This window comes from Tetrao urogallus, assembly GCF_951394365.1.
Source record: "Tetrao urogallus genome assembly, chromosome: 1".
NCBI lineage: Eukaryota > Metazoa > Chordata > Aves > Galliformes > Phasianidae > Tetrao > Tetrao urogallus.
Genome location: NC_136813.1, coordinates 131,327,816 through 131,471,994, shown reverse-complemented (window position 1 = coordinate 131,471,994; position 144,179 = coordinate 131,327,816). Strand labels below are relative to the sequence as shown.

Genomic DNA, 144,179 nt, shown 5'->3' with positions numbered 1-144,179 from the left:
TTGGCAAGCAGCATCCGGATACTGGTATTACCAAGTCTCCTGACAATCTGAAATTCACACTTTAAAGAACTCACTAGCAGATGGATTCGATTTAAAGGATGACAATGAACAGCTGCTGCTGATCACAGGCTTGTAAAGTGAACCCATTCATCGCAAAACAGTTCAAAAGAATGAACCAAAATGGAACAAATGAATTTGAAGAAGTATGGGGGTGCAGTATTAGCCTTCAATAATGCATCAGTTGGTAAAAGACACAAACATGGTGCTGCTATTAATTTATTCCTGTGAGTGCTGGTTCCACTTTGTTAGTGGCATTCCTCAGATTCTCAGAAAGCCAGAGTGGAGATTCAGTAAAGAATTAGAAGACACAATTAAACATCTCCTCAGTGAAGGTGGTTTTTAACTAATTAAGCCACTAAAAGGAGCTGTGTTTAAATTATGCTGGTGAAAAACACAACGTGACAAGATTCAAAATACTGCTGGCAGGTTAGGTTACAGAGTGCTCTCAACCACCATGAAGTCCCATTGAGTTTGCTCTGCCTTCCCCAGCTTCACTTTTAGAACTACAGAGAGGCCCCTCTGCTTCTGGGAAGTCTTCATTTTCCTCTGTGATCCTTTGCTGTTAGGAACAAGTTTCAATTAGGAACAACACAGGCTTTAAAGTACTTGGACTCAATGATCCTCACGGGATCCTTCCTACTCAGGATATTCTATGATTCTAGTTAGCCTTGCAAATAGAATCACCAAGCATTATTGTTCCTATTTAAGAGACAGGGAGCTGACAGAACAGAGTAATACATGCTTCATTTATTTTTAATTCAGAGATTATACAGCAAAACTAGCCATTTTAACTTCACTGTGTTTGTTATGGCCCCTGGATCATTCCTGAGTGACTCAGATTTTCCCAGGCACTTTCTAAAAGTTGTGTTCAGAGCACTTTCACCAACACTGGGAATGAGAGCAATACGCAGGGAAGGAAATTCTGCAAGAGCTGCCTCAGGTGGGAACTCATTCCTCCCAGCTCCACTGGGATTTTTTTGTGGGTGAAAATACATGGTTCTGAGAACAGCGATTGCATTTTACTGGAAAACATATTTGGCTAATATCATGCTTGTTATTCTTAGCTTAGAAACAATGCTATAAAACTTGGAAAAAAAAATTCCAAGACCTTTGCTAAGGCAATTTTTACCTACAAGTGATATTTATAACATCTTCAAGCAACTCAAAGTATATTTATAACAGTGTGACATCATTAAAACTTTAAAGCACATGTCTCATGTGAAATACTTACATATTGTATATATCTTATAATTCTCAGTCACTTTTGTATCAGTACGTAGTTTTTAAAGCAGATTTTTATATCATCTATTTTGAACTGAAGTACATTTACTATTCTGCAGAGCACCTTAGTGTATTTCCTTTCTTGATGTCCTTCCTCATGCCCAAGTATCAAGGTAACATGGCTTGATGTCACCAGCTTGCACAAATGAAGCATACTGGCTGGCTGACAAATCTCCTCCCATGTGTGCTGCCCTGTCACCACCCCACCTATGTGACATGGGATGGAAGTACTGCACTGGTCAGTAGGTCAAGGATCCATTGACGTCTAGCTCTAAGACAACGGCTTATTTAACTCATCCTGGGGAGCAGAGGGCCGTTGCCTCAGAGCACACCCTCTCTGCCATATTAAAGGGCAGCCTGGTTTTACACATATACAGTAAGGCATGTGTGCTCCCTTGCTTGCACACCTTCTGTGAAGGCCACACATGGCCACCACAGCTTCCCAGAATGGAGGAGTGAGGAGGAATGGTGCTCTCCACCTGCACCCCAAGGGAGTTTGGCTTCCTTTTGCTTCAATAGAATTGGATCTCATTAGCTAATTTAATTTCCAGCCACATGACATGCACACGCAGAGCAGGGAACAGAATTAACAATGCGTTAAACGTAGACATCTTTTACAGATCCAGTTACAAGAACCAGGAAAGAACCAGCTCGTGCTCAGCCCCTCCTTGCCACATACCTGCACAAATGTCACCTGCACATATCCACCAGCTCCTCACCTTCCCTGTGCACTACAAATAGCTGCTGTATTATAAAATAAACATTCCACCTGTAAGCAAAACCCAAACCTGTTTAACTACCACTTCTTCTCTCTGCCTCGTTCCCACCACTCCTATTCTTCACATCCATTTTTTCTCCACATGGACTTTAATGGCTCTGGGTAAGGTTAGGAAAATCTGACTTAGGCAATAAAAATAACTGTACATAAACTCAGCACAAGCAAAAAGCGAAGCATCTCCCCTCACAGTGAGCATTAAAAAAAAGCACACTAAAATCACTCCCTAAGTCACTGGAGGAAGGAGATGATGGTCATTTCTGAACCTTCTCAGTGATAAACTATAAGGTAAAACACTCTCTGCAATGACAAGCTGCTGGTATCCAGAGAGCAGTGTGGCTCTCACACATGACACCAATCTTCTGCCTGCAGCACAGGACACATAAGCAGCAGCAACCTCTCCACATGCAAGGATAGCACTCACCATGCCCACATTTATCTATTTCTCAAAAGGCAAATCCCCTCTGTGAGCAGCAAGGCCTTGAATATATTGATGGGAGAGTCCCCTCCTTATCATTAGGATTTAAAAGATCAGGTAACCACGTGTTTTGAAACACAGGATCAAAGGGGAAGAAAAAAAAAAAAATCACACCATAATAATTCTCAGGAATTTTATTTTTAAAATAAAAAATAAAGGTGATTGGCACATTTTACAGGAGGGTAAATGTCATTTACTCCCATCAAGAATTAAGTTCTATTTTGCTACGCTGAAGCAATCAGAAATAATCACCTAGCTTCAGCGATTCCGTGGAGCTAAGCAAAACACGTACCAACAAAAGAACGTTTTGATTTGTTCAAATGAACTGCTTAAGCTAATATTTTCTTAGGTTTCAAAATATTCATTGATAACTGACCATTATTGACTCTCAGGCTGATGGGGATATGCTGTTTTTGCCTCAAATGTTTCAGCACCTCCGACATACAATAATCAGCATCAGTGGTGAAATGGGGCAGGAGATTTGTTTACGTGATTCTGCAATTTGTTTTGGCCAATCACCTGCAAATAACACTGCCCTGACACCAAAGGATGCACGGAATTAAGAAAAAGTACTATCAATACAAAAACATCAACAATTAAAAAAAAAAATAAAATTGTACGAGAGAACTCAGGCTGCAGGCAAGGATTATTATTGCTATTTCAGAAGAGCACACCGTGTTTTCAGGTAGCAGAACAGAACCGAGAGGGAATTAAAGCAGAACATAAAACAGTCTAAGCCCAAGTGCAGGACACTCACCACATATGCTGCAATTCAAGCTCTACGCCCACGGTATTACTACAGCTCTCAGGAAAGGAAAAAACTGCATTTGAACTCACATTTCTTATGTGCAGTCCCAGGCAAACCTATCCAATTGGATGTATTCATAGCACAAGGGGATTTACGTCACGGTGCAATCACTACTTGACGTGATAAGCAGGCGTTGGCTGACACAATCTTTATTTGTGCAGTGAGTCTTCACTGTACCTTCCTGATGGTGTTGATTTTCAAAAGAGGTCGCTCCACACTGAGATGCTTTCCCAACTCTGTCATAGGGAGCAAAGGTTTTTGCCTTCTTCCCCATTCTGGTATTCAGGCTTTGGAAACAGACTGAGAACCATGACAGCCAGCAAACATACTCAAATGTGGGACCTTCCCTACCAAGACACAGTCCCTCTCACTGAGCTTTGGGGGAATCATTTTTTTTTTACCTCAAGTGATTAAGCTTCTATAAAATCTGTGGTTTCTAACTTCTAATAATTGAAACTTTTTATTGGCTAAAAACTTCAATGACTAGCCTGCTTTCTCGATGTCTAGGAAACCAGAAAATCAATTGCAATAATTTCAAAAACTTTTCTCTTATAGATTGCCAGAGTTAGTGCTGAAGTTGTTATTTAAGCTCTGGGGTTCAGAGCTCTGGAGCAGTGTCAGGCAACTGTGTATACCTTAAGTGGTTCCCAAGTCAGCAGCTGCTATGCTTGCACTGAAGCAGGAGAACATCAGTAATGAGTGAGGGGAACTTGAGGACACATACCTTGCAACTTGCAAAAATACAATGGATACTTTACAATAGCACAAAATCTGTTTTTTTCAAACTTTCCCTTAATTAATACCTAGACTGGTTTAATAAACCAGTGGACCTTGAAATAACGTAATTGAGTTCCTTGTTCTTACTTCATCTCCTCCAGCATAAAGTCAGAATTACGCTGATCATTTTTCAGGCCAGTCTTTTTCAAACTCTGCCACTTATCAAACCAGAACGCACAAATCAGTTGCGCACCAATCTCCAGGTTTTTGTCCAAATGTCCCAAAGAACACTCTTAACAACATGGCAAAAATGTGAAAGTCTTGGGCAAGAGTCCATCGTATACTTTCCATATTCAGCCCTACAAGTGGCTCCTTTTATGTTCTCAAGAAGATGACTTTGAGAAATTCTGCTCAAAGCACCAGTCTTCAAATCTGATAGTCACAGGAAGATTCAGTACCTGATGCTGAGCTGTATCACACTGATGCTTCAATGGGACCATACCCATGTACAGAGTGTCTGCTTCATTCCAAAATTCTCTGGGACGTTTAAATGGTTAGCAATAGCTAACGGCACACACGTTTGTGTTTAATAATCAGTGTGTGTTTTGCAGACCAGCCTGCATCTCATCAATAATTCCTTGGTGGAACACTCCTGGGAAGGCAGCAGTCAGCCCAGCATGACAGCATCTTAAATAAAGGAGAGTGTTACAAGGTGCAAGGCAGCACTCCACACATTTGCTGTCAAAGAATCACAGTGCTTCAGCTGCTGAAGGAAGCAGATTGCCATTGTTTTATCAAAAAAAAAAAAATCACAGATGGGAGAAACCGACTGGAAACCACCTTCCCCTCAAAAAGAAATTGCTAGCTATTATCTTTCACAGAGAGGGTACATCCAGTATTGAACTGCAGACAGGATCATGCTTCAGAGGTCAAAACAAGTATAGTCTTTTCTTTACAAAGCATCTTCAAAAGGAAGCTGGGGATGAAGTTTGCCTGTGCACAGCCATATAGTTTTAAACAGGAAAAAAATCCCTGAGGGAAAAAAAAACAACAAACCCAACACTGACCAACCCACACACTTATATAAAAGGCTTTGGAGAGTTTCATTTTCTATTCAGCTGGAGAGGGAGTGAACAAGCTCACACACACACACACTCTCATTTTTAATCATTTTCATGCTGACAGCAGCCAGTCACTACGTCTGTTATCAGAGCCCCACAGCTTGTATTTTCAGGCTGTGAAGCGCTAAGGCACAAGGTATAAAATCTCCTCTGATTAAAAAGGTGAGATGATAGTGCCTGGTACGTCACACCAACTGCTACAGATTTGAAGCTTAGACTCATCAAGATGATACTCATTTGGTGGAGGGAGGGGAAAAACAAATCCAGAAACATACAAACAAATAGTAAGGATTTCCTAAGATTAGCTGTCCGTCTGGCTCAGGCTCGTTTTCTCTCAGCCCACTCCTAGGGAAAAAACAAGCCAAAAAAAAGACAAGTTTTTGCATCCAGGAATTTAGAGTTTAGCAAAAGGTATCAGTTGTTAAAGAGAGAGGGAGAGAGAAGCTGCATTATGTTCAATTGCTCAGTTTGCTTGGGGCACTTGGGGAAGCAAGATGCAGGAAAGGAAGAATACTGCAAAAGCCAAGGTGAAACACAGAGGAAAGCGAGAACAAATTTCAGTTCTTATTTATTCATTTTAGTTTTTATTTATTCACTTCTTTTTAGAGATGGCAGTTATGGTTCTCTCCCATTTTCTCCATGAATTTATGTCACCTCCAACACTTTCTTCCAAACTGGTTACACCTACAAGTCACCACTTGCTTTGTAGTTTCTCCATTGCAAGGTGCCCAACAGTCTTTCAAATTTTAACAAATCTGCCCTGCTTACAGTTGTATTTTCTTACCAGTTATTCTCTTTGGGACATCAATGCGGTGTTATCCCAATTCTATGAGAGTTTTCATCTCCCCTCCCTTTTAGGTCAACTCTGTAGTGATGTTTTCCATTTTAATATAAATTCAATTATGAATAATTGAAATGTACAGATCAATTTGATATAGCAACAGAGAGCATAGAATTAGAAAGGAGCAGCAGCCAGTCAATCCAGTAACAGGGCAGGCAGTGACAGGTCAATTCAGTCAATCTGAATTGATCCAATAGTTGCACATTAACACATAAAGTCATATATTTAGCTAGCTTATGTACTAAACCTTATCAAGCTGCTTACTAAGATGTAGTGAGAGTTCATCTGCCAATCATCTAATTATGTTAACAACTTAAAATTCAAAAATGTTAAAGAAAGCTAGGCAACCCATGCCTTGCTAAACCTTTTCAATATGCAACCCAGAGGAAAAAGGGACATAGTCAAAACTTACCTCTAAACCGAACAGGTTCGTATACAAAGCTCTAAGACAAGGGAATAGAATTCCATTCCCTTTCAGGAGGATATTATCTACGTATGTATTTAAATATAGACAGCTGCATACATAGATAGATATACATATGTACATGAGCATGTATATAAGAAAGAGGTAGATTACATCTCTTCTTAAACAGATACATGCAGTGTCAAATCTATTTCCTCATCTCAGAAGGATCTATCCATAAAAAAACATACACAAGCATGTATAAGTAAGAAAAATGTCAGTCTATGTCTCTCACAATTTATTATAATTTATTATAATTTATCATCCCAGCAGCATCTTACTCAGAATTTAATTCCTCAGAATTGTTTGGAAGAACAAAATAATTCTGGTAAGAAACAAAGTACCAAAAAAAGAAAAGGAAAAAAAAAATAAAACAACCTAATTTCATTGTTTCAGAGCTCTTTGTCTTGAAAATTTGTGACTGGTTTTGAAATTGAAAGCCAATTAAAAAAAAAAAAAAAAAAAAAAAAAAAAAAAAACAAGCAGAAAAGAAATAAATGGATTTCAATGGGGAGTCAGAGGTCTGCTTTTGCTAATGTGATTTTAGTCTTTGCAGTCCTGGACATCAACACAGTTAATGAATAATGACGGTGCAAACAAAATATCAGATAATGATGAGGGGGAGAGAAGAGTGAAATAATTGTGCGGGTGGCTCTGATTGGACTTGCCTTCAATTGGAAAAATTGATGCCTTCTTAATTATAGGAAAAAGGCCTCACTAAAAAGATAAGGCTGATGTGAAAATTGAAAAGCTTTACTCTTCCGATTCAAATGTATGGAAATGGAAAGGTTGTGAGGTTTGCTAGGTTGGGTTTTGTTTTTTCTATTAAATATAGATCTTCCACAAACACTACATCCAAACATGTGTGTAAAACTTCACTCCAAAGCTGTTACAGCAAGAGATTTGTTCAGTATAAGTTTGTGTGTAAGTTTGCTTTTATCACTCTCCGGGAATATTGCTTATTACAAGTTACACTGCCTCCTACAAGGTGCACAGCATCTCCCTTCTAGTAAGAGCTCAAGTCAGTAGAAGTTATGGCCACTTGAAGGATCAGCCCAACAACCCAACAACATGGCTCAAGATTTCCACTAATTGGCTCCACTGAATACATTACCAAAAGAGAGCACTGCAGATTTCTCACTGTTTGATTAGGACTGCACTGCACACTTTTCCTTCCATGCTTTCTCTCAGTTCCTGCAGCGCATGTCAAATTCTCATGTGTGAGAAATGACTAATAGAAGCACATGAAATACACTGCTCTCCATACTCTTCTACATAGTAAGAGAAAGCAGCTTAATAATACCCCTGTAAAAAATGTTAAACAAACCAAAGGTGACATTTTACTATGAAAGTCACATGCAATTCCTCAGCTACCTGATAAAGAAAAATCCCTTATTCCTTACTTATACAGCTCTTTCCCTGTAACATCAACAGTCCACACAAGCCATATTTACATGACAATTTCTGTAATGTGATACAACTGCTTCTGAAGAAGTTATATTTTATAGTGTTTACTATTTATAAAATATTAATAATATATAATAAATATATTATATAATGTATATATATTTACATATAAAATTATAATATAATATATATTATATTTGTATGTATTATTTAATATATAAATATATTATAAATATATAATATACATAATAAAATATTTATTTTCAATCTATAGCCATCATTTCTATTATTCAGTATTTTTCATCAGCAAGACTCAAGTAATGTTTAAAAGATTTAATTGTGCTGCTCATCTGGATTTGCAGATGTGTTTTACAAAGTGAAAGCACGATTATATGAGGCAGAATTTATCCAGGAAACAGGAACTGTGATACTTAATCTGAGAAAGTAACCCAGAGATAATTTAAAGTAAGGTATCTACAAAGAATAGTGCCTTTGCCAAGATACTGTTTGTATTGGTTTTGTAAAGAGGGGACAGAATGTTCTCTTCCAAAGAACCACAAAATAAACTTCCTGAACCGATGCGAGCTTTATTTTTGCTTTTATTTAACCCAAGTAAGTGTGGCTTAGCCAGATTTACTTCATAAAAGAAAACAATTCAATTAATTTGGCATAGCCTTGTCCGGAAAAAGCACAGACACACTCCTCAAAATGAACAGAACGGGCTACCTGAACAGAACTGGAACCACAGCTGCTTTGTGAAATTAGTAATAGCCTGGAAGGAGAGTTTTTCATCCATTATTTTTTATTTTATTTAACAATTTCTCCATAGCATTCTGAGCAGATGTAATCAACTTTTTTAATGCTGTTATCTTGATGCAGTCTAGGAGGGTTTGAGAGAGCAGAAATATGAGATGCATCATGCTGAAATTGGAAAAGAACTTCAACTCATTGAAAACCTTACTATTGTTGTTTCTATAGGAATTTGTTCCTAAGTCAGCCACATTCTTTATTTTTAGAAAAATAATAATTAATAGTAACTTCAAGTCAGCTTTTAGCTTTTTTACCTTTCAGGAGCTGGGTTAGTCCACAGGCAAAAGCTCATTTGCAAGACAAAGAGAAAAGCATCACCGGTAAGGTCAAAAGAGACAACAGCTTGTTTAGTCTGACATTTTACAAAGTCTGTTTAGCAACAGTAATTGATTAAATAATAATAATAATAATAATATAATGATCCGAACTCTCTCCCTTAGATAAGGACACTGAATCCCAAAGTTAAAAATTAGTAAATAAAATCACTGATGTCTAACTCTACAGATGTTCTGCTTACACATTGCATTTGTGAAAGTTTCTTTACCAACAGAAACTCTCATTTCACAAAATTACAAAGCAAAACTACCTCTAGAACAACCACAAAGTACGTTTTTACCCATCAGTGTACCACAGCAGTATCACATTTATCACGTAAATGTCCATCTCTTCTCGGAGCCTTATGGAGTGAAACTGTTGGACCATTTTGTCTGAAATAGGCAGAAAGCCAAAAGAGCTGGAAGCCTCCACCAGGCTTGGGTATTTTAAAAAGTCAGAAAGTTGTTAAAAGATTTTACACAACAATAGCATTTCAAAATGGTGCCCTACAGTCCCACTATAGAAGTCATCCCAAATAGACCAACAAATTACCCCATGAATTGATATAGAGATGTCAGCAGGAGAGCTGATGATTTCACAAGAAAGGGGAAAGATCTCACAGAAGGACAACAGAATGACATAGAAAATCTCATTTTACTTATATTAATACAGTTTCCTAAATCTGAGTCAGATTTCTAAAAAACTGTCTATCCTCACTGGTGCAGGAGTTCAAAATTGCTTTAGTTTTTTATTATTTTTATTGCCCTTCAAATTTTTCTATGTTCCTTGTTTTGGCTGTACATTTATGACAAACCTGGTTTATTAACAGCAAAGTGATAAACAATTTCAGTGACTATTTACTTGTCACTGTTTCCTCATCTACTTTTGCCTTTATGCTAGCTTCAACTTCTGGCAGAGTGAACAGTTAAATCTTTTTTACTTTTTGTTTCCTCCTGCCACAACGTTTAAGCTTCAAACTCTGCAGGTATCAGGTTTAATCACTTGAAAAAAAAGATCACTGGCATTTTTATTCTGTTTTATTTTAAAATAAAAAAAAAAGATGAATATTAGTCTCAGGTTTTCTAGAAGTTGTTTTCATATATCCAACTTCTAAACTTGAGTATGTAATACTTAAACTGGCAGATATATTCATACTCAGAACCCAACTCTCCCAAACAGGATGGCATATCTTGGCAGCATTCCTACAATGAATCCTTTTCTAAAGGATAGGAATATTAATATTAGAAGACTCAGATTAAGTCAGTAGACAGTTGGTCTTAACATTCAATAGATGGGGGATCTCTTGTTAAAGCTACAATAGAAATAGTTGACTTCAGATATATGCATACAATAAACAAACAAAAAAAAAAGAGAAAAATATATGTCTCAGGAAAGTTAATGGTGTTTGAAGAAAATCATCTGTGGACTTTAAAAGAATGTATATAGGAGGTATCACAGTGCAGAACACATGGATGATAGTAATTTGAGGACAAGTTCCCTGCCCGCTCCAGAAAGGGAGCACCCTTAAAAACTGATCTTGGATCTTTGGCAAAGGCTGATGCAACTCAGAAGATGTGTAGGAGGCATTACACATTGTACTGGAAGAAGCAATAAGAAATTTAATTTGTTGCCCTTTTGTTTTTTGTTTTTTTCCTGGAAAGGAGAAGGAGGAGTGAGAAAGGGAAAGTGTCTTTCCAACTAGAAAGGGTGCCCAGAGCAGAGCGCTTAGCTCTACACTCTCTGGCTTACCATGGTCAATGTAAATAGGAGAGCATTTTAGCTACTGATTGCCAGATATTGCCTCGCAGCAGAAACACCCATGATATCCCTGTTGACCATGCAGAAAGGTTCCGTTCTTCAGCACAACCCAAAAACATTTATTTTCCTTTCATTCTACCGCTGGTTTCTAAGGAGACGTTGTCTGCCACAGGTACTTAGAGCAGTAGAAACTGGAACAGGAAAAGTAACAGTGTGCATTCTTCAGGCTGGCCTTTTTTGTTCCATTTGGTGGCATTCCAAGGAAAGAGGGAAACAAAGGACATCACGGATGATGGCAAAGCAGAATATCCACTCTTTGCATACCTCACCACTAGAGTCTACCAGAACACCTGCTGTCCTCTTAAAGCAAAGAAGGTGAACTTCCCCACCTGCTTGCTATCATGTCCTTCTTTTAATAGCCCTCTTGTACAATGAGAGCTGAAAGAACTCAAGCTGAAACAACAGTCCCACTGTACCCTGGAAAGTCAAGTTCCTTTGGGTTTTTTTGTGAAAGACAAAGAGTGCTAAGCAAACTGTGCAGTATTCATATTTATATTAACAATAAAGAAATTTGCTTAGAAAATTTGCTAATCTCACCTTGGAGAGATTTACGCCAGTTCTCTTGTCTTTTTGAGACCTCTAAAGATATCAGAGAAGGAAGTCTGAAAAACTAAAAGGGACTCTCTTCTCGAGGAGAAGGATGGAGAAGAGAATGAAGGAGCAATTGGTAAGTTAATAACTGTTCAGTTATTAAGAAAACTCAGAAAAAAAAGTGAATTGCTGAAGATTTCTTTTAAACTGTACAAACTTAAATCCGGTCACTTATTAGCCCTTCCTGATCTTACCACACTGCGGAATTCCATCATCAGGAAGATCTTTATACCTTCTGTATATCAAGGAAAACACAAAAGTTGTGCAGCCTTTTGAAATCACTTGTATAAGAAAAAGCACATGGGTTTCTGCATCAATACACTCATAGAATTTTACCACATTATGGCCACCAGAGTAATAAAAGCTATTTTAAGTTCAGACCATTGTAATAAATCAGTTTCAGTGCCAATAAGTTTATCTTTGTAGCTGAGGAGCAGGGCGAAGTTTCCCCATCATAACGTAATCCGAAGCTGGTTCCAAGCCATATCAAAACTTACAATCATGAAATTTTTATCCCAAGACAAGATAAAGCACACCACACATGTGACCTCTGAATCACTAAAAATTTGTTATCAAGTTCATGTAACGTTTTTTCTTACTCAAGTACTTCAGTGTATAGTGCATACACTCCAAAAAAAAAAAAAAGAAAAAAAAAGATGCTTTTTTTATCAGCATGTCCTTTCCTCTTTTCTGGGAGTCACATACAGGCACACTATCAAAACAACTGATACTGATACTGAACTGGACTGGACCGAGATTTTCAGTTCAACTTCCCATTTTCTCAAATACTGTTTCTCGCTATGTTTTTAAACTTCTCCCCATTTGCCATCAATATGTTAGAGCTCATCTGTTCCACTGTGATCAAAGCATTACAGCATAAGCAACGTTTTTCAAACCTTTCTGGTATTTTCCGTCAAGGTAATAAAGTCTCCACTATAAGTCAAAGCAATCTTATGAGACTCAAAACCTGTGATCTTTTCTATTCCACTCATAGCTGGTATCAACCACAGCCTTTGAACTCATTATTATCTTCTGTGGGACCACTACTTTCACAGTTAATTCACAAAAAAGCAACACAGGCCTCTGACAAAAGAAGACTCAGAAATCTGAAGTGCCTAGTCTGCAATACAGACAAGGTGGCAATTTCCTTGGGGCTGCTTTCCTTTTTCACCACATTACTTCTAATAGAGCATAACTGTTAATTCCTATTTAAAAACAAAACAAACAACATATTCAAGCAACAAAACACCTTTTTATAGTACTTATTGCCGCTAGGGCCATTGCACTAATATGCATCATCCTGCAACCCTGAACAGGACCTTGGTCATGCTAGAGATCTGAGGACTCTGGGAGGCGGGGGTTTCTCAAGACTTTGGGATAAACAATCTTCTCTGATGTTGCAAAATAATAAGAAGCATGATGGTTCTTCTGTTGTAAAATAAGGTCTGCTGGCTCTGTTTTACATAGGTGATGGCTGGTACTACCAATGCTCAAGTACTCAGAAGGAATCCTGTAACAGAATATGGTAAACTAACATTCCTTTAATCCATTTACATTCCTTTAATCCAACTCCTCCCGGTCTGAGCTAGAACTCAGCTCTCTAAAAGGTCCTGCTTCTTAAAAAAAATAAATAAATAACAACAAAAGAAGAATAAAGACCATCACTTACCTCTTGTAAATGCTTCCTTGCTAATGTTTCTTTTACTGAAGCCTACTAAAAGGTAATGGTCTATGTAATGTCTTGCAGTACTATCCCACAGGCTAAGGGAGTACAAAAAGGGTAACTTCATATTTAAACAATTAAACTATTACCTTGCAACTTTTCCAAGCATTTTCCTTCCTCTGGTTTATAGTTCAAGAACAAGAGAGTTTGTCCTTAATCTACTCCTTGCTTCTTTTTGACCTTCTTATGAATAACTACTTGTCTGTATTTTTTCTTGTCTCACTGCTATGAAGCTGATTCTGCAGTGTGGCACATTCAAGTATATTAAAAGCTCCAACTGACATTCATGTTGAGCCAAGAGCAGGATTTACATCACAAACAAACAAGCAAAAAAATAATTCTGGACTAAATGATTATAAGTAAAAACAAATATACAGAAAGCCCAACTTCCCTGCAGAAGAAAAAAAATATCACAAGGCTTACATGGACACTTTTCCACAGCTCTAATAACACCTTATATTTTCGAACTGTTGTTGCCAGTAATGGTGAGCAGCCACCCAGCAAGACAAATTCAGAGCCACACAGCCAGAATAAGGAGCTACATGATCAAAAGGGGCCTTTTGTACATGCCATCCTGAAGCAAAACCTTAGAAAGCTAGACAAAAGCTAGTCCATCAGCTTTCCTGAGAAAGCCTATTTTTTTTTCTTGCCAGTATCAACAAAGTATTTTAACTGTGCTTATTTTTGTTCACTTCATGAAGTATTACCAACACTTAATATACTCCAATACAAAAACTCTGAATAAACGCTTCCTAATCCACTGTTTCCCCATTTTAATCTTCCTACCAGAACTCCACTGGGAAAAGAATGGAGAAATAAAAGCAGAAATCCACCATTTAAAACCGTACAAATCAACTCATTATCGTATGCATTCAAACCCAATTTTAGACTTGTAACTGTAACCATAAAATATCATTTTCACAGAACTGGATCAAAAAACTTAACCAAATTAGTTTTAAAAAAAATCAAGAAAAATATACACAAAAAGAGTGTTTGCCAAAAGATGTTATGCCCAAACTTTGCACAGAGAGTTAAATTTGAGGCCGAAATACAAAACAGAAAGGAGGCTATAATGGAAAGATGAGTGCCACAACATGAATCTTATACATACATATTACCCAGCCTGGAATAAAAGCAGAACATTATATGATTAGAGCAGGTTTAGTTCAACTCCGTGAAGCTCCTGGCACAAGTGTTTTTATTTCTTCATCATCAGCTCTCTCCCCTTTCACCGAACGGAAACAGAAACTTTCACATGGAGAAGGGTAACCCTGCAGGAAGAAAATGTTACCGATTCTCCTTGGAAGTCTCATATATTTGGAACATCACAAAAAACAAAGAAGAGAGCTCTGTTTAACCCTAGTGAGCAAAACAACACCGACCAACCTAACTGGAAGCCAACACTTTCCAACCGTTAGCAGATGCGATGAGGTGAGAACCTCTAGTAGTCTCTGCAGGACATCAGGTAACCCATTGCATTATTTATGTAGCCAAAGCGGTGTTGTTTTTCCCTTCAAAACAATTTGTACACCATTATTAGAACTTTAGATCCTGGCTGTGATGGCAGACTCCCTGCAGGAGGAAATAAAGATGACTAATATAAAAGAAGGACGCTCAGGGGAGATGCACAGGGAAAAGAGGAAAGAGAAACCTTTCAGTGCCTTGTGATCCTACTCAAGCAGGAGACTTCATCACTTCACAGGAGGCTGGAAACCTCCTGTGGTACCACACCACGAGAAAGCCAATGGTGAACCACATACTTCAGGTCACCCACAAGGGACACAGATATGAGAAATACTTAAGTTATGTCAGTGGAATATACCAAGCACAAGTTGCAAAAAAGCTTTCTGTAAGCTTATATAAATTCTTCTACAACTAGAGGAATGAAGAAATTGACCAAAGAAAGAAATAGATGATGGCCTGTAACTTGGATGCTTAGAAGACTGAAGTTAATACTGCCTTCCATAGCTTTAAAGCACAGAAATCTAATTTCAGGCATTGTTGATTTAATTTGCTGCATATCTGTGTATAAATTTCATTATGAGACACAAAGAGATATGCAAAAACACCAAACGTGATATTTAGAACCAGAATTAGAGATGCCTTGTTGATGTGAAAGAGGGCAATACTGGCCTGCCAAAGACAAACACTCATAGAAAGTTTCCATTGCATTTAAATCAAAAGAACAATTTTCCTCAGAAATAATCAATAGATCTAAATATGTTAAACTGGTGTCTGTTTTATTAAAAGGTAGATACTCTCAGGAGATTAAATAATTCTGCATGGTCCCACATCTGAGTGTTCTTAGCGCAGGAATTTAACAGAATTTTTAAGTCAACTTTAGAATGCATACAAAAAATACTCTTAGATAAAAATGGCCACTACCTTTATCACTTTCAACTTTGGCTGTTTATGGCATATGGAATCATCCACTATTAATTTTGTCTCTGATATTAATGTTACTTTTAACGTTACCAATTTGACTCTAACAATTTATACTAGTATGAGAAGATAGGCTTATTAAATGAGCTTTCAACCTATCAATCTGAAAAACACTCTTCCCATGAAGACAAAAGCACAATAGTCAGTGTATTATTGAAAGTCTAGCATTGGTCTAAAATGATTAAATTAAAATGTATTTTCAGAAAAATAAATACAAAATATATCCACATTTTACCTGGAAAAAATAATGGTCCAATTGTATAATGATCCTTCAAACCTTTAAACTCTACAGTATTTTCTTTTTTTTCTTTTGGTTCCTTCCTCCTTAAATTTAATTAAGATTAATTTATCAGCCTCCCTGGAATTGGACAAATGTAAGTACTATATTAAGCTGAAAATTCAATCTTTGATTAAAGGGCTCAGGTCTGTGGGGATCCTCAAGTCTTTAAGGAAGTTAATCCTCATGTAAGCATTGTGGGTTCAAATTCTGGGCCCTTCAGAAAGAGCATACTAAGCACTTTCCAATCCAAAAGAAAGCAAAGATGTGGCAGTTTCCAAATCTCTGCAAGGAATTAGCAGGATAATAGCTAAATGTGCAGTGAAAAGACTCTTTCTCCTTTCTACATAAGAGTTGACTGTGTTAACCAGAGCACCACTTATTCTATTACACTAAATATTGCCTCAGGACCTCAACCAACCATGAGATGACAAGGCTACATGCCAATTCATTAAGTTATTTCAGAAAAATGATGCTCAGGCCAGCATTTCTAAGCTCTAAATTGTTCTTTATAGGAAATTAATGCAGATACAGAATGACTTTGAGTACAGCAGCACAATGAAGACAGAGCACTCAGTCTCTACACATACCTTCTTCCATGTGAGACTAATGTAGCTATTCTGCTGAGGAATGACACATTCCACCTACAGATGAAGGCATAAGTACTTGTCTGTGATAGCTTTAAGTTTTACCGTGTACATTATTCATAAATTAACCTGTCAATTATTTCTTTAGCTGTGTTATCAGGCCAAGGACTTCACTAGATTCACTGATCTATCCTTGTGGAAGTAGTGTCTAATGTACTCCACAGGCTGTAAAGGAAACAATATTAAAACAAATTCTCTCAGGAAAACTAGGCAGGAAGATGCTGTATTTACAGAAATGGAAGTTTAAGTCACTTGGCTCATTTTTTTTAGCACTCATTATTTATATGAATACTGGCAATTGTGTGATGGCTGCTGAGACACAGTGATGCCTACATGTGGCTGGGAGTTTAAATACACAGCTCCTCCCTGCTCCTACAGCAAGTAAGAACAGCATGGAGAAGCTTCATCTCCAAAATTCAACTGGTTTACATGAAACTGCCAGAAATGAAGACTGCTTTCAGAACCACATACAGTGAGCATAGATGATTTCAAAAAAGAAGTGCTCATTACTGAGCTGCAAAAGTACTGCAACGACAGGAAAACGAAAACATTACATTCAATCATCTGTTTTCCTAAAGGAAGTAAAAATGTTTTGCATTCAAGACCTACTCAGAGACATAATAATACAGTAATTCCCAGTACTAAAAACGTGGCACATTTTTCAGCCTTATTATTTTCTAGATGCTTATGTTTTGTTTGCACTACAGCTGCACAATGCTGATACAATAAAGAGTCTGTCAACCTCAAAAATCGTATTTGAAAGTTCCAGAGGAACACGACTGTGTGTTACTCGGGTTACATGTGGATTCTTCCTGACAGTGTGAAAGATGACAGTTCTCTAGCCAGGCAAGAAAATAATTGTTTCCTCGTGTATTGATGTTCAGACAGTTCCTATAATCTAACTTTAGCTTGGCACATTGCTTTTTTACAAATCTGCATAATCCTTTGTGATTGTGGAGTATTATTTTCACTATGAATCTCCTTGCAAAACCAGGAATGAAAACCCCATTCCTTTGCCACTGCGTGCACAGAACTCCAAGCCCATTCTATGAAACATAGTTGAATGCAAATACTAGGACATAGCAGGAGACACTGGACCCCTCTGCTTAGTTTGTACCAAAAAGAGTGAGAAAAAAATTAAGATGTCTGCACTTCTTATTTTTCCCCTTGGTAAGCTCTTACAGAACCCATGTCTTTCCTCCATGATTCTCCAAGTTAAGCAAGATTGAATAACATGGAGAGGGTTGGGCAAGTGTTTCCAGCTAAATTTGCATGAAGGAAGGGAAATATCTGCAGCTTTACATAGTTACTCTCAATCAGTGTCCTGAGGGTATAAAATATACCTGTTCTACCTTACTGAATGGTTATTTGCATTCGAGTCAGGGCTGAGATGCAAAGCATCAACAGATTTCTAACGATAACCACATAAAATATTATCTCACTCTCAAACATCAAAGATCATAAAAGAAAGGAAGAACGCTGGATGTTCACAAGAACTCCCTCCCCTTACCTCCAGGAAAGGCAGACAGCTGAGTACTAGCACTGTATTCTGAGATACTTATCAATTTTAAGAGAGAATATTTCACCTAGGGCTTCCAAGTTGGTAAGAGAGTTAGTCTGCAAACATGTCTCAGCATAATGCCTCAAGTCACCATCCCAAACTTTTTTTATATCTCTAGCCTTGAGGAACTTCAACTTGTTTACTAAAACCAGCTCAAACAAAAACCCACAACAAAACAAAAATTAACCCCCCACAATGCAGACGAATATTCTCCAAGGACAAAGAAGAACTGTCAGTGTTAGTTGAGAAACACATTTTCCACTGCACTTTGAAAACAAATAGGAAAAAAAAAAAAAAAAAGAATGAAGAAAGGGAAAAAATAAAATAAAATGAAGAATCACCCCAACATAACAGCACATGGAAGATACAGAGTTTTTCTCTTTCTGAATTAGGCAAGGGGCTTTCCTACATATCAGAAAGTTACGGAAAGCCCATCACAAGCGGAACCCAAAGGAAGCTTGTGCCTAAGAAAGGTCCATCTGCATTTTATTTTTACCCAAAAGGCACCACAGCCATCATTCAATGCTGCACACAAACTGATGAAAAGCAGGCAATGGGAAGCTACCAGCTGGAATATTTAATGGGTAAATATTTACAGATGTTGCAACAAACCTAGAAAAAATAATTACATATCTTAGGAAAGTTAAAAATAGGAAGTTACAGGGATCTGCCTACCTTAAGAAAGACAAATAATTTTGGCATTATCAGTTAGGCTGGCAAATTTGCACACAAAGTACACCTATAGCCAACAGCTGAGAGTGCCGTCTCACACCCTATTTTCTCACCTAAACATATCCCACAACACGAGAGCCCTTCTACAATCAGCTCACATATGGTGCTAAACCCCTCAGTCAGAATGTTTTAAAAAGAAATAGAGAAAAAAGCACCAGAGTAATTTGATGCAGCTGCAAGCTCAGAGAGGCACCCAGCCCATCATCTGTGATCCGGCCTGTGCTCCGCTGTGCTAAGCACTCAGGGCACTGACATGGTTGGCCCACGGCCCTACCACAGAGTGAATGCAAAAACATCACCCAAAGTAAGAGAGAACTTCTTACGCAGAAGAAGAAAGAGCAGCCGTCACATTCTTGCTTGTGGGAAATGCCTGTAACTTAAGAATGAAGCCTCTTTTCATTAAAGCTCTGCAAAAGAGCACAGACATGAAAGAGGAGGGAACTCATCTCACACAGTATATACACAATGGTTCCTAACAGTTCCACCCCATCAGGGTTTCCTCCTTTCCTTTAAGTGCACAGGCAGTCTCTTTACTTGTTCTCAGCACAGGAACGGGATGATGATGACCCTCCTGAGCTGCCCTGGACAAGATCCAGGCCCAAGGTCTGGCTTCTGAGGTGCTGCAAAGCACAGACACAGCTGGGCACAGGATGGCAGCTGGAATCTCTCCCATGTGCCCAAGAACAACCAGCACAGCATCCCTGGTTCTTCACACAACACACAGTGAGGATGAAGGCACGTACTAACAAGATACAACACAGTGTGGGGATATTTCTTAATACACCCCAGATGTGTGTTATGGGAGCTCAGAGACTTACAATATTTCATGAGGACTAGAAAATAACATGAAATATGCACACCTAACTCAAGTCCCAAATGGGATGTATAGTGTCCAGTTACCATAGCAACTTTCTGTTCAAGCTCCAGGACAAATTGGGTTTCCGATTCTCTGTACTAATGCTGTTGTGAAAACAAAACAGACAAGGTAGCTACTGCTACAGCACTACTTCAAGTGCCTAAAATAAAATAAAATAATTACATTTAAGATTGCACACTTTTTTTTTCCTTTTTATGCTGAAGGTCAAAATAAAGCACTCGTGCAGAACAAACAGTCAAAAATGTCATAAAGGTCATATAGGAGAAGAAGATGGTCTCCATGAGCTAAAAATTTTACATATAGCACATATTAGGTAAAAAGACATGCTTTTACAATGTTATTTCACAAAATCATGGAATGGTTTAGGTTAGAAGAACTCAAAAAGATCATTGAGCTCCAACCCCTCGCCATGGGCAGGGTTGCCACACACTGGGTCAGGCTGCCCCTTATTTAGTATAAGAGTTGTAAAAATCTGTAATGTGTGATGCAAAACAACCTCAAAGGCAGATCAGGTGAGTTCCCTCCTTAAGATCAGGTCAATAACTCTTAAAGGAAACAAGACTATTTGGAAGAGATCTCTCATTCACTAGCTCACATTATTGCTCTAGTAATGGAATAATGCAGTTTCTATCTGTGCTCAAGTCTCAGAACTGTGTTACAGAAACAAATTTTGCTATTTGAAGTAGCATTCTTTTCCCAGTCCTGTGCTGTAGTCTACTTGCTACAATTAAAACATTCTTCTTCATAAGCATTTCTGTGAATGACCACCTCAGTTATTTATCCTGAGCTTTTTAGGAATTCCTCATATAATTTTCAACTGATTCACCATCTCCTTTCATTTACTGTTCAGATCTGATTTTGTTACTTGTTCACAACTATCCATTTTACTAATGGACAAAAATTGATACTATTCCTTTAAATATAGTTGCAGTGCTTAATTGTAGCAGCTGTTAAAAAAAAAAAACTGGGAAAATTTACCTTCCTTTGGGATAAATGGGAATAAAATATATCTAGTTATCATCGTAGAGAAAAAAAAAACTGATGTTCCTGTAAGCTGTGAGTCATTGAGTTATTTGGTCATGTTTTTAATTTATTTTAAAAGAATCTTAACAACTTTTTTTTCTTCCCTTCAGGAAATCTTAGGGTTGCAAAACTTCCTTTTCCTCCCAATAGCATTTATTATTTGTCAAGGGAGGAAAGAATCTCCAAATAAATGCATCAGAGGTTAGTAGAACAGAAAGCTTACTTAAAAAAGGCTGATGGTTAAACAGCTAGCCACAAGATATCTGTTATAGAAAGATAACTGGGTTATTGAGACATAGTATCAAAGGTAAGTCTAAAATCTGTTAGTAGCACCTAGTTTGTCCCAATTGTCACCATCACCTTAACATCACCTCTGCATCGTTTGTCAGCCAACAGTTTCAGACAAATTCACTGTATTTCTGCTGCAGTTGGAACTCTACTTAGGGTAAAAGAAAAATGTTAAACCAACATTTGGCTGTAACTGTTACTTAAGTTCTGTTTACTGATTAAGTAAACATTTCAGAGTGCGTATTCCCTTCAAGTCACAGAGATGTTAACCAGTGGTGTAACTGCATGGCACAATCGGAATTAAGACTCGACTGCAACTTGGTGAGAGGAAAGAAAAAGAAAGAAAAAAAATATACAAAAATCCCACTTTGTCAGGTCAACTATTTCAGGAACACCAGTTGATCATTTTAGCACACCATGGTCCCAAATGGTGGAGGTGCTGTGAGTCAAAATGCTTCAACTACAAACATGTGCCTGGCTTGTATTTAGGCACCAAAGTGCCTCAATAGGTGAAAACAATCTCTGCTCATGGAATGTAGACATATCAGAGTGGAAGAAAAATGAATAAATTAAAACATGGTTTTGCCTCGTGAGAAGAGCAGTGGCACTGCTGTGCAAGGAGCTGGTTATAGCCCCAGTTGGCCAAGGACTCCTCTGCTCTTTTGGCTCATGGCCTGCTTAGATGAAAAAAAGCCATGGTGTGCCAGAAGTGCTTGTGTGTCCTGAGCACTTCAGATCCTTTAAAGATAGATAGGGAGTCAGGGCCATTGTTCTACAGGTATGTATTTTTAAAAATCACTTTGCATGCCTTCAGTTTGTGCATGGACTCACAAAAGTTATTACAGAAGCACAATAATCAGCCAGAGTTTTGCATCTACCCTCTTAAAGGTTTCATTTCTCAAATGCTCTTCCCTCCCCCCTCAAGATAAGTATCTCCAACTGAAGTCTCCTTTTTTAGAATAAAACTTAGTGTCTTCCATGGTGTAATCTATAGCTGATGGACTGAATTATTGTATTAAACTCTTACATTCAAATACAGCATCTTCTTCAACTGGTCAAAATACCACAAGCTTCTTTTAGTAATCAAGCAAACCACTCAACATCTCCTTGAGCTGTAGTGCAGCCTCCAACCCCAAGTGTCCATCTCTCACGACTACAGTCACCCCTTCCTTTACTCTTGGGAACAAAATCTGAATTCTAATGCTAATGCCTAGAGTTTCCTCCTTGTTAGATGAACCAGCATATCCATCCACAACACTAATAAGTTGAAATGAGTAGTGACAGTTTCCAGTCATGCAGAAACATAGTCAGACTCAGATGTCATTCTCAAAATGGTGGCTGACTTCTGAGGCAGCATCACAGTCCAATCGCCAACAAAGATATCTATTTTTAAAAGACTCATTAAAATCCAGGGCAGATCGAAGAGCTTGACAGCAATAGGATTAGTAGGGAGTTTGACAAAAAAAAAAAAAAAGATATATTTCACACATTAGCAAACCCATTAGAATCCCAAAAATAGAGAAAGCACTCTTAGTTTGGAACAAAAGTAATCGCCTTCACGAGGAAAAGCAACATACTGTTAATTCAAGATAAAAATCACACTACTGGAGGTGAGCCAGTTCATTGTTTTCACAAGACTGAACTCAAGATGACAGAAGAATCCCAGGGCTTTGCAGAGAAGGGACAAAAGCCATCAGCTCTGGTTTCCTGAGTGGCAGCACTGATATTCCCCACTCCACACCTCTGCTTGCCACCACTGATATCATGGCTGTGGGAATTAATGTGCTAGGACAATCATTACATTTTTCACTATTTGGTAGCTAACCACATCCATTTTCACTCAGTGCAACATCTGGAAAAAAATACATAGAAGCAAAAATACATGAAAGCAAAAATACATACAGACAAAAACCATTTCTTCACCTCCATCCATACAGTAGATGTTATGAAAAACAAGAAAATGCCCTGGTTACAAACAGTTATGTACTTCCAGTTTAACTGTTAGCTTTTACAGGGATAAGTCTAGACACAGAAAGAAGAGTGGAAGCAAATTCAAGGGCTTATTGATAAGAGAAATTGAGGACTCTCTTAACTCTCAACAGTCATGCACTGCTTAGTCCCCAATCAACAGCTGCAGTTTGTTAGTCTTCACACCACTCACCACATCTAGTTCACCTACAGCGCCAATACGCAATCACGACAGCCGATCCTATGGCCTAGCAAGCAGCTGGAAACTGTGATGGAAATGGAAAAGAGATTACAGTTTGCAAAAAATGGATAGCATAGCACAGCATACCACAGCAAAGCATAGCACAGCTTGTGGCAGTACTGAATAGTAACACTGAGCATGACATGCCACATTTCATTAATTAGCTTTTCAGAAATTCGAAGTAGCCAGCCTTACATACAAATGATCTCAGCTCTTTTTAATAAAATAAACAGTCCCAAAACAGAGAGGTTAATCCTCGTGTTTACTTCATCAGGACATGAGAAGTGCCCAAAATATGTTATCTGTCAATTAACACTCACATCAATCTTTGAATTTCCACCTCTCCACCAAAATCTGCAGCTGAACAGAGTAAAATCAGCATCAGCCTATGTGAACCAGTGTATTACAGCAATTTCAGCCTCTCTTTGCTATACAGTCTGAAGATGGTATACGTTTTGAGACTTCTCTATAATCTATACTACAGTGGCACACCAATGAGATGGAGTAATACCTCAGGTCTGCGGAAGAACTTTAAAGAATATTGAAGAGAGATAAGGGAGACCATTAGGTAATTTTAGATCCTCTCTCTCAAATTCAGATAAACACAGAGTTTCTTGATGTTTATTTGCTTTTGTGTCTGGAGTTAGACGTTGCCCAGCCCAGTTCTCATGAAAACACAATGCACTTCAAAAAAAAGTCACTACCCATAATAAATTACACCCCCCACCCCCTGAAAAAAGCATGACAAATTCCTTTAAATTATTTCCATATGATCTAAGATTCTATAAATAAAACAAGAGCGAGACTTTTGGGGCTTTGTTCTCATTTTTTGCTTTTTTGTTGTTTGTTTTTTAATATTTGAGAAAGCATTTTAAGAGCAAGCAGAAAGATAGGTTGCCCCACTATAATCAGTGGAACAAATATTTATAGATCGGTATTTTGACTATAAATTAACCCCTCTCCCCTGCAACTGAGGGCAACTCCTTCAACAAAGACCATTATTGAGATTCCCCATGAACATTTCCAATAGGACGGAAGAATACATTCAAACTGGTCAAGGTAGGTTTTAGACAATTCTCAGTCAGCTTTGAAACAAAAAGATTTCTACTTGCTACATCCAACAAATGAGGGGGAGAAGACTTTTCACACAGCTGCAAACGTTTCAATTCTACTGCACACCAAGCCTTACAGTTTATCAGATTCACAGTATATGAATTGTATTATTTTCTGGAAATTATTAACAGCTGAAGGCATATGCACATAACCAGATGTTTTCTTTTTCCTAAGAAAGACACTATAGATGAGAACAATATATATGTATGTTTTGTAATACTGGACAGAAACTGGCAAACTGCACAGAATGTGTACACAAATGGTCCTAAAGACATAAATGATAAAAAGCAAGAGAGGGCAAAGGCCCTGCCATGTATATATATTTTTTGGCCAAAATACTTCTCTAGAGGTGTAATGTGTCCAGAGTGAAGAGTGCAATTTAGACCAAGAATGTTAGTCACACATGGTTTATCATCAGTGAGTGCAACACCACCAGCCCAACGCCTAAGAAAAAATCATTTTTCTTGAACAAAATAACCCCAAGCTCCAGATCTGCATCAGTTTAAGGTCATTTGATTCCTGAAGGCATGTGCCTATCACAGGGGAATATCTGGAAGGCTCCTCTATTTCTATAAGTCATCATGGCAATAGCACTGTCTCAGAACATTTCCTCATTACTGGCAAGAGAGTCCCATGCTGGGCAGGCGGGCAGTGAGCACATAAAGAGCAAGGTCATATCTAAAATTCCAATGCACTTTTCTACATCCTAAAGAAGTACATCCTAAAGAAGTCATTGCACTAAAAATCCGTGAGGGAGACTTTAAGACTAAGTGGGACTTGCATCAGTTGCGACTTTCCAACAGTCGTTGTGGATTCAATTTGCTAACCTGTCTGAAGTAATATCTGTGAATCATATAAAATAGCAGCCATAAAGAACAAATGACTATAAAGAAAAACTATAAAGAAAAAACTTTATTGCTGGCATTACTGGGAGTACTTGGGCAGCATGCATCTGGACATCCTAGACACCGCACAACACCATCTCCAAAGTTCAGGAGGTAGAAAGGCCCAGACTTGATCAAATCTGCCATCGTGCAGATAAATAGGAACCCCACCAATACTTCCATGGTATTTCCCAAAGCGCAATATAGACCTTAACTCTTCAAAAATGTTTTCCAACTGAATGTCACAATCAGCCACATAAGCCAAAAATGGTTATGCAAAGTTTATATAATGGTTCAGAAAGAGATTCAAGCTTATACAATTTATACAGTAAAGCACGAAAAGAAAGGACAGGCTCCAGCATCATCTGCTTTTAGCCTGGGAGGTTTTGGGAAAAGGCCTATATGCAGAGGAGTAAACCTGTATTGCATTTGCCATGTGCCAAAAATATATATAAATACAAACACCAGAACCAAGGGGGTAACACCACATTCTGGCAATCACATAATTCCAGCACAGAACCACTAGAAATTCACTAATGTACTTAGTGAGAAAAGCCAAGACGTACCAGAGGCAACCAGTTTAAACTTTTGTGTCTATCCTGGACAAAGAGGAAGGACAAGAAATCTTGGTTTATATTTTCCTACCAGAAATAGAAGTTCAGAAGATCTCCTCCCTCATACACTCTGAAGGTCAAACCAAACGACGTAAAGATCTGCTATGGTCTTAAACAGGTTTTATAGATTATATGTAGAGATTTAAAAATAGATATTATTTTTAAATAATAAAATTCTCTTGAAATTGAGTGCCTGGTACAATAAGCCTTCATTCACCGGCTAAGATCTAGACATGCTATCACAATACAAATAGGTAGATGCTCTGAAACTGTAATTTCATCCCGCTGACTCCCTCTGCCTGAAATGCAAACAACACGTATTATCTCCCACACAGTCTGCATCAGCCAGGAGCAGAACTGCAGGAGAGCATGCAGATGGATGGCATGCATACATTGCAGACACCATACCAGGTTCAGGCACGAGATATGGTTTAGCTATGGCTGTGAGGACCTCTGTCCTCAGCCATAAGCACAGAGACAACAGCGTCCCACACAGCTTAGCCTGCTTCTTCCGCTGGAGGAAAACAGTTAAAATCAGCTTGGGCATACCTGGTCTGTCTTGACATCTCTGCTGTAGGGCCTCCACCGAGTGACTTCATTCAAAGCCTGTTCCCATGCAGTAATGGCCAGAGATCACTGCCCAGGTTCAGGATGAATGATCTGAATTCATTAAGTGTAACAAATTATACACTACGTTTTTGTGCAATTTCCAAGTGGAAGGCCAAACAAGAAGTACGGGAGGAAGGTGCTATCGTCACCAGCTACATGGCTGTTCAACTGGTCACAAGTACAACATAACGCAGCATGGCTCACCAATTTGTATGGATGGCCTGTAAGTCTACTGGAAATCACTTAATTTCATGCGTAAATGCAAGAATCAGATTTCTTTGCCTTTACATACGTTTTGACAATGGTGATTTCATTTCATGTATTAAGATAACTCATTAAGCACCATCAAAATCAGCACAAAATCTCTCATAATTGCAGTCTAGTAATACAAGATCTTACACTGAAGCACATCATTAATTCCTTGACAGTTAGGGAACGAGCCAAACACTTTGTGCAAATGAAGGATTAGCAAGGTTTTAACACATACATCTCCTCGCACTTCAATAGTGAAGGAATGAACCTTATTAAAAAAGAATTTCATATTAGACTTTAAAATGATGGCCCCTTAGGCAGGTTTTCTGTACTTCAAAAGACCGCTATTATTCTACTACATGTTATGGTCCAAGATAACAGAAGAAATTCCCATAAAATTGCCATACTACAGTATGCAAGGCGCATGAAATAGTTATTCTTTCCTACAGCCCTCAGAAAAAGAAAAAAAAAAGCAAAAAAAGAAAAAAAAATAGAATCTTGTTCAAAATGGGAAGTCGCCACTCTCTCGCAATGAAGAGAGAACAACCTCTATGTACAAGGACTTTGCAGCTGTAAAGGTTAGTGCCTTTTCTTCTTGCTCTTTAAAGGTGTTCAAAGTTGTCTACAAATGTGTTTACAAGGAATCAGAAAAAGTCCAAGTCAGTTCCCTTCTCTGTTTCATTTCTGGTTTAGGAGTTCTTGTAGTACAGTCACCACGAAGCGATGCTGCCCATCATCCAGAGTGATATGATCTCTTTAATGTGTTCACTCATTCAGGTCTTCATAACTGGAGCTGATACAGAAGCTACTGGGAAACATCTCTAGTAATTTAAATAAGCACTGTGTTATATGCTAAGATACAACACTTATTTCAGAGTTTGATGGCCCTACCAGGTGAAGTAGAACTCATTAGAAATACCCAAAATATGTAGGAACAATATTAAATTAAGATCTCATAATCAGCAATTAAGAATGCTGAAAAAGCTCACATAATGTGTGGTGTTTTTCCAAACTTTTCCATCTTATCTTAAATGTTTATAGTAAGAAGAACAGAGATGTTTTCTTCAAAGCACAGAGCAGAACAATCCTACCAACATTCCAGCAGCATGAGATTATTCCTATAATGTGACCAAGTAACTCACTCAGATCTTCTGGATTATTAAAAAAAAAAAAAAAAAAAAAAAAAGAATTGTTCCCCCTCAGTGTTTTTTTGCTATTATTCTATTTTTTCTTATCCTTTCTCCTTTAGACAGAAGTGATTGGGAGATTTTATCATCAGCTCAGCAAAACAGAACTCCCCTGCATTTGCTTTTTTTTAGATTCAAGCTTTACAATTAAACTGTGCATTTGAGCAATACCTAATGATTTTCCACCCAACTAAAACCGATTGGACTTCTAAGGTTTCAGTTTAATTTTTCCCCTCTCTCATTTTACTAACTAGAAGAAAAATGCATCTACCTTCAAGCCTGTTGGAATCAATCTTCTTTTCTCTTTCTCACAATTTATAAGTCAGAGGCTTAAAAAGTGCTCATATCCTCTTTTACCAAGCTGGTTATGTGAGATAAGCACAAGTACATTAATAAAAATAGCTCAGCATTAAGTCATGGATGTTATACAAAAGTAAACCTAAAAAAAACCCCTAAAGGGTAATTGTGATTTATACCATTTCTCTTTCCCTGTACTACCAGATATCAATCATCTATAAAAGATCCCTTCTTTTACATACAAACGTCAAGAATTGTCACTGCTGCTGGCTCATTTCTAATCAGCTCAGCACCACAGAGTACAGACCCCCCAGTCAGCCCTAGGACTGGCAAACACTGTCACACTGCACAACAGGCATTGATCTTTCTCAATTACAGACTTGAACATTTCTCCTCCCTTTTCAAAGAAGCCCTTTACCGATACCCCACAGCTGGAAGCTCAACTTCTCCCATTTCAGCTCTCCTATCAGCTGTACCTCAGCAGCATCTGCACCGTTGCTTTTACTAACGTCAGTGTCCATTCTTCAGCTTGTTTCCCTATGAGAGGAACATCATACACAGCGTGAAGAGATGATGTCAGAGAGCGGGGAAAACTTGCAAGATTTCATGAAAAATGTGTTCCGCAATGCAAACTTGATTGAAAGAGGAAATATGTGAAGTGGTGCCCTACACACTAACTTTGGGGTGGGCTACTTTGTCAAGTGTTTTAAATTGCTCATTTCCTGCACAGTACAATGGAAATGGAATAACTCTCAGGATCCCAATAATCATACAAAACTACCAGTAAGGCACAGTTAATACAACCACTAGCATTGACACTTTTATTACTGCAATTACTATGAAGCAGCTGGTGCTAATAATAATAATACTTAGCATTTATATGGTGCTTTACATCTTCAAAGGCTGTATAAACATTCACTAATTAAGTCTCCCAGAACCCCGGAGAGACAGATACGTTTTCAGCTTTATAAATAAGAAAATTGAGGCAGAGAGACAAAATTACTGTCTTCAACACCGAGATCTTGAGATGAATTTTAGAAATGGGAGTGGACATTTCTATGAACAAAAAGAACTTTCTGACTTTAGGAGTACTGCTTAGAATTCACAAAGAATATGATGGGACATAATCCTTCACGCTCTTCGCATCCAAAAAGTAAGAAAACATTTTCACAGGGAAGGTGTGCTTCACTGCTGCCAGCTGCTCAAAGCTACTTGCCACCATAGAGCACAAAGCACTGAACTAAACAGGCCAGTAGCATCATCAGATTTACCCAATCCTCAGCTGGAAGACAAAATCTCCCTGAAGATTCAAACTGTTGATAAACTGCACAGAAGTGCAACTTCTGTCACCATCAACATTGGTCCCCAAAAGCAACTCACTTCAAAAGCAACTCCCCAAAAGCGGCTGTATCCTGCACTGCCACAATTTAAGAAACAGATGAACATATCTTTTTTCTTGCATGTCAACATAAAATAAAGAATGAATGACTTTTCTAAACTCTTAGTAGAAATGAACAAATGCCACAGCTTACAAAGGCACTTCTAAGTACATCTTACATTCATATTCAATGAGACATTGATTGAACAGATTCTTGGTGTATGCATTAGACACCTCAATCACACACAGAAAACAAATGCCTACACACACTTCAACACCTCCTATTCAGGTCTTGAGCTCTAGAGCAGCTTGAAGTGAACTTAAAATTATTGTCTAGACAAAATGCAGTAATGTATTAAAGAACACATTACTTTTAAAGCCATATCCTAGGAAGACTTAATCATACATGTAATTCTGAATATAAACTACCCCTCTGAGATCAGTGCATCTGAAATGCATTTCAGAAGACACTGGTATAAAGACTGATGACACGAATATATGTGAGGAAAAAAAGATGGTTTGTGTGAAAGGAATGGCTTTGAAGCAAGGAGTGGTAGGAAGTGACTGTGTGAAGCTGAACATGACGTACAATGAACAACTGAAAAGTAAAATAAAAAGGGTAGGGACAGCTTATGGAATAAATAAGCAAGAAAAAATAACTTAAAGTTATAGCAACGTGCAAAAACAAGATGGACCACAGTGGAGAAACACGGCTTGAGCAACCAGAAAGGAAAGGAAAACACTAAGAGCTAAACCAAGCGTCAGGCTGAGCTGGAGAAAGAATATGGACCAAAGCAGAAGGCAAGGTACAAGATGCATCATTGCTTTAACACAGGAACAGTAACAGAAGGAAAACAGTAACCACAACAGAGACGCTGTTTGTTTCTCAGCAGTAGGACACTCATCACACAGGTGATTTAACCACTGGACACTTAGGTGCAAAGTCCAGATACCTCACTCTGTCGTGCCCTCTGTGGGACAGCAGTTAGCGCAGATTTATTAGCTATAAGGAAATCTGCAGCTGAAGTAGGAACAGACTGCACCACCCTACCTCTGCCTTGCCCTCTGCCTTAACCCCTGGACAATTCTCTGTCCTTAAATACAGGAAGAGGAAGAAATAAAAGAGATGAAACACTATGCTAAGGTTGTGAAAGGATTGCAAAGCAATAAATAACAATAGACATGGGGAAGAGATAAGTAATCCCACAGTGGGAAAAGCAAGCCCGAGACAACACTAAAATGAAAATAGAAAAGCATGAATTTAAATACAGTCTGCCTCCAAACTCTGAGAGAAACACACGCATATTTACATACCCAACAGCAGGCAATCAGGCACTCAGAGGCTTCTTAAAGCATGTTGTTCAAGGCTGTAAATTACTTCAGAAGCCTATCTATATGTGGCTGACTTTTCCATTTTAAAAATGGCACAGAACACCATTGGGCTGTACTTTGATGCAATTTGATTATTGCAAGCTCCTTACAACATAACTCACAAAACTCACGTTTCATCACATTGCCCTTGTCACGTTGCTGTATGCATTGAGTGACACTTGGCACAAGTCTTGTATTCCTGCGCTAGGTGTAACAGACCTGCACATCCACAGTGTTTTTGTGATGAACACTGAGATCCTCAAAGGCACTGAACTCGTGCTGAATGTCTGGATCAACCAGATATCTAGCTCCCTGAAACACTGAGGTAAATCCCTAATCAATTAGAAGAAGAATGATTTCTCAAGACCAGTCACTTCAAATTATATTTTACATGAAACAAACCAAAGGGTGACATGGGAAGAAGAAAGAGTACATCAGAGCTATGAGAAGAGTTGTGCACCTTCACAAGAAGAGCACTCGGATGTAAAGCTCCCTCAGATACCCCAGAACAAAACAAAATGCTCATGACCCAAGGTTCATGTGGAAGACAAACCACTATGAGCATTAAGTGGACAAATCAGAATACCTTTGAATTCCACTTGCAGTAAAAATATACTGAGATACTCTTGTATCACACTTTGCATCTGCAAGTATTAAAGAGCAGACCTAACCAATCTCGTGTATTTCTCCTGTTTTTTAGATCAAGTTTTAAGCAGCTAATCTGTGAGGTATGTTACGTATCGTTTCCCTTTCCTAATGGCTCTGGACTATATTAATGAAGAGTGAAAAAGTGCTGTTAACATCTGATTTTCAGCTTCTCTTTGCAGGTGAGCCAATTTCTGGAAGGCAAGGGGGAGGAAAGGGAGCGCTGATGGGAGAAGCAGCAAGCCTAGTGCCTGCATTACTACTTGGCCAAATCCTTAAAAGTGCTTTTACATGCAGGAGCAGAAATCAAAGTAATACACAAATCCCCATGAGTCATCCCTTTATTTTCCAGGTTACAAAAAAAAATCCTGAGCTACAGACATTAAGGCTTACAGTGATACTCCTGTAGTAAGTGAATTCTGAAACATTTAGGGGCTCCAGTAAATTTCACCTCCCTGCCCAAGAACCAGCTATGGCAGCTTCACCACTAAGCCAGCTGAACATGGCTGCTCTGTGCCCACGGGATACTAAAAAGAAGTTGTATGTTTCCCTACCTGCAGTGATAACCTACAAAATCTGCACAATCTATAAATAGTAACATTTTGGATTATTGAAAGACAAATCCTCCCTCTTACAAAAAACCGGTACATTCTGGAAAAGAAGAAAAAAAGGACAAATTATGTGTACACGAATTACTCGAAGTTACTGAACATCTGCAACACCTACACCGAATAGATATCATTCCTAAAAAGTGTTTTCTAAATATGATGCTGAAATACTCAAAGGTTTAACAGCATTCCAGGAAAACAGGTTCATCATTTCACAATGCCTGGTTTTATTAGAGAATACAGCAATTTCCAAGCGTGGTTGAAATGCCAACCTGAGCAAGGCTTTAAGAACAAGTATAACCAATGCCTGCAGTCATACTGTTAGTAATGAAGATGCCCGTTATGCATCAGAACACTGCACAACTGAAAACTCTTCAGAAATGCATAAATTAAGGCAAAATGTACAAATCCCACTTTAAGTGCCCATCGTGAACCTTTGAAGTTAGAGACATCTGCTAACTCTGTCCATCCAAAATGCAAAAGATTGCTAGAGACTATTCAGAAAACGACAGAGGTAATAACTGCAAACAAAGTAATTTGTAATTTGCTATTTCCACATCAGATCTCGTTCCCGTGGAGAGTCACAGCATGAGTAGCTTTAATTGCATAGATAGCGGCACAAGGAGGAAAGGGAAGAAAGGACAGACTGTGTTCAACTAGTAGAATGCAAGGCCTTGGGTTGGCTCATATTGAAAAATTTTACTATAAATGACATTAGTGAATAAAATCAAAGGCATATGTCAGTGAGTGTGGGCTCAGCGATGCAGCTCAAAATGAAACTCAGCCCTTCAAAGCTAATGCTAATGATGCTTGCATTTTTAACTGACTCATTTTTTATCCTCTCAAAGTCCACAATGTGCTATTGGAAAAAGAAAGAGACATAAAACAGATGTGAAGGTTGCTTCTTCCTGCACCCCCACAGTCTTTCCAAGAAACTTCTGAGTAACCTTCCATGGGAACAAGCACAATAACACAGAACCACAAAAGCACTAAACCCTACAACAGACACCTCCTCTTATCTTACTGCTTCAGTGAATCCAGAGGTCTGCTTTGTAAACACTTGTGCTAAGCCTTTGTCACATGCAGACTGAGCAGTCTCACTGAGATGAAACTTAACTGTGTTTGTAAGTTCATACGTATGCAGAACGGTGAGAGATGGAGCAGACCCTCTCTCATGACTGTAGTAATAGCAGAAGTTCCCAGAAAGAAAAAAAAAGAAGAAAAAAAAAGTAAAAACTCAAACAGCAACAGTCATCTAGCTTGACATCCAAGACTGGAAATTGACAATTCCAGGTATCAGGATTAAATCATTACACGTACAAATCCTGTGTTGGATGAATAAATCAATGGATGAATCTAACTCTGAAACTGAGATAAAATGGCACCAGTCATGGACCTCAGCAAAAGCAGGAATTCTAGTTTCTGCTGATGCAAAGCATTTAATGCTGAGAAAAGCTACAGAACTAATTCTGAAAACAACAAATTAGCCTCTCCATACTTCTTTTTTTTTTTTTTTTTTTTTTTTTTTTGCACCATGAATATTCTGTATCTATAGCCACACTCTTAGTTTAGCTACCAGGGGTATTTTTAGTGATGTTCAGTTTCACTGCATGTTCAGTAAGTGCTGCCCTAGCTCTGGCAAAGGGGTATTTCAGGCATCAGGCTGCTTCCTGAACCACAAAGCAAATACAGAGGCTTCAAATCATCCCAAAGCCATACAGTTGCGATGTGTTGACAAGCCTCCCTGGGAACCCAGCTCAAGACTAGAATAATGAAACCCCTGACACTCTATGGACACAGAAAACACAGAACCAGATGCCGTGAAATTAAAAAAAAAACACCCAAAACACACCTAGAAAAATCTTGGTTTCAAAGGCAGTATGTGAATCAAATCTATCCATATGTGGAAGACGCACAAGCAAAGAATCTTCTGATTCTCTTCCAATAGAGGTATCAGGATTGGGTTGTGTTTTCTGTACCAACAACTGCACAGCAGTAAGGAATTAAATGCCTTTACTTGCTGGCTACCAGCCACAAAGTAGAGAATCATAGAATCGTCACAGAACCATAGAATGGCCTGGGTTGAAAAGGACCACAATGATCACCTAGTTTCAACCCCCCTGCTATGTGCAGGGCCACCAACCACCAGACCAGGCTGCCCAGAGCCACATCCAGCCTGGCCTTGAATGCCTCCAGGGGTGGGACATACACAGCTCCTTGGGCAACCTGTTTCAATGCGTCACCACCCTCTGAGAGGTTCTGCAGTGCTCCAGTTTGGAGGGGTCATGGACCAACCAAATGCTCCGTTTTACTGCCTGGTGTGGACAAGTGCTGCTCCTTCGGGGAAACATCTCACCTTTGATCAGTCATTCACTAGAAGACAATGCTGATACGGCAATTATAGTCAGCAACGTAAGAGATGCAAGTGTTAAACACTAAAATCAAATTTAATAAGCACTTTACTAGCGCAGCCTTCACTGTGCGGTCTTCAGCTATGGTAGTGAGACAACAGAAGACTCGGAGAGCAAAGTTCTTATATATTTGATCTATTTTGACCCTCAGGGCACCAATTATTCATCTTCATATGTTTAGGTTTTAATAAGTTTTCACCCACAGGGGAAAAAAATATAGCAGTTAATGTGAGTGACTTGCCATTAACAGCTGGAATATAGACAGAAAGAAAATCAATCGTATTTCATGAATTCAGTTGTCACCAAGTGCAAAGTGTTTTTTCAGGTTGTGCGTTTCACAGCAGAAGTGTCTGTAGATCAATCTTGGGCTCTGTATTATCACTATGTACAGACAGGCACCTATTGGGTGTTCTTCCTTGTGGGGCTGCTGCCTCCTTCCAATCATACCTAATGGGATGTTCTGAGTGCTTTCAAAATTATACACAATCAAAAACATTTATTCTGAGCTATAAGAGCGCAAAACTCAATACTGCAACCATTACGAGTATGTGACAATACAAGTGTTGTCCAAAGCCAATTGTATATCCACAGCCTCTCCCTGACAAAGCAGCCCTGCTCAGCTCCAGCAAACCTTTGAGCACAGTATCTCATTACCTGGTGGTACCCTTATACTAATAATAACACTGCACTTGGGAGCTGTGAATCAAGCTGAGAAATGCTGCATCTTCTGCACATCCTGGGAACCTCACAAACTCTTTTGCAGCCCTCACCACACACTGAAAGGAGCGAGCAGCCCGCATTAGGGATGGTCTCGGAGGCAACCACTCTGCTTACAGAATTTCCAGTGGTACTCTGTGGAACGGGGACTGCTCACACAATGCTGATTCAGTGTTTCCAGTTGCTAACAACAAAAATGGTCACACTGAGGCTCTTCCATGTAAGCAATTTTTGTAGCTGACATAGCCATCGTACAGTCACAAACGAGAAGAAAGATGGTTAATAGGAAGGGAAGAGGACCCTATTTCTGATGACAAAAGGAAGGAGAGGCCATGCTAAAACACAGACTACGCTGCAACGAAACCTGAGATCCATCATTTGGTTAATATTTCAGCAGACACAACCCAGCGGAGTAATATTTTTATCTTCAGTACTTCACTTGAAGTAAGCAGATTCCACCAAAGGTTGTACTGTCTGTACCTTGGAGGGGTACAGGAGCCACGAGTCAATGCAAAGCACGCTTTTTGGGTATGAGTGTTGGTTCTCAAACAACATCCTTATGAAAAACTTGCTCTGCCCTTCTATTGCCTGCTGCTACTTGGCCCTACAGAGGCTACAGGGGCCCAGCAGCATCTTAAATCATTCAACGAAATGCCAGAAAACCTGTTTTTCACCGCGTGCCCAGGTCACCCTCAGTGCACAACGCGACCATACAGGAGAGCGCGTCATGGCGGTGAGAAGGGTAGGAGGAGGAAGAATGCCAGGGAAAGTTCGCAGCGAGCAGGAACAGGGGAAGGAAGGCAGCAGGGCAGCGCACCCGGGAAACACGGGCATACGACGGGATTATCGCACCCGCCAGCTGCTCCTCGCCAGCTCCCAGCAACGCTGACTGGGAAGCCAGCTTAAAGGGCGGAAAACAACGACACGGGAGCAGGAGAGACAGCCCGGCCACCTGGGAGCAGGTGGGGAGGGAGGCGACGAGTGCCGGGGACACGGGAGCCCCGCACTGGGCGCTCGGGCAAGGTGCGAGGTGCGGCGGCACACACGCAGACGGAAGGGCTGCAGCCCCAACGCCGTCCCCTGCCGCGGAGCCCCAAACGCACCAGGGGAGTTTTCCAGCGGCTCCTGCCCGAGCAGCCCCATCCTCTTCCAGGTGGCTGAATGCCGCGCAGCTCGCCGCGTTACGAAGCCGGGCGGGATTTCAGGACCGCAGCGTGACCGTGGGGCGAGGAGACCCGAGGGAATCCCGCCTCGGCAAGCCCTTACCTTGCGGGCGTTCTCCTCTCGCGCGGAGGAACGGGGCGCGCCGGTGGTCGAGAGCGCGGCGGGGCGCAGTGCGGGGCTCGGAGCGCGGCTCTCCCCGCGGGGCCGAGCGCGGGGCTCGGCGCTCCCAACAAAGTGCCTGAGCGGCGCGGGCGGGCGCCGGGCAGCAGGAACAGCCGCTGAGCGGAACGGAGCCGAGCTCCCTCTGCCGGCCCGCCCCGCCCCGGCCACAATCCCTGCCCCAGCCCGCGGCCGGGGCGGGCCGTTGCGGAGCTCGGCCGTCGGCCAGCTGCGTTCTCTTGTCGCGGCGTGCAGGTCGCCCGCTGGATGCCGAGGTACTGAAAGCAGCCCCCTGGAGCCGGCCTGCGGTAGGCGGCTTGTTTCCAGTCATCCGAAGCGTTCGTCAAAATCTCCACAAAGCCTCATACAAAACCTACCAAGATTCCGAAGCAAGGAAGTCCATGTATCTACACCGCTTGCGGAGCGAGTCGGCTACGAGAGCAACACTCTGTCGTCCTCGCTCGCGATCCTGGATGAAATCTCCCGGCTGTTGATGCTGTTTCCATTTGGTTGCTCGTGCCCCTAGCCTGACAGCTCACACGTGGCTGTCGCTGTGTTCGTGGAACAACCCCGCACACACACTCCGGGCGTGCTGACAGGGGGCTGAAGTGCTGCCCACACTGGTGGCTTCTGTAGAGAGTCACTGGTGCTCCTACAGTCAGGCTGTTCCCCGAGAATCTCTTTTCACTGAGTTCCCATTAGAAGTTTCTGTCTTTTGTGACGCTGCAGAAAAGCTAGAAAAGAAATCCTGCAGCAGCATCTGACTGACAAAAAGAACCCCCCTTCACAAGGTCTCATGAGACCTCATTTGGAATGCTAAATCCAGATGTGGAGTCCTCAGAATGGGAGAAACGTGGACCTGTTGGAGCACATCCAGAGGAGGGCCACAAAAATGATCCCAGGAATGGAACACCTCCCTTCCGAGGACAGGATGACAGAGCATGGAGAAGGGAAGGCTCTGGAGAGACCTGAGAGTGCTCTTTCATTACCTAAAGGAGAGCTACATGAAAGAAGAGGACAGACGCTTAAGCAGAGTCTGTTGTGATAGGACAAAGGTTAAGTGGTTTCAAACTGAAGGAGGGGAGATTTAAATTGGATATGAGGAAGAAGTATTTTACAGTAAGGGTGGTGAGCAGGCTGCCCAGAGAGATGGTGGATGCCCCATACCTGGAGACACCCAAGGTCAGGTGGGATGTAGCTCTGATCTACTTGTGGATGTCATTGTTCATTGCAGGAGAGTTGGACCAGGTGGCCTTTAAGGATCCCTTCCAACTCAATTATTAATTATATGATTCTGATTTTATGACAGGCAAAAAGAACCTCCCTTTGTGTGTGATAGCAAGCTAACTTTGAGATTGGGTTCCTGGTTCTTGATACAGTAGAATCGACAATCCTGAAAGACTTACAAACCTGTATGAAATTCCTCACAAAGTACACAGTTAAGAAGAGCATCAATCTTTGAATGTCTAAAGCATGCACACATCGCAGCATGACTGAGCGCAGTTACCCAAACACAGCAATGAATCTTTTCTGCTGCAAAGTTTCTCTGATTCCAGGCCCTCTCTAAACAACCCGCACCAGAGAAGTATAAAGTAGGGGAAGAGCACCTGTGTTCTGCAGTTCCCACTCGATTCCAGGAAATGGGATTTGGCAGCTCCATGCTCTCCATAGCACTCTGTAAGTCACCTGCACTGGCACTGAAGGCAGAACCATTGCTGCTTTCTCCTTTTCCCTTTGCAAGGGTCCAGGAAGCAGGGAAGAGAACAAACTCCTGTGAAATAATGGGGTTAGGAGGGAGGATGAGATTAAAGCTGCTTTTGTGTACCTAAACAGGCATGAAAGGCGCTGATACCATCCGCTTATCTTGCTAACAGGAAGCTTGTTTCCAACAAACGTTAAAACCTGAAGGAATCAGGTTGTGGAACAATCACCTTGGTCATTCCTGGGGTTGGATGCTTATAGGAGCACTGACATCTACTAACGTTTCCAAACCATTCATACCAATTGCCACTCACAACCTATATAGGTAAGCAGTAGTAGTAATTTACATAGAAATGTGCTTACCCAATGAGATGGAATATGACAGATACTAATAAGAATAGGAATGGGGGCCTTTTCCATCCTTGACAATGACAGACAGTGCCTCTCTTCCCCCCATTCCATCTGGGACAGCAGCCCAAGACCCCTGCTCCGTTTGGCAAAGGGCAGGAGACAAATGCAAAAGGCTACCGTGGGCCCATTCTCTTTGCTTCTTTTTGTTTTTGTTTCGGAAGAGAATATTTACCAAGAACATAATTAAAAAAATTAAAAAATTAAAAAAAATTAAAAAAAGCAAAAAAACACAGAAACTGGAAAGTGAGGCATGAAGGGTGGAAAGAGAAACCAGACAAATTACTTGGAGATAGATATAAAGATTTGCAGAATTCTGCTTCTGTACCTTCAGAGAACTTGTGCTTTATCACTCCTCTTTTGGGCCATCATTAGGTTATACTGAAAACAGGCAGCATTTGAATGATGTAGTATGGGCTGCAGCAAGCCCCGGGATCTGTAGTTAAGCTTCTGATGCTGGAATTTCCACTGCCATTGAAAACAGACACTGTTGTGTCCATAGGTTTCGGGAGATAAGTACACAGAGCAAGCCTCATACTTCTTTCAGTTCTAAGGCACACATCTACAGTGAGAGATGGCCGAATAGTTCCTGATTTGGGATCCTAAAAAGTGAGTTTAATCCACAGTAATGCACAGCACGAGGGAGAAACAAAGGAGAGTGGCATTGGCCTGTGCTCCTCCCCTCTTTGTGCTGCTGTAAAAAGCAGCCTGAAAGAGAAACAAGAAATCTCAAGTCAGGAAGCTGCTTCATTTGCTGCTTAGGTAAAACTACAGAAAACTTTTTTCATTAAGGCTAAACTTAGTGCCATCTAGAATGCAATGCAGGCTGGAAGAGCTGTAGAATAAATGCAGAGTCTTCCAGACCCAACATTGTTCACAGTCTGATAGGGACTTTCCTTGGGGTGTGCCTGTTTTTAAAATAATGTGTCCTTTGTGCCGTAACAATATTTTTATGGCTGCAGTAAATCTGTGAATAACGCAACGACCTCAAATCTGTTGAGATAGATTTGGCCTAAGCGTGCCGGGGGGGAATCTGTAAACTTCTGCATAAATTAAAAACATAAGTTTTGCTATCCAAAAATTAACTTTGGGCAAACACCCTCATACGTGGGAAAACGAAATCTCAAGTAAAAAGATTAAAATGTGCTCCTCCCTCCTGATGAGCTGCGAAGCATTCAGAACTGGTTAACTTGTTCCTTTGTTGGAGGTCCTGTGCTTTGCTCATTACATCAGCCCAGAGCTGCAGCCAGGTCTGACGCCTTGATACCAGAGAAGGCACAGCCATTGACTTGCAGTCCTGGTGGCACCTGCAGCCCAGGTCAGAGGCTGTTCAGTAATCTGCCCTGGGCATCCTGTTTTCCATTGTGTCTAGTGCACAACTTGCATCACTACGTACACACTGTCTGTATTGGTTCCTTAGTCTAGCTGCCAGGGGCTATCAGATTTTTCCTTGTTCCTAATTATAGTATATCCTTGAGAGACATTATTTGAGTAAACTGACCAGGATATACAAGCCCACTATTTATCGTCCCATTTGAGTCCAAATCTCCTCAATCCCAAGCTGTCATAATGTATGGCTTGCAAACTTGCTATCCAGTTGTTTCTAATTTCTAATACATCAAATGGAATACTAGTAAACTCATGAAATACTAGTAAACTCATGACTGGGATTGAAGTTGCAAATGTGAGGACAAAAAGCCTGCATAAAGACAGGGTTTCTGGGGTGTTGTGAGTTACCTGGCTCTCATTTCTCCATGATTCCCTGTGGATCATAAGTAGCAAGTAAAGCAACGTGGAGAAGACTTCCTTCATCCCACTGAAGGCATGGGGACTGCTGCCATTTGCTTCAGGAGGAGTAAAGGCAGCACTGAGTCCTTCGTTTGGGTTTGGAAGGCAGGGACTCTGTCCTAAAAGCAACCTAAAGCCATGTGGACTCTTCTTACACATTCATTGAGCTAAATTTTGATCTCTCCCCTCTCAAGAGCTACACTGTTCTACAGATGAGGCTACACTTGAATTTAAGCAAATAAACCACAGGTTACAAAGCAAACTTCAACACTGCTATGCGTCCTGATGCCTCCATATTCCTAAGTGAGGGAGACAAAAGTGAAATATGATGCAGAGTATCAATCTCTTTTATATTTATTCTTTGTAAGGAAGCATGACAGATGTTTTTTTGTTACAATTGTGTGTTTATTGGGAGAGAGGTAGAGCGTGAAACCTCAGATATGTCACTTTCCTCACATCTCATATTCATGAGAAAAGAAAGAAGGCAGGCAGAAGGAAATATATACAGCTGAAAATGCTTACTTGATCTATTTTGTCAGAATTTATAGAAGTTTCTGGATTTCATTCCAAGGTCTTGGACATACACTTCTATGGTGGAGGAGGGGAAACAATGTTTAACTATGCCACTCATTCCAGACCTTCTTGAATTCTTGAGTCTAGTGCCTAAAATCAAGGCAATTCTTCAAGAATGATGAGGTGCTGGGGAAAAAAAAAAAAAAAAAAAAAAAAAAAAAAAAAAAAGTGCTTATATAATTTTATTTGCCTTTTGGGTATGAAGATTTTCTATTTCCCAGCAGAAGTATGTCAGAGGAAAATACTTTTTTTTTTTTTTTTTTTTTTTTTCCCTAACAAATGACAACATTTTGGTGCGTTCACAGGTCTACAGCCAATTAAGCTTTTGAGAAATATATATCAAATACAACTACAACAAAACTAAAACCACTAGACTAGCCAGAATTTCTCTGTATTATTATTGTTCGTTAAATCTTCCTGTTCTTGCACTGAATTTTAACTTTGAAAATAGTAATCATGGTTCCCATTTTTAAGGACAGAATGGCCCAGTTCAGCTGTCTAGTTTGCTTAGCGAATGGGTAGGGCATCTGAAATTCTGCATTTGCCTGAGTGTGAAAAAAATCCTCATCATTTCAACACACTGTTGCTTACTTCTGGTTGCATAATTATTTCACTAGCTGAGGAAAGCAAATAATAATGTTGATAATAATATTATTGCTTATATATTTGTTATATATATATTTGTTTATTATAATATGTTAATTTTTGGTCATATCGTTTATAGAATCTCAGAATGGCTTGGATTGGAAGACAATTTAAATATCGTATAGTTCCAACACTTTGCCATGGGTAGGGCTGCCACCCAGCAGCTCAGGCTGCCCAGGGCCCCATCCAACCTGGCCTTGCTTGCCTCCAGGGGACCCACAGCTTATCTGGGCAGATGTGTCAGGGCCTCACCGCCCTCTGAGTAAAGAATTTCCTCCTGACATCTAATCTAAATCTCCCCTCTGATCATCTCATGGCCCTCCTCTGGGTGTACTCCAAGAGCTCTGCGTCCTTCTTGTACTGGGCTCTCCAGATCTGGATGCAATATTCCAGATGGGGCCTCACAGTACAGGGGGACAATCACCTCCCTCAGCCTGCTGGCCACAGTTCTTTCCACAGATCTTGAATTCATCTACCAACACGAACGATTCTGGAGAGACAAGCTTAATTGCACAGAAGGAATAGCCAAAGCTTAGCTGATAACTAAAAACTTCACAGTTATATCCTGAAACCTGGATGAGTTTGTTTTTATTAAAGCCTGAAAGCATGTAGTTTACAAGATTTGCCAAGTGATCCTGGGAGCTCAGAAGTGAAAATAACAACTAATAGATATGAAGGAACCGTTTGTGTGTGTACAGATGTATTTTTGAGTACTCATGAATACCTGATGAGTTTTGGATGGAAAAGCAAGACCTGTTACCTCTGGTCACACTGCACTGGCAGTGAGAGGTTAGGAAGCAGTGAAATGCTGCACCCCGTGCATGTGGATATAGGCCACATATAGGAAAGCCAATCTGCCAGCGTAGTGCTCTGTCCATTGCAGTTCCTTATACAAAAATGACGAGAATGTCTCTGATATTAATTTAGCAGGAGCAGTCTTAGGAGTTATGACTGAGAAAGTTATGACACAATGAAAGGCTGCCTTTAGAGTCACAAATGTAACCAGATTAAACAAGGTTATTCTTTCCAAACGAAGGTGTTGGTGAGATTTCCGTACAGTTTTCAAGATACATGGATGTGATGTTATGTTCAAGTGCATAATTGTTTAGGTTTTTGAGAGATATGGCATATTTGCATTGTGGCATTACTTGAAGCAATAATTTTGCCTTAAGGCACTCCAAACTTTGTGATTTCTAGCATTTCAAACACAAATGCTACTAAATCAAAGCAAGCTTTCTGTGAGCTTATAACAAGAAAAGTCAGGGAAGTCTACTAATTAAAAGACAGTCTAAATCTCACCTTTATTACAATAATTAGTGAGCCAGTAATGGATTCCGTACTGAGGGGGTCACAACTGTCTGCTTGCATATGCTGGGGCAGAGGAAGCCTCCTATCTTAGTAGACCTCAGGCATGCTCTTAGCAAAGGGGTTGACCTGTAGGTTCCCTGTGCCATCTGACAGTGAGCAAGCAGTTTGACGGCTGCTGTTGGACACCGAATGAAAACCTGTTGAGGAAAAACAATCAGCCCCATAAAACTCATAAGGTGGACTTCTTCAAGTTTACTAGCACACTATGCAATTGTATAAAACAAAGTGATGACATAAGTACAACCAAACAAAAACATACTCTATAAAGGCAGTTTCAGTCATTGGGGTTGATTTTTTCCTGAGCTGTATGCATGTTACAGAAAGCACTACACAGCAACAGATGAAAAACTGAGAGAACAGAATATAAATGTTGTGTCTGTCAATACATTTCTTAATTCTGGAACACATATTTTGGAAACCAGAGATAATTTTCTAGTTTAATTGACTCAGATGTTTATCCCATAGTCCTCTACTGTCTAATATTTCAAAAGAAAACCTAGAGTTTACCTCTTCAAGACCAAAAGATGCCAATGTGGATAAAAACATCAATGATGTGTCATGAACACCTTACAAAACTGACTCCCTTCCACTCCTCCCCCAACAGCAGTGGGGGCTCTCTCTTGCTGTGACTCCATACACAAAGTGCAAGGGGGTGCCAAGTGGGAAGTATATGGGGGAAAGCTGTAGTGCCAGGCTGCAGACGAGGGGAAGGTCATCAGAAATGCTCCCACCCAGCTTAGTATGCTGCTACGCCCCCTCCTCCTCACCCCATCAGCATCCAAAGTGGGAGAAACCTGAGATGCCTTCCCTCGTGACCCTTCACAGGGGTGCTTTTCAATGAGCTGAAAGAAGAAATCAAGCTTACACACAATCATAGTCATCTTGTTTATATACAGAACCATTTTTTCCCCCACATCTTTTGTGGTTTTGGTTTTGAAAAGGGTGAGATTTTCAAGGCAGAGATTTGTCCTCACTTCTGTATACATCCAGTGCCTAGCACAGCCAGGGTGCCATTCTGAGAAGAGATTCTGTATCCTTCCCAAACAGATTTAATAACAAAAATGTCAGCCCTTCCTTTCTGCATTATCCTATGTCAAAAGAATAAGCAGTCATTTGGCCAAGAGAAGAATTTCTTCCTCTCCGAGCCAGCAGAATTCACTGCTCCGAAAGGGCAGAGACACCCAGACTGTTGTTGAATTTAAAGAAGGGGGGTTGAATAGTCTTGATCAGGCTGTGCCTGTGCCTGGTGCAGCTGTATGGGAACAAAAGGGGAAACTGAGAATGACAGAAACACTTAGAACATAACACAGATTACTTAACCCCTAAAGTGAACACACTAAGTAGTGGGAACACTCTCTTGATACGAATATTCTTGGGCTATAAGAAAAAGAGGAAGAGGAGGAATTGATTTAATCCCAGAGTAAAACAAAAAAAGAAACAGTTAATGTAAATAAATGAGAAGATAATTTGGAATACTCCCTGGAGGGACCAAAAGAGCTTTCTGATTCACAATAGATAACAGAGATTTACAAAATGCATTACTAGCCTATCTGGTAACAGAGACTTATATCAGGGCTTTGTAAATCACAGAGCATTTGAGATTTAGGAGATCTGGAAAAGAGAAAGAAAAAGAAAAAAAGAAGAAGAAGAAGAAGAAGAAGAAGAAGAAGAAAGACAAGCCATTTCATTTTTTTCCCTTGCATATAAAATTTGGGGGGAGTATTTGTTTTTGATAGAGATGACGAAAGTGAACCTTGGATGTCTGGAACATCCCTCCTTCTTGGTTTGAAAACAAAAATGAAGTCAAAACAAATGATTTCCTCTGTGGGACTTCCACCCTAAGATCTCAGATCTCTTTTGAAAATAGAAATGCTAAAGTACTCATATCTCTGAACTTCTGTTTGAAAAAACTCTTTCTTTTATCATAACATGAAGGTTATTCCTCAAGTGTTTTGATAACAGTTGTAAAAATTCTTTCACTGCCTTCTTTTTAAGTATACTCACGTGTTGTGCAAGCTGTAGGCAATGGTAAGAAGTTTGTTGTAAGAGTTCTCCTAAAGTTCACTCAAAATAGAGGCTCCATGACAGTTTAAAACAGTGTAGTATCTGCATTAAAAGATAAACTTTCTTTTTAAAATGTGTATATATTCATGTCATGGTCAAATGGAATAAGGGCAAATAAGAAAATCTCAGATTTCTTTTCTGTTCACATCAACACAGACCTATAGTGCTGATCCATCACAAGGGAGTGCAAGGAGGAAGGCTCTGATTTTGTACATCCACCCACAGGAGGCGGTCTCACACTTGGAAGTAGAGTGGCCAACATAACATTTCCTTGTTTCTCTGCCTCCATACTCTACCCCGTCCTCTGGAGAAAGTGAATTGTTACAGGGAAGAGAGTGACATTCTCTGAAGACTTATTCAGCAGTAGTTACAAAACACTCCAAAATCCCAAGATGAGAATTGCGATAAAGCTGAATTCAATGTCCGCTGAAGCCCAAAAGTATGTTTCCAATTTATAGGACATTATAGCAGGCCTCTATACTCTGCAAAATTACTACTGAATTTTACAGATTAAGTGACTGTTGCAACAGATAAATCAGGACATACACAGTGCTCTCAAACTAGAATTAATTATCTTTCCATGTGCTTTTGTTCTGCATTATTCCAAAGACATTCTTGTTATCCTCATCTACGTTACACGCTGTTCAATTTTCAGCATGAAGACTTCAACAATTCACAACAAGTCAGAAACAATCGATTGAGCTACTGTCTCTGTGAGAATGGGGTGAGTGGCAAAGACTGTTTTTCAGTACTGAGTTGGACATAACATATATAACATCTGACAGCAGCTCCAATCAAATCTCTGTAGTACAGGCAGACAATACTCCCCCAGTGTCAGGCTCTGGAAGCTGAGGGCAATTTTCAATTAACTTTTCTCATTTCTCAAGTAGATGCTGCCTCAGTTTCGAAGGACTCCAAAAGCTCGGGGATAAATGAAAAATTATTGTGTTTCATCTAATACTCTTCTCTCTCAGGTAGAGCACAGAGAGACAGTTTGACAGCTTTGTTCTTTGGTAGGCAGACAGACAGACATGTCACATTACCTAATCCTATAGGCACTCTCCATTCATTTGCTGTTGAACACCCACAATGGGTAAGGTCATAGTGAACACAAAGCAGATTTCATGCAACTCCCTGTGCACTGCCCTGAGGAGTTACTGGCTAAGTAAGCTGAAGGCTTTAAAGAAAACGTTGTGTGTACAAGTGATTCTTCTCAATATGAGGTTAAGTCAGCTTCTTGTTTCAAGCAGATACAAAATTCTCCAGCTCAGACTATGTGCTGTTTTCCCCAAATAGCAATTCCCCAAATGCTCAGGGCAGTGACTGTACGTGATACACCCTCATAGGTGAATCTGAGATTTGGTGGTCCTGTTTCTTGTTTAATCTACTACACTAATGTAGCTTAACCATTTCATTTACTTGTACACATATTTGATTTTCCTATTTGCGCTTACTTGAAAGCTGTGCAAAACTTAAGACTTGGCATATAAGAGGCTTTAATATAAATGTGAAACAGGCAATTCCTGATTCAGAGAATAATTCAGTTTGGAAGGGAGCTCTATGGATCATCTGATCCAAACTCCTGCTCAAATCAAGGCTGACATCTAAGTTATCAGATTGCTCAGGAATTCATTCAGTTGAATTTCGAGTGTCTCTAAGAAATGTAAATTCTACAACATACCCCAGTGCTGACTAACTTCATGGTGGTTGTTGTTTTGTTGTTGTTGTTTTGGGTTTTTTTCTTCCCCTTCTATCTGCTTGGAATTTCTCATCTTCCTACCTGTGGTCATTACTTCTCATCTTTCCCCTGTGCACCTCTGAGCAAAGTTGGACCTTGTCTCCTCCAAGTGCTTTTGTTGGACAGTTAAAGACAGCAGCAAGGTCTCCCATAAGTTTTCTCTTCTTATGGTTGAAGTTTTCTCATATTCTCTTTGTTTATCACATAGCCTAAATAAATTATCTTAATGACCTCTCCCTTAACTCACTTCAGTTTGTTCATACTGTTCCTGTATTCAAGGCCAGAAACGAGACTCACTGTTCTACACAGGATTTCACAGGCACCATTTGAGCAGCACAACCACTTCACTAAATCTGCAGCTATCTTCTTGTTACTGCTGCCTAGTATGTTCTTAGTCTTTATTTCCCCAGTGCACACTGTTGATGCATGCTCAAAACTGGCTGTCTACCAGGACACTGAAGTTCTTTATTGCAAAGCTGCTCCCTGACCTGCTCAGTCCTCAGCTTTTTCTCCAGTTCAAATGCCCTAGAGCTATCTCATGTTTTGTCATATTTTTCAAGCATTTGTACATTCATTTCAGTTGTTTTTCATTTTGCATTTGATTTTAAGCTCCCTGGAGACGGGTCAGTGTTCAGTCTGGCTGCTGCATAATCCTGGTTCCAGTGCTTTCAAGCATTTCTGTTCTACAAAATAATGATAATATGGTAATGTCTGCAGAATCTGGGAGCGAGGAAAAGAAAAATAACAGGAGAAAAGACAATACCTGAAACATCCTAGTTAATAATACATTATCATTATTGCTTAAATGGCCTATTATTATAATAGAAACCCTATCATCTTAATGAAGAACCCAGAAGTGTAAGGAACAAATTCATAGAAAAAAAATTTAAAAAAAATATAAAAAAAATATATCCTGGTCTTTGGGAACTAAAAAAGATACATATTAGGGTAAACTGTTTCAGATGTGGACTGCACTGACTCTTGCATCGATTTAACTGCAACACTTCCAGGTCTATCGCCTTTACTCTATTTCAAATACACATCCAAGACATAGTTCAAAGAATCATAGAGTCATAGAATCACAAAATCATTTGAATTAGAAGGGATCCTTAAAGGTCACCCAGTCCAACCCCCGTGCAATGAACAGGGACACCCACAGTAGATCAGGTTGCTCAGAGCCCCTCCAGACCTTGGGTGTATCCAGGAATAGGGCATACACCACATCTCTGGGAACCTGTGCTACATCACCCTTATTGTATCTAAATCTCCCCTCTTTTAGTCTGAAACCTTTCCCCTTGTCCTATCACAACAGATCCTGCTAAAAAGTCTGTCCTCTGTTACAGCCTCCTTTAGATACTGAAAGGCCACTATCAAGTCTCCCCAGATCCTACTTAACATATTGAAGTAAAATGCAAATGTGGTGAATTCAACTTAGATGTCCAGTCTTTCTCTTCCTCATCGACAAGCTGCTTAAGACCACCAACACTAATCTGAGGGGCTTTCTCCCTGGCCTTTCTGCCTGACACAAACTTTTAAGACCCAAACCTTCTTTTGCAGTTCATAAATTAATTGCATGTTTTAAAATATCATTTTCAAATCATCAGATTTCAGAATCCTGCTGGCTACAAACTCTGGCTTAACCGTACATCTCCATTCATATTCACAAGCTTATGTTGATAAGTTAGGGTATGCAGCAGGACTGCATAATTGTAATGCAGTCTGATGCAGAGGCACAGTAGTGTTACTGCATTTTTATGGAATATCAAAGAATTAATTTCATAGTTTAGAATAAACACAGAACAGTGTACTGCTCAAAGCATTCTAGTGAAACTCTGTTCATTTTTCTGAATAACTTCTAACAGAATCAAAATCTCTTTAGTAGTACTAAAACGGTTTGTAAGCAGGATTTTTTTCCCTCTTGTGAACGTCTTTTTATAAAATTTTGTTTTCATATTAGGAAGATTTCATTTTTGCTATCAAATAATAATTTGTGGGCTATGGGTTGATGTAAAATGAGACAGAACTTGATCAACTGACAGCAAAATTGAAGGTTTTGACTGTTTATGTCACAATATATTGGAAATAAATAGCCCTCTGTCACTCATCATCACCTGTCAGCAATGATTTGCTATGTTTTTCATCTTTATTGATATATTTCATTGAGTTTACAATGTTATATTGACCTTATCCTTCTTCTAGTCATCCATTCCTATCCCTCAGATATTTAAGGACATTAAATCATTAGAGTTATTGTGGCAGACCTTTCTCTTCAGAGGATTTATTATTTTATACTAGAGGAATGTGAATTAAATGACCTGCATTTTAAATTATTTCTCACTAGTAGGTAGTTTTGACCATATGTTAATAAAAATGAGGCGAAGGCCTACTCCTGTGTCCCAGGAGGAGAGCAATAACCTCTCAAAGGAATCACAGCTAACTACTTATAGTATTACTGTTTGCATTAAGTGAAGTCGTGGCAATATGCCAAATAAACTGCAGTTGATATCTTATTCAGTTGACTGAATTTTAGTATGCATTATTTCATCTCCTTGGGGCTGGTTTTTGTCTTTTGTTTTGTTTTGTTTGGAGCCCTGTACTGATACTTAGAAATACAAAAAGTTGGCTTGTTTTAATAAGTCCTGACAGGAGGTAACTTTGAATTGCCTTTTCTACCACTGACTCATCTTTTGGACTCATACAAAGACCCCCAAATACCTTCCTCTTTCTGCCAACAGCCAGCTCTGCATTTGCCCAAGGGTTGTTCTAACATCCTGCAGCCTCCAGGCCTGTGTTGTCACAGCTGCACTTATTACAATAGAAAGTTTGTCATTAAGTTAGCAATGTGAAACAGAGAAGAACTTATTTTGCTAACAGAGTTTTAAGTGCAGAAAGTATCAAGCTCCTTCAGTTGGGTCTTTATTGAACTTTATATACATAGAAGAAATGGCCTTCCAGGACTTGAAGGAAGCACATAAGCAGGAGGGGCAACAGCTGTTTATGACGGTGGATAGTGATAGGATAAGTGGAAATGGTTTTAAACTGAGACAGGGGAGGTTTAAGTTAGATATTAGGGGAAAGTTTTTCACACAGAGTGGTGACGCAGTGGAACAGGTTGCCCAAGGAGGTTGTGGATGCCCCATCCCTGGAGGCATTCAAGGCCAGGCTGGATGTGGCTCTATCTATCTATCTATCTATCTGTCCATCTTTCAGTGAGTATCAGTGCATTGATATTAATCACTAGATCTGTTTCTCAGAGAATGCTTAAACCAAAGCTCACTCAGGACCATAGAGCTGACCATATCCCTCATAACACCAAAGCTGAAGTAGCCAGAGCTATGAAGATTTAAATACTGAGGTTTTTTTTTTTTTTCAAGATTTGCAGTAGCATGGTCCATTTGACTCCAAGTTCATTTTGCAAAACTCCTATGTATTTGGGTCTTACAGGTAAGACAGGAAAAGAATATATTGTATTTGCAACAGACTCTGTAGGTCCAGAACAAAACAAAACATAGTATTCTCCTTATACTACTGCAATCATCATTTTCTACCAAATTCTGGAACTATACAGCTGTTCAGAGGAACAAATCTGTGTCTGTTTTTGACCTTATTTATTGTCACTCTGGGATCCATAATAATTTCTGTTCATCAGTAGTTTCCACTTATTAGAGCCTAACCCCCACTTCCCTGAACAGACCTCCAGCTCCTGCTGAGTGCAGCAGTCAGGCTGCTGGAGGCTGGGATGGGGTGATGAGACAGAAGCATGTGCCTAGGGCTTAGCAGTTGTAAGGGTTAAAGGAAGCAGAGAAATAAGGAAAAGGCATGAACTACTGAGAAGAGCCTGTTTGTTTTTCATACACCAGAGGAATCACTGAAGCACAGAAAAGCCATGTGAAAAATATAAAGTTAGCTTGCAGAGCTGACCTTGGCAGCAAACAGCAGCTGCCTGAGAGAAGATATCATTTTTGTATTCAACTTTTGTGAGATTGAAAACAAAAACAAAACACTGTTAGAAGAAAGCTGACTTTTTCTTCTCCACTTGCAAAGATTTGAAAGAGACCACTCTTGATAAGCATCTAAACACATATCCCTATCAATTTCAGATTTCTACACACATTCTTGCAGTGTAATTTATTATCCTGGACCATGTTGAGTGTTATCCCGAAGAGTCTTCAAAACAAAACCATGATTCCAATCTAGAGATGCCTTACACTGTATTATTTAGATTAAATTACTTCTGGAAAAATAAGGAATGCACTACAAGTATTAGAACTTCATTTAGACACATTCTGAAAGCAAGACAAAATGTTTTAAAATAAAAAAGCAGCCTATATGATTAAGCAGCCTATATAATTAAGATATCTCTGCTTAGCAGCCTTCTTTTTCAAAAACTTATACAAACACATCCACCCTCCTCGATTATTTGGGAGATTTCTAAGCACTTACAAAGCCACATCCTCTTCTGCTCTGAGCATCAAGAAACTTAATGCAAAAGAGGTGGCTTGTTCTGGCGAGATCTGAAATAAAATGGCTCTTCATTTTAAATCATCACTTGCAAAATTAGCAAAAAAAAAAAAAAAAGTATGCAGAAATGCAGGTAGGTGTGCTCTGTGCAGGCCAGCAACGCTCCTATTTGTCTTCTGACTTCAGCATCTGACCCAGGTTTTGAGAATTGCACCTTTGTCACAGCAGATTAATAAAATCTTGTCCAGCTCCATTCCAGATTACACCTTAAGGAAAAAGAGTGGAAATCAAGATTTTGGGACTGGACAGAGCTTTGAAAAGACTGTCCATACACTGACAGGATCACCGGGGTGGTAAGGGCTCTCTGTTGGTCAGAGGCCATGGGTCTCTCCTGTTGCCTGAGCGTTGCCCTCATCTCCTCAGCCTCTGTGCCTCCCAGCTGCAGTGGCTGATTATAGTGCAAATCAGCCAGACAGTGAGCAGCATGGGGATGGGTCCCATGCTGGGCTGCACACATTGGAGCATGGCATCCCTGTCCAGCCCCAGCTGGCACAGGCAGCACAGCAACAAGCTCTCTGATGATCTGACCTGCCACCAGTGGATCCCATGGATGCCAGACCGCTTCTGATGCTGGAGGGTAGCACTGATGCCCCCTGAACATTGTCGCCCATTCCTGCGGCAGTTGACCACCCAGTATTTTTTGTTATTAAGCAGACATGCAAGTTTAGTTATATAACTAAAAAACTTGGGCTCGTGTTATTTTCATAAATAATTTAATAAGTTAAAGTTTTCACTTTGGAAGAAATATCCAGAAAATTTTGTAATTTCCAACATGTGCAAGGTGAAAATCTACTTATGTCTACTATATTTCATACCATACTAACATTCAAAAATGAAACTTGAATTATGGCAAGCTCAAGTTATTTGAGTTATTAATTTTAAGCATTTGGCTAAACAAAGTCCTGGAAACAGCAAAAAACATGCAGCCTTGCTTTCCATTTTGATAAACAAATGTGAGAATAAGTTTTAAGATTTTCAAATGCCCTTTTTTTTTTTTTTGAATAATTGCAACTCCATTTTCATTCAACACAGATGTATTACCTGTGAATTTTCAAATGGAATGTACAAGAGTTCCAATTGGACACTGGGCTCGAAGAAATATTTAATCACACCTCCTTAACAGACTTCTATAAAGCCTCTCTTAATACAGAAAAATATCCCTTAATTTGTAATCCTTCCTGATTTGTGTCATTGCTTTTTGGCAGTATGTACATTTGTGAACAACTCTTTTCAAGAATGAAGTACAAGAAGTGCAATATTTCATCAAAAATCTCTGACAAACACCTCAGGAGCTCACTAAGGATTGCTAACACTGTTATTGAACTAGATATTGAAGTATTAGTTTCAAAAAACAAGGTCAAATATCTCAGTAGTTCTATTTTGGTTGCCCTCTTCTTTTGCTTTAATTTAAAAACAAAATTAAAAAGTTTTTTATATATTTATATACATTGACTACATTCTGTATTTTAGATTCAGCCCAAGACAATTCCTCCTCACTCAGTGTGGATCAGGCAAGCCAAAAGGTTGGACACCCATGCCTTACACCATATTTTTTAAATGAATTGTTCAGTTTAAAATGTTTCTGGAAAAATAAATGTCCCATCGTAAGTATTAGAACTTCATTTCAACACATTTTGTAAACAAGAGGAAAATGTTTTCAATAACAAAAAAGCCTATATAACAAAGATAGAGGTGTGTTCCTTTGGCTCAAAAAAAAAAAAAGAAAAAAGAAAAAAGAAAAAAGATCTGTAATAAAGGTAGATTAAAAATAAAAATAATAAAAATTTTTTTCTTATATAATACCTCATAGTATATAATACATATCATTTAGTTACATTCAAAGCTTTATGGAAGAGACAGCAATTATCTGTCTCATTTGGCAGTAGGAAATAGGAAGACAGATACCATACATCCCTTAAATATTTATTCCCAATATAAAAATAAATGAAAAGATGATATGCAAAATTCCTACCTGGGCTAGTGTCTGTATGTCACATATTCACTACAACAAATTTTGGGGTGAAATTCTACTATAATTTGTAACATCCTTTGCCAAAACATGGTATGACTATATGTAACACTGCATTTCCTAGTTGTTCCTCTTTCAGCGCGGGACAGACATTCATTTTTCTCACCTGAGATACAGCAAGAACTTAGTCTGCTGCAACAGAAGCCAAGTGCTCCCAAAATACTGTGTGTGATCTGCTTGGAACAGGCAGTGGCAGTTGATACTGAATTCTAGCAAGATAAGGCCAGAACAGAAGCTTGTGCACAACAGCAGCATGTCTAGTTTCTGTATAAAAAAGCTTTGCAGGCCCTTCCAAATGTTCTTATTTTGCTGTAACAGGGTAGTACGGTTGTTTCAAGGAACCCATGTCCTTAATTTAACTGCAAAACAGAAACAGGACTCAGAGTTCACCTGAAGTAAGGGAAACATGCCAAAGGGATAAGGATTTCTGTATGTATCGAATCACCGAAAAACTAACAGCAAATGTGCTAAATAAATCTACTCAATATTCACCTAGGATTTACACACCGGGTTTGAAAAAAGGTGCAAACACTGCAGTTCCTCTGGCATCTACTTCAGTTCATGCAGCCTTTCACAACTGACAACAGCAGGGTTTGTATTGGTAGCAGGTAGCAAAAGATGTTATCTCTCAAAGAGATGCCCACTTACAAATTATCAGAGGTTGTGAGTTTCTTTCTTATCAGAAATTCTAAATGGATGATACATTCGCTATCGCTAATGTTATTTGTGTTATCGTGGCTCCAAGAGAATAAAAATCCCATGACACTAAGAGCATGGGAAAGATTGAAAATAACTTGCTTCATAAATGAATCACAAAAGTGGAATCTGAGATGTTTTTGAGGGTAGGCCACCTCATACTTGAATTACGAAAATTATCCCAGAAATAATTAGAACAGAATCTTCAGCCAGATTGCTAGTTGTAAACACTGCAAATTATGCAGACTTTCTGTGAAATATTACATGACAATATTTTTAGTTTCCACATAGCTCTGAGCCTTTAAGGTGCACTTGGCTTTACACATTTTTTCCTCCATGTGAGTTTATAAAGCTGAAGTATCAAGTAAAAAAACACAGAATACTCAAAGTTTGGAAATTAATCTGCAACAAGTAGATATTCCACTGTTGTTAGCCAAATAGGAGGCTGGGTATGAAAGCAAGTACCACTGAAAGAAAAAGGCAATCTTTGCTTTTTCTCTTAAACCATCATACAAACATCAACAGACAGAGATCTACTGGTCTACTACAAGGCAGAATATGCAAAATGAATATACCATGAATTGTGGGATTGGCTGTTGGTTTTTCATTTCTCTCTGTGTTATTTTCTTGTTACTTCTTTTCTCTTTCTATTCACTAATAAAATAGAGCTCCTTGTAGACTGTTATAAAGATCAGGTGATCTTCAAGCTGTCACCTGATTCCTACCATTGTGTCACCATTTGTAACACATCTGATTACTTGTAAATGAAAGATAATATATATTTTTTGCAAGTACCTTCAAACAACAATAGACACTCCATTGCAAGTGTATATCTTGAGCAATCTCATCATGAATTAGCAACTGCAGGAGATTATCCCAGTAGGATATGTGGAAGGCAGAAGAGGCTACTTTGGAAGGGAGATAAATACATGACATAAATCTTCTCTGCTGATAAAAATATACTTTCATATCTTGAATCAACTCTGTTCTAGTGAAAAAATCTTTCTTGAGACATGTCTGGAAGTGTATATAAAATTGCTGAAATCTGGGGACTAACAGAACCACTTTCCAATTTACAGACTCCAAATTGGGAGCTCAGGATATCATTGGAATCCTAAAATGGACAGCACATTATCTTCTGTGTCAGTAACTTTTCCATGATTGTCAGTTTGTTTATTCTAGATTGAAAATAAATACCAGGAATCACAATTTCACTGTTCCCCATATCTGATATAGTAATAAATTATTTAGTACCATAAACATGAGCATTCTCCAGAGAATAAGTGAAGCAGAAAATGATATGAGGAGTGGTTTTATGGTTTGGGAGTGCAGAGTGTGTGACCTCCTTGAAGAGATTATTCTGTACTGAAGGCCCTCTCTCAAAAATATCTTTATTTAGCCCAAGCATACTTTGCTCTGGAGTCTCTGTTGCAGTGTAGATAGCAACATCCTGCCAATATGAATAGATTAAAACTTGGTGATGGCTTTGAAGATTAGAACCAGATCCTCAAATTGGCAGCTAAAGCAGACTAGAAGCTAACAAAGATCAATGCAGAGGAATGATACAGGATAGTTGCAACTCAAACCCTCTCAAAACTAGACAGCCGCATTCTTCAGTTGCAGAAGCTGGTGTTGTCTTCACCTCTGGACAATCTCTGTAGCTGAGGAGCTACTGTAGTTTTAGGATCTCCTCTGACAGGATACAGGGAAATGGAATCATATTTAAGGATGAGTTCTTGCCACGTTGCCTAATGAATAGGCTGATGTTTCTGATCACATTAACATCTGGATGGAAAGAATAAAATATATTCTAGCAACTCAGGCCAGCTCTGCAAGGTAGCTACTGGTATTTTGGCATGGCACACCATTAATCTGAACAACAGGTTCCTCAGTCAAGCATTAATTCTTCCTGATATACTGTGGAATTTTTGATGATGAATTCTTTTGTGGAAAACTATCCAAGCAACTGTGCCTGATATATGACTGATATAATTCCACTTCTTCCAAGTAGTATCATATATCTATTGAAGCAAAATTTCTGTCAAGGACAATTTAGCGGAACGGGCCTTGTTGCTCCTTAACCCATGACACCATTGATGGGGAATGACTGAATCCCTATAGTAGTGAATGCCCAAATTGCATGTTGTTCCTGTTTCACTTCACAATGAAAACAGGTTTTCTGAATCTGATGGTCAGATGTGCCATCAAAATATTTTCAAAGGACTCAACCTTCATAAACAGTTTCTATCCAGTATCATAAGAAAGCCTTGTTCTTTACTTGCATAGTTGCTAGCCTCTCTGTACCACGCTGAGATCCAGTTAATCTAGCAGTAGGAATGTTTCAAAGTCTTATTACTTCTTGACAAAGATTTTCATCAAAAACAGAAGATGGAAATCGTGCTGTAAAGGAGGAGGCTTCCAGTATCCACTTGTTATGCTGAGGCTCCTACTACTTTTACAAAACCTGTGGTGGCCTTATTTCTCTGAAGGAAACTTATATTTTACATCAATAAGCCTGTGCTTCTTCATCTATCAGAAGACATACCAGGCTAGTTTTCAGATATCCAAGTTCTGTCGCCCAAAGCTTGCGAGAGACTCATAGATGTTTCTAACATCTATTCACAGAAATGGGAATCCTCTGTCAACTGGGAGTGCCACTTCTACTTGGCTGCCGTTGTCTGTAAAATAAGATAGGTTGCCATCCCAGATGTTATTTCTGTGATTGGGTTACACAGTTAGCACAAAAGGATAAAAAGCAAAGAGATCTACTCAAAGTAGAAGTGGCACTAAGTAACTTAGATTCACAAAAAAAAATCATGTTTGCAATAGAGACACGTAGTATCTTCCATCTCTTCTAAGAAATGAAAAAGAGAAAATACACAAATTGAAAATATATGCCCTCATTATATAAGCCTGTCAGACATCTTTGGCTTTCTCAATGTTCTTTGCACCAACTACGGATTCCTCTCCCTAGTGTGCTACTGTATTTTTTGGTAACTATTTCCATATGCATCCATTCACAAGATGACTTTCTCAGACTCACGGGAGAAAAGATCTCTAATTTCTGTAAAAAAAGACCAATAGACAGGATGGTATATATTCTGATGGTGTCTTATTGCAATTGCAAAAAAAAACCAACAAAGTATCTCAGACATACCTAAGAAGACAATCTCCTTATGTCTTTAAAGCAAATGATAAATCAGTTTGTTTTCTACTTCTTTATGCATTGTCTTTTCTTCAGTTAACTACATCTTCAGTGCTGTTTAAGTCCACTTAACAAAGATTGTGGGAAAAGAATGAAGAATGCAATCTGCTTTCAGTAAAATTGTTATAGAACGCCTCACTGGCATGACTGGAAACAATTCAGGACACGTCAGCTATCATTAGAAATTGAAAGCCTTGATTTTTTCTGATCACTAGATTTAAGTTCCATAACCATCTCCATACTTACTGGAAAATGCTTGTATTTCTTCTGTAAAATGCTTAAAAATCTGGAATATCAGAAGTTTTCCAAATTATGAGATATTATTTTACCTCTGGGGCTAAGAAACAACTGCCAGGACTCTCTGCATGCTTTTTGGGAAGCAGCTAATGCATATGGAGTTTCTGTTGAAGAAGAAAATAGTTGAGAAATCTCCTTCAGTTATGAACTGAATACCATATGATAACATGCTCTTTATTTTGGTAGATCAACGCATTTGTGATGAAACAACAAACATCACTGTCTTCTTTCCACACAGAGCAGGCATGTGAGCAGCAGAAGCAGCAGCTGCAGGACACAGCAACCCCTGAGCACTGTATTAGTGACCTTGGTTCTTCTGCATTCGTATTTTGAATTCCCAGGTGAGAATGTCCATAAATAAAGAATCTAGCTAGAATTGCTTTTCTTACTTAGCAGGTATCTTGGAGATATGGACAAAAAATCTCTCAGGCTCACTACATAGGTGCCACCCAATCAAGTTAAATAGTAACAGTCCAAGTCACAAGTAATATTTTGTAATCACTACAAATTGCCTGTTGCTCTCAGACCTCTTAGACTGTGGTTGACAACAAAAACATCCGGGGGCCAACCATAGGATGCATCACACCCAGCAGTGCAACCCCAAGGGAAGGGGTTGCTCTGCTCTGCGCTGTGCAGCTCCACCTCAAGCACTGCGTGCAGGTTTGAGGCAGCACAACATAGGAAAGCATGTAGAACTATTAGAGAGAACCCAAAGGAGGGCTACAAAGATGGGGAAAGGTCTGGAGGGCAAGGTGTGTGAGGAGCGGCTGAGGGCCCTGTGTTTGCTCAGCGCAGAGCAGAGGAGCTGAGGGGAGGCCTGATGGCGGCTGCAGCTCCTCACAGGGAATGGAGGGCAGCGCTGAGCTCTGCTGTGTGACAGCGACAGGGCCTGAGGGAACATGGAGCTGTCAGGGGAGGGCAGCTGGGGGTCAGGGACAGGGTCTGCACCAGACGATGGTCAAGCACTGGCACAGGCTCCCCAGGGCAGTGGGCATGGCCTCATGCTGCTGGAGGTCAAGGGGAATTTGCACAGTGTTCTCATACACAAAGTTTGCTTTTTGGGTAGTCTTATGGATCTAGAGTTGGACTCATGGATGCTTGTAGGTTGCTTCCAACTTGGGATATTCAACGATTCTGTCAGAGTTTAATAAGCCCATTTGTTGACCTCTTGAAGTTAACAGAAGATGTTTCTGACAGGTTTTCAGAGGATGTTTTGAACCCCCAGCTTACACACGCCTTTGTTCATTTCAGTAGTGTAATGCAAGATACATGACAACACATGAAATACAAAACAAACAGTATAAAGTAAGGAATTCAATATTAGACAATATTTGCCACATAACTTTTTATAGTCAGCTCCCTCTGGGAGTGTGCATATGTTGATGGCTCATGCAAAACTGTTTTACAAGTACTGGAATAAACGAGGAAGGAACACAATACTGGAAAAGACATTGAATGAACTCACTGAATGAACATTTCTGATTGATAATGCAGAAATGTAGGCAACTTGGACACGTGTTTTAAATAGTGTTGTGAGACTACAAAAGTACCAGTGGAACATCACAAATTTAAATGAAGATATATCATTAGATTGCATGATGAGGTAAATTGCAACAAGATGATAGTTCATCCTTTAAAGGAACTGACAGTTTTTGATGCATTTTACTGATGATAGTAACAGTTGATAGAATCATAGAATCACAAGGTTGGAAGCGACCTATAAGATCATCTAGTCCAATCATCTTCTCATTACCACTGCTACCACAAGCACTAACCCATATCTTGTAGCTCCTCATCCAGACGCCTCTTGAACACTGCCAGGGACGGCGACTCCACCACCCCCCTGGGCAGCCATTCCAGTGCCTGACCACTCTCTGAGAGAAAAACTTCTTCCTCATGTCTAACCTAAACCTCCTCTGGTACAACTTCTGGCCATTTCCTCGGGTCCTGTTTGTTGCCTGGGAGAAGAGGTCAAACCCCTCTTCACCCCAACCTCCCTTCAGGCAGTTGTAGAGTGCAATGAGGTCTCCCCTGAGCCTCCTTTTTTCCAGACTAAACAATCCCAGCTCCCTCAGCCACTCCTCATAAGACTTCTTGTTGTATACTCAATGGCAGTGTAAATCAGTCCAAACCTTATCTTGAATCATGGAATCATACAATAGAATCAATCTATGATTCTACAATTGGAAGGGACCTTAAAGATTACCTGATTCCAATCTCCCTGCTGTGGGCAGGGTTGCTGCCCAGTAGATCAGGCTGCCCAGGGCCCCATCTAAACTGAGGATGGGGCATCCACCAGAGATTCTCTGGGCAATCTGTCCCAGCACCTTTCCATTCTCTGAGAAAGGAATTTCCTCTAGACATCTAATTTAAATTTCTTCTCTTGTAGTTTAAAACTGTTCCCCTTATTCTATTATTATCAGACCATATAAAAGGTTTGTCTTCATCTTGCTTACAAACTCCCTTCAAGTACTGGAAAATCACAGTGAGATCTCCCTGAAACCTCCTCTTTCCGGGCTGAATAAGTTCAGCTCCATTGCCTTTTCTTCATAGGACAGATGCTCCAGCCCTCTGATTATCCTCGTGTTCTACTCTGGACACACTCCAGCAGCTCTATGTCTATGGCAGAGCATGTGACAAAGGCAGGAAAAACATCATTCACAACTCTAGTCTTAACTATGGAGTTTTTCTTCTTGCAGAGTATTAAATGAGGGGTCCGCAAACTTCTTTTCAGCAGTTTTAGAGGTGGCTGCCAAGGTGGCAGCCTGGCTTCTCATTTCATTTTGCATTTGTAACATAGAAATATGCCTTATGCTTGGGGAACTTCTACACTAAACCTTCAGCAAAACACAGGTTCAAAATCACTTTCCCTATCTTGCCCCATTAGAAATAATTCCATTAGAAAAAAACATTTTTTGGCCATAGAAAAATTCCCATTGCTGATTGATTCCTCAGCCTGTTTGGCTGATTATAATTCCCCAACCTACCCATATGTGATTCACACTCACACATCTGCTCTAGCTTCAACATGTAATTGTTATTCCATACAGACACACCAGTATTTATTTGAACAAGGGTGCTCTTGTGTATTTTTCCTATTTTAGCTTCTCTGAAAAATGTAAATTGGTCATAATAGATAGCATTGTATGTGTGTGGGAATAAAACTGATTTTATTATCCTCCAAAAGGCTGCAGCTGATTGCTAAGACAAAATAAATAAGAGAACTATTTGGAGTACTGTACATTTACATTAGAGACAGGGCATTACAGAGGTCTCTACAATACCGTGGCTAAACAGAAAAGATGGTGATTTCAGTTATTTTCCAATATTCTCTACTATATTATACAATAAAATATTTTCATTCCTACAGATCTGTTTCTACAGTGAAGAATTACAAGCTGTGATTCTGTGACAGTGCAAATTTTTGATTCCTATGTTATCATTTTGTCCTGAGAGAAGAAGGAAAGATTCTCGTGGAATGAGCCAGTTGGTACTGCTTAGATTATCTTCATAAAAGAAGTTAAATGAATTTAAAAACATTTGTTCTCTGCCAGAGTCAGTGGATCTGGTTCTCAGGAGTTTTTGTGAACTGTTGCTCCACAGTTTTTTGGCTCAGGCATATGCTAGGAGTTTGGGAGAGTTCAATGAACCCAGATCTCAAAGCAAAAACATTTTATCTAAGTTTCCTAGTGACAGCAGTTTAAATAGCTAAATTTAGTTCTCTGGAAAATATTTTAAAAGTAATTTCTGACTAATCTTAGCTTTCTTAATGAAAACAACCCATATATAGACTTGAAAGACTAAAGGTGGCAGCCTGGGTTTTGACTTAGGGAATTATACAAGTAGGGTCCTAAAATTGTAAAAAAAATTCTAACTGCAAACTTACAGCCAATTTAGGTGGTATCTGGATATGGAATTTTAGATATTTTCAGTAATATCTCTTGAGATTAAAGTACAACATTTGTTTGTTTGTTTTAGAAGTATAAAGACTTTCATCAGAAGGAATTAATACAAGTTTTATTCTTGATGCTTATGTGCCTCTGCTGTTTTCAGTACTTGCTATTAGATCATGATCATACAAAATCATACAAAAGCAGTATGTTTGCTTTTATCTACTTATTCACATTACAGCTCTGAGTAAATATCCAGTAACTGTTTCGCCTCAAACTCACATCACATCAAGTACTTCAATTCTGAGTTTTTCAAATAAATTTAAATAAGCAGCTGGCGCTGCTAAGACATAGAGACTCATACAAACTATATAGTTGTGCATAAAGATCCAAAAGCAGCTTTTATCTGGATTCTTCTGCATTGTCATCAAGATCTGTTGTCAATAACAGATGAAGGGAATAATTAAATTTAGTTAGCAAAATATTTGTAAAGCAATAGGAACAACAGCATCAAGCAAATTAGCTGTAACTTTAATGGAAGAGCTGATAAGAGGCAGAAGAGACAGATGACAGAGAAAGCAAAGAGAGGGGTCAAAAGCTGGATATAAGACACAGGGCAGAAGTCTGAAGGTCTTAGAGCAACCTTAAGGGTTACGTCAGTTAACAAGGTGAACAAAATATTCCACTCTCACACAACCAATTCATATTCAGCTGCAGTCAGCAGTGCCTGCAAGCGCTGGTGAGCTGGTAGATAAGATGGAGATCTGACAGTTGTTTAATGGAATATGTGGAATAAGTCTGTTTTTCCCTAGAATGAAATGAATGTACTAACATGTAGCTTACTGCTTTTTCACCAATGTACTTTATTTCTTATAAGGAGAAGAAAACTGGTTCAGCTGAGAGGATTAATCTGCCTTTGGTCTCTCAAGTGATGCTGTCAAACAAAAGAGCTTTCTGTTACTTCTGGGTGTGTGGAAGTTTTGTGTTTATGTGTTTATTTTTATTTTTATTTTTTAAGATGACAAACTAACTGATAGCAGATTTGATCTTTCAAACTGTCACAGATTTGATTAATGGTCTACCAGTGGAAATCTTTGTAGCTCTTGCCAACTGTAGTAACAGCGCATTTCCAGGTGCAGAGCAGATTTTTAATGGAAAAATATTTTTTGATTGGCTGATACACTACAATGTTATAGTAAGATAAATTAAGATACTTGTATTATTCCTGTGGGATACCAGTTATTAACTTCCAAGTTGTGTTCCCATGTCTTAATTTACACGTGGCAATTTGTTCAGTGCCTTGAATAGGTAATATACCAGATGGATGTTACTGATTATAATACCACATTCATATGAATTACATTTATTGTCCATGTAAATAGACTGAAGTCCACAAATCTGCTAGTTTGATCAGGGGTTTTGTCTTCAATTAGTTTGTAACTGTCAACCCTTGGGTGGCTAGAATGTTCAAGGGTTTTTAGGAACTATAGTGCTACTAGTTCCATTTCTTCTAAGAAAAATGACAAACTTCTTCAAAGATACTTCTTCTCGGCAAGTAACAAATGAAAGTTTCCTAGAAGGAAAATGAGAAGCTTCCCATAAGCCTATATTTGTGATATTCCCACACTGGTTCTAACACTCTAACAAACAAAGAGTGTCCCAGCTGTTTCAGGGAATGTCTCTGTGATGCTTGACTTACTGTCCCCTTCAAAGATGGAGCAACCCAGGTCTATAAAACTCAAGCTCAAATTAAAAATAGTAACAATAATAATTAGGTCAAGGAATTAGATAAAAAGCAAGGGAGAAATGACAAGTAGAACTCCTAGAGAATGCTGCTCTGGTTGACACATAGCTGGTTTACCTCTCTTTGCTTAGATATTTTTACAGAGCGCTCTTATGACATACTTTGGCGTTCAGAGCCAAATACTGAATTTCCAGAGTCTATGGTCCTGTACTTATTTCCTTGGAGTTAGACTCTAACATAAAACTTTGAAGGCCAGTGATGGATCTGAAGAGATCTAGCTATCTTGGAAACTTGTGATTTCTTCCTGGTTCACACTCAGTCATGATCTTACTCAGAATCAAGACACATGGCTTTCTAAAGATTCCTTCTTACTCTATTTTTTATCTGGTCTGAGAGCCAGCCATTTCTAGCCTAAATCTAAGTGACTCTTTCTTATAAAGCTACTTTATCCACATTAATATTGAACAAAACCTGTGCTATATGGTCACTCACATATAAATAAGATCATTGGTTTTAGCACCCCATGGTGATTGCAGATGAGCAGTGACAAGCCTGTGCTTGTCTGTAAGACAGCTAATACTTCCCTCTAACTTGTCAAGCTCTTCTTGCGTCACCATAAAAAACAAAACAAACTAACAAACTAACAAAATAATTAAAGTCTTTGGAATCCTAGCCTGATCAGACCTGAAAATCTCACCAAAAAAAAAAAAAAAAAAAAAAAAACCAAACAAAAAAAACACCTGACAAGTATCTTCACTAAAGGAATTCCAACTATTTGTACAAGCCTTGCAAGCAAAGTTCTATCCAAGAATTATCATGGTACCTCCTTTCCTCTTGACTCATTCCGCTGTTATATATTTTCATTTCCTTGGAGATATACAACCGTTACGTGTCCTGGGACAGTAATATTTGTTTCTACAAATATCAGTAAAATGAAAACCCTTGCAAATCTCTCTGGCATGTTCATAGTTGTAAAAGTACTGTCATTTTCTTCTACTGTCGATGCTACTAATATCTTTCAGATTTGATCCTGGCAAGAAAACAAAACCCCACAACTGTAGTTATTCCAACCATAATACCACAAGCCAAATGAATCCATGATCTAATACTGATGACATTGGTGGAGTCGGTCCAGAGACAAATGTAGCTATAAGTTGTTTTGAAACAGGACACATCTCAATAATAATATTTGTTTAAAAGTTGCTTTTCTTTTATGTTCTTACAGCAGAGAAAATTGCATGAATTTGTTGTCTGTGCAAAGAAATTTAATAAGTCTGAGAAAAGAGCTGTCAGCAAAGCCTGCCTGATGCTACCTATGCTCCTTTCTTTTCTAACTGCTGAATTCAGAAGAGCTTATGCCTCTGAAAAGCAAAATACTTTCAGTACATATCAACATAAATTTAATTCCATACTGCCTGTGCTGTCAAGGCTTTGACAGCTACCATGAATTACAGAAATAAATTTGACTGTTTTCTCTTTGTTTGGTCTAGATCTTGATGGTGTTAGAAGCATTCTTTGCACCAACTTGGCATTACTAAAGTGCATGGAGGTCACTTAAGGAGTATAACTGATCTTCTCCCTGTCATGTCTGGTTGTATGACTAAAGGAAGCAGATGTATAAGCCTTCTGAATGATCTGATTTGATAGTGAGTAATAGCCATTCTGCATCAGTTAGCATTGTGTGTCTGAAATATAAATTCACTAATGCATAGAAATCATAAGTTAGATGACATCCTGTGCATGAAGGTGAAGGACTTGTAAAATTGAGCAGTGAAGCAGGATATGCTTCAGAGGAATCAGGTCAATGCTTGAATATAAAGTATGCATGGGGGGCACCTGTCAGCCCTTTCAGATGCAGTGTTTCACCTTAAACATGAAGACAATTCGGAAAGCTGTTCAACTCATCTTCAAAAGCAGACAGCAAATAGTGAAGGATTAAGGAAATAAGTAACAAAATAAAATCATATAGGCTAAAAGGAAACTTCAAAGGTAACCTTGTCCATCCTTGAACTCAAAGCAGGGACAAGGTAGGTCAGGTTGCTCAGGGACTTGTACCATCACGTTTTGGGTATCCCCAAGACTGGAGATGCCATCACCTCTCTGGACACCTTTTCTAGCATTTCATCACTGTTATGATGAATGTTCATTTTGCTTACATCTGTTTGGAATTTCCCATTTTCCAAATTGTGTCTATTATTTTTCTTCTTTCCACTGTACACTTCTGAGAAAAGTCTGGGTGTGCCTTCTTTTATAGGTTGTTATACACAGCAATAAGATTCCATATTCGCCTTATATTTTACGAAAGTACAAACCTGGAGTGGCAAAAGCAGGACTCTGCACTTGCCTTTGCTGGACTTTATGACAAACACAAGACATAAAAGTCCCTTTGCAAACATACTAGCTGTCCAGGGTATTGGCTGCTTTATCCCTGTCCCACTTGGGGTCATTCACAAACTTGCTGAAAGTGCACTCTCACCAGCCATCCTGGTTGTCAAAAAAGACATCTATTGGTCCCAACACTGATCCCTGAAGTAACCAGTTGCCATTGGATTTTGTGACATCATTCTTTGAGCTCAGCACTGCAGTCAGTTTTCCACCCATCTATCCACTTATGTCTTATTTTGACTTTAAAGATACTCTCTGAAAGAACACAGTAGAAGTCCTGCTAAAGTCAGGCAACGTGATTCATCAGGCGTTGTTTGTCCTTGGTAAATCCATGCTGATTATTCCTGATTATTCTTCATGGCCTAGAAACTGCCATACAAACTTCCCAGGAACACAGATGATCCTTGGATCCCCCTCTTGTCCTTCCTGAAGTTGGATGTGTTGTTTTCCTTTTTCCAGTTTAAAGAACCTCCCTTGATCTCCACAACTTCTAAAGGTGATGGAGAGCAGACATGAAGTGACACTGATCTGTTTTCTTGGCACTATCAGAAGGATCCTGTTCAGTGCCACAGATTTGCTTGTGTACAGTCAGCATAAGTACTTCTAGGATAGCAAGATAAAGTCTGTCTGCTGCTGTTAATTGTTATAGGTTGATGTCTGAATTACTTTACCTTTTTAGAACAATAATCCTAAGTATCTTTCATGGTGAAGAACACCTTGCAAGTGAAAACATGAAAGCAGCTTACTGTTATGAATTAATTCAACTAGAGCTCATTCCTGAAAATTGGTATTACTGCTCTTACAGTTAGAGAAGTATTACAGATTTTATAATAGTTAGAAAATAAGAATTTTGCTAAATTGTTTCCTGGAAACTAAGTCAACTGCCAGACAATTTGTATGCTCTTTTAGCAAAGCTGTTATAATCTGATTCACTTCCACTGTGAATTTAAATCCTTTGCAGAAGTGTATAGTTGTTTAGGTAGCCTGAATTATGAAGTGGTTCCAGTATGAGACTTGAAAAGAGGTGGGAAAAGAATATTATGTTACTCATAACTATGTCTCCTCCTGTCATGCTTCAAACCGTCTAGGGAGCAAAGTTGCGGGCTGAGAACTGAAATATAAATGATTTACCTGTAACTTAGCACCCATAACACCTATATGTCAGTTGGTTACAAGAACTAAGCATGGGAATAGACTTGTTTATCTCTTTCCTCTGCATTCATCCTTCTCATCTCCCCTATTAACACTTCAAGATAATCTGTCCCCTTCCATCCCATCAAGTCTCTATAAAGCTGTTCATTGACATTTGTTCCTTCTATAAATCCATATCATATTCATCAGCTTACCATAAAACTCTACTGTTATATGAATTGATTGAATACAATCAATCCTAGTACATGATTTTGGAACACAGGCATACTATATGTTATGCTCTATGTGAGTTTGCCATGGTGATAATGTCCAAGTTTCTCCAGCTATCCTTTACTCCACATCTTCCATCCTAAATCCCCAAAGTGTATACACTTACTCTACATTACTTTCTTTTCAGAGAGTTAACTTAGGAACTCTGTGTTTTGTGAACATATGGTTAGTACTGAATTGTGGGAAACATTTCCTTTCCTTGGATTTCTTTTTGTCTCAATAATTTGTTCAACTGCTGCTTTTACTTTTGCAGTGGCAATAACTTTTCAGTGAAAACACTGCCTACTTAAAGTTTGTCATCACTTTTTCCTATTGCTATCCTATCTATTTGCCCAGCACGGTCATCTTTCTCTCTTCAAAAGACAGAATGGAACCTGAAGACTGAGGATCAGAGAAGCAACTAAGTAAAGATAAAACCATTTTTAATAATCCTTGTTGGCTTAGTCACTCTATTGTTGGTGCAGGTTCTGAATGTCCCATGTCTCTGTCTTCCAGTCAGACAGAAAAGTTTCTGAGAAACTGAATTGAAAGCAGAGAAAGCCAGGACTAAAATTCTTCATAAAAGAGTGAATTATTTTGGTATTCTAACATCCAGGTGATGATTAAAGAAATGATCTAAAATCTGACCTTGTCCGTAAGTAAGAGATAAAAAGTTACAAACTCCACCAATTGTATGAGACACAAGATTGGACACTGAGCTAAGTCTCTTATTTTCCCTCCTATCTTGTTTCTATGTGCTATGTGTCTCATACACAGCCCCTTATCATCTCTTTATTGCTGATCTCTCAAACTTCTCTTTATATTCTTCTCAGTTTCTCTACAACTCTTTTCTCTGTTTAGTCCCTTTTGCCTCTGTTCACATTCTCAAAAGATATTACCATGTACACCCAACAGAAGAGTTTCTGTGCTGCAGTCCTCACATTCCCTAGATATGTGTTAAAATAACATCCACAAAATTATAAAAATCATGTTGAAGGGCTGTTCTATAAAGGAATCATTGCCTTGATGCACACTTTTCTGTTATTTGTAAAATAAGATTACTTTTCTCATTCAGTTACTTAGTGATAATTGACTGCTTAAGGCTGGCTCTCAGTTGTAATTATTCCCCAGTGAAAACACAACCACATGCTCTGCAGTTGCTCTCGTATCTACTCACAGCATCTGCAACACATCATCCTTCAGCAAACATCCATTCCTTTTTTTTTTTTTTTTTTTTTTTCCTTCCCAATTTATCTGTACAAATCACTATAGGGAACATTTCGCCAAAGAAAAACTCAATAGAGGTAAAGAGCATTGGTGCACCTAGTCATTACATCGAATCTTCAGATTATTAGAATAACTCAGATTCAAGGTAATCTAACGAAGAGATTGCCCCACTGCTGCCTCTTGTGACACTGGTAGCTTTCCATTCACCTGCTGAGCCGATTCATTTCAGAGAATCAAACATCTAGTAGCTTTAGTGCTATGTCCATAAAGCAGTCTTTTATAAGCTGAAATCACTACCAAAAAGTCACCCAGAGCAGAAGCTCTCAGCTACAGCAGTAATGTGCTAATAGATATGTAAGGAGCTCCCCTCAGTGGCATGAGAAGGGATTTTCAACAATGTTATCTAGCACAGGAGAAGAAAGGAATCTTTGGAAATGTAAATATGTACACTAAACACTCCTTGATTCAATCTCTGCTTGATCTATTTTAATCAAAGCACTAGAAACATGACCTTTCACTAGGATAGCTTTATTCGTGTTCAGCAACAATTTCTACGAAAATTCAATCACTGTCTGTGGAAAGATGTTGTTAATCAAGCAGATACTCTGTATTATAAATCGTAAGTGACAGAGACTCTTGCCCAGGTGCTTTACAACATATGATTGGCATACTTGTTATTCCATGCAGTAATGAGTTGAATTGCTCTATATGATTACAAGTCCCTGATTACTTCCTGACAAGCTGGAGTTAACGAATATTTACTTAACTCTATAGGATAATTGTTTGGATATTGAAGAAATGGAGATAATGTAGATAATGAATGGAGAAATATGAAACTTTGAATAATTTTTTTTTTTTTTTTTGCTTACTTTCCTGCTGTCTGATACATAATAACCTTGGCTAAAACCAAATTGAACAAAATAAAATCTTACTATTTTTATTTTAAGCTTGTGAGGCTTTCATTTGTAAATAACTACTTTTTCTACTCTTCCTTCTTTTTCCAATACATTTCTAGACTTCCTTGAAAACTTGAGTACTTGTTTTACAGTTTATTGTTTCTCTTACAACCTCCATGTTAAAAGATGTCAAGCCTGAGTGCACAGAGTTAATCTATTTCTAAATCAAAGATCATCAGACTGTAGGTAATAAACATACCTAAATGGAAGTGATATAAAGGGGCTAAGAGGCAGGGATCATCTATTTAGATGTCAGTACTTAATCGGAATTCCATTAAGGCCTTTGACATGGTTCCCCATAACATTCTTCTCTCCAAATTGGCAAGATGTGGATTTGATGGGCAGACTGTCCGATGGAAGAGGAACTGGCTGTGAGATAGTACCCAGACAGTGGTGGCCAGTGGCTCAATGTCCAGATGGAGATCAGTGACGAGTAGTGTCCCACACAGGTCAGTACTGGGGCTGATGCTCTTCAACACGTTTGTCAATATTTTGATATCAATAGTGGGGTCGAGTGCACTCTCAGCAAGTTTGCGGATGACAACACGCTGTGTGCTGTGGTAACAAACCTGAGGAACAGGATGCCATCGAGAGGGACCTCGGCAGGCACGAACAGTGGGACAAAGAGAACCTCAAGAAATTGAACAAAGTCAAGTGTAAGGTCTTGCACAAGTGTTATAAAGAGCTGCTGAGAAAACTGGGATCACTCAGGGGAGACCTTTTAACTTTCTACAGTTCCCTGAAAGGAGGTGTTAGCAAGGTGATGAGTGGCCTCTTTTCCCAGGCAACTAGCAAATAGAGGTAATGGCCTTACATTTGTAGGAATGGAATGTTGTTTCTGCATTAGATATTAAAAAGGGGGAACTGATCTGAAGAAGTAGAGCACAATGTATTTGTATTTTGTAACTTGTCCTTAGAAATAGCTCATGTGAAAAAGTAGAAATACCATATATGTTAGCAACATGCTTTAGAAATATAGTTGATGAATTATGTGATTAATTCTTACTTGCAAAACTGCAATAGTGTAAGTACAGTATTATGGACTAGAAAGTATATTGTAGGGTTATTCTGTTTCTGGAAGTCGTGCTTGACCAACCTGGTAGCCTTCTATGATGTTGTCTCTGGCTGGGTGGACAGGGGGAGGGCAGTGGATGTAGTCTACCTTGATTTCAGCAAGGCATTTGATACTGTCCCCCACGACATCCTTATAACAAAGCTGAGGAAGTGTGGGATAGATGAGTGGACAGTGAGGTGGGTTGAAAACTGGCTGACTGGCAGAGCACAGAGGGTCGTTGTTGGTGGTGCAGAGTCCGGTTGGAGGCCTGTAACTAGCAGTGTTCCTCAGGGGTCTGTGCTGGGTCCGGTCTTGTTCAACATCTTCATCAATGACCGTGATGAGGGGATAATGGCCACCTTCAGCAAGTTTGCTGATGATACGAAGTTGGGAGGATTGGCTGACAGGCCTGAAGGCTGTGTTGCCATTCAGCAAGACCTGGATAGGCTGGAGAGCTGGGCAGAAAAAAACCGGATGAGGTTTAACAAAAGCAAGTGTAGAGTCTTGCATCTGGGGAGGAATAATTCCATGCACCAGTACAGGTTGGGGGATGACCTGCTGGAGGGGAGCTCTGCGGAAAGGGACCTGGGTGTCCTGGTGGATGACAGGTTGGCCATGAGCCAGCAGTGTGCCCTTGTAGCCAAAAAGGCCAATGGCTTACTGGGGTGCATTAAAAAGAGCGTGGCCAGCAGGTCGAGGGAGGTGATCCTCCCCCTCTACTCTGCCCTGGTGAGGCCTCATCTGGAGTACTGCGTCCAGTTCTGGGCTCCCCAGTACAAAAAAGACAAGGATCTCTTGGAAAGAGTCCAGCAGAGGGCCACGAAGATGGTGAAGGGCCTGGAGCATCTCTCCTATGAGGAAAGGCTGAGTGAACTGGGTCTGTTCAGCCTTGAGAAGACTGAGAGGGGACCTGATCCAGGTCTATAAATATCTAAGGTGTGGGGGGCAGAATGGCAAGGCCAGACTGTTTTCAGTGGTGAGTGGAGATAGGACAAGGGGAAACGGCTGGAAACTGCAGCATAGGAAGTTCCACACAAACATGCGCAAGAACTTCTTTACAGTGAGGGTGATGGAGCACTGGAACAGGCTGCCCAGGGAGGTGGTGGAGTCTCCTTCTCTGGAGATGTTCAAGACCTGCCTGGATGCCTACCTGTGCGACCTGGTGTAGGGAACCTGCTTTGGCAGGGGGGTTGGACTCGATGATCTCTGGAGGTCCCTTCCAACCCCTACAATTCTGTGATTCTGTGATTCTGTGTTTGGATAAGAGACCCTCAGCAAAAGAAAAACAGACTTAACAAACATTGAAGAAGACAGGGCCTCTACACAAGGCTGGATTGCCTTGCTCTGTGGGTAGGTTGGAATGCAACAGGCAGGCATCAAGGTACTCCCCCTATCCCCCTTCTAAGCTTATTTCTATGCAAGGACAAGCAGATGTCCAGAAACGATGACCAAGTGTTAAATAAGCAAGTGTGAGAAGTTAACTAATTAGTGATGTATGTTTAGCTAGCAAAAAGTTATATTTAGCCAGTATCCGTATGTTTAGTTGAGTGTCGGGAAGACTGCGAACCTGAAGTACTCAGCCAATGAGGAATCAGGGGAGAAAGAGATAAGCATTGAGTAATAGGGCATAAAAGATGCAATGCTGTTTTCTGCACACTCTCCTGCTTGCAGGAGGCCCACCGTTGCAATTGTGAATAAAATCTGCTTTCTCGGAGATAGCATCCTGATAAATTGTTTGGATATTTCCAACAAGTTGTATCAAGGGATGAACCTCCCCTTGGATATTAGGAAAAAATTCTTCTCAAAAAGCAGTGAGGCATTGGCATAGACTGCTCAGGGAAGTGGTGGAGTCACCATCCCTGAAAGGCATTAAGAAACACGCTCATGTGGCACTGAGGGACATGGCTAGTGGGCATGGTGGTGATGGGTTGATAGGTGAACTACATGATCTCAGAGGCTTCTTCCAAGTTTTAGGATTCTACGATTTTAAAGAAAAAAAAAACCAAAACAAAAAAAAAAACTGGCCATGAAATTACAAAATCTGTAATATTACAAGTCAGAGATTACAAACAGAGCTGACTAGCACAGCGCAGCGCTATAACTCCAGGAAGCAGAAGGCAGAAGCAGGGGGCATTGTGCCGCCAAGTGCACCCCACCAGCAACCTGCCAACTCAGCCCCTCAGAGCACGCTGCGCCCCCACGTAACGCCTAGTAGCCCTTCCGGTTCCGCACCCGCTGGCTGACGTAGCTTCCGCTCCGGAGCGCTTCCGCCGCCGTCATTTCCGCCGCTGCCGCCAACACCGCGGTTGCCGTTTCCTGCCCGGCTGTAGGATAGCCGCGTCCCTGCTCAGCTCCCTGCGCGTCCCGAGCTCAGCCGCCGCCATGGCCATGAGGCAGACCCCGCTGACGTGCTCCGGGCACACGCGGCCCGTGGTGGACCTGGCCTTCAGCGGCGTCACCCCCTACGGCTACTTCCTTATCAGCGCCTGCAAGGGTGAGCGCGGCTGGGGGGAGAGGGGTGGGTGGCCGCGCTTGCCTCGCCGGCCCTTTGCAAGGGCCGCAGCCACTGGGCCTGCTCCGCCCTGAGGCCGCGTGGGCACAGCGGGCGGGTGTGCGGGCCGCTGTAAACGGGTTGCGCGTGGCTGCGGTCGCAGATACCTATTAGAAAGGTTTGCGATGGGGAGAGCGGGGAGGAGGAGGGTCGAGGCGAGCATTCAGCGGGGCGTTGGTGCTCTTAAAATAATACCTGCTTCTAGCGTGACCAGATGGAGAAGGGAACCGGTTGGAGGGTTTTTGCAGCGTTTTAGCCCGCAGGGTGTTAGAGCTTCCATTCATTCAGGTTGAATCCCGCTTGTGAAGGAAAGGCTTGAAAATCGTTGTTCTAAAGTAGCTATAACTGCCTCTTGTGTACATATCCCGTACACCCTGTAAAGCCGGCTCCTTTTCAACCGAGGCAGCTGCCTTGCTGATTGCAGAGCAGTGATTTCTGCTTCCTTTCCCATGAGAACTCTCTTCTGCTCTCTTATAAGAGTAGCATTTTCATTCGTACGGGTATGAGTTAATCTTCACGTGTGTTCACAAGTTTAAAAGAACATTCCTCATTCTTTCTGAGGACTTCATGTTCAGCTGTTTATTTGTGTGAACTGTATCTGATACCCTCCTAGAAAAAATAATCACAATAAAGGCTTTCTATTTCATTTTTACAGCATCTCAGTAAACATCTCTCATTATAAACCCAAGACTCCTTTTTATGCCTTGTTAGTCTGAAAATATTACTTCAAAATCAATGGAACTGACCAGCCCTAGGAAAATTTGACTATATTTCAAAAAAAAAAAAAGTGACAAACAACAAAGGGTGCTCCTTTCTATTGTAGAAACAAAACCAAAAGAAAACTTGAAATTCATTTGGAATAATATTTTAGTATCTGTGACTTTAGATGCATGCTAGAGGTGCAACTGTATATTTAAGTTCTTTAGCTAAGCTGTTTTATAAAGAATAGCTTCATAGTGAATATGGCATTTCCATTAAGGGAGGCTGGTCTGATGGCGGTTTAATTTTTGTTCCACTTGGTGCAAGGGAACCGTTTCCTGAAACAGCTTTCTTTTTTGTTATGTTGTCTGAATATTGGTTTTGTTTTTCTGAAGATGGAAAGCCTATGCTACGTCAGGGTGACACAGGAGACTGGATTGGCACATTCCTAGGTCATAAAGGTGCTGTCTGGGGTGCTACTTTGAACAAAGATGCCACTAAAGCAGCTACAGCAGCCGCAGATTTTACAGCGTAAGTGATTACCTGCTTATCAAGTCTTTATTTTGATTTCAGTCAATAGCTTTTTTTTATATGTCTGTAGTAAGTTGCTGTGGTTGTGTTTTTTTATTTTTAAAAGTAAATTGTTACCTTATAACTATATTACAGACTAGAATTTGAAATTTTTATGAGCGTCTACAACTAATTCTATCTTGCTGAGCAACTGTGGTTGCTTCTTGACAAGTATATCTAATTAATGAACTGATTTGCTAGAATAAAACAATGCTGTGCAGTTCAAGACTTTAGTATTGTAGTTATACCAGAGTGGCAAGAGTGATCTTCATTTTGTGTACCAGTCAGACTCTTATTATTAGAAGGAGACATGCAGAAATATTAGTGAATCATTTATTTTTGTTTTCCTTGTTTGAACTGTTTGCAGTGTATGTTAATATATTTGATGATTCAAATCCAGTTATTCAAATTCAGTCTGTAAAAGTTGTGGAGAAGAGCTGCCTTTGTTTGTCTTAAATCTGAAATGCTGATCGTGTGTTATCCTGAAGAAGTGAGTGAAAGAAAATGGTGGGATAGTAACAAAAAACACTTCAGTAAAAGAAGATGTGGTGTGTCTGTAGTTCATTAGAATGTAGCATTTATGATTAAAAATGTTATAATAGTGTCAGGAAGGATTATGTAGGGTAGGTTAGGAGAGACCATTTAATTTGTCTGTTCAGATTTGTCCTGGAGCTACTGAAATGTACATGTTTTCTCTTGTCATTTAGCAAAGTGTGGGATGCTGTGTCAGGAGATGAACTAATCACATTGGCTCACAAACACATTGTCAAAAGTGTGGATTTTACACAGGTATGAAAAATCTTTGTAGCATACTCAACAGAGAGGTAAGGTCTCTGGTATGTTTTGCTATTTGCTACTTTTTTGTGTCTGTTTTGGCAGGCAAGTAATGTAGCATACATTTAAGCTCTGATCTTATAAACAAATTGTAATAAATATTTTAGAAACTGAGATAAATAACTGATATTTTAAGGCTTATTGGATGAAGGCTGATATTTCACTTCAAAATACAGTTGACCCTTTATAACTTCTGTTTCAGGATAGCAATTATCTGTTAACAGGTGGACAAGATAAATTGTTGCGCATCTATGATTTAAGCAAGCCAGAAGCAGGTGAGTCTGCACTTAGAACTGGTTATTGCTGGTTTTCTGTTGTGTTGATTTTTCTTGTGTGCGAGTTAAATATGAATTCTGGACTTCGTTGTGAAACACAAGACACACTTGAGCTTGTTATACAAAGAATGTGTTAAACAGTTTTCTATATACTAAATCAAATTGTGTTAGTCTTTGAAGTGAAATAGAGCTTATCTATGAACGTTTCAGGGATAGCATGTTTTACTTCAACAGGGACTTACTGTAAGTAGGTCTAACTAAAGTTCCACTACCTGAAAGGGAAAAGTCTCTTCGTGTTTAACTGTGCTTAAATTCATATTAATACTGAACTGCTGCAAATGGATATAAAGCTAATTGATATTGATGTTAACCTAGTGAAACTCTCTAAGTTTAGACAATTGGATAGATTCCTAGATTGAAATCTGTAAATAAAGTCAGTAGTGTTTGAAGTAATTTTGCATTTTCTAGCAAATAGAAATCCATATAGATTACCAGAGTTCCTAAACTATTGCATGATGTTTATTTATGTGTACTAAATAGTTGTTCTTATTTTAAGAACCTGATGTTGTCAGTGGACATACTTCTGGTATTAAAAAGGCTTTATGGAGCAGTGATGACAAACAGATTCTTTCAGCTGATGATAAAACTGTCCGGTAAGAAAAAAAATATCTTCTAGTTTTCTAAGAAGCTCACACTTACTTATAGTGTACAGTTTCTGTCAGAAGATTGTTCTTTCCTTGGGAAATGGTAACACAGGCTGTTTGATTCTAGATTAGCATACGCTCATGTAACCCAATTTTTATATGTTGCTGGAGATGTAATTTTTGTGGTAATTCTGATTTGCACCGTAAGCATGTCCTCCCTTGTGGGAAGAGGTGGTCTTTGATAACTGAATAGTAGAATTAATTTGATTTTTTGTAATCCTGGAGGAAATTAATTGCTAGGTGAGGTCTTGTGAAGATATTAGATGAAGTGTCACTGCCTTGTCTACTGAAGTCAAGCCTTGAAACATGCGTAAGGTGAGGGCTGAGATAAAAAGCAGGGAAGCCTCTCTGGAGACAATGCACTCTTAATAGTCATAGCTGTCTTTCTCTACCATGTTGGTAAGTTGAGAAAGCTTTTGTGGTTTTATAACATAGATCATCCAGTTAAATGTAGATGGGTAAAACCTAGACAGACTTGGCTACTGGGGAGATCAAATGACAAAGATCCTTCCTCAAACTACGCTGACCAAAAAAGGAGGATGTGCCTTGCTGATTCCTCAGCTTTCTGGTTGATATGATCAGCATCATCTCATGCCTAATGTCTCATTATGTTTATGGCACAGAATAATAGTGGCTTTCTGCTTTGTGGAAGGACAGTGGATAGGGTGAAATCACAGTTGTAGTCTCCTTGTTTCTTTTTTGGTTCCATTTCTCTTCAGTTTCCTCATTCCAGATAGGCAAAAGACTGATCTGATCTTTTTTTCTCTGAATTTTAGAAATAGAAATATAGCATTCAGTTAACTTATAAGTTTCTTATTTTGCTGAATCATAGAATAGTTTGGTTTGGAAGGACAGTTAAGATCATCTAGTTCCAACTCCCCTGCTGTAGTCAGGGACATCTCCCCTTGGAGCAGGTTGCTCAAAGCCCCATCCAGTCTGGCCTTGAATGCCTCCAAAGTGGAAGCATCCACAACCTCACTGGGCAACCAGTTACAGTGTCTCAACACCCTCACGCTAAAGAATTTCTTCCTAACGTCTAGTCTGAATCTACCTTCTTCCAGTTTAAAACCATTTACCCTCGTCCTGTTGCTACATGCCCTTCTAAGAAGTCCCTCTCCAGCTTTCCTGTCGGCCCCTTCATGTACTGGAATGCTGCTGTAAGGTTCTCCTAGAGCATTCTCTTCTCCAGGCTGAAGAACCCCAGTGCTCTCAGTATATTCCTGTAGAGGAAGTGCTCTAGCCCTCTGATCATCTTGGTGTCCCTCCTCTGGACCTGCTCCAACATCTTGATATTCTTGTGTTGGAGGTCCCAGAACTGGACGCAGTACTCCAGGTGGGGTCTCATGAGGACAGAGTAGAGGGGCAGAATCACCTCCCTCGACCTGCTGGTCACACACACTTGCAGCCCAGGATGCAGTTGGCCTTCTGGGCTGCAGGTGTGCATTGCTGGCTCGTGTTGAATTTCATCAAACAACATTCCCAAAACCTTCTCCTCAGGGCTGTTCTCAAGCTATTATCTGCTCAACCTGTACCTGTGTTTAAGCTTGCCCCAGTTCCGGTGCAGGACCTTGCACTTGGCCTTCTTGAACTTTATGAGGTTTCGTGGGCCCACCTCTCAAGCCTGTCTTGCTTGAGATGCATCCCTTCTCTCTAGTGTGTCAACGGCACCATTCAGCTTGGTGTCATCTGCAAACTTGCTGAGGGTGCACTCAATCTCGCTGTCCATGTCACCTACAAAGGTATTAAATAGTATCAGTCCCAGAACCTTTCCCTGAGGAATGCCGCTCATCACTGGTCTCTCACCGGTTGGGCACTGAGCTGTTGACTGCAACTCTTGAGTGCAGCCATCCAGCCAATTCCTTATCTTGCAAGTGGTTCATCCATCAAATCCATTTTTTTCCTCCAATTTGGTGACCAGGATGTTGTGTGGGGCAGTTTGTTACGATTTAATTTGATTTCTATACAGATATTTCTTGCCTGCCTAGGTAAAGTGCTAAATTATATTCAATGAGTCTAACATTTTCTTAAATTAGTATTATACTTCTTTGTGTTTTAAGTTTAAAAAGGTAGAATGCAGTCTTAAAGCTTTGCTTCTAGAAAGCTGTATTGTTCAGGAGACATGTAATAAGCTTTTAGCTTTTTAAAAGAATCCTTGAGTAATTAAACAGTAAAACAGTATGCATGCTGTTTAATGTTGTTATTAAGTTTTAACAGTAGCAGTATTCTAATATAAACGTGCCTTATTTCTCATGTAAGTAAAGCTAAGCAAAGCAAAGTAAAGCATGCTAAAGTGTTTGTGGAATGTTCTACAGGTGGCTTTTTGCAACCACAGCATGCCATGGGTGGAGGTGGAAACTGATTTGCTGAATTGATCTGAGAGTCTTTCTGATTTTTCTTAAGCCTCTGGGACAGGAGTACCATGACTGAAGTGAAGGCGCTAAATGTTGCAATGTCTGTGAGCAGCATGGAATATGTTCCAGAAGGGCAAATACTTGTGATAACCTATGGGAAGACTATTGCTTTTCATAGTGCGGAAACGTGAGTCCAAAACACAGCATCTTTTTGACTTGTTATGGGTTTGATTGTGAGGAAAACTGACAGTACAAGGGCAAGATCACAAAGCTGTTAGAACTGATGCCAGTAGATATCTTTACCTACCATGTTCTCAGAGGCAAAGTCTGAAACAACTGTCCTTTTCTAAAATAGTGGACTCTAACTGTCTGCAAGATGGTAGGCTGTAATGGATCAGTACCATTTTAATAGCTCAAAACTAGTTGGAGTTGTCATTAAATAAGATTTTCATCCAGAGTTCAGTTTATTGTTTTAAGAGAACTAGTTTATACAATTTCTATGATGTTTTAAAGCAAGTTGCAGTCATAAACATGTACCAGAAAGTAGTTTGAAATGTGTGAACTTATTCTATGTATTTTGCTTATTCTGAACTTGCTGTTTCTAAAGTTCATGAGCTTGACTTGCTAGTGTTAAAATTAGTTTTGGAAACTGCATGTGGGTGTCTTCTGTTGTTTTACTTTTGGTTGTGTTGTTTTGTTTTGTTTTGTTTTTTTTTAAAGCAACTGTGATTTGTAGAATCACAAGTCCTTTGCTTTCAGGACCTTTATTAAAATAACTTTTTCTCCTCCTTCAGTCTAGAGCAGATTAAATCATTTGAAGCACCTGCTACAATCAATTCTGCATCCCTTCACCCAGAGAAAGAATGTTTGGTTGCAGGTGGTGAAGATTTTAAACTCTATAAATATGACTATAACACAGGAGAAGAATTAGGTATGTTTGACTTCAATAATAAAAAAACAAGTTCTGACAGGTATTTGCTAAATGACATAGTGGGTGATGAATTAAACTTGTAGAGCAGGCTGTGCTACAGCCTTATTTGAGTTCAAGATAATGGAAAGGTAAGTAGTCAGTTAGGAGGCTTTGTCCTTTGTTAGTATACCTAATGTTACTCTTATAGATCTAATTAAAGCCTCCACTAAATAGCTGTGCAGCTATTAGGGAGGAAAAAAAAAAAGTGAGTCATCCCATACTGCTGCAATAGCAAACTATACGTTAACTTAAATGTCACACTGTGGCATTCATTATGTCTAATGAATCACAGTTACTGGACTGTATTTTAATGCTGGCCAAGTGTAATGCATTTTTAAGTGTATTTTCATCTATTGCTCCTGTCTTTGTTTAAAGTTACATAGATGTGTATATGGTAAGTGGTTGATGAAGCAGGGCACGTACTCTATGCTGTTGGCTTGCTTTGTAATTTTGCCTATAATAATTAGATGCCTGTCTTGCATTTAATTCAGATAACATTAATACTTTGTTAACAGTTGTGGGGATACTAATTATTAGAGATGTTGTTTTGTATCAAAAATAAAGTATTGGAGAAGTTTCTCCCAATTCATATTTCTCTTCCCCTTCTAGTTAGTTTTTACTCATTTATTTCTGCTGTTGCTTGAAGTTAGAAATTATTGGTCTCGATATGTTCTCTTTATAGAATCTTACAAAGGGCACTTTGGTCCAATTCATTGTGTGAGATTTAGCCCTGACGGGGAGTTATATGCCAGTGGCTCAGAGGATGGTACACTAAGGCTGTGGCAGACAACAGTAGGGAAAACCTATGGTCTTTGGAAGTGCGTAGTTCCTGGTAAGTGTGTGCTTTTGTTTTCTTTTTCCTGGTTACTTAGCTGCTTCGTTCAAAAATCTTAGTAGTAATATAAATGGCAAACATCATCTGAATTTGTTATGGGATCTCTACTGTCATTTGGCATCTTCAGTGACACTCAAGTCTGTCGGATTTAAGATTTTACTTCTGTAGCTGTCATTTAAGCAACTTAAATGAGAGCTTAATTAATATTGGTACTTTGTATCAAATTGCTTGTATGGCCTCAAATCTTCATGTTATAGAGCAAGAGGTTTGAAATAATTTTGTGAATACTTAAGACATATACCCCTCCTGCAGATTCTTTCAAGCTTTCTCTGTACTTTCTCTAGTAGATTCTTACAAGCTTTCTCTACTTTCTCTAGTATTTTGGGGGGGAGGGAGCTCAGGGGGAGGCAGTGCTTAGAAAACAGCAAACAAGCAACAATTGATGGAATTGCTTACCCAGCTCTTTCTCCTTAACAATAAATAAGTGGGAATTTTTTTTGTTTTCAGAGTGAAACCCACTTTTTACTCTGTGTTGAGTGGAAAGGAAGGTACTAACCATTTTTTCTTCTCCCTACAGAAGAGGAGAATGCAGAAGCAGCAAAAGCAAGGACCACTCTTCCAGGAACTGCAGAGGAGGAAATAGGTAATACATTGAACTGCCAACTTTAACTCTTTCCTACTGAAGAAGTCTTAACTTTTTTCCAAGTACCTTCTGGTATTTTTCACTCATCTAAAGATCTTTGAGCATGTTTTTCTAGGAAAATATATTAAGTGTCAAAATAGTGACAAGGGCTGTGTGATCTTGCAAACTTAGCAGATATGGTAGAAAAATCTGAATTGGGTTAAGTGGAAAAGAAAACGAAACCAGTCTTTAAAACATCACTGCAGCGTTCTTTGGTTTATGTATGTAAATTGATTCTTTCTTTAATTGCAGAAGAAGTTGCCTCTGAAAACTCAGATTCAGTGTACAGCTCAACTCCTGAAGTTAAGGCGTGATTATCTCAACTGTTATGCAACGTATGGACATACAAGACTAAATCAAGTGAGCAGTGATAAACAGCAGCCTTCCAGAGTGCACTCTCTACATAAGGCAAAGATGGGCAGTAATTGATGAGAATGCAGTGGAACTGGCTAGGTGTTGTCTGTAAGAGAACTGAGTATCCAAAAAAAGACAAGTAGTAGAGTTTTGCTATCTTTTTAGCATAACTGCCTGCTGTCTTTTGAAAGAAGTGTGCAAGCCAAGATCCAGTCTCTCCAATTTCAATTAGACTCATTGTAGTGTGTTTTCTTTATTACAGAGAAAAAATATGGCTTTTACCCATTTTTTTTTTCCTTTAAAGTTGGAAGATTTGGCTTTAGTTGAAAAGGGGATTATGTACTAAAAGTATTCAGTTTTTGTTTCATTGTACACTGCTTCTGAATGTTTAACTGTTTTCAGTTGTCTAAATAAAATGCCTCTCAAAACTCCTAGCTTTACTGTTTAGCATTGGGTTCATGGAATGGAAAAGCAGCCAAATTAATGGTATAATACTCTCTAGCATCTGTTTTTGTATTATACAGAGGGAAAGCAATAAGAATGTTTTAGTGTTTGGTCCAGAGAGTGGCAAGTTTCTTGATATGTAAGCCTTGCATCATTTTATTCTTTAACTTTTGAATGTAAAAGTGAGTCTCTAAATCAAAAGCATTGGGAACTCCTAAACTAAATGTACTGACTGAAATACGTGGTTGTACATGAAAATCTCAGAGGTTGGCTGAGTTTGTAAAAAACCTTGGGTTTAGTTCTCTAAACTGAATGAAAAAAGTTACACTCTCAAGGTCAAAACCCATACTTTCATCATTAAAGAAAATATTGCCATTCTGCTTGTCATTTCCTTTAATGTTAATGCTGAAAGACTTGCATAAGTTGTTCTTTTTGGGAAGGAAAAACACTATATAAACATATGGTCATATACTTTCCTGATTTTTTTTTTTTTTTTTTTTTTTTTTTTTTTTTCCCATATTGAGATTCGTCCTTAATTTTCTGACTTAGTGGCATCCAGTAATGTTAGAAGAAAACTAAAGCCTAACTTTTGAAAACCTGAATATAATTTGAAACAGAGGTCTAAGCATAAGAAAATGCTTTCTCAGTGAGGGCAGTCAGATTTAGAAGCCTCTACAGCCTTTCCAGGAAACCTCTTCCATGTTGAAGATGCGTAGAACCCAACTGGACATGGCTCACAGCTGACCCTGCCTGAGTAGGGGGTTTGGACTCTGTCTCTGGAGGTTGACTGTAGCCTTAATTTATTCTGTGGAAGGGGGAGGAATAGAGTAAATAAGGAAAATAAAGAAGGATAAAATCAGTCTTGGTTTCTTGGTGTCATTAGGAATTTGTCAATTCAGTAACTTAACTACGAAGTTAATTTTTGAATAATCTGTTCAAATTTTAACCTTAAAACAAATGTCCCTCTCACTTACTGCTAATAGTTCATTTTAGTAATTACTAATTTATTTATGGCTTATGAGGATTCCAGAATTCATCCTTCCTTACTTTACCAGCTGAATAAGATGTGTTTAAAACCAGAAGCCCCTCCTCCATACCTTAATGAAACTTCTTGTGCTGTATGTCAAGTAGACTGCTGAGTGTTTCACAGAGAATGCTGCACTAACATTCAAACATAAGCGCTTTGGCCCTTTGTTGCTTTCCCAGATGCTGTTGTGAGTTTGTGGTTTCCATGCTAGGGGTTAATGAGTAGGGCTGAAATTGCAAATGTTCATATTGATGATGTTTAATTTTTTTTCCTGGAATCTTGCATCATTACAAATCTAAGAAAAAAAAAAAAAAAAAAAAGCCCATGAAATTGTCAGTGGTTTTATTGTTAGATTTCTATTTCCATAGGTTGTTCCATCCATGGAATGGAACACTTCTCCTGTGAGGAGAAGCTGAGGGAGCTGACGCTGTTCAGCCTGCAGAAGGCTGCAAGGTGACCTGATAGTGGGGCTTTCAGTACTGAAAGGGGAGCTGCAGGAAAGAAGGGGACACTGTTGAGCAGTCTGTGATGATAGAACAAGGGGAAATGGTTTCAAGCTCAAGGAGGGTAGATTTAGATTAGATACAAGAGAATATTTTACAGTGAGGATGTTGAGAACTGGAATAGGCTGCCTAGTGATGTGGCTGTCCCTGAAGTCTTTCCAAGGGAAGGCTGGATCAGGCCCTGGGCAATCTGATGTAGCTGTGGTGTCCTCGTTCATTGCAGGGGCGTTGGACTAGGTGGCCTTCAGAAGTCCCTTCCAACTCTGAGGATTCTATGATTTTTGTTGGTGTCACTAGAAGGCTGTACAAAGCAAGCATGTAGCGACCTTATTCTGTCAGCGTCAGGAGCCTGAAGAGCTCTTTGACCTCAACAGCGTGGCGGCGGCCTGCGCTCCGTGCTGCCGTTCCCGGGGCGGGGTAGCGGCATGGCGTCCGCCCGCTCCTCTCAAAAAAGTCGAAGCGGCCATGTGGGTGCAGGGGCACCCGGCATCGCCACGTCCCGCCTTCGTGCCTTTGCTTTTCGCTCTCGCTTGTCGTGCCGGTGCCCGGGGCTCCCCGGGACGGCTGTCTCCCTGGGGCAGAGCAGCCGACGCGAGCTCCGCGGCCGGCTCTGCTTCCTGCCAGCGCGGGGCGGGACCGGCGTTGCCTGCCTCTCCCCGCCCCGCTCGGGCCCGTGAGCGCGGGCCATGGCGGCTAGAAACGCGGGCACCGAGCTGGGTAAGGGTCGGCGGCCTGCGGGACGGGAGCTTTGCGGGGCTCGGGCAGGGCCTTTTGCTCCGTACGAGGGCTGGAGAGCGGCGGGAGCCCGCTGCCGTGTCCACACGAAGCTTGATGTTCCCACGGCCGCGTCTCGCTGCCGTGTCACATCGCCTCCAGCGTGCCGGCTCCTGGCCGAGCCAAACCTTTTGAGTGCGTTTCCTTCTCCCTTCCTTTCACACAAACTGTTCAAAATGCTTCTCATTGCCTCACTTTTGATTTTTCGTTTGCCGCCTATTTGCTGAAGCTTGTCCTGATGTCTGCAGCCGATCTTCGATGGCCGAGCCTTACCTAATGACCCATCCAGACAGGCTTTTCTGTGCCACTGCCTGTGTGGAACCTGTATTCTTGCTGCCGGGCTCGGCGAAGGAGAAGCAGCCTTCCTACTTCTCCACGCAGTCAAACACGAGTGCAGTGGTGGGCTACATTCAGGTGACCAGCCTCTTGAGTGCCCACTTTAAGGAGGGGTATTGCAGTTTGGTCCATAGAGCAGCAGTACATTAAGTGTAGGAGATTCAGAAGTGATGTTATGGCAGAGGGAGAGCAGCAGGTCTCAGAGCACAGGAGGCACACAGCACTGTTACACTCTAGCATGAGGGCACACGCTTTCACAGAGTTAATACACAATGTGAAGGATTAGCCTGTGGACTACTTGAAGTTAACTGTTGTCATTCTGCACAGTGACTTGACACGTAGCTCTAAAAGTGAGCTGTCACATTGCCCTCTGATGTGCTTATCCTTGGGCTGCTTGCAGAAACAGGTGAGTTTGAACTGTAACCATCTGAACAGCATCTTTTTCTTTGCTGAAAAAAATGTGTTAATAATGTAGTAGCAAAACTTTTGTGTCTGTTACAAAAAGAAGTCAGCACAGGAATTTGCACGCGCATTCCGTCTATTGCAAGCTAGGCACATGTTCTACTTCTTACTGTAAATTTTTGCTTACAGTTGAGTTGCTGTCTGTGCAGGAAGTCAAGAAACTTGAATCTGAAGTCAGTCCAGTTCTATCAAACAGTTGATTGCTTGTAAGGAAGGCAATGCTGCCAAGTATAAAATCATCAATAGAGACAGGTGAGCTCATTAATGTTTGGCTGGAAAAGAAGTACAGAATGTGCGACTTACCAGCAAATTATAGTCTTTGTTTTTTGGACCCACCAAAACAATCTTTGAGTACATTCCAAACATTCTAAGTTAATCTTTCTCTTCCCACAAATGCCCAACCCCCCTGCCAGAGAGGTAGGGTTAACTTGTGCACAAGACTATGAACAGAGAGTGCAGTGGGATGGATGTCTTCAGGGCTGTATGTGACTTGTGGCCTCTGCCAGTTGCAGCTAATTGAACTTAAACTGCCATTGCTCCCAGCTACTTGTTGCCATCCCTTCCCAGTGATTTTAAATCAGCTACAGTCATAGAATTATAGGGGTTGGAAGGGAGCCTCTGGAAATCACCTAGTCCAACCTCTCTACAGTAAGTTGCAAGGAAAACATCCAGGTGTGACTTTCATATCTGCAGAGAAGGAGACTGCACCCTCTCTCAATAGTCTCTTCCAGTGTTCTGTCACTGTCAAAGTAACGAAGTTCCTCCTCAATTTTTATGGAACTTCCTTTGTTCCAGTTTGTGCCCGTTGCCCCTAGTCCTGTCACTGCACACCACTGAAAAGAGCCTGGCCCCATCCACTTGTCTCCTGTACTTTAGATATTTCTAAAGAGTGATAAGATCCCCTCTCAGTCTTCTCCAGGCCAGTTACAGATCTCTTAGCCTTCCTTCATAAAGGACAGCAGAGGGCCAACAAGATGGCTGTGACCTGGAGCGGCTGCCCTGTGAGGAGGGAGCTGGGCTGATTCAGCCTGGAGCAACACAGCTTTGGGCAGCTTGCCCATCCATACAAGGAGAGCATCAAAGAAATGGAGCCAGTCTCTTCATGACTGAGCATAGCTGGAGATCAAGAGAGAACAGAAATGAATAGAAACCTGAGAGGTTCGAATTGGATGCAAGGAAAAATTTCTTCATGCAGAGATGGTTAGGTGATGGGATAGGCTGCCCAAAGGTGCTGTGCAGTCCTTTCCTTTTAGGATTCTTAGACCCAACAGGATAAGACCTTGATGAATGCCCAGAGCAGAGAGCTGTCTCTGCTTTGGGCATGAGGTTGGGTGAAAGACCAGTCAAACCAAAAAGCCAACCCAAGGTGTTCTGTTATTTGTATATATACTTATATGTATATATTCTTTTATTTTATTATATTCTTTCATATATATGTGTACATACATATATGTATGTGTATACATTCTGAATAGTGAATAATTAATTACAGTTGTTTTGCAAAATGTGTTTTTGGACTCTTTAAAAGAAAATCCATCCGTGTTGCTCAACCTTCTAGTTGAGTGGCCAAAGATACGTACATTATGTTTCTACTGATATTTTTAATTATATGTAGTTGATATTTCCAAGCCATTTGCATATGAGAGCTAGCCTGTGGTAAGTGGCATTTAGATAATGAAGTGTTGCATCCCTTTTCAAGACAGCGTAATTATGTTCTAATATATTAATAGCTGTTTTTATCAGTTACAGTGGCTCTGTTCCTTCACTGTTTCCTCTTTAACACTTTCTGAATCTGCTGGATAACTTTAATCATACTTGAAATAAAGACAGATATCTCAAAGATAACTAAGTCACTGGGCAGAATGACTGAACTGCTTCCACTGTTGGTGCAAAAGCAGAGCAGGCACAGCTCAGCAATGACATGGCTCCTCATTACACCTTTAATTTGTCTGTATTCAAGTAATGATGTCCTGCCTTACTCCATGGTCATACGGACCATATCAGGACAGCTGGACTATTGGGGTAAGGAGAAGTCTCTGCAGCAAGGGAAGGAGTGAGGGACTCAGAGCTGCAGGAAATCAAGCTCCAGTTCTTCTACAGCTCATGGAACAGCTGACATTCTGGGAAAAGGCTTATCAGTGGTTTTCAAAATGCTTTGGAGGGCACTGAGCTGTTTCATGTGACCAACACTCAACACTGTGTGATCTCACCAATGTCGCAATATAGTTGAACTTATTTCTAGTTGGGTTTATGCCTTGGTGTGAATACTGACGACTTGCAGACCGAACTTCTCTCATATAAGAAGAACCCAATATGAAAACAAAATAGATCTATTGAAACAATCACTATGAGAAAATATTTACAGCTTCTGTGTAAAAAAAAAAAAAAAAAAAAAAGAATTACCCTCAAGCCTGTAAACAGCTTACTTGGTAACATAGCTCTTCAACAAGATCTGATCCTGAAGTCTTTTCCTCAGCTACAAATGGCCAGCTGGATTCAGCCTGCATTCACTTGAGCATTTCATTTCTCCAGTAAATGTTCAGGACACAGTTTCATAATCGTTTCTCCAGAAATAATAGCTTTCATCACTCCATTTTATCATGTGTTCATGGTAAGGAGGAGCACACATGCTGTTTTTGGCACAGAGGAGGAAATAAACAGTTGGGGGGCAGCTTCTTATGGGGACAGAGCTGCTTTGAAATGCTTGTGAAACTACAGCCTCAGGCATTTTTTAGCTTTCTGTTTCGCCATCTGAAGGGTAACATGTACACATTTTCTAAAATGCTGAGTCTTTTTTACGAGGCATGTGTTAGATATCTTAGATATTTATGTAATTATACTAATGAAGTAGTTTTATTTATTTTCTGAGGAACTGCTTGGTATTTTTGGATTCATGTTCTCAAAGGAAGGAGTTGAATTTCCTGTTAAGATTTTGAATATGATTTTTTCAAATGTCTTTAGAGGAAAAAGTAAACTTGAAGAGTGATTACAGAATATTGGCTAATTAGCTATAGTGTAACTGCTTTAATTACTCTTATCCCTGAAGCCACATGATTGTACAGATGACTAGCAGATGACTTATTTAAAAAAAAAAAAAAAAAAAAAAAAGACATGTTCACACTGCAAGGTTAATGAGCCTAATTAAATATAGTTTTCCTTAGCCAGATACTAAATTATAAAGCTTGGGGGGGTGGAGGAGGGGCAGAATCCAAAGGCGGTCAGTTCTATTTGAAATAATGATTTTATTCTGCTTTTTTAATGAGAAAAAGAAGAATAAACTGGAGTTGTAAGTGATTTTTAGAGTGATGAATAGAGACACATTTATTTGGTGAGACCTCACATGGCAGACTTAAAAGTCTGTTTAGAGACAATTGTGGTGAGCTGTATTTGTTTTCACTTGCCCACTGCTTTAAATAATGGAGAAGTGGGCTTGAATGGAAGATCTGTGTCAGACAGAAGTCTCCATCTGCTGCTGCGCATTACCAGAACCTTTGTCCTTCTTTGCTATGCATTCTTTTTATTACATAATTAACCAAGGGCCTTTTGGTTCTGAATAGAATTTTTAAAATGAACCATAAGAATAAGCATATCAGGTTACTCATTCCATTAAAGCAGCAATGGGTGAAGATTAGTTAGCAGAAGTAGTAGCTTATTTTACTTCCACTGTTCTTTCTTTTCTTTTCTCCTACTGACTGTAAATTTCTTTGATATTATTGCCTTTCCTACCCCTCAGAGCATTACCCTTAATTATTTCCTTTAATTCAATCTAGTGTGCAGTGCTCCATCTTCTGAACAGGTTATTCAAACCTTCTGAGAAGCTATGCCCAAAAGTCAGGTAGGGCCGGATACAGAAGAAGTATCTCTAGCAAGGTCCAGCATGAGATGTATCAGATAGAATCTTGATGTCTTCGTATTCTTCCAAACACTTCTGCAGACAGCAGTAGTTTTTAAAGATTAATAATTAAACCAGATTTCTTTGTTGTCTTCCAAAATGTAGAAATAATAGGTTACAGTAGAGCAAGTGAAACTTCTGGGTCCTTAGTAGAGTGTTAGAAGCTGATTTCCTCATCTAAATTGGCTTCTTTAATTTTTATTGCATCTTTCCAAAGGATCTGAAAGATCACCGTGTATACAGTAGGGTTCAAAAGTTTTCAGGACAAATTGGATTACTACTAAATGGTTGCCCCTGTACACTTGGCACACAGTAGTAGAATCACTACACAGAATTTCTGTATCCATTATTTATTTGTTTGTTTGTTTATATTTTCCTTCTCAATGGCAAATATTGCCTATGGTAGCCCCATGGGAGATCTGTGTTCTCACCTAGGAGACCTGACCTTAAAGCAGCTGCAGAAGATGCAGCTTATATTTCAGCTGTCTGTGTTTATATGGTTTGCAGTTATTGACATTTATAAAGTAGGAAAGATTTAGCTGTAAATATTGTAGCAATAGCTTTTCTCAGTTGCTTTCTACATGTCAGATTCATTTTTTATTTTTTAGATAATGTGACCTGTTGCGAGTGAAGAGAATTATTGAGGGTTTTTGTTAAACTGGTTTTCATCTTGACCTGCTGCTCCTTATCTTGTATGTAGTAAGACTGTAGTAAAACTGTTGCTAGAAATCCTAAATTCCTTATGACTGTCTGGAATTCCTTTTTTTTTTTTTTAATTTATCTGCTTTGGACATTTTCACCCTGCAGATTCTGCTTATGATATTAAATGTATGTAGTGATAGGAAAGTAATTAGCAAGGTGACTGACTGTGCTGAGAACAAGTCTTAGCTAAATCTCCTACAATTGTCTTGCTTATCTACTGAGTAATCTCTGTCCTAAATTGTTTTCTTCAGCATTATCTGTAGACTAGTTAGGAAACAAGGTTGCATTTACACATATTTTAATTGGTGCATTAGTCCTTCATTTTTGTGCGTTATTAAAACTAAAAAGTAGAAAGAAGGAGATTTAAAAGAATTATTTATGTTTGGGGTGCAAGAGATTTTGAAGATGTTCTGTTTTCTTTTATCTGTGTACTTCTCTGAGCAGGAGAATATGAGTCTGTGTTTATTAACGTTCAAAATGAGACCTTTGATTTATCACACTAGGCAGAAATTTCAAGATGTGACGGTGTGAACCATCAGTTCTTCTTTATCATTCAGTTACCCTTCGTTAAGAGATTATCATTTTGTGGTGCTATTTTTGGACATTTTTATTATTTTTGTAAATGTTGAGTATCCACTTCTTTTTGGCTCTGGTTATTGTTTATCAGTACTGTAACTCATTGAAATTGCAACCCAGACCACCTGCAGTGGGCATCTAAAGAAATTCACAGATGGAAGATGTTTGCCCGAGTCCCCCATGGTTCTTGGCAAGGTGAGCACTTCTAAGGCAGGCAGGTACATATATACTTTCCATCAGATGTGCTGCCCAGGAATGTAGTTCTTTTGGAAACTTGCAGATTGTCCATCCCTCATAGCAAATTCATTAAAAGGAGCTCCAGGTGAAAAACAACCTATCTGTATTATTACACAAAAGTCTGTCTGGAGATTTTTGTGACCGTGTGGGATACAGTTCCTGCAATCAACGATGCACGGACATACACACAAAATGCCATTGCATCCTTGTTGCAAGCAGACAAGGAATGGGCTGACTAAATATTGCGTTAGTCTAGAATCAAGAACTAAATCAGCAAACAACAACAGAAGACTGCTTATCTACAGCATGCATACTAAAATTCACAGGTCGGGACTGGAATACAGCATCTCTCACTAGCATTAAGCTAATTCAGTTCTAACAGCAAACAAGACATGCTGCGTGAAAAATGCCCTGATTCAGTTCACAGTTCACAGTTCATCCCCTGACAGACGTTTATCGTAGTGTGGTATTTTGGACTGGTTAGAAGTGCGGAAGCCCCTGAAAGGATATGAAAGCACAATATGCTCTTTGGAGGACCAAAATAAATCTACAGCTTCTTCCTGAAGTCTCACACAGCACACTAAAAGAACACAGAAATAGATTAGACACTTTTTTTTCTTTTTTTTTTTCTCCCACATCAGAGCTTGGCTGGATCTCCAAAGTGTATGTGAATCCACCTGCAGTTGTAAGGCATGCGGAACAAATTCAGAAATGGCGGACTGTGAAAGGTAATTGGCAAGTAAGTGCTCTTTTTATGCATTCTGTTCCTGTATTTTTAAAGCAGTCACTCTCCCTCTCTAAGCTGAAATATTGAATTTTCCTCAAGATGCATGTAAACTTAAAAGATGTGCTTGTCCATGTCTTATTTTAATAATTTGTATTTGATGATGATGGGATGGAATAAGGTGACGCATTTATCCAAACAAGTTAAAAACCTTATAACTCATGAGTGGCAAAACCGCAAATGAATTTCAGTCATCTTTATTCATGAGTGGATTAAGTTGTATATTACTATCCCACCACATTTATTCTGTATCCTAGGCAGACTTCTCTGCACACAGCCTCCTTATTTTTTAATTTAAAGCTGTAAGATATGATCATGGTCCCTGTCAAGTTTGACCTACCTGGATGATTGTTGCTTACTTAAACATTCCCAACAAGTGTGATTTTTTTGCTTAACTAGTTATTGCTGAAAACTCAAAAATCCTAACTGGATATGGTACTTGATGTGTGTTTCTGTGTGTGCAGCTACAGAGCTGGGTGTAGGAATGCCAAAGATAGGCAGTTTGGCAGCATCGAGCAAGGACAAGGTCTGAGAAGTGCTGTGGAGCAGGCCCAGAGCTCTCAGTGAGCACTCTGCTGTAGGCTGTAAGTGGTGTTCAAAGGACAACTTGATTCCTGGTTCAGTGGGCAAAAAGTGTTGTTCCTTCTGTCTCCACACTGAACAAATGGCTTCCTTTCAGCAGTGACTGATAAACTGGAAGCAGGAGATAGGAGACAATAAAGGAGTAATCTTTATATTGCAACTCAATAGAATGAAGATGCAATCACTTATTTGTAGTTAATTCTTCAAAAAAAATCTTTTTTCAAAGCAGTTGACATTCTGAGCTTAATGTGGCAGGCAGCTGTTCTGGGGTGGCCAAAGCTACCTTCATGATCAAAGTCTGAAGTATTATAGGATGAAAGTAGAAATTGGTTAGAAGCAAGCGGTCAAGCTTAGACTATCAGAAGCCAGTAACAGTTCATTACTCAGCTCAGTACCCCAAAAGCAGCTTTTGATGTAATATTTGCTATAGGTTCAGAAAGGAGACACTCATTAACTAAGTGTGAAAGGCTTACAGGCTGGCCTGCCTCTTAAGATTTGCAGAGCAATACTTCCACGCAGAAACACGTTTTGCCTTGTATGCTGACAAACCATGAAATAAATAGAATGGAATGGTCGGGAAGAGATTGTCCTTGATATTGCTGTATAGACTCAAATGGCCTTCACTGCCATCTCACTCCTAGTTGAACAAGTGCTAAGCAAAAGATGTCTGTTTTTAGTGAAGCCATTGCTGCAAATGTGCGTTTGCTGGAAGACCTCCAGCAAATATTTCAAAATAATGTTTCAAGTTCAATTTTTGTTCAACAACAAATCTTGAAAAATATTTGGATGTGGTTTTGTTCCATTCTCTAATCAATAAGTCTTTTAATGTCGTATAGCATTTTCCTCTGAAGACTACTCTAGCCCTGTAATTTAGCTCTTAGTCTGTTGTTTTGTTTTTCTTATTTTGTTTTGTTTTTCACCTATTAATTACATATATCTTTTTAGTCCCAGATTCACACAAGTCAAAGAAACATTTGTAGTCTAGGCTCTTAATTTTAAAAAATTGTGCGTTATTAACTTCCACTGCTTCCATGTTTTATTTTCACTGAAGAGGCATGCATATGTGTTACCATATGAGGGCTGCTGAAGGTAATGCCTCCAAGTTTATTTTATTGGCACATGACATCAGAGGCGGATGTTGGTGGCACGGCAGTAAAGGTTGAACCTTCATGCCAGTATTGCCTTACACTTTGTTGCTGTGTGATGGATGACAGCAGAAGGGCAGTCTGACAGAATGGCATCCGATATGGAAGTGTATAAGAAGCTAAGGTGTGGCATTGAATGCCTCCATGTGCAAAAAAATGGCACCCACTGACATTCATCAGTGCTTGCTGAATGTTTATGGGGACGAAACAGTGAATGTGAGCACAGTGAGGTGGTGGGTGGTGTGTTTCAGCAGTGGCAACAGCAACAGTGGGTCACCTGTATTGGTGCAGATTTTTATGAGCACAACATGCAGCATATTGTTCATCACTGCAAAAATGCATTGCTAATAGTGGTTGAGAAGTATTTTGAAATACAGTGAGAATTATAGCGAGTTATTGTTCTCTTTGTATTTGTTGTTGTTTCCCTGGATATAAATAGAAGGCATTAGTCTTGGAGCGACCCATGTACAAATTGCTGACATGTACATTCATATGTTTATTTACAGTTGTAAATCTGTGGGCCTTTTCAAGCATAACTTAATGGGTTTTTTAATTTTTTTTTTTTTTTTTTTTTCTGAGTACAAATGCTTGTCTGGTTCTTAGTCCTGTTTGGTACTTAGCCTCTGCTACAAAAAATGGAGTTGAGCCTTTGATTCTGAAACAGATGACTTTTGATTCCAAAGCCTTTCTGTCCTGTCAGATATTACTTAAGATGTGAACAAATTTCCGCCATCCTTGTCTGTCATAAACCATTCTTTTTGTATCCCCCATATATACGGCATACTTTTCCTAATTCTTAGAGTGAGAACCAGGCTTTGGATTCCTGTTTCTAAGTCAGTTTGGCTTTGGAAGCATGAGCTTTCTTCCTTTCTTATTCCTTTCTTCACTCCCTTTGCAGGCTGCTTGGCTGTTGAAAGCTGTCACCTGCATAGACCTTACCACTCTCTCTGGTGATGATACTCCTTCAAATGTTCACAGACTGTGTTTTAAAGCTAAGCATCCCATCAGAGAGGATCTACTGAAAGCCATGGATATGCATGACAAAGGTTTGATTGTTTTTGTTCTGTTAAGTTTGTAGAGAAAATGTCTGTGTTTTCTCAGTATTTTTTTTACTTTTCAGAAAGGTGTACAAATGACCTGTTCTATTATGGAAACAGTTGTGGCAGACAGTGCTGCTGAACTATTAGTTGTGAGAGAATTAGGCACTACTTGGTCTTATTCAAAGAAACTGCCTTAAATGCAGAATACTTATTCTTTGAGTTAATACAGTAATGTGAAAAGGATAAGTCCATTCACTGTTTGGAAACCAAACTAAGGCATGGACTCAGGTAAACACTGTAAGTTACGGTACATAATGTACAAATTTGATACAGAAACCAAAAGTGTGTAACTTCAGTGTATCTTTTAATAACAGTGCATTAAGGTGAAACAAATTAATCTGCTGATGTCCTTTCTGAATTGCAGAAGTGGGAGATTTCGTGCTTAGCTGATTCTGCTCTGCATTACTCTTTAAGGACCCCTCCAACCTATGCCATTCTATAATTCTGTGATACTCAAGAGTCTGTCACTTTACTTGTCAGAAAATAGGTATTACACATGTGTATGCACGTTGTTTCTCCTTCAGAAAACATTGTCTGTTACTTGCTTGTTTGAGTAACTATGATAGATGACATCTTTGCAGCCCAGTCTGCTTTAAGGAATAATTCCTCTAGAACGTGGTTATGTGTGAAGCACATACAGCCCGTATATTTACAAAGTTCTCAGCTAAGCCAACAGAGTTGGAGGGGAAGCAGACAGCCCTTATCAACTGGTGGTAAAGCATTGACAACAAGTTGACATTACTGAAGCAGGCTCCATCTGAAGTTCATATTTTATACCTGAGACTGAACCTGATAAAACTTCAGAGCAAACTGAGACTGTCAATATAAAACTTCTTTATCAGTGCAACACCTCTGAATTTTTCTAGATGTGATCACTGGTGTGCCAGTGAGTATTTGGCTTCTGTCCTAGCATGTTGGCCTTAGAATCATCTAACAAAAAGAAAAAACTCAGTGACATGTGCAACATGCTTGCACTATCAAAATATTTCAGTAGTTTTATGCAGGCTTTCATCCACTAATTGAAGTTATATGATGTAAAACCAAGGAGGAAGTTCAGTTTTCTAGTTTCTAGCCATACATGTGAAATAACAAAGCATGGCCTTTTTTTTCACTAAACTTAGATTTATGGACTTTTCAGGTGGTTGAAAGATTAAATATGAGAGCAATTATCTGAGACAGAGAGAACAGCATTTTAACTAGAAAAGCAGTAGAAAGGCATTAACATAAAGACTGCTCTGTTGCTGCTGGGCTCAGCCTGGCTCAACAGGTAAGGACAGAGCTTGGCAGCAGTTTTTCACACAATATGCTGCTGACTAAGCATGCCTTAAATGTATGTCATTAAACAGGGAATCTGTTGGTAAAAAAAAAAAACACTGAGAGGTGCTTTAACTCCTGATAATGCTAGTTTGTTCCCAGGCATAGGTGGAGGACTATGAGGGAGATAAAAATATGGAGAAGCGCTTACATGAATATCCCTGTTGTATGTCCTTAAGGTTCTTGTGAGAATACAAAAGTGGGAGAGAGGTGCAAATAGCATACCTGTGTTTGTTATGTGGTGTGCACTAGAGAAGTGCAAATCTGCATATGAAAAAAATGAATTGTGTCTCTTGCAGGTATTACTGTTGCAGCAGTTTGTGTATATCCTGCAAGAGTCACTGATGCTGTTAACACCCTGAAGGCAGCTGGTTGTAGTATACCAGTAGCTTCAGGTAAGTGTTTTGTTAAAATAATCAATTATATCTTTTGATAGATATATAGTTGTGTAGCAGTATTATCTACATGTGTAAAATATGTAGAAAAATCTGGAAGTTGAGGTTTGCTTTTGTTTCTGAGTAAGGTGAAAAGGTAGCAGGTAGAAGGAAGGGAATTGTGGGGAGGATTTGCTTATGTTTTTTGTGGTCATTTGTGTTGTTTCAACTTCATGCTTATCAGGAATGCCAAGTCTGTTATCTGGAAGCTCAGCTGGGAGGTTCTTAAGTTATACAAAGCCATTTCCCTCAAATGAGTAGAAGTTGATTGGGATAGTGTACCTGACAAAGAATCAGTAGACAAGCAGTAGATTAATATATATCTTGGGTTTTCTGGTTTGTGATTTTTTTGTTGTTGCTGTGTTGTTTTTTTTCTCATCGTCAGTTTTTTGGCTTCTAAGTATGGTCCTATGGGCTGAAATCATTGAAGATTTGTGCAGAGGCAAGGGTTATTGCAGGCTGAGCAGTTTGCAAGTTCAGGACTTGTACTCATAAATTTCATAGTGCCAGTTCTTTTCTAGTGACCACATGGTAAACAAGTTCTGAATCTACTATAAGCAAAAAGTAGGATCACAGAATTATGTGGTTTGGATGGGAGCTCTGGATGTCATTTAGTCAAACTGTTCAAAGCAAGGGCTAACTTTGAAGTTAGATCAGGTGTTTTATGCCAACATCCGTGTTCTCTGGATTTTCTTTTCATTTCTTTATTGTTGTGTAAGGAAAAAAAAATGCTGCCTGCATTTATGTCATGGAGAATCTCTGACAAAGCCATTACTATTTCTATTTCCAAAGTTACTTTAGATTTTGTACTTAAACATCATAAAGGAAATTCTAAGTAGACCTCATTAAAAAGTTTTTGCTTTAATGTGATTTAGTTATTTAATGTATTACTGGGACTTAACTCAAAAAACTCCTTAAAAGAATTGGGGAGAATTCTAAGATTATTTGTTGTTTCACATACGAGTTCACTCCTTCTTTATTCAGTTCTATAGATACTGTTCTTTTGTAGAATGTTTTGGAGAAATTTATGTCTTATGGAAGAGACCTTTTCATAAGAAGCAGTTAGTATCTGCTGGATGGAGGGTAGGATCAAGTGCCTTTAGGTTTTTGATTTGTGATAGGGATTTAAAAAGAAAAAAAAATCAGTGGCTTTCAAATTCTTTGGTGTATTAGAAGTACACACAATTTTATGTTCAATTTATAAACCAAACTTTCTCCCCCCTACCCCCATTTCCATCCTTGTTAGTGGCTGCTGGGTTTCCATCTGGACAAACTCCTCTAGAAACGAAACTGGCTGAAATAAAGCTGGCTGTGCAGTATGGTGCTAGAGAGATTGACATCGTCATTAGCAGGAGCCTGGTGCTCAGTGGCCAGTGGGAAGGTAAGGAAGCTAAACCTATGTAAGTGTATGTGCTAGTTCTGTCTCTTCCCCCCCAGTTTCTACATTACTAGTCCTTAAAGAATTTGATCCTTCCCCAGAGACTTTCTGATCATCTGGGACACTGAACTAAATCAAAGTAATTTTACTAAAGCATGACAAATTATCAAATTTCTTAAAAAGAATGCTGTTACAGGTTAGGAATTCAGAATTGCTTTATGCTTTAAAGATTGGGTCTGTTGTTTCTATATTTTTGAGCATTTTCCATACAGAATTAAAAAAATAGCAAGTGAAACGGAGGAGAAATGAATGCCGACAATCTTTGAACAGTTTTGTTAAGCCCCTCAGGGGGCTGCTAATGTAAATGATATCTTATTAAATACACATTTCAGTTCTTGACAAAAATGTGTATTTTCATTGTTTTCTTTTTTAAAGTTGAGGGTACAAATTGACTGTTCATATTATTTTTGATGTTCCTGTGCCTGTAACCTGCAACTAATTAGTAAGAACAATAATGCTGAAGATGGTTTTTGCTCTAATTGCCTCCTTAATGTACTGTGAACGGTTCACCTTAAGTGCTGACAATGCTCCTACAACTAATCTCAGTGTGAAGGTAAACACATCATTGTCTTGGAGTGAATTTTCCATTTAATTGTGTAATGCAGTACTGTAATAGCTTGTGTGATTGGAAGACTCCATAAAAACACTGGTACCTGGTTTTGGTTAAGGAAGTAGAGACATCGCAGTAACAGATCATGTTTTCTGATTTTGGGCTTCTTTCAGTTATCATTTAGAATTGAATTTGAAAAACTAACAAGCAAAACACCTGAAGTTTGTGCATCTGTTTCTTCAAGACTCGTATCTTGTTTGCCATTTGGTCTTACATCTTGACCTCTTCATCTCCATTCCTTTACCTTGAAATAAATGCATGTTTACAAATGTTGGGCTTCTTGAAGGCAGATGCTGTAGCCATTTGTTTCTGTCTTGAGTGATTCAGATACAGCCTCTGAAACTGATGGAGGATGGAGACTAGGAGACTGAGAATGGTGGTTCAAATTCTGTTAGCCAACATTAAGATTGTATGCACACTTTCCTATGCCATGCTTGTGACTTGTAACAAGCCTTATGTACAGTTAGGAAGCATGTTGCTCCTCAAGTGGAGATACTTAACAGGTCTTGGATACAAAATGACCTAAGTCCAGTGGTCTTTCTCCAGCACTTAGAGAGAGGGGAAAAAAAGTCCATCACACTGAACTTAGAAAGCAGCTTGAATTTGTGTCTAAAAATGTCTGTTGCTATCTTACGAAAATTTTTGACTTAACCATTCTTACTGTGCTTCAAACTTCATGGTACATTGCTGTTCGATGCAAGTTGCACAGAGCAGAGGTCAGGAAATTAGGGCATGCAGGCAGTTACAAGTGCAAGCTCTACATTATACAGCCCAATATTATGAGAAGAATTGAGGAGAAGCACAGTTCGATTCAGAGAGAGAGTTTTTACCAGTGACTGAAATGAATTGGACATACACTGTCAGATTTTTCCTGTATGGGAAGTGAACTGTTTCAGGTGATCGTAAGTCACAGGGGAGGAGGACATAGACGTAAGAATGGTGGATCTAGTATAAAGCTATCAGTTTACTAAACAAATAAGATTGATATTTGATTTGCTATTTATAGTCTTCTATCTACAGCCAAGGTCAGGACAAGCTCAAAAGGCATCCGTATCTTTTACTGAGGGTAGCTTTTTTGGCTGCCTTGCAGTTATGATAGAAACTGTTTATATTTAAAACCCAAGTATATTTTTATGATTATTTTGTTATGTTGTCATTCTTTGAGATCTCGGATACTACTGACAAATAAGTATTGACCTTTGGAGTACTTTTGTCTTAACTGTTTGTGTATTTCTAGCTTCATATATTTTCAGTCTGTTCCATAGTTGGGGTCACTGTGATGGAGTAGTATTGCTCTGTGGTTTGTTTCAGAAGCTTGTACTGTTAGTGAATATTTTATTGCTTGAGTGTCCAACGTTTTGGGTTGCCTGGACTGCAGTAAGGGAAGAAGTCTTGAGCCATGCATACATAGGCTGTTCCAAAAGTAATGCCTCCCATTTATTTTCATGGAAACTGCAGCAGATACAATGACTATGAAAGTCACAGTTTGATAGAGCAAATTCTCAGCTACAAAACACTATTTTTCAGCAGAATCACCAGTGTTAGCTATGCATTTTTGCCAATGATGAACAAGAGTCTGCATATCATGCTCATCAAAGTGACCCACTGTTGCTGTTGCCACCTGCCACCTCACTGTGCTCACATCCACTATTTTGTCTCTGTAAATGTTCAGCAAGCATTGATGATTGTCAGTGGGTGCAACTTTTTCTGCGGGGAAGAATTCAGTGACATGCCTTTACTTTATACACTCTTCCACATCAGATGCCATTTTGTCAGACTACCCCTCCACTGCCATCTGTCACATGGGAACAACACGTAATGGAGCATTGGTGGGAAGGTTGAACCTCTACTGCCATGCTGCCAACATCCATTTCTGATGGCGTGTATCAATAAAGTAGGAGGCATTACTTTTGGAGCAGCCCTCCTAAAATATAGTTAATGCATATAAGTAACAAAACTTACTTTAATTGTCCGTATTTTTATTAAAACCTTAAAAAAAAAAAAAAAAAAAAAAAGGCAACAAAACCATAAAACTAGTGGGATATTTGACCCTGCTTTTGTGAAGCTTATCGGTCTGGTTTGATGTTAGTGGTTGCCATTCTGCATGAGCTCTCAAGCTGCTCATCAGAGAATTTTTGATGAAATTCTCCTGAATGGAAAACGTGCACAGCTGCATATTTTGCACTTTTCACAGGACCGTGTTTAGCCAGTGTATCCAAATGCATGCAATTATTTGCCATAACTTGAGCTAGCACTGCACTGTGCACTATCCTTCCACTGGTTTCCGCTGAAACAGCTTTAACAGAGCTACAATATTTGGTTGTTGTTGAGGGATGAATGCGTTCCTTGGGCTGGCCTCAGGACTGAGCCACTGTCATGATGGCACAGGGCAGGGGGCAGGCTGCATTTTGAGCAGATTTTTAGTATTATTGAGACACTTTATGTCACTCGAATATATTTTCTAGATCTGATCTTTATGAGGTAATTGTAATGAGGTTTGTAATAGTGCTGAACGTGAAAGCAGCTTTATTGGGCAGCTAATTCAGGTTGGAAAAGAATCTTAAATGTTTATGAGCTAATATATACGTACCTTTTACAAGCAATTTGCTTTTGGAGCAATAATACTTTACAATAGTTTACTAAACCATTGTCTTGTATTACTTAAGGAAGTATAAATTAAGCTTAAAAATCAGAATTTAGATTATGTCTTTAACCACAGCATGTGAAGCCTGTGGGTAAAGTGTGTTGAAGCTGACCAACAAATTTCTGAAAGAAGCTGGATATATTCTCCATACATATCGTGGTTTGCTCTACCTTCTGAAACTATCTGAGGTTTGATAAAATTACTTTTAGTTTCACAGCTTTTAGCAAACACTGATTATACCACATCCAAATACTTGACAACCACTAATAATGGTTGATTATCATTTGCTCTTTGTCAGTTGAAGTTTCCTGTAAAAAAAAAAAAAAAAAAAAAAAAAAAAAAAAAGGGTGCAAAAATAGAATAGTCTAAGAAGTTAGAGCATGGCTGCATCCATGAAATGCATTGCTGTAACCTCATTATGAAAGCTGCCTTTCAATCCTTGCTAATAAGTATTCAGTTATGAGTGCAAAGTCTTTTTTCAGTAATTGGGCCCCCCCTTTTATAAGCTGCAGAGATAATATACATATTATCTGTTCTGCAGACTTGAACAAGACTCTACATGTTGTTTGAAAATATTTTATTGGAATTTTCCATTTTCTAGATTTGCAAGCTGACTTGGGACTGTAAAGTCTGCATAATTTCTTTTTTATACTGTCAGCAGCAGCTCAGACTCCTGAAGCCAAATTCTGTTTTCAGTTTCATGTGAATCACTGGAGCCTGGAGTTGCACATATGTGGCTGAGAGCAGAACTGATAGTCGTGTTGTGCTGATAGCCTCGTGCTTGTCATTTTGTTAACAAACCTGCCATTAATGTGCAAGACAGAAGGCATTCCAGCTCATTTTCCAATTTCCTAACATGATTACCTTGATCTTTTGGTCGAACAGAAATTGAAACATCGTCCCTTCTCATCTCAGTTTCTACCATTAACATCAGTCAATGTGAATGACTAGTTGAAAACAGTGAATAAACTGAATTTAAAGAAAAAAAAAAAAGTGTTTTTATCACATTTTTTTTAGAAGAGCAGTTTCATAAAAATTAAGCTGTTTTTATTCTTCCTTTAACATTTTCATACCCTGTGTAAGAGACGTATTATTCCCTTCATTTGATTTTAAGACAAATGTATTGGACCAAATCAAAATACCATAAAGACAATCTAGGGCAGATCATAGCCAGTATTAATTGATAGGGATGTTTGCTTGAGAGACATGAAGGGAGAGGCACATTTTCTCTGTTGTATTTAATAATAGCTAAATATCAATGGAATGTTTGTACTGAATATTTGGAAATTCAGTAAAGCTTAAAAAAAAAATCGTCACCATCCAGCACTTATATTTTATAACTGTGCAACTATTATATATAGATATATCTATGTATCTATATAGAAATATATAGAAAATATTGCTATAAAGGATTTTTTCTCTCCTATAAAATCTGATCTTTTCTGACTTATATATGCATACAATAAAAGCGTATTTGAAGTTCGTAAAAATAGTAAGGAATGTTAAATAAATGGGAGCAAAGTAGAATATAATTCTTGTATCACACTCATTTTAACTGCTTAATCAGCAGAGGTACTACAGACTGCAGCAATGAGCATCTGGGTGTAAATATAATCTATGTAGTACAGCTAGCTTTGATTCTGGTTTTGTTTGTTTTCTTTGTGTGTGTTTTTTCCTGATTTAATATGTGTAGTGTTAGTGCTGTATTTGAGATGCTACACAGTATTGGCCATTTGCTTTGAGAGCTCTTCATTATTATTTCCACTGTTTTTAAGAGTCAGAAGAAGAATCTCTTGCAAGCTTTTCGTGGTGGTTTTAGCTCATAGCTGAGAATATGCCTCTGGAGTTTCCTGTGTTGGAGATTTTCCTAAATGCTTTCTGCCACTTCTGCTACCCAGAGCAGCCCCATCTGCTCTGCCAGCTACTACTAGTGTTCTGCAGAGGTCAGAAGTATGCCAAGAGCCATGGTGTCCAGCTCTGCTCCCGTCACTAAAGAGCTTGAGAGAGCCAGGTAGCTACAAGATTGAAATTTGGCAGCACAACCTCTCTTAAAAATGGCCCTGGACTTCTTGAAAAAGTGACTGTATATTCAAGTGCAATCACTCTTCAGTCTTTTGAGAGGAAGTTTTGAGTTGATTGAGTAATTTCTCTTTTTATTTAAATCTGATTGAGTACCCTTTTTATTTTTGAGAGCAATAGGAGTTCATGCATTGTTTCTGAAACAAAGCAGTGCCTGCTTGACCTGGGACTAAGGTGTTCAGTCTCAGGTGCTCTGGTTAATTTTCTCTTTCCCAGAGATAGTTGCGTTTCTATTCGTACTTTTACTGTAGGGCTGAGAATATCCTGTGAGTGCCAAATACTCAATGCAATAATTGATCTGTGAATAGAGTGTGAATAAAAGAAGAGTATTTATTACCTCCACACCTGCCCCATTAACACATGCCTACTGTTCCACCACCTCAAGTAACCTGACAGACACAGATGATTGAAGATCTTCAGTTGTTCCTGTCTGTGGGTTGATGCATGCTGTCAGATAGAGAGACAATTCAAATGATCTTGGCACTAATTGCTTATAAGTGTACTTTCCAACAATAGGGAGAGTGCTGTAGCTGCAGAACTAACTTCGGAGAACAACACAGTTACGGAAATAAAATTTCTTTTCATGGAATCCAAACTAAATGTACATTTTGTTGATTTTGTTTTGACATTTTTGGCAGTGTATCTTAAAGGTAGAGAAAACTTGAGTCTTTTCTTGTTGTTACCGAAACTAGAACATGAAAGCTGCTTTTTCTGGCTTTCCAAAGGCTTCAGGAAAGACTCACTCCACAAAAAGAAACTGTGTTTGGATCTAACACGAGTAGCATTATCAAATGCACAAGAAAATAGCACAGGTGCTTTGTATTTCCTATTTTTTTTTTGAGTCTTGATTTGATGTAGAAGGTTTTTGGAGTATCATCAATTGATCAATAAAACATGTTAGACCGCATGCTAGTACTGATTAATTCACACCTTTGGTACACAGTAAGAAACAAGGTGAAGCCTGGTGTCTATAAAGGGATTTGCTAAGTACGTTAGCCAGTTGTCTACTAATGTGTGTAGTATGTCTCTGAGGACCACCGCAGTGATCCCAGCCCCAGCAGCCTGGTAAACCCACAGCATCAGTAGGACTTGGCAACATGGCAGGTAAAGGAGGTGTCCAGCTGGAGAGCCTTCTTTGGGACTTGTCTGGGGACTGAGACAGTATGCTGAAAAAGATAATCCTGGACTTTAGGAAAATTTGTTAAAGCTGGTGTTTTTTTGTCTTCTATAAATGAACTTTTTCATTATGTGTGTTTAAAGATTAAGTATAGTTTCTGAAAAGGACTCTTATAAAAGATACTATTTGCTTATTTTGCCTTTTTTTTTCCTTCTAATTCAGATTCCAGAAACGTTGGCAGCACACTGTAAGAGCTGCTTTTCTCCCTGCCACTAGTATTAGATGAGCCTTAATCATCCCCAAGTGGCCAGACTGTAGCAGCTATATTTCCACAACTTCTCACTCTTTTAATCTCTGGAAGTTTATTATTTGGGGGGGGGGGAGGGGGGAGGAAGGGATGGGACTGCTGAATTTTGCCAAAAAGGGGTGGGACATTTTCTTTGTGCTCCCGTTTCCTGTCCAGTCTGCAAGTTCTGCTTTTTTTTAAGGAACTCAGTAGGCCTGAGTCCTCAGTAACTCCCTGAGGGGAGTTCATAGATGCAGATCCATGCAGAGCTGTTGAGCCATGAAGGTGCTACCTTGGACCTCAGGCTTTCCTCACCAGGGGTGTTAGCAGCCTGTGTTGATGAGGCTGCGTGTTTTCAGAAAACTTACGTTTTCACAAAACTTAGGATGGAATTTAAATACCTAAACACAGGCATCTAGCTCCTAATTGGCCTTCCTGAGACTGCCCTATGGAATTGGGGGTAGGATGGGCCCTAATAGATATGAGGTGCCTCCAGGAGTAGCAGGTGGAGGCCAAGAAAAAGATGTCAGGGAACCACAAATGGCACCAAGATCTGTAATTAGACAATTTGGCTACACCTCTGTTTTCTCAAAGGCTGAGCCCTGCAGAGATGGCTGTAGGGAACAGGGAGTGTGGTGACATGATGTGCAAGGGGAAACATAACTGTGCTTGAGTACTAATTCAATTTATTACCAAATCTATTGCTTAAAAAGCTGTTTTAAAATCAATTTTGTACATCATAGTGGGTTTTTTTTTGCTCCTGATGTATTCATGAGTGTTTGGCACACTGTGCACATTAGTAGTTTTGAGAGAAGCGACATTAATAGCTATTAAGTTCAGTCTGAAATTGTGTGGCATTGTTAATTACCCCCAGTCATGTAATTTATTGAACTTACAAAACTTAAGTTCTTGAGTGCTATGACTAATTATAAGATTGGAAATTAATCCAGAAGTGGAAATTACAGCCATACTTGAAAATGTCTCTCAGCCAACTTTGATCATTTTCAAATGCTTTTATCCACAGGTCTGTATGAGGAGATCCGCCAGTGCCGTGAGGCCTGTGGAGAAGCTCACATGAAAACAATCCTAGCAACAGGTGAACTGGGGTCCCTTGCTAATGTCTACAAAGCCAGTATGATCGCTATGATGGCAGGTAAATATAAGGCTTCTTCTTTTTAAGCTAAGAATGTCTTTACTATATTATTCATGAAGCGTAAAAAATTCTCATTGTGAAAGTTTAGTTTTGCCTATAGTAGGCAAAAATTGTTATACAGCAATTACCGAAGTTGCAGGTGTAGTAATGAAGTGTCATTTGTTTTGTGTAATCTACAAAAAGGTACAAAATGTTAAATAACACTTAGAAATGCTAAGCAACAGGATTGGTAGGAAAAATTTGTCTTCAAGTGTCTGATCTTTGGTATTTTTGATAAGGGCACATACATTTGGGGCAGATAGACGTTATCCACATAGTGTCAGTGAGTGTACAGAGGAAGTGTGAACAGGTGCGTTGTGAGCCTGTTATAAATGTAGATGGGCAGATCTCTTCCTTGAGATGATTTATGCTGACTACAACTGTTTTTGGTTTGTGATCATTCCTAATCACCTCTACAGGAGTGTGGTTTGAGTAATCCAACTATGCTGGGGATTCATCAAGAGGAAGAGTATCAATGATGCAGCAGGTGCTGGAATGCTCTAGATTATAACTGTTTTTAAGTGGCACTCTCGAAAGTGGGACAGTTAATACTGACAGTTAAATGATGTTCAGTTTTGCCTACTTCAAACAGGACTTCAGGGCTGTGGTTCAATGCAATCTTTACGATGCAGAATGTTCTTTGTTCTCTGTTCTAAACATCTGCTTCTTCCACCATTCTTGAAGGAAGGCACCTCTCTATTGCCAGAGGGAAATGTAAAGATATCCCAAAAACCACTGTTAGTCCATATTCTAACTAAATTTTGGGTCATTTTTGTCGATTTTTTTTTCCTACTATAAGATCTTCAGACCTGGAATTTCTTATTTTAGGGGAAGAAAAGGTCATTTGAGTGTCTTGTCTGTATTTAAATAAATATTCAACTTGCAGCTGGCCTCCTTGTCTTTTTACACAGTGCTTATCTTAGATGGAATGAGAGGCTTTTATGTTTTTTGCTTGCTCAGCTACAAAGTCAATTAGTATCATTAAGTGCACAGTACAGTATTATGCTAGTAAATATTGTTTTTAATTAGAAGAGGTACAAGAAATGCATTTCCTGTCATTTATACCATTATAATTATAATCTTTTTTTAAAATTTATTTAAGAAATTCAGATTGTGAGGCATTAGAACATTTTCAGGTTTTTTGCTGGTGTAGTTTTTTTGAAATACAGCAGATGGCTCTATTGTTAATGATTTCTCTTGCATGGTTATTCATTTTATGAGATACCTATCCATACAAGTATGTGCAGTAATTCCCTTATTTCAGTCTCTTGCTTTTTCTTTGTGGGTAAGTATAAAAATAAGAATGTACATACATGCATTGAAGGCCAAATTTTCAAACTGCGACTTGTCAGAGTAGCTGAGAACCTCAAATTCCAGATATTTGTTTGATTTGCATACTTGTAATATTTTGGGGTAAAGAAACTTGGCATGGTAGGTTTAAGCTCTCGCTTTTGTGACCATATGTTTTTACAACTGGTGCTCTGATTTAAGTGAAAGAAAGAAAAGAAGGTTTAGCTGATCTTGTGGATATGCCGGATCCTAGGGATTTTTATTTGAAATAAATGTGAAAAAGCAGCACCTCTGATAAACCTGATGCTAGTGATTAATTACATGAGAGGAAATGAGTTACACGGTATATTGGATTTGATTGCAGAACTGGATTTAGAAGTTTTTTCCGCCTCTGGCCACTTGTTCTTGTCCTTGAACCAAAATTTGCTTCTCCTTTAGCTATGTTGTTAGAAGTGCTCTGTAGAACTGAGTTATCAAAATTGATAGCTGAAAACTACTTCAGAAGGGGATAACTAGTTTTGGGGGTTTTTTTTGATTTATTATGTTTTGGTTTATTTTCTTTTAAAACTGTCACCACCTTAGGAACCTAGATTACTGCCTTGCCTTTACAACTTGCTGTTGTATCGGTGCAAGTGAGTATGTGGCATATAGTCCTTAACCTGCTTTCACTGTGCAGTGCATAATGCAAGTCTATCATGTAGGGAGTACAAAATCATAGCCTTATGTATGTTCACATTTCTGTTGTTGAGCATACACACTCACACATAGGTCCTGAAGCACTGAGCTGTTACAGCATGTTTTAAAGTACATGCATGTACCTTGCCAGAAACTACAACAGATACAGAGAGCATGATAACACTACTTGGTAGAGCAGAGTCTCAGCTACAAAGCAGTATTTTTCAACATACCATTGCTACCATTAGGTATGCATTTTCACCAGCGATAAACAAGCCTGCATGCCTTACTCTATAAAAATCTGCACCAGTAAAAGGTGATCCAGTGTTGCTGTCACCACTACTGATGTGCACCACCCACCACTTCACTGTGCTCACATCCAGTGTTTCATCTCCAGAAACATTCAGCAAGTGTTGATGAATGTCAGTGGGTGCCATTTTTTTAGCATGGAGGAATTAGGTGACAGCCCTTTGCTTCATGCGCACTTCTATATCAGACGCCATTTTGTCAGGCTGCCCCTCCTGATGTCATCTGTCAAACAGCAACAAAATATAACTGAATATTGTCAGGAAGATTCAACCTCTATTGCTGTACCACCAACACCACCTTTGACATTGTAGGCCAGCATAATAAAATAGCAGACGTTACTTCAGAGCAGCCCTCCTATTTCCCATCTGTTTCATTTGTGAGACGCAGAAGACTGGAGACAAAAGAGTGTCACAGTGTGGATCTAGCAATAGCCACATGATTGAAAAGCTTGCCTGGGATGTCTGGCACCTGGGCTCACTGACAGGTCTCCCACACAAAGGTGAGTTTTATTTGTGTTTGCCATTAAGAGTCTCAAGCCCTCTTTATAAAATTACTCTGCTTTTCACAAAGCAATTATCTGAGCAGCGAATGCCATGCAGATGACTCCTCTCCCAAGTACCTTTCCAAAATTTCTGTATAGTCATCCTTGTGGTGATGTGTGCACAAGGAGTGACTGATGTGTGCAGGGAGGATCAAGTTCCATTCAGTCTGATTCAGCTTCCAAGTAGGGGGGTCAGCTGCACGAATGACTGACTTGAAATGGCATGCCAAAACATCAAGTAGTGTGAAAAGTGTGCACCTCCACATTGGCTGGAATTTTAAAATAATACTAAGAGCCACGTTCAGGCTGGAGTGGTGTGTCTGTGCACTTCTATATTCAGAAGTGTTTGCTTCGACCATGTCTGTAGGCAAGCAACTGTGCTCTGGAGCACAGTTTTCATCCAAGAAACAGGCTGAGCCCAACAGGATGTGCAGCTCCCAGCAGTGCACTGGAGGCCAGGGACAGCTTTCGAAAATGTGGTTTGTACAACATTCTTGTTGGGGAGAAGGGTGTCTTCACAGTGAATTTAATAATAATTAGCCTCATTTGAAGGAAATACAATAATTTGCATCTTTTTTGGCTCATTCTGTGTCTGAAACCATATCTCTCCTAAGTAACGTCTATTTTTTTCTTCCTTCTCTAGCACACTACATAGAGAAAAAGACATCAGAATGGAAATAGGCAACTAGTTCTTAAAGTCTTTTAAGTCACCCTTTTACATATTTGACTGACATGCTAAAAATTATTCTGGAATATTTAAGTATCTATTTCTGAGTGCTGTTCTGAAAGAGGCTGACAGCCCTCTAAGGACAGTGAGTCAGCTAGCAAGAATAATTCTTGCAGTGCTAAGGAGGAGATAATGGAGAAGGTAAGGAGTGCACAGCACTGGATCAGTGTCACTACCAAAGAAGTACATTGTTTTCAGAAAGCTGAGATAAAGTCTCAGACAAACAGGGAATTTTTGTTCATAGTTTGTACTGTCCACTGCCATTTTTTGGGCTTCTTAAAATCTTTATGTTGGGTTTGAATGCATGAGCTTCCCAAGGGCAGCTGACTGCATCTTTAATTCCACCAGAAAATTTACAAATGCTGAGCAGAGCAAACAAATTAGGGATTTTCAGCATTTGATTTGGTTGAGCTCCGTTTCTATAGGAGAAACACAAATGTACATCTTTGTAACCTCTTCAAGAGACAGTTCTGAGGAACACAAATAGGAGTGCTTGGCTCCCTAGTACTAGTGCGAACTACGCCATGTTTCTTCATCTTGTTGTCTTTAAAAACAAACAAGCCACAAACATCTTGTTCACTGTTTTGTTATGACAGGGTGACAGGTTTTTTATTGTTACATTTTTGACACAAACTATATTATAAAGCGCCAAGGAAGCCAGATAAGGAAAGGAAAGATGGTAAACTTGCAGTGGGAAAGGAAAGCTCCCGTAAAGTTGAGGATGACTTTATTACATAAAGTTTTTATTTTGGAAAGTTACATTTTAACAATATTACCTATTTGGAAAAACTTTATCATTTTTTATAAGAATTTGTGTTAAATAAGGAGCTAGAGGCTAAGTAAATGTGCATTGCTTTAAAAGTAAAAACTTTTGTGTCTTTTTAACTGTGAAAACTGGTCTCCACAGTATACTTCATTTACCTCATTCTTTGGGAATTTGAGAGAAATGCAGCAGTGGCATATGAGAGATACTTGTTTTCATTACAAATAACCAAACAAGTACCTATGTAAAGATCAGGAAGAAGAGATGTATGCTCACTGTTATTCTACTAAACATATAGATTTCAAAAATTTTTTGTAGGTCATGAAGTAGTCAAATAAGTTGAGATACTGACTCATAAAAATTGAATTTAGAAAGGGAATGAGTTTATGCTAAAAAGCCATAACGTCTAGATTTTCTAGCATAAAGAAGCATGCAAAAATTATCAAAACCTGGCTGAGGCAATAAAGTCTCTCATGCCAATGGGCCAGAAGAAGAAAATTAAACCATGTGGAATCTGCAGACAGAAGTTTTGGGATGCTTTGATGCTTTTAATTCCAAAATGAGCAGAAATAATACAGCCATCATTTTCACAGCAGAACCTAAAGCCACAAATAGGCTGGCTTTGTCTTAGCTCTAGGGAGAAACTGGCTGAGAACTGTCGTATTCAGTGTTTGGCTCTGAATGCAGAGAAACAGGAGTTCCCTTAAGAAAACTCAAGACACAAAAGTACTGCTTGAAAAGGTTTGTTCAGAAATCCCGAAGATCAGAATATCCCACCACACAAAAAGCCAGTCCTGAATTAAGAAAAGATATAAAAGTGCAATTAGTAAATGAAGAGGATCCAAGAAATGTGGTTTGGGACATCAAAGAATAATGCCTAGCTACGCAGCTCTAAGTGAGATTGCTGTACTGTAATTAATGTTGCTGCAGATCCAATTTTAGCGTGAATAATGGAAACACAAATTCTGAAATACTAATAATTGTTGCTGTTTTGAGCAGTGTCTTATAAAGATTTGTTTGGATCCAGGATAGATGGTGTGGCTTTAAACTTCTGAGTGTTAGGGATGCATTTTGTACTGTTGACTGTGGGCTGCTGTGGTCCAAAGCAAAAGTTCTGCCGATTGAGAAGCTAGGCATGCTTTGTGCAGATAATACTGATGTAGGAAATAAGACTGATGAATAAGTAATAGTACTTGGCACTTAGATAGCACTTTACATTTTCAAGATACATGCAGACATTAGCAGAAGAAATCTCGCAACAGCCCTGTGAAGTATGAGATGAAGATCGTAACAGACAAGTCAAAAGTCAAGCTGAGATCAGTTGCAAGGCTTCAGATCCTATGTTCACACCAGAGGCTGAAGCTTCTGTTCAGTAGCATTTCAGCTGTATTACATTTAAAGAAAAATGTGATTTAATTATGTGTCTACATTCAGCTGTAACTTGATACTGGTGAGACAGTTATTAGAGCCCAAAGCAAATGAAAGGCAAATCAGGGGTGGAGGCTTGGTAGTTAAAATGAATCATGGTTTCAGTTTGTCTCTTTTTACCAATCCAAAGCACACACAATTATATTGAGTTTACTGTGTATTTGAAAAGGTTCACTTTGCCATGTAACGAGATAGTCAGAAATTAGGAGTCAAGTGTGTCTGTCACGTTCCTAAAGCAGACCAGATCAAAACTGTCAGTTCCTTTCTACAGAAACGAATAATCTTTGAGTGCTTTGCAGGGTGACTGATGATGTTAAGCTCTGGCTTAGCGTATAAGCCTGGGGGCAAACTAGTCAGTCCTCAGTCTTTGAATGTATGGGAAGAGGACTTACTTTCTGACTGGTGAGTAGGTGTGTCTCAGTCACAGTGTGGTGGTGGTTTCCTCTCTCCCTCCAATGAAGCAGGACCAGAAGCATCCAGGCTGCAATGTCAATTACTTGTTGGGCTGTCTTGGCTGAGCTGTGCTCACGGGAAGGATATTGAAATGCATTGTGTTCTCACACTGCTTGCTTTCTTTAGTGAACAAAGCACAGTGCAGAGAGAGTCCTTCTACTAGATTACCGACTGGTAGAGAGTAATCCCAATTTTCTTTGTGACTGTGAACTTCTGACAGTACAGATTAGATTTAGCATGGGCTAAATTTCTGAATTCCTTTAGTTTACCAAGAGTGCATTATATGATTTTTTTTGTTGGCCCTCTTCTATCTGAATATTAGCAGAAAACACCTCATTGTGCAAAGACCTGCCCGTTCCTTCAGAATTTTTAGATAAATTTGAGCTTTCAGAGTTGGAACTACTTCAGCTCTTTGCACTGTGAAGATGCATTGTTACACATATGTTTAGGATCATGGCCTTGGGTGCTGTCTCGCAGTGTAGAAGTTGTTGCAGTGTGGCTACTGTAAGATGCTCATAGGACAGTATTTAACAGTATTGAATCACTAGTTGTTGATAACTTCACTGTGTTTGTTGCAACACGTCATGCATTCTACACAGTCTGCACGTTCACAGCTCTGGTTAATATCACTGAAAGTTCAGTGCAAGGAATGAATGTAAAACTTGCTATGAAAAACCAAGAATGAGAGCAGGTGACGCAGAAAGTGACACAGTCTGACTCAAAAGTTTGAATAAGATTATAGAATAAAAAAGGTTTGGGATTGGGAGTTAGATCAACACGTGTTCCTAGCAACGTGGAAAGTCTTTAAATATACTTTGTATGAAAGAAGCCTCTACAGGAGCAAGTGATAACATTTATTCTGATCCAGAGTGAGGGAAAAATAAATAAATAAATAAATAAATAAATTTTTTAAAAGGCCAGTAGTATAAAAATGCAGATAACTGCATGTTCAATAAGGCAGTACAAGGATGCTCCCTTAAATGATGTAATTGCCTACAAGCTTACCAGTGATATTGCAGCTAATCACTAGAAATAATGTAGGTGCAATAGATAAGATTGGAGTTGAAAAGTTATAACAATGCAATCACAATACCCTCAGGTTTGGATTACTGATGAGGGTCTATGCAAAGAGTAGTAACACAAAACCAGAATTGGACTTGAATAAAGGAGACCTGGAAAGAATGCAAAATGAGACTTAAAAATCTACCTGGAACTCAATTACGTATGTCTAGGGAATCAGAAGTATAGGAGTGGTTAAAAAGACTAGTGTAGGCTCTAATGAGAAGTCTTACCTGTAAAGTCTTAAGAGCAACAGAACTCTGTGTATGTAAATAATATGCAAGAGAAACAAAAATGTTGAAAAAAGTACATAGAATCTTTGAGGGGACTGCAGAGTTTTAGTATATACAGTGAAGCCTGAATGTATTTGCAGCCACAGATGGGGGGAGATAGTTATCTGAGGTTGTTCATATTTGTTGTACCAGGATGCCTGGTGACTCAATTTTCTAATTTTGTGAAAGGTCTATTCTATTAATGGTGTTCTTCTCTAATCAGAAATAGGAATATAAAGCCTCTACTCAAGTCAAAGAAGAAATGCCAGTGTAAAAACAGATGACATCCATCAGCTCATTACTTGCTTATTTGATTTTCATCATCCATAACACTACTTGACTTTCCCTCCACCCCTTCCCCATTTCCAAATAGAGACTGTAGTATTTCTAGCTAAGTCAGGAAACCAGATGATGGGTAGAATTGCTTGAGAAAGCAGAATGGATCCTGGCTTGCCTTCACCTTTGACAACTCAGTTAACTTCTCTGTTTTTCCATGCATAAAATTGACATTGCACATTTCATAGGGCTTTAGTGAGGTCTAGTAAATTAAGATTCAAGCAGAAGTACATTCCTGTCATTAGAAGGAATAAATTTTCCCTGTCTGCACAGGAAGATGGAACACCCTGGTGGTCACAGCTGAAACTGGGAAATTCAGCAAGAGAAATTCTGGGAATGTTCTGGTGGAAGCATAGGACTGTGATTTCTCAGCACAACCAATCCTGGCAATGACAGTGAAGATGGGAGCTGGCACAGCTTGCCACAGTACTCAAGGGTGATGGCATTGTGCACTGCAGAATTGACTGGCACTGTCCATAGCTGCAGAGAGGTCACCACCCTTCCACCATTTTAATAGCTCTCTACACAAAATAGAAGAGATTTGCCATGACTCCTATACATCTCTTTCGCTATGCTTTAGTGTTGTGGCATATCAGAAGAGTTTGAATCCCTACCTGCACAGATTTCTGCTGCTTGACCTATGAGAAGGTAGCCATTTACACTTCGGTCTCTGAAACTAGTGTGAAATAGATTACAGTGAATGGGCAGGTACTGACAGTGTGGCATACTGCTGTGAGGTGTCAGCCTTCTATTAAGAAATTATTCTAACTGCCTGGATAGTGTTTTTCTTTTGCTGATAGTCAAAATCTTCTCAAAGCGTGTTAATTAAGGAATATCTAAATGGTATACTTTCAATTTACAACAACTGATGCAGAGAGGGGAGAAGGCACCCCTGTTGCGTTAATTTTCCCCATGAATGAAACCTTGTTTCTATGTTAAATAATTTGTTAGAATTTGAATTAAAACTTTTGAAGTTTCGTATCGCCTCAGACTCAGAAATTGTTGCACAGTGAATAGTTCTAGTCAAACATGCCATCAAAATAACACGGCTTCATAGCAAAAACCTTTGCATCTGTGAAGCTCTGATACTGAAGGTAATGGTTTGAGAGAATGCAATTTTAAAACATGGAAATATTATGTAAAATCAATAGATGCACAGGGTACTATTTATTTCTCTGATATTTCAGGTTGTTTTTTTATTGTGTTAGCAGCAGGTGCTAAATTCCACTAAACAAGTGAAAAATAGAAATAAATATTTAATTTACCATATCTATCAATTATACAAAATTGGCTTATGAAATATTAAAGTATCTTTTAAGAGATTGCAAGTAGAACACCACTTAGAAAATACAGTCCCTTAACAGCAATTTAATATAGATGTGGAAATAAACTAAGCATGATTTTAGGTTTGCAGATCCTGGGAGTTTTTTGTTAATTTTAAGGTGGCAGGGCCTCATGAGTTCTTCACAGAGAGAGTAGTGAGTTGCTGGCTGCCCAGAGAGGTTGTGGATGCCCCTGGAGGTGTTCAGAGCCTGGCTGGATGGGACCCTGGGCATCCTGGTTTAGCATTAGATACGGAGGTTGGTCACCCTGCCTGCAGAGGAGGGGTGTTGGATCTTGATGATCCTTGAGGTACCTTCCAACCCAAGCCATTCTATGATTCTATTATTCTATGAAATTATTTTGAAGCATACACCCATGATAGTAGAATGTGAAATCAGTTTTCTAAACAGAAAGATGTTGAGTGGAAGAATACACTGGGAGTACATGATCTTGAACATCAGTAGGCCATTTTGAAACGCTTCTAGACCTCGTTCAAACAAACGCATTTACTTGTCAGGAAGCAGAATGCTCTGAAAAACAAAGAAGCATATCGAAAGGTGGACACATAAGCAAATTCCATATTGAGACATCAAAGTGGGACAAAAATTAGTTATACAAAACAATTTAGTCTTTAGAAGATTGTGGATAGTGTTCTAGCCAGTAAGCTGGATCTTAAAATATACTGAGATCAGTATAAAGACATCCACTAACTTTTAACAGATCAGTTCCTAATAGTGCTGACACAGTATTTCCAGGCGTTACTTCATTAAGTGCAGAGAAACAGGCTGAATGCACAAGCTTACTGTTGGGCTGCATGTTACTACAAACACATTCCTCGCTGAGCTAAATAGGACTGACTATTTGATTGCAAGCATTTAAGCTTGCATTTAACAGCTTCCATTCCTTGTATGTTTTTAACTAGAATTTAAAAGGTCATATTCATAGAGTTTGTCAGTCCTTTCTCAAAGGAAAATACTTCGATCAGAATATGACAGTATTCTTCACCATAGCTTTTCCCAACTTGCTCTTGCAGTTATTTGCACCATTTTTGATGAGTTGTGAAGGAGCCAGAACTTTATTGGTAAGTACTTGGATTGCTTCATCTGTCTCGCAGGCTCCTTTGATTCATAGCACCAAAGGACGACCCATGTTGGGAAGACGTTGAAAGGAATGGAAGGAATTCTTAGATACAATACTTTGGAATTTCACCATGTGGGAAATGCTTCTGGTTTATATCTTTTAAAATTAATTTTCTCAAATGAGAGAATCATAGATAAATAAAATGATAGTTCTTAATTTTAATATCTCTCAGATAAGGTACTATCTAGTTTCTTACTATGTGTATTTTACTGTTATCCAACTTCAGTGGCTTCTCCAGAGCTTCCTTTAATATTCCTGCTTTTGAGGGGTATTTTCAAAGACAAAGATGACAGCAAAGTCCATGGTCCATGGCAAGTCAACAGGGATCTGACATCTGATTGTCTTTTGCCGCTTTGATGTCTCTCTCCCTCTAGCACTTCTGTTATAGAGTGACTTTCCCTGCAGTGTACTGATTTCTCAAGCTGATTTCCTGTATTCTCAGTAAGTCTAAGATGTAGGAAAGCTTCCTCTTTGTTGATGTCAGAACGTTGCAAGCAAAAACTCTTCCTTCTACAAACTTTGCCACTACAATGCCAATTCAATGTCCTGCTGATCAGCCTATCTCAAACATTGCAGCGGAAAAATGTTGTAGTTTATCAGGAAGATTTGTTAATTCATCTCTAAAGAACCAGAAAGGAAACAAATGGAGATGTTCCATATTCCATCCAGCACATTAAGCTTAAATTATGCAAAAGGAAATTATGAATCATGTATCTTCAAAAGCATCCTTCCCACTGGTCCTGGAAAATGGACATGCAGAGAGCTCAGGGGAAATGCAAAGCCATACACATAAATGGAGCTTTGACAGGAACCCAAGCCTTTAGATGAGAAAGCATCTCGGTGGGGTGTGATGGAAAAAGTGCCATGTTTTTCCAGGCCTCCAGATGCCAGCATGAGGAAAGGTAGCATTGGCATGTGGTACTCTGATAACAAGACACTATGTCTGTGCTCTTGATAACTAGCTGCTTATATTTCTGTTGTAATCAGGAACATTTTGCGGCCTCTCTGGATGTGGTTACATGTGGGAAGATTTAGCTTCTGAGCAGTTTGCTTGGTTACGATCGCAGTGGAGTTGCAGCTTTGAGAAGGCTCCTCTGGGACCTTCAGTGCCATTTTCAGCCACTTCCAGTGCCTGGATTAGAATTACAGCTTGCGTAGTTTTCAACTAACTGTCTCCAAAGTGCACTGCAGAAATGCTGGCTTACTGCTTAAAAGTAGAACCAAACAATCCTAGTAAAATAAATAGAGGTACTCCATGCTTTTGATCTTCCTTATGAGTTCATTAGCAGAGACTTGCCTCCTGTTGTGAAGTAAGAATTGAATACATGAGAGAAACCTAGGAAGACAGCAATGTATTTTTCTGTTGAAATGCTCAAGCAAAAGACTTAAAAAAGTATATGAGTGCATGATAGGGTGATGGATGAAGAGAAATATTGAGGATTTAGGACGTTCCTTTGCCTTTTGTGCACTGTTTCTGCAGCGAAACATGGGAATATGCAAAGCACTTTGCAAAATGAAAATACTTTGAATTAGAACAAAGAATTATTAATTACTAGTAGTGCTGCAATTCCTTACTTGGCAACAGTTCAGCAAATAGTTCTGCCAGCTGAGGTTATTGTCTAAGGTCTGTTGCATGAAAGGCATAAACGAGAGAGAGGCTGCAACTGTCTGAGAGTAAGTTTTAAATGGTGGAAAGCAGAGGGAAGATAAGACTAGAATGCATGCAAGTTAGAAGGAGATGGAGCATTTGAGGCATCAGTGATGCGTTCTGTATTATTCATAGCTGTGATTCTGGTTCAGCTTCTAGGTTTTCTGCATTTTCATTTGCTAAATTAGGTGGGACATCACATAAAGACTAAAGTAGTCAGTGAAACGTAGAAAGGTTTAGATCATCATGATCATACAAAGCTTGCAGACGCCTCTCCACAAAATGTGCATTGCTACAGCACAGAATTTTATCTAAATATACTAGTGAATAATTTAAAAAGACCTGTTTATTTTTTAATAAAAAAGAAGCATATAAATTGACTGAGTGTTCCTAATGTTACTTACAGCTGCCATTGAGCAGATGTTAGGGTTTCTTAGCGGTATGCTAGACCAAAATAAGTTTTATGAATAAACAAATAACTTCTTTTTATTACCAGCTCTTTTAGACTGATTCTCTGCTAAATTCACAACAAATGGCTTTTAAAAGTCTCCTCATAAATAATTACCTTTCTTGTGCAACTTTTTTTTGTAGGCACTTGGATTTTAATTACGATGATGAACTATTTTAATAAATTGTTGAATAATTTTATCTTTTTAGGGCTGAATCCGTGTTCCATTTTTCTTTGACATAGCTGGTTCCTGAGAATTTAATCCTTTTAAAATTCTTGCTAGTTCTTCTCATCTTACACTTTCACTCCCCTTAATAAATTCACACCAAAGAAGCAAACAGCATGCAGCAGCATCCTTTTCTTCTGATCTCCACATGTACACACCCATCTTAGCTTTCCGGTTAACTACAGCCTCCTGTTACTAGTAACCATTTTGTTTAACTCAGTCATTTTGATCACAGAGTCAGAAGAGATAGCTAATTAAATGGAGACAATTGATTTTTACTTTCGGATAACGTTTGGGAGCTTTAAAGCACTCTACAGAAGATGGCTATCAAAGAGATATTTTGTTTAGTTGTTAGACAAAGCACGTGCAACACTACTGTACTGAGCTTCAGACAATGTTTTTCAGTGTAAATACTTAACAGGTGTGTATGTTTGTGCTTTGATGTAGAGAAGTGCTAAACTCATGGTTCCTTGTGACTTCAGTTGTGATTCAGTGACTTGGAAAAATGACAGCTTTATGGAAGTGTGTACATCTTTATTGAGATGGCAAGGAGAAAAGATAGGTGACAGTCTTATGATACGGTCAGCTTTTACTCAATTAGAATCACCTGCTACTAATAATAAAAGAAAGCACAGAGGATTTAAACTTTTATAGTTTTTTTTTTAGACTGAGTATGGAAACAAAGTATGTGTCTTGATCTCACTCTTGACAGAGTAATCATGAATCACTACAAAAAGTATAAATGCCAATTTAGGCACTGTTAGAAGTCATTGCTAAAAGTGTTGATCCTGCAGGGCTTTGAGTTTACTGGATTGGGATCTGTCACATAATTGTATCTGTTCCTTTAGGGTGCAGCCTTGGGTACCTTTGTTCACTGCTGCGTTTTGTGTAAACTTTGCATGCTTAGGACCAAACTCAAGTGGGGAGACAGTATGGACAGCTTTTTCTATTGTGCCAAGAGCTTAACATTTCAGAAGGAAAGGCATAACAAGGTGGTTGTGCTTCCCTGTGTGACATTAATACTGTCACCAGTGCTGCATTTTGCCAAGTGGCAAGCCAGGGATAATTCTCTATTTAACCTCTTCTGTTACAGAATGTGTAAGTGTGGTTGAAGAAGCCATTGCTATCGAAGTAAGGCTCTGAAGTATTATTCCATGCAAGGATATGAACTTTAGGTAGATAATTTTTTGTAAGAAATACATGAAATGCACTCACAATGAATAGTGGCATTTAATAACTCTCCACTAATACCAGTGAAGATATGTATATCTAGCACAAAGAGAATTTGATACACAACTTCTTTCATTCCCAATATTTCAATAAGACTGAATTGCCAGTATTCAAAATGATGTGGTTTTAGCTTTGGTTTAAAAAAAGTAATAACGTCTAGATTCGAAGATCAGAATATCATCTTCATTTTGCCAGTGTGTTAACCAAATATGTATTTCCATATCAGTTACATTTAAACAGAAGCCAGGCAGTTGTTTGATCAGATTTTTGGTACTTTTGGTTTGCAGTGCTTACCGTGTTTGCAATCTCTGACCAGATTAGGACAAGTGGAAGGGAGGAAACAACGTCCCAGCATGTTAAATACCTCCTTATGAGTTGCTGATGGTGCTTAAGAGTTCTTTTGATTTCCTTCCTTTTTTTAACTAATTCTTTATAGATTGTTATGCCAGAAAAATCAGCAACATGCCTTCATAAAGTATCCCTTTGAAATAAAATTGTTAGTTTTGCCATGTAAGCATCATTAATAATACAGCTGAGGGGGAAAAAAAAGATTTCCTAAAAAAAACACAGGAGTGTGTCTTTCCCTGACTTCCAGCTGAGAAGTGCTGCCTGCTTGGAGTGTGGCTGCACAGTCAGAGCTTTTGGTTGGTTTTTTTGTTGTTGTTTGGGCAGCAAGTTTTTTTGGTATTCAGGCCACCTGAAGAGCTAGAAACCTTCTGAAATAACCCTCCTGACAGTAGTGAAAACACTCCACCCTGCAGCCCACACTTGCAGGTTTTTTGCAGCTTTGCCAGATATCAAATTATCAAGTTGGGAAAAAAGGAAGCAAACTGAGAGGCAGACTTGCTGGGAAGGAGGAGCTGTGAGTGAGCTTCTTATAATTAAATGTATATATTATTAAATTATCTTATAAAAAAAGAAGAAACAACTGATGGTTTTTGTCATTTTGACAATTCTGCCTTGAAATACACTACCTTATTTATAACTAAGTCTTTCCAGGGTGTTTCTCTTCTGGTACTCGTTGCATTAAAAGAAGAGTGTACAGTGCCTACACCCATGGCAGAGTCTACTTGTTCATAAGTTGATTGTATTGAAGATTTTCGAGTGTCATAAAAATTAAACCAAGTGCTTTCGCATTTTCCACATAATCACATGATTACTGGAGGGAGATGGTTGAACTTGCTATGCAAGCCTATAACTGCCATCTGATTTCTTCAAGACAGGAAGAAACAAAGACATTAATGACTGGGGTCGGGTGAGATCTGTCACTTAATATTTTTTAGGCAAAGTTAGGACATTGGCTCTTGGGAAATTTCTTTGACAATGAAAATCTCCCCAACGCAGAAGTGCTGGAAAAGCCTCTGCCTGTGCCAGCTGCCTTCTTCTGCGTAGGGTCAAAATGGCTGAGCAGCCGATGCTGGATATTTGTCTTCTGCATAACAAAGAGGATGGATGCTGAGCAGGTTCTGACTGTGGCATTAAGACATGACTTTTAAATTTCAAAAATCAATCGCGCCTTCCTCTGGGTTGGAGTCAGAACAGAATCTTAAACTGCTTTTGCTACAAAGTGTTGAAAAACACTCAGAGTGACATTGAAGTGTAATGATTTTGTCTCTATTAAGTGTCTTTTCTTTTAATCTTTTAAATTCATAGCACCTTCCAATCTTAATAAAGCAGACTAATTTTCTAGTTACATTGTTCAGTATGGAGTATCTCCAAATGGATTTTAAGTTGCTCTTTCAGTGTGAGTAATTTTGTTACAGGCTAATAGATAGTATGTAAGCATACCTGAGTTTTAATGTTAACATATTTATTTCTGAGTTGATATCAACATTAAATAGTACAAAGCTAAATCTGGTTGCTACAAGATGGTATGTGAAATGCCATGTAGTGCTATGATTCCAAGCAGTCATGGATATTTATTATTTCCTTCCAAGTGCTAGTGCTATTAGTGGTAGATATATCAGGGCTTTAGCCACAGTTTGTAAAATGTCATGTACTAGACAACATTTTGAGAGACTAAGATGTATTGATCCAAAGCCAGGAATGCCAATAGATGCCTAGAACATTGCTGGTTTAATTATATCACAGTTTAGGATGGTTTATCATTGCCTAGATTATTTAAAGTGTGAGCAAGTAAATCATGCAATGCAATTCAATGTTTTTAAGTTAAGATTGATGGGTGAAATTTTCAAATAACATCTAGGTTCTTCCACATTTTCTTTTCTCACTCAGCTCAGTGAGAGCACAGAGCTCAGTTCAGAATCTGAATGCCTGCCTCTAATCTGAAAGGAGAGACCAGCCTTTATGTTGTTTGATAAAGCAGCAACTTGTTTTTGCAACAACTTGTAAAGTGATAAGAAGGTATGTAGTGGTTCCTTCTCAGAAACCCAGCATACTTGTAGGTGCTGTTTGTGTGACAGTAACACTGCCAAAGCAGGAAAAGGTCACTTTCTCCTCCTAGTCCATGTCCAGATCCACATTCCTGTACAAAGACTATGTGTTGTTATAACCTTTAGTTCTTTTATGCAGAATTCATCCTTTGCTATCTTTGCAGCAAGGAGTGGGAAGGGAGTGCTGAAGGTGTGACTTCCTTTTTGAGGGAAGCCTCTGCGTAACAGTGAAGATGGCAGTGGCAACAATTGGGAGCGGCTCTGCTGCTGTGGGCTCTCCTCCAAGCATGCTGCAGAGCACTGCCTCTAGATTTTATGCAGTGCTACAGCTACACTCAACAGTAACACTGTACTGTTGCCAGCTCTACAGTGCAGTTTGCAAACTATTTTATTCTGGAATTATTTTGGGTTATTTATGGTTCTTCTACTCTTCAAGTACTTTGGTAGCTGATGGAACATCCCTCTCTTAAAATAATTGTACTGCTACTCTTTTGGCCCCATCCACTCTTCTCTTCACTGCATAAAAGTGCCATGGCTGCCTGCCTCCTGTTTTGTCACGGGTGTTGTGCTGAGGAGATAGCGTGGATCTAGTCAGCTGAGCGAACACCATGCATCAGTCTTACCTTTTGCGTGGGTGCACAGAGGCAAGCAGAACCCATGTTCTCATGTTAGAGCAGAGAGATTTGTACTGATGTCTCCTGTGTTTTGTGTCTTGCTCAAACTGGTAGCAAACCGTGTTCTACACATTAGTCTGTGAAAGATCATAGAATGGTTTGGGTTGGAAGAGATCTTTATGATCATCTAGTTCCAAGCCCCATGCTGTAGGAAGGGACACCTACCTCTAGACCAGGTTGCTCAAAGCCCCATCCAGCCTGGCCTTGAATGCCTCCAGGGAAAGGGCATTCGCAGCCTCACTGGTCAGCCTGTCCTTGTGTATCACCACCTTCGCAGTAAAAAATTTCTTCCAAATATCTAGTCTAAATCTACCCTCTTCCATTTTAAAACCATTTCCCCTCATCCTGTCACTACCCTTATAAAAAGGTATCAGCTTTCTTGTAGGCCCTTTTCAAGTACTGGAAGACTGCTCTAAGGTCTCCTCAGAGCTTCTCTTCTCCAGGCTGAAGGGCCCCAGATCTCAACCTGTCCCCATAGGGGAGGTGCTCCAGCCCTCTGATCTTCTTTGTGTCCCTCCTCTGGACCCACTCCAACAGCTCCATGTCCTTCTTGTGTTGGGGGATGCAGAACTGGACCCAGTACTCCAGGTGGGGTCTCATGAGAGCAGAGTAGAGGAGCAGAATCCCCTCCTTCAACCTGGTGGTCACGCTTCTCTTGATGCAACCCAGGATACGGTTGGCCTTCTGGGCTGCAGGCACACATTGCTGGCTCATGTTGAATCTCTCATCAACCGACACCCCCAAATCCTTCTCTTCAGCACTGTTCTCAAGCCATTTTCCACTCAACCTGTATCTTGAGATTGCCCTGACCCAGATACAGGACCTTGCACTTGGCCTGGTTGAACTTTATGAGGTTGGCATGGGCCCACCTCTCTCCGCGCTGTTAACTCAGAAATAAACAGCACTTGGACTAGATAAGCTGAGAGGAAAGGTACATTTTTTCTTAGTGATTATTGTATGATTACCATTAGGTGTTGGAATGCATTGGTTTATTTATTCGTTCTACCTTTGGCTTGTCATGTGTCATTAGGCAGACTGCTTACCCAGTTTTAGTATTGCCATCTGCAAAAAGAAATAAGGTTAATATAGGTTGTATACTGTAATGCCCTTGAGTGTAATGCATGGTACGCATTTTTGAATAAATAACATAAAAAATCTCAGGGAAGTAGCGCAACATTTAACAAATAGATAATGATACAGGGATTCCTTAATCTTCTTTGTGGTCCCACTCATTGCTCTTGGGAGTGTATCCTGCTGCTTTTCATTGGAGAGGACAAGGGAGGATTACTGCAGAGGCACATAACTGCCTGTACTGCTCCTGCACTCATACACATCCTAACACTGCTTCTGCTTGGTACTGTGGGAGGGGACTGGGAACATGTGTTTTTTTCCTGTGCTTTAGTGTGGCTTGAAGCCTAAAACCAAGTGTCACCACTGATGGGGATCCCAGCTGTGGTCACTGAGGTCATAGTACGTCCATTATTTCTTTTCTCTTTTACTATGCACAAGTAGGGTTTGGTTTGAAAGAAATGCTCTAAAAATAGCAGCAGCCAATGCCTTGTAGCAGAACTAAAGTAAGTGGTATGGATCGTTTTTTTGAACCTTCTAAACACATTTTAAATGAACACACAAGAATCTAATACTAATTAAGTAATAGTATCCTATGGAGACCTGTGGTAGATACTATAATAATGCATTAGCAAGCTATACATAATTCAGCAATGCTGAATTCCTTCAGAGATCACCTACAGGGAATTTTGCATAAGTATGGACTTAATAATTTGTCCCTTCATGTGTGTACATAATTGTTCCTAAGGGCACTATTTGGCCTGCAGATTGCCCGTTACCAGAGATGGTGTACAGGAAAGGAAGCATCCGTTTCTAGTCTTGAAAACCAACTGAGATGATAGGGTAGGTCATTAGAAAGGTTGTCTTATTTGTAAACAGACATTAAACATGGAGCCCCATGTTCTGATTCATTTTTTGCTTCATGCAGGCGCTTTTCAGAAAAGAATTGCAAAGTTTAGTTCACAAAATACCAAATTGTAAGCCAGCAATTTCAAAAATGGTAACATAGCTGCAGACTCTGAAAAGATGCATAGGTACCTGAACAAGTGATCTGACACAGTAGCCATGTGTGATGGAGCTGAAGCAGCTCAGTGAGCTACTGCTGAAGCATGTTGTCACAGATGTGTATTCTGTTCTCTTAAATGGCAAAATTAAACTATAGGGAAATATATTTTATCTTGCAACTGCAGTAGAATAAGGATGTGTCAGTGGACTAATGTGATGTCTCAGCTAATAAGAATTAGCCGCTCATGTTAGCCTGGCCTCTCATTTTCAGAGGTTTGATCTTAAGATCCTCTTTTTTAGGTACTCTAAAATAAAAAGATGTCTTGCTCGTGGAACTCTATACATATTTGGTAGTGATATTATTACTACTGCCTTGTCAGCGCAAACGGCAGAGGCTTACACTTGTCTCCTCAACAGCGTGACTGTGCCACCAGACTAAGAAGTCCTGTAAGGGAGTTACCCCATGTTGCCACATTTTGTTATAGCCAAGTTGCAGCAACCAGATACATTTCTACTCACTAGAAGTACGTACGAGGTAATGTGGCATAATTGTCCCTCTGCAAGCATATGTCTCTGAACTATTGTTTAAAACTGCCAGATGCAACTTCGTTCTTTTTTAAGAGTAAGGCAACAAGTAAGACTCTGTAGTTATAATCGTTCCCAAAGGGCATTTGAAGCACTTTGCAACCAAAAGGTTGTGATTACACCTCAATTGCCATACTGCTTATTATTGCTTATTGCTTAATTATGGAACCATAATATGTTTCTTGGATGCTGTCAGCTAAGTGGCATTATTTGGTTCTCACGCTCTGCTTCATTTTTGCATGGGACAGGGAAGCTTTGTGATGTTCTGATATGATGGATGGGATAGCAGTAGGATGGCCAGCTCAATTCTGACCTTCAGGAGAACAGGACATTGAATTCTTGCCCTGCCAATTGCTTGACTTGGGCAAGTCTTTCCCTACACTCAGGTGCTTAAGGCTTAATGAGTATGTGGGATAAACAGTGGGCTTCATCTTAACCTCTAGGTGTGGGTTCGAGATACTTAAGCCACTACTTTCAGCATGTGCAAATCCAGCTGTCTTGGTTTAAATGGTCTTCAGTGACCTACAGTAGCTGAGGTGTGTGTGTAGGGTGAGAGAGCAGAGGAACAGAGTTTTAATATCTGGAAATATTCTAGCTAGTGTCACAGGGCACAGTGATCACGGCTCAAGTGGCCTGGCTCTCAACTGTGTAGAGAACTCAGTTTCTCTGTATAGACTGCACTGGTCACGTTCCTTGTGGTTTATACTAATTTCTGTCTCCATTTAAATTGAGGTGATGAAGTTTTTGCTTGCTTGGGCCTTGGTGCTGTTCCTGGGTTCACAGCAAGCCCAGCCAAAACAGGCATCTGATGTGCTGTGTTGCATAGGAGATTTGATATCTGCACTCTTCACTGATTCAGTGAATTGTGCCTGACTCACTGAAAGGCAAATGTACTTTTGCAGTTGCAGTGCTAAAAAGAGTGAAAATATTCCCTCTTCCAGGCTCACTGAGCCTACAAGTCTATCTGGAAAAACTCATTTTGTAAGTCTGTGTAACCTACCCAAATGAAGGGGAAAGCAACAAGTGACCTGGGGGGTAATTTAACATCAGCCTGGATATGTATATATTCATAGGAAGATGGGAAGATGGGTGATAAATTTGGGATTCTAAATCATCACCTAAGTTTCCAGATGAAACTCCTACTGAACTTCATTCCTTAGACTTGTTTTTGAAAACATGAATAAGAAATAGAATTGATGAAACACTTCTGTTATTACAAGGCTGGCATAAATTCTACTTAATGAGGTGCTTTTTATGGCAGCGGTTGATTTTTAAATCCCCCTTTTCATTACTGAAATCTCCACTTTAATAACACGTTGCAGAGTGCTTTGGTAGTATGCATCTTCTGAATTCTGTGAGAGGCTGCCTGGAGTCCTGCATGGAAGCTCTTGTATCATGAATAGAATTTGTTCAGGAAATAAAAATATATTGTTTTCTTTGGTAGAGGATGCTACTAAATTGGCTCTATGTTTGTCTAATAATCACATCGAAAGCTGATTATTCTGGTAATAGCCTTAAGATATTATTTAAAAATAAATATATAAATGCACTACTTTTGTACTAATACTAGTTTTTAATCTCTTCTTGTTTCTGTGAAGTCTGAATGAGATTTTCAAAATTGAATAATAATTTGATCCGTTAATCTTTTGAAGCTAGTAATTTTATTTTCCCCTCTTTGCAGTCTCTGAGGCTCGCAAATGAATAGAGCTTCATTACTGGAGTCTGCATTTAATAACCATTATCCATTATCTTGTAATTAAGACTCCCTGTAACGAATCATGAGGACAATGCAAAAATACATAGTACATTTCTTTAATGAACTGGAAAATGTTCATCTTGTTCTATTTAGTAATGAGTTGCTGAATAGTCGTTAAATCCACTGGAGAATAGAGCTAGATGAATTCTGAAGACTATCTTGAGTTTGTGGTTAATCTATTAGAATTAAAATTTCATCTTCTATTTTTATCAACAGCTGATTAGAAGTCATTCTGTTTGACCAAATTGATTAGAAGACCATATACAAGGGCAGCTGTTGTTTAATGAAAGTTTTTAATGAAACTGTACCATAGAGACTTGTAATTATAAGACTTATAAAAGCTTTGACTTACCTTATACTAGAAAAAATGAAAAGTACTGCAATGAAGAACTTTAAGTGCTGCATTTCAAAAGGGAAATTAAAAGTATAATTTGGCACTGTTAAAGTTTCACTTCCACTATTTGTTTTAATGTGACTATCGGATGTCCATACTGTCTCTCTGACAGAGGATAGCTCTGAAATATATAACTCAACTATTTCTCATACGTGCTCAGTTCCCTGTAAGACTCAATCAACTTCTAGTTGCCTCTTTTTCGTATTGCAACTTCTTTGCAGTTAGAACTTGTTCCCTGAGTAGTCACTTCAGTTTTGAATGGGTAATGCTGTAGCATGGTGCAGCTTAAGCACCACTGACTGCCTGGGCAGGAAAACTGCAGATAAAAACAAACGCAGATTTATAGGAGGCAATGTTAGTGATGAAGTTTGATTACGTTTAAATTGCAGGACACTGAAGCATGCATGGTTTTGTCTCAACTTCCCAGCAGGTTGAAACCTAGCTGCATGCCAACCTGCATCAGAAAGACAGGTATCTGGAGCATATTACAGCATACTGTCAGAATGTAGTCAAGGCATCTCCTTACTTTGAGCCAGCAATGAAAGTTCCCTTTCTTACTCTAGGGGATGTCATAGAGGCTTCATCATTCAAAAAAGAGACAAAATGGACTAAACCAAATCTGAAGTGGAAGCAGATGCAGTTCCAGTTGACTTAAGTGGATGATGCACTGCTACGCTATGTTTGAATTAGCCCTCTTCTCCTCACGATTACTTTTGATAATGAATGATCCCACAGTACACCTTTTCTAAGAAGAAGTAGGTTCCCAGGGGTGAAGTATGCTCTATTGCAATTAAAGAACTTTTGTCACTGCATTGTGTCAGTGAAGGATCAGACACTGCAAAGCAATTCTTTTTGCTCATTTCTTAGCTTTTTGTAATACTGCACTGCTGAATTTGTTTTAAGCCCACCCAGAACAGCAGGAAGGTACAAGAAAACTACATAAGTATTCAGAACAGACGGTGAGGAAAGTTGTGTAAAAGTGAGAAAACGTGAAATAAACAATGAGTCAAGGTTAACTCTCCCTCTTTAAATAACACATTTCTTTTTATATTGTTACTGCATTATATCAGACCATGGCATTAAATGTAGTAATTTGCAATGTTACAATTACAAAGCGCATAAGAAAGGAGTTGTTTCGCTGTTTACGGTATTATACAGCTGGCTTCATTAAACACACACGGGATTTTTTTGTTATCACTTTAAACAGCTATTTGAAATATTGTATTAGACTGTCAAATCTGAGATCAAATTGATGAAAAGTTGTATTAAAAACTTGATGAAAATTGTTTCTATTCTGAAAGATCTTTGTGGAAATATTAAAATATTGATTTATATGCAAAATTTGTTCAGAGAAAATCATTGGCTTTTTTTTTTTTTTGTTAATCTGCTATCTTCCTTTTACATATATGTAACACATGTAGCACACATATATATGTCCATTCAGAAACATATATGTAAGTTGGTCCAAAAATAATGCCTCCTATTTATTTCCGTGGAAGCTACAACAGACACAAAGAGCACAATAACACTATTCAGTACAGCAGATTCTCAGCTACTTGGCACTCTTAGTCACTACCATTCGCTATGCATTTTTGCCACCAATTAACAAGAGTCTGCATTCTGTGCTCATAAAAATTTGCACCAGCAGAGGTGACCCACTGTTTCACAGCTACTGTGATGATATTGTTGCTAGGAAAATGGCCCATCTTTATCATCAACCTGAGAAGATGAATGTCACAGAGCGCCAAATCTGGACTATACAGCAAGTGTGGTAGGACAGTCCAGCCAAGGCTGGCTATGTGCTCCTCAGTCTTCAAACCAGTTCTAGGCCTGGTGTTATCATGTTTCAGGAGTAAAGTTATCTTATTCTCTGGCCTGACTCTGGAAGTTTGAGCCTTCAGCTTAGTCAGCATCACGGTATAGCGGTCAGAATTGACGATCTGTCTAAGTTCCAGGAAATCCAGAATGATTACCCTTTTTCTGTCCCAGAAGATGGTGCACATCACTTTATCTGCTGAACGTTGCATCTTGCTTTTCTTTGATGGGGAATTCAGTGCGGCTACTCCATGGACTGACAGTTTGACACTGGTTCATAGTAATGACAGCACTTCTCATCACCAGCAATGATGTGATCACCTTCAGCCTTGCATTGGTTCAGTAGGTCTTGACAAACCTTAATATGGTGATCTTTCTCTTCCTCGCTGAGCATTCCTGAGACCCACCTGGTGCAAACTTTGCAATATTCCAACATTGCCACCATCGTTTCCAGTGCATTGAAGCTGAATCGTACACATAAATAACATAGTCTGCAGTTGTAACCTACAGATTTGCATACAGACGAGCTGATAGAGGTGTTCTTCATTTCGTGGTGTGACAGCTTAGCGCGGCTGTCCACAACTTGGCACCTCCCACTGCTCACATCTGCTGCTTGGTTTCCATAAAATTTCAGCAAGCATCGATGAGTGTCAATGGCCGGCATTTTTTCCACATGGAGGAATTCAGTGACACATCTTTCCTTCATATGCACTTCTGTATCAGATACCATTCTGTTAGATTGCCCCTCTGTTGCCATCTATCAGACGGAAACAAAATGTAATAGAATATTGGTGGTAAGGTTCAACCTCTACTGCCATACCACCAACATCAGTTTCTGATGTTGTGAGTCAATTTAGTAAAATAGGCATTAGTTTTGGAGCAGCCCTTGTAATATACTGGAGTTTATTGAAAGGATAGTTCATGTGATTTCTAGAGCAGAGAATTAAGATCTGAGGTATTCATTTAGCCCCTGGGATGTCTGAGTTGTTCTGAAACCAGATGGGTATCTCACCTTCCTGCTTTAGTCTTTGCAGGTGCAAAGTTAACATGGACTTTAACATGGACAACAGGGATGTGTAAAAGGGATGCTTTGTAATTGCTGCGAAGGATGAGGACATCCTTGGAGGGTGTGAAGTGCACATATGCACAGTGGTTCTCATTCTAAAACCACCATAAAGATCTTTACTTCCTTTCAGGTTCTGATTTTATAAAGACATCTACAGGAAAGGAAGTGGAAAATGCGACTCTTCCGGTCGGAGTAGTCATGATGCGAGCCATTAAAGAATTCTACTGGCAAACCGGCTTTAAGGTAATTCTCGTGACCCTTCTGAAAATGAACCAAACAGGTTTACTCAGAAGATTGTAAGACTGTAAAATTTTCAAAATACAGTATATGTAAATCTGCATATATTAGCTTCCATGATTATAGAGCAATAGGTAGTGGGCAATGGGATTTCTCTGTTGTATGCCTCTTTCTGTTTACTAGTAATTTAAACAGAGAAAAAATCCAAAACCAAAACACACTTTTGCCTTTCCTCTCTTGAGTAACTGTCAGTTAATTCCCTAAAACCTCATGCAATTTTGGTACATCGCATGACGCATTTAGTTTTGAGTTTTGTTTTACCATATAAGATATTTAAATGGTCATCTCAAGGATGGGGCAGATCTCAAGCTGACAGTGATTGGCATACTCCCATAATATAGCCACCAAGAGTTCATCCAGAGAACACAACTATTTTCTGACTTAGCTACGACAACCCAAAGAGTAAATTCTGCTCATTTCTTCCTTGCTGGAGGAGCTTTCAAAGGCAACAAGAGGATCCAATTGGATCCTTTTGTTTGAGATGGAGGGAAAGCAAGACAGGCTGGGAGAACATTGCACCCTTTATCTGATAGTCAAGTCACTGTCAAGGGAGGGTGGGGAGGTGAGGAGTAGAGAGGAGTCTATGAACTGTCTGTGCATCTATTCTGTCGCTAGAGCAGAGACAGGAGGAGGTTATTCAGAAAGGCTTATGCCACCTTCCATTTCCTATATCTGCAGACAATCAGAGCTTCTTCTTAGATCATAGAATCATAGAATGGCCTGGGTTGAAAAAGACGTCAAAGATCATCTAGTTTCAATCCCCCAGCTGTGGGCAGGGTCGCCAACCACTAGCTCAGGCTGCCCAGAGCCACATCAAGCCTGGCCTTGAATGCCTCTACAGATGGGACATCCACAACATATCTGGGCAACCTGTTCCAATACGTCACCACCCAGATCTGCTGCATGTACTCAGCATTGGGCTTTTCCCTTACCTGTGGCCTCAGGGAGGGAGGTGTCATTTAGCTAAGACTCTCTCCTCAGTTCTGGGCCACCTTTCTATTCTTTCCAACTTAAGCTTCATTCCTATCAGCAGATGATGTGATACTGAGACATGGGATGATCAGTGGGACAGAGGCTGAGATGGCTTCAGGGGCTGTTGGAGCTTGAGGAGCTCATCACAACAGACTACATGTGTCCTTCTACTCTCTGTTGTTGTCTGGATGAGGCTGGTATGGATCCCTGGGCTGCTTTCACTCCTCTCTTCCCCAGTCTGCATCTCTGCCTGCCACGCAACAGCTCTGGCCTCTCTCATAGTCTTGCTTTTGCAGAAGCATCATTGCTGCCAACTGGAGGCAGATCTCTTGGGCCAGGTGACTCGCCTCCACACAGGTGCCGCTTGCAGGAGCCATGTGGCAAAGGCTAGGCGTCAGCACAGCTTTGTACATATAATTGGATACAAATGTTGAATTCACCTTTTGCTTTAAAAGAATGTATTCATGGTATAAAATGTGTTATTCAGAATGAGTGCTTATGTCTGTGTATGTCAGAATTAGATGTAAACTGACTTTGTGTGCTTTTATTAACTGAAGACAATATTATCAGCGACAAGAGATTTCTAAATGGTTTCTTTAACAAACTAATTTTGCTGCTGTAGGGATCCTTTCTAGCAAGGCGTTGGCTGGGAAAAACAGGTTAATACAGAAATTAAACTTCTTCGAGGATAGGAACAAGTTGCAGAGTAACATTTATTGAATGATAAGCTGTGGTGGTGATATGAAAAGTGTGCAGTATAATGGGAAATAATCTTTTCCTGTCATTATTGAAGGACATACATAAATTGGTTTTTCTGTTGGGAAAACCCCCAATCCAGAAAAACTTATTACTTTTAATAATATAAGGTGAAGAGAAAATTCTTGAGGAGATGAACTTATTAAGCAAAATAATGAAATGCTGTGAAACAGCAGGGAAGTGGTAGCTGGACTTTATACCGCTTTCGAATTAAATGCCCTCCCCCTTTCCTTTTCGTGTCTTTATGGCAGTCAGATGTGCAGTAAATGGGGGAGGGGACAGACTTTCCTTTGTCAATTTTTGGGGGTTTTTTTGTTTTTTTTTTTTTTGCAAAGAGCTTTCAGAATTTGCTAAAAGGGAAAGGAATTTTGCATAGCGTTTTTAGTTATCTTATTTATTAACAGTATTTTACTTGTTTTTACCACAGGTTATCTTAGAAAGAGCTGTAGTATTTCTAGGAAGAAATCTAAATTTGAATTTGATTAGGATTTCTCTTCCTTAGGGAAAACACAGTCCCAGTATTTTAATTTATTGTCTAGAGCATGCTTTTCCAGTTGATGTGCTTTAAATTCCTTTTGGAAATCTAATGTTAACAGATGTATGCATACACTTACGCATGCATCCATCCATCCACAAAAATATAGTCCTTGTATTTGGATTTATCAAGCTTTTCCTGTTGTTGTTCTTTATAATCTTATTGGAAATATGCTGTTATCACAATACTTCAGTGTTAAAAGAAGGATTTATTTTGTTTGTTTGTCCTGAAATCACTATTAAAATTACCGAATTTATTTAAAATGACAGATAATTTTAGATTCTATTGTCATAACCATAAGGTACAGAGAAACCAATCAAGGCAGTGAGTTTTCAGGAAAGTATATACAGAAATCAGAATGATAATTCTTTCACAAGGAGGCTGAAGAGAAGGACTAACCAAGATAAAGATGGATGGCAGAAGGAAATGTAGAAAGCATCGCTATGTGTTACTGTACATGTTGTTCAGATTTTCGTCTTTAATGCAGATAAGCTTTTTCTTAATTCTACTTATTCTTCTAGTATTTTAAAAATCTGCAGCTGGCCAACAACTGATGTAATGCATGCGACAAACTTTCTGACCAGGATTTTGATAGCTCTGCTTTACAAATGCTGTCTTAGAATGAGATATGTGTAAATGGCACATAACTAGAAGGGTGTGCAGTAGGTTGTCTCTGTGCTGGCTCATGGGATCATGAGATTCAAAGCATGCTTTGCCTTAAAGATAGGTTTTTCCTGTCATGTCCTAATAGACATGGCAGTTCACCTAACCAAGTATGACACATCTCTCATCAAGTGTCTGAAAGCATATCCAGTATCTGGTGGAAGGGAAGTTTTACAGTTCCTGTAGAACAGAAAAAAAAAATCCATTTCTTGTAGAGAGACCTAATTTAGTCTTCATTTAGTAAATTTTAGTGAAAAAGTTCGAAATAAGTTTGAATTTACAACCCAATTATGTATTACTCTGACACTTAGGATTTTTAAAAAATACAACTGCCTCCTATTGCTCTTCACACAAGTCAGCTGCACTGCGTGCCTTATTTCGGCATGTTTGACATTACATAATTGCATTTATACTTGCTGATTATTTTTTTTTTATAAGATTGCAACATGAGCAGTATTTGATATTGAGCTGGCAGTGGGCTTTTGCAGCCCAGAAAGCCAACAGTATCCTGGTCTGTGTCAAAAGAGGCATGTCATGCAGGGCAAGGAAGGTGATCATTGTCCTCTACTCTGCCCTTGAGAAGCCACATTGGAAGTACTGTGTCCTGGTCTGGGGCTCCCAGCTCAAGAAAGAAGTGGGATTTTAGGAGCAGGTCCTGAGGAGGGCCACTAAATGGTCAGAGGGTTGGAGCACCTCTCCTATAAAGACAGCTCTCCTAAAAAAGCTGGTCTTCTTCATCCTGGAGAAGAGAACGCTCTTGGGAGACCTCACTGCACCTTTCCAGTACTTAAAGGGAGCTCATAAGGCAGGAGGGAAATCAACTTTTCACATGGGTAGAAAGTGATAGGATGGAGGGATGATTTTAAACTAAAGGAGGAGAGATTTAGATTAGATGTCAGAGGAAAATTTTTCAGTGGAAGTGTGGTGAGGCACTGGCAAATGCTGCCCGGAGAAACTGTGTGTGCCCCATCCCTGGAGGTGTTCAAGGCCAAGTTGAATAGGGCCTGGGCAGCCTGAGCTGCTGGGTAGAATCATGCCCATGATGGGGATGTTGAACTGGATGAGCTTTAAGGTCCCTTCCAACCCAAGCCATTCTATAATTCTCTGATTTGCAAATAGCCCTGGTCCTGCCCAAATCTCTTGACCTAATGTGTTGCGGGCAAATTTCAGTCAAACTCAGCTCCTGAGAAAGTGCACAAGTATAAAAGTATTGCTCCCTCACTTGCTTTCACTCACAACAAAAAATTTGTCTTTCAGTGTGAAGACTGAGGCCTGATGGATGACTTGCAGCACTAGTCCAGACCAAACACTGCTTACAATCAGATATTTACCAGAACAGAGTTTTTTATATACACCACAGGCAGATTTAGACAGCAAGTCAACAAATGCTGATTGTTCTTTTGGAGCTATAATGAAATATTGCAATTTTTTTATATATATAGGTTGGATTTAAGCCTGCTGGTGGCATTCGGACAGCAAAAGAAGCTATTACTTGGCTTATGCTGGTAAAAGAGGAACTGGGAGTGGAATGGCTGAAACCAGAGCTCTTTCGCCTTGGTGCGAGTAGTTTGTTGGAAGACATTGAGAAACAGGTTAGTTGTTAATAGTTTTCAGATTTTTAGAGAGAAGCAATTATCTTTCTAAATGTACTGGCTTACTGTTTTTGCAGAATTTGCTTTTTGGTGTTGTTTAAGAGATAATAGAACATGCATTATTAACAAGTTCACTTCTAAAACAGTATTAGTTTAAATTTGGCCTGTCATTACAGACCTCTGGGACTTGGGTATCCCAAACATCTGACAATTCCCTGGGCCAGACTCACAGTGCAGTAAGCAAAGGAGCTTCATTTGTACACATGCAGTCTTTTGCTAACACTCAGCAGTGCACTCCCCTGCATTTCTATCTGCTGCCAGTTCAGATAGCCATCAGGAAACATTACAGACCCTTTGCGTCAATGTATTTCCATATTGTAGAAAAAGTCCTGTCATTCTACAAATTGTACTGCTGATAGAGAATTTCTTATGTATTGATTATTTCCTGGGGAAGAAAAAGCAATTGCCTATTACAAAGTCTAATTGATTTCATTTTTTGTGCAGGCAGAACACTATGTTTCCTGGCAGACAAACAGTGTATGAGATACAGTGGCAACGCGTAGTTTCCAGTAGGAAGAACTGTTTGCCTGTGACCTGCCTCACTGGAGTGGGGGACCTAACTCAAAGGACACAGCGTAGTTGAAGTGACAGAGTGTCATAGGAAGGACTAAAACATTAGGGGTGCTCAACTTTACTCCCATTAAGCCCTCCCTTTAACTTTACTCCCTTTAAGCCCAAGAGATGAGGTGATATTAGCTCTAACAAAAAAGAACAGTTTCATAGTTCTTGTTCTGTGAGAGAATATCTGCTGTGTTGGGGGACTGAATGAGAGAAAAACATGAAACTGTTCTCTTGCCCATCTTTCCTAGCAACTGAAGTACTAACATGTTATAAGAAAAGTCTTAACAGCTCAAAGATATCAGGTGAATATTGATGACATTTGAAAACCCCTGGTTCCCTCTTGCAGTGAGAGTAATGCAGTCTTGCTTCACTGCCAGGCTGTTTCTGCCTCTCACTTGACCTAAAATCATGTCTCTTGTTATGACAAAGCATGGTGAGCTTATTTTTTTTGCCACTGCTATCATTGCTGGCTCTTACACGACAGCTAGAGTATGTGATAGTTTGTTCTGGTTTCTTAACAGTGGCACCTTTTTATCTGCCAGGGATTGCACAAAGACCACAGTTATGACCAAAGCTCTGCTATTCTGTGTCATCTAAAACTATGTGAGATAAAATGTATCAGCTGTTATATTCACAAAAACAGATATGTATAAGAGCAAAACACAGAAAACAGGGAAACACTCAGCCCTGAGGCAGTGAAGAGCCATATAAAAGCATAAGCAGTTTTGAATCCTTTGAATATTAGAAATAATACTGCAGTCATCAAACCAAGATTACAATGGGAGAAAATCATTGTCTTTTACTTGTCTGTTTTTGAAAGCAACAGAAGTCTTTTTTCTTTTTCTTTCCAAGCAAGGCAGCAAGAGCTCTTAGTTCAAATCCGATAAACAAGTATATGAAGGCATGCTGCATCATATTTTATGAACACACACATACACAAATAAATATCCATCATCTTCTTGTGACATGCCTTTAATTTGTGACTTTCAGGATACTTTGAAATTTACAGTCATATATAACTCCATCACGAATATTCTTCTTTTCTTGCAGATTTTCCACCACGTGACTGGCTCTTATGCACTTCAACACGACCTGGCAATGGCTTAAACACAGAATCAACTCAGGATTATTTTTATAAAAGAAGCCTTTAAAAAAGCAGCATTCAGAAGTCTTCTGACCACTGAGTGCGTTCGATAGAATTAAAGGCGTAATTCTCTCTTTTTCATATATTACAGCATTTAAAAATATGTTCAAGTCTGCTGGTTGTACTTGATCAAAAAGTGGAAAAAAATGAAACAGTTAAATAGTTAATACTTACAGATTTGCAAAGTTAATCTTGCAAAGTCTTCCTCAGCCCAGCCTGAAAAGCTTATTAATGGCAACACTGAAATACTATGAAGAAGATTTGGGTGTCCTGGTAGCACTGTGCAGGCTGAGAAATGAAGTATCTAAAGAATGTTTCATATTGCTAATTAAGAGCTACAGATCTTGGAACAGCTTTCCATTCACCTCTGACTAGATCTTTGGTAGGATATGTTGCACTATTAATTGTTATGTTGATTCGGTTTCAAGCAGTGTAACCTGATAAAATGAAACTTGGTTATTTCTTTCTTTTATAAAATCTTGGTAGCAAAAAAACCTTTTTTTTTTAATTTTTTTATTTTTTTTATTTTTTCCCCCAAACTTGGGCACAGACATCCATATTTAGACCCTTGAATAAAGGTGGCTTGATTTCTAGAACGGCTGAGTATCCACAGTTGCTCCTGAAGCTAATGGGAGCTCTGGGTGATCAGAACAACTGAAAATCAAGCAGCCTCTATATAGATGCCTAACTATGCATTCAGGAGGCTATTTTCAGGCATTTCACTCTTAAAAATTTTAGTCTGTCTTGCTTAGAAGCTCCCATTCCTGTCTCCTGTCATTTTTAAACACAGTCATGCAAATCTTTGCATTTTAATGTAGGGGGGGTTGAGTATCAGTTTACAGGTTTCTACGCTATGCTATCTGAACTTTAACTTTTCCCTTCCAAGAGCATTTCTGTAATTTATAAGAATTGTGTTCTATACAGAGTTTCAGCCTTAATGAAAAAGCACTTTTCTCAGAGGACATTAAGAATAATACCTAAATCATCAATACCTTTTGAATATCAGACTGGAGCTGGTAGATTCATTACTTCAGAGCTACATTCTACTCACTAACCGGAGTTGTACTAAAATCTTAATTATCATCATGACTAGTCTCACTGACTTAAGTAGGTCTCATCAGGGAAGTAAGAGGAGGAGGATTTTGCTATAAATCAAGCTGCAAGGTGCATTTATTACAAAAAGATCTTGACTTCATAAAGATAATAACTCAGTTATTTATCTGGCTAAGCCACCTGAGTCGCTCTGTGAAACACAGCATGGAGAGATTTGGCCTTCTGAAGAATCTTAGACAGCCTGAGGAATAAGCAGATGGCAAAGCATTACTGGGTGACTGGCTGTCTTTGTCTTGTCCCATTCAAGAGACAGCTAGCAACAGCGCAAGTCCATTAGGAAGCAGAGTGAGGGCTGGAGCCTGGCACTCCTACATCACTCATGGTAGTGCTGAGAGCCCCAGGCTGAGGTGATGCTTGGCTCTTGGGTTGGTAGGTGCATGAGGAGGGGAGGCTGAGGCTGAGCAGGCCAAGAGAGTACTGGGGCTCATGCTAGTGCTGACCCATGAGACAGCTAGAGCTGGAAGGAATGGTCTGACATGCATTCCAAGCTCAAGTTGGAGGCTGGTATTGCAGAGCATATGTCCCCACTGATGGAGAACTAGAAACGTTCTCAGTGTGGTCTTTTGAGTTTGTACTTGCAATGGTGCTTTTAACCCCGACCAGCACTTCCTCTGCAGTCTTCCATTTCTTCCCCTCATGGGTGACCGTTGGCTGTTATTTATTTCCCATTGTCACAGAGGAATTGAGACTTTATCTAGGTTGTTGCAGCTGGTCATAACAGCTGCACAAAGTGTATGAAAGGAGATGGGGACCTGAAATCAGTAACCAGGAAGGGGGCAGCACAGCACTGCTGAATAGACTTCAAAAAAAGTTCAGATTTAGCACTCTGCTTCAAGCCATTAAAAAAGAAGCAGGCAATTATGCCTGTTTATCTGTATCAATACATCTATATTTAGATAAATAAATTTCAGAGTATAACATATGTTTTGTGGAAGTCAGTCTAGTATACTAATCATTATTTTTGTAACACTTATTCATTTAGGATTTTAAATAGCTTCATTTTGTTGACTACCTCATTTTGCAAATAAGTGAATAAATTCGAGAGGAAAGTCAAGTAGAAACTGCAAATCTAGAATATCCTGTATCAACTTATTTACAAGAAGAGGGAACTGGGAGAAGGGGTAAGCTTTTTTCCCTGGTTTGCAGGAAACAAAGATATTAAATAGTAATTATATTCAAAGTGCATGTATCAGCTGGGGCAAGTAATACTTTGATATCTTTATTTCATCAGTAGTATAAGTTCATTCTTTCATTTCCTTTCTGAAGCAGAGAACATACGTTATACACAATAGCACATGCTTCTGAGACAGAAAAGGCTGATCTACGTTTAATTTTATTTTGCTCAGTTGAAACTGGCTCCCTGCCTCCTCTGGGGAAAAAGGAAAAAAAAAAAAAAAAAAAAAAAAAAGGAACAGCAACTTTTATCCAAATCTTGGTGCACTTTTGCTGAAATTACCAGTGCTGACATCTGGATGGTACATAAAGTGTGCAGTAGGAGTAGAGGGAGGGAATTGCATTTAATTAGATGTAACCTACCCAAGAGAACAAGACAGGGAAATGTCCATCTGGCTAGTTCTTATTAATAGGACAACAAAGGATAAAAGTATTTGTAGTATATGAAGACACCATTGTTGAAACTACCAGTTGACCATTTTTGTTAGAATCCTAGACAGCCTGCACTGTAAGTTGAGAAGTAAGACTTGGAAAGAAAGAAGCATCAAAAAAGGTGACAGTCCTTTCACATCCTAGAAGGAAAGAGTAAGCAAGTGATCATAAGGTCCCAGCCAGCTATTCTGTAGAGATCTTTCCTCTGATCCAGACAAGTTACAGACCCTTCCTGCAAGGACCTACAGTAACAAAGGAAAGCATGACAAAATTGTTTTAATATCCTTTAATAAAATTTAACTCTGATGCAAGAAGGGATGCCAACAAGATGCTCTAGCCGTTCCTGATGAGTCTAGTGATTTTAAGTGGCTCTGGTTTGAGCACTAGGGTTAGCATCCTGTGGGTTGCTAATTCTTGGAAACTGCATAAGTTGTGATCTTCTGGAAGCAAAGCTTTCTTGAGGTATAGCAGTTTCAGATCTCCCAGTTCGTTGGAGGTGTTTGAAAACACTGAACTGTAAAAGCATCAATTTAGAATTGCTTCCTTAGCTGAGAAGAAAGCAATTTTTTAAAAGATGTTAGCAAATGGAGGAAGTGGTTGTGGAATTTATTACACTTGTTTTTGTAAGTCTTGCTTTCTCTAAGGGAGGAGTAGACAAAAGAGCTTCAGAGGTTCAATTAATAAAGATAAATGTAGTATCTCAACAATATGGTGCTGTATAAAACCAAACCCTCTGGTGGATGAGGTTTTGCCCAGAAAATCAGGAAAACTTGATAAGCTCATTTTTCCATTTCACCAGTAGCAGTGAGATCTGTTTGTATTCAAAGACTTATGTAAATTATCACATACTTACTAATTTGCAGCAAGCAAGCAAACAAACTAGAGAAAATCCTGTGTCTTGGCAAAAGCCAATGCCAGGGCTGGGCTGGTGATCCTTCAGTATAGGGATTCCCATTGCCATTTTAGCCCAGAGAGCAGATGCACTCCAGGTCATATCTGACAAGGCACGCTGTCCTAGCTGGCTGGCCTCACAAGAAGGCCCGGGGTCTTGCTGACCAAGGCAGAGCAGTTGGTACAGCAGAAGGAAGGGATGCCAGCCAGAGGGACTTTGATAAACTCAAAAGGTGGGCCCTTGTGAGCCTAATGAGGTTCAAGAAAGCAAAGTGCAAGGTTTTGCACTTGAGGCAATCCCAGACATTATACAGACTGGGAGAACTCCTTGAGAGTAGCGTTGCTAAGAAGGACTCAGGGTTCCTGGTTGATAAAAAACTTCACATGAGCCAACAGGATACGCTTGCAGCCCAGAAGGCCAGCGGTATCCTGGGTTCCATCAGGAGAGGAGGGAGGCCAGCAGGGAGAAGGAAGGGACTGTACCCCTCTATTCTGCATTAGTGAGGACCCAGTTGGAGTCCAGCAGGCATCCAAGTCTGGGGCCCCCGGCACAGGAAAGATGTAGAATTTTTGAAGAGGGCCCAGAGGAGGGCTATGAAAAGGATCTAAGTGCTAGAACACCTCTCCTATAAAGACAGGATGAAGGAACTGGACTTGTTCAGCCTGGAGAAGAGAAGGCTGTGGGGCCTATGGCCTTCCATTTTTAAAGGGAGTTTATAAACAAGAGGGAAATCAACTTTTTACACGGATAGAAAGTGATAGGACAAGGGGGAATCATTTTAAAATAGAGGAAAAGAGATTTAGATTAGATGCTGGGGAAATTTATTTTCTGAGTGAGTGATGAGGTGCTGAAACAGGTTGCCCAGAGAGGTTGTGGATGCTACTCATTCTTGGAGGTGCTTAAACCCTGTTTGGATGGGGCCCTGGGCAATCTGATCTAGCAGTTAATCTAGCAGCTGGCAACTCTGCCTGTGGCAGGGAGCTCAATGATCCTTGAGGTCTCTTCTAACCTAAACTATTCTATGATTCTATGGCTTGCTTCAGGGGTTACCAGCATGGCTGTAGGACCAGTTAGTGCTAAAGCTGCTTGCCTGTAGTGATAACTGCTAATCCATTGAGAATATTTTTTTGCCCCTCAACGTCAGACCTGAGCAACCAGCTTCTGAGGGGAAGCTGGAGAATGCATATTCTCCAACATTTAATTTAATTACATGTAAGTTGATTAAGGATGTTATCTTCATTTCCAAGGGAAATGAAACATTCATTCAGAGTCGTGTCAGAGCTCTGGCTGTCAGGTTTCTTTCTGCTTTCTGCAGCTTCAGTGGGGTCTTGGTCTTTCCTCACAGCACAGGCGTTGTCTGACCCAGAACACGGCTTCTTGCTTTAATGTTCTGAAGGGCCTGAATGGAACTAGAACAAAGAGCAACTATTCCATCCAGGCTCTAACAAGAAGGTTTTTATGTTCTAGTTAGCACAGATCAGCCCAATTCCAAAAAATTCAAATGCCTTTGCCCCATCTGGTAGCAACTGTAACAAGGCCTTTGGGAGGCAAGTGGCAGAAAGATGTAGATAAAGGGAAAACAGAGGGGCAAAAAGAGAAGTCGCAAGAAGTAAGAGAGATTGTCACCACCGCTGTTACTGCTTCACAGAATTGTAATCTTTTGTATCTCTTCGGAACAGGAGGTAAATAATAAAACACAGGGGAGGGAAAAATTTAAAATAAATGTAGTGTGTGAGTGCATGTTAAAACAGATGTCAGATTAAAAATAACTGTAAAGGAAATTCTACTGTAGGGGGAAAGCTGCTTTTTCCTTCAGCATTTTATATTCCACCTTCATTAGGCGGAAAGTGAACGAACTGTAAAGGAAAAGGGGAACTTTTGTTGATTCCCTCTGAGTGCTCAGAGAAGCCTAATGTGAGTGTGGGGGCATGTTATGTGGTGCGGTGCTGCAGCAATTCTCAGGGTGAAGCCCACAAGCAGCAGGGACGTTAAGCAGATGCAACTGCGTGTGCCAAGCTCTGGGACTTGGAGCTTTAAGCCTGCGGTGCTGCATATCCAGATAGTTTCATCCACTCCATTCTCCTTCAGTCCCTTCAGGGTTGATGAGTCCTCTAATGTTTAAAAAAAATAAACCCTGCAGCCTGCTAGGATCATGTTATCCAATAATGCCCCTCTAACTATAGATTTGGGCACCAGGGACTTTCTTCTAGTTTCTTCAGCCCTTTTAAGCAAGCTGTGTCAGTGTTTGACGACAGCAGAGCGGGGAACATCTACAAACATATTTTTCCCCACATGGCTGCCAAATCACACTGATCATTGGAGATGGCAAGTACTCATGAAAATGGCAGTGCCATTCCATAAAACAGTCACAGCTCTCTTCTGCTAAATGTGCTTCATGATGGCTCCTTGAAATTTGTGATCTGAAAAGTGGCCTGGCCTGTGCATGTCTAAAGCCAAAGAAGCTGTAAATAAACAGTTGGAAATTGTGCTGTGGCTGGACTGGGAGCTGGAGTGCTAGCATGGGTAGTTCGGCTTGTTCCCACATATTCCTACAGTGTTTCAGAAACAAATTCCCACAACTCCTATTTCTTTCAGACACTTAAGCTAATGAGGAAGCAGCTGAGACAGGAGTAGAAGACATCCTAGCGGCTATCCCTGCCAGGCTGAAGGCAGAGCGGTATCCCAACTTTCAAAACTTGTATTGGGCTCATACAGTAATTGGCAGGGAAGATCGCAAACCAGAATCTTCCTAATGAGAAGTGACGACAAGTAGGAGCAGCTTGTCCTTACAGAGGCTTAACCTGGAACATCTTCACCTAGCCAGCTTGGGTTTTAGCAGGTACGTTAGCAATGCATGAGAGTCCTCTGCTTGTGAAATGCCTTGCATTGGACTACAATCAGATCAGGCTGTTTTAGTGTGCTGCAGAAAGTGTTCAGAGAGGTTCTGCAGGTATTTAAGGCCACACACTGTGCTCATATCAGCTCTGTCCAGTCACAGTGTACCTGTCTCTGTGAGATACTGAGAGAGATGTCCCAGTGGCAGCGACTGCCCCAACCAGACTGTGGGCAAGGTGCGGGGCTGAGGTCTCCAGTAGCCTTCACCTGTGCTCCTTCTGTTGATCTTGTGCCATTCGTTGCCCACCTCTGCACCTCATTGAAAACTCAGGACCTTCTGCTCAGAGTAAATTAATAAATTAATAAATGGAAGTCACTTCTGCAGGACGATAACCATCTGCTCCTAAATGAACATGTGTTTTCAGAGTTGTATCCACCGGGCAGATTTCTTTGTTAAGCAATAATTCTGTTTCATTTTCCTGAACAGCTCTGCCATTTTCTCCATTAGAGGGCTGTAGAGCCGTGTGTTACATAATTTTAGAACACAAATGGATATATATATATGTTTGGGGCCTAATTTTCTTCTGTATTGCTCTCCTGAAACTCAGTGAGGTGTAAAAGTGGTGCAATACAGAACAACAATGCACAGCACCTTAGAATACACCTTAGAATACATCAAAGCTCTGGGTTTTTCTGACAATGTTCAGAAACTCAGAGCTGGTAAGATTTTTAGACACATGTATGACAGGTGAGGCAGATGAGTGAGTCAGTTGCTGCTAGCATGTTTGAACACACTACAATTGGTCAATAGGATATGTTTTGAGGAAAAAGTAGCAAAGAGCACGTGCAAAGCACATGTAGAGCTTTGAATTCTTAAGAACTACAAGTATTATAGGCAGAGGCTAGACTAAGAATCATAAATGTTATAGGCTCCATTTTGCTCCAGCTGTGATACTGACAAGCTAGTTGTATAGACTACAATTTCCTAGGTAGATATCTTCCTCAGCTGAACTTTATTCAAAACAAAAACAAAAACAAACAAAAATAAATAAATAAAGCTGGAAAAAAAAAAAAAAAAGAAAACATATTGTGGAATGGGATATTTCAGTCCACACCTGGAAATTTCACTGTGCTGAGTTTCAACACTTCAGAGCATGAGCCATGACAAAGGAGAGATTGGCCCCTGTCCTTGCCACTTGCCTTCTGCTGCATTTATACAATGAAAGGTGCTAAGAGGAGCAGTGCAGGATGGATGCAGCAAAACTCAAACATCAGCTGAAAGTTGGGACAGAGGGAGAGAAAGACATTGGCCCAGTAAGTCCAGTGCAGATTAGAGCTAATGGGAACTAAAGGAAACAGTGAGTGCAAGTGCAAGCAGGGAAAGGAAAATCACCTGTGGATCACCTGTGTGACTTGGTGTAGGGAACCTGCTTTGGCAGGGGGGTTGGACTTGATGATCTCTGGAGGTCCCTTCCAACCCCTACAATTCTGTGATTCTGTGATTCTGTGAAAAGGAAAGGCATGGGGGGAAGATGCCACAGAAGATGAGAATTTAGAACTGGCAGCTGAACAACAGCAGGGTGATCCAAACAAGAAGAGCTAGAGTGAACTCATTGGAGACAAAGTGCCTCATCATAAAAGGAGCAATACTGAGACCAAAAGGA

The 144,179-nt window shown here is 39.5% G+C and overlaps 2 protein-coding genes across 2 annotated transcripts; both read left to right on the top strand.

Annotated features, from left to right (window-relative positions):
* Positions 1–72,745: 72,745 nt before the first annotated feature.
* On the top strand, positions 72,746–81,148 carry STRAP (serine/threonine kinase receptor associated protein; the record flags this gene model as incomplete). The annotated part of the gene is made up of 10 exons (XM_079549437.1): positions 72,746–72,857; positions 74,009–74,144; positions 74,891–74,972; positions 75,220–75,292; positions 75,849–75,945; positions 78,397–78,534; positions 79,142–79,278; positions 80,000–80,149; positions 80,730–80,795; positions 81,087–81,148. 10 exons carry the CDS (start codon positions 72,746–72,748, stop codon positions 81,146–81,148), a joined length of 1,053 nt encoding a protein of 350 aa, XP_079405563.1.
* A 2,700-nt stretch (positions 81,149–83,848) lies between these two features.
* On the top strand, positions 83,849–136,033 carry DERA (deoxyribose-phosphate aldolase; the record flags this gene model as incomplete). The annotated part of the gene is made up of 9 exons (XM_079542735.1): positions 83,849–83,879; positions 90,783–90,880; positions 93,551–93,698; positions 95,366–95,461; positions 96,747–96,881; positions 104,699–104,827; positions 129,621–129,733; positions 134,156–134,305; positions 135,977–136,033. The coding sequence occupies 9 exons, from the start codon at positions 83,849–83,851 to the stop codon at positions 136,031–136,033; spliced, it is 957 nt and encodes a 318-aa protein (XP_079398861.1).
* Between the last annotated feature and the right edge of the window lie 8,146 nt (positions 136,034–144,179).